Below are 144179 nucleotides of genomic sequence, written 5' to 3'. Positions count from 1 at the left end.
AAGTATAGTATTGCAACATAATTAACCAACTCAAATCAAGTTGGTTATAATTTATAAAATCTCATAGCCATGATTCTTAACCCAAAATATTTATTTAAGAAACCAAATTGTAAATCATCTCGTTAACAAAACTCATATGGTTTATATTATTTAGAAAACATCTTTGTGTGACATCGTTTCAAAATCATTTACCCAAGTGAACTAAATAATGTCACGGTATGTAATATGATGAAAACACTTATATATAAGAAGTACCAGCAGTGTATCTACCATGTTTTCATCACATTACACCCGTACCATTATCTAAACACTATCCAAAAACCAATCATTTGTTTAATTCGCTTGACTCGTTTCCAAAATCGTTTAACTCGTTTAAATCGTTTAAATAATTCTCGTTTTAATTGTGAAAACTACTTTTGGTCGCCTCACTAATAACATCCAAACCTTCGCAACTCGACTATCTCGAAACTCGCATTAACAAACCACCAAAGGGTAAGTTAGCAATCACAGATTCAGTTGTTACCCACATAACCCCCACACATAACCATGGGTGCAGTCTGATAACGGGATTTGTCAGATCCTATGGTACCATAACCTAATACTGGTCGGTTCGACCAAAACTAATGAATGTTATTCATTATGTAATTACAACCAACAAGTCTGTTCACATTATTGAAATCGTTATTAAGTTAATATAAACCATTTTAATCATTTTCGAAACCATCGTTAAAAAACATCAAAATCATTTAACACATATGAATCACCCCAAAACAATCGAAAAAGGTAAAATAGGGGAACTATGTACTCACTTGAGAATGCTTAGAAGTCTTGAATAACAACCAAGCAAAGCTAGAGGGATCACGGAAATCAATCGGTACCTAATATAAGTAACTATGTAAATAAACCGGACCTAAATCGGAAGATCGGATAGGATGAGGTTTCGTAAACCAAATGAGTATTGGAACTCATATGACAATGTTTAACAAAGCCTACATACTAAATCGAAACCTAACCTAAGTGCTTACGACCCATTACGACTCGTTTAGGTAGCTTACGCTACTTTAACGCGTCGTTCGCGTAAAACGTGCTCGGACCGCCTAACTAGTCCTATGATAAGTATTATATGCCCTAACATGTCTAATAATGTTACCTAATCAGTTTAGATATAAAAATTTAGGTTACATATGCTTAAAATGAATTTATGCGTAAAAAGGGCATTTTGGTCATTTTCCTTAGGCATATAAATTACCTATCATACAACTAACTAAGCGAAGTGACCATAAGGTATAACCTCAAAAGGTTATTCCCTATACATCTACGGTCACAAAATATGTTTGGTCGGATCCTAATGAACCACCAAACGGGTTGGGTTCGAAAGTCTAAGCGGTTGTTTAGACCGCTTATCTTACGTCCCTACATAAGCACTAAACTAAAAGTAACGAGTTAAACATGTTAAATCATGTTTATCAAAGTTAGAAAACAGGTTTGATATTAAAACAAAGGGTTTTGATACCCAAGAATAGTTTGGTTGCAAAATACGCATGAATACGCATTTTGACCGAAACTATGACTCGTCACTATACCTAATCAACGTGGTAATCAGTAGGTATAGTCACAAGGGACTATAACCATCGTGATTACGCTCACGTTGCGAAGTTCAAACGAACTTCGTGTTGACCAAAGACTGGTCAAAGCAGAAAGTCAAACACTGTTTGACTTTCGTGCTTAAAAATGCATAAAAGAATGAAAGAATACTTACAAAAGGTCCAAGCTTGAAGATTTGAACTCAATTTGCTCAGGTATGAAGCTTGAGAGCTTCAACTTAGAGCAAGAATGAGAACAAATGTGAGGAATGAGTGAAACTTATGTGGGTATTTATAGAATTCCCACAACCATTAGGATCGTTCCTCGTTATTCGTGCTTGAATCTTAACCTTACACTTGGGCACATGGTATACTAAACAATGGGACATCAAATACCATCAAATGGTATTGCAAATCTATGATCAAAACCATCAAATTCAGCCAAAATGACCAAATTCAATGTTTCTGTCTGACAGTCTGACGTGGGCCGCGTAGACCCAGACACAATCTTACACGCCCCTCTTGGGGAAGTTTGGCAGATTGTCAGTTTTAGTCTCTGCAAGCCCAAAACTTGGTTTTCGATGCATTTTTTGGCACGTTTAAGCCCCGTTAACCCCATTTCAATGCTCTAAAATGAAGTTAAAGTATAGGGAACTTAAAATATGCTCAAAAATATCCCGGATGTTGGTTCGTTTGGTCGTACGGTTGCGTTGTTCGGTTAACTACGACGAAACACGAACGGACGCGAAAAACGATCCAAATTGCGCGACGAGTGGAATTTTATCATGCCAGTCACTAAAATAAAATATTTTAATGATTACATAAATTTTTGGATGTCCGGATATATTCAAAACGTAAGATATGCGTGAAAATGCAAACTTATGCACTTTTTGACGCTTTTAATCCCTATTGATCTATAAGTTTATTTTTGCGCTTCAAAACACCTCAAAGCCTATTTATAAGCTATGTAAAGGATATTTAGGGCATGTTTAACTTATGATCAAGTTCCAGAATGTTCGTCACTATAAAAATCGGTATAGTTTCGCAGTTTGACGCAAATGGTCCCTGCGATCGAACAAACTTGATTTTGACACACCAAACCATCCAAACTTATTTCTAAGTTATTTAAAGGTTATTTAAGGTATGTTAAGCCTATGTCACTATCCCGGAGTGTTTGTCGCATTAAACTGATTATGTTTACGCATCAGTTCGCGTATAACTTTCCAGAAAGCGATTTAGAGCTCGAAATCGAACGAGAATTGATATGTGTAAAGGATACACATATTTATACAAATCCCAAGTATGAAACACAACATTTCATTAAATCAACTAACTAAACGAAGTGACCATAAGGTATAACCTCGGAAGGTTATTCCCTATACAACTATGGTCACAAAATATGTTTGGTCGGATCCTAATGAACCACCAAACGGATCGGGTTCGAAAGTCTAAGCGGTTGTTTAGATCGCTTATCTTACGTCCCTACATAAGCACTAAACTAAAAGTGACGAGTTAAACATGTTAAATCATGTTTATCGAAGTTAGAAAACAGGTTTGATATCAAAACAGAGGGTTTTGATACCCAAGAATATTTTGGTTGCAAAATACGCATGAATACGCATTTTGACCGAAACTATGACTCGTCACTATACCAAATCAACGTGGTAATTAGTAGGTATAGTCACAAGGGACTATAACCATCGTGATTACGCTCACGTTGCGAAGTTCAAACCAACTTCGTGTTGACCAAAGACTGGTCAAAGTAGAAAGTCAACAATGTTTGACTTTCATGCTTAAAAATGCATAAAAGAATGAAAGAATACTTACAAAAGGTCCAAGCTTGAAGATTTGAACTCAATTTGCTCAGGTATGAAGCTTGAGAGCTTCAACTTAGAGCAAGAATGAGAACAAATGTGAGGAATGAGTGACACTTATGTGGGTATTTATAGAATTCCCACAACCGTTAGGATCGTTCCTCGTTATTCGTGCTTAAATCTTAACCTTACACTTAGGCACATGGTATACTAAACAATGGGACATCAAATACCATCAAATGGTATTGCAAATCTATGATCAAAACCATCAAATTCAGCCAAAATGACCAAATTCAATGTTTCTGTCTGACAGTCTGACGCGGGCCGCGTAGACCCAAACACAGTCTTACGCGCCCCTCCAGGGGAAGTTTGGCAGATTGTCAGTTTTAGTCCCTGCAAGCCCAAAACTTAGTTTTCGATGCATTTTTGGCACGTTTAAGCCCCATTAACCCCATTTCAAGGCTCTAAAATGAAGTTAAAGTAGAGGGAACTTAAAATATGCTCAAAAATATCTCGGATGTCGGTTCGTTTGGTCGTACGGTTGCGTTGTTCGGTTAATTACGACGAAACACGAACGGACGCGAAAAACGATCCAAATTGCGCGACGAATGGAATTTTATCATGCCAATCACTAAAACAAAATATTTTAATGATTACATAAATTCATTGGATGTCCGGATATATTCAGAACGTAAGATATGCGCGAAAATGCAAACTTATGCACTTTTTGACGCTTTTAGTCCCTATTGATCAATAAGTTTATTTTTGCGCATCAAAACACCTCAAAGCCTGTTTCTAAGCAATGTAAAGGATATTTAGGGCATGTTTAACTTATGATCAAGTTCTGGAATGTTCGTCACTATACAAATCGGTATAGTTTCGCAGTTTAACGCAAATGGTCCCGGCGATCGAACAAACTTGATTTTGACACACCAAACCATCCAAACTTATTTCTAAGTTATGTAAAGGTTATTTAAGGTATGTCAAGCCTATGTCACTATCCCGAAGTGTTTGTCGCGTTAAACTGATTACGTTTACGCATCAGTTCCCGTATAACTTTCCAGAAAGCGATTTAGAGCTCGAAATCGAACGAGAATTGATATGTGTAAAGGATACACAGATTTATACAAATCCCTAGTATGAAAAATAGCATTTCATTGATTTGATATTTGTTTGATGACCATGGAGGCACAGATGTCACAAATCGGCTGGTCATCCGATCGGATGGCTATCCGATCAGATGGTCATCCGATCGGATTGCCATTCGGTCAATCCCATCCTTTCCGTTTAACCGTCTTTGATTCGTTTTGCGAGTTAGATTAAGCGTTGCGTTGCGTATTATTTGGTAATAGTATCACATAATTAGATCACATTATAAACCCAAAAGTTTCCAAGTTTCATAGTTTCATAGTTTCCGCCAGTGACAAGACTCCAGTCCCTCGTTCAACCAAGTCTCAAGTTTCACGACCCTCAAGAGTCAAGCACCAAAGTATCAAGAGTCAAGAATCTAGCTTCCAAGTATCAAGAATCATAGAATCAAGTCCCGTAGAATCATAGTATCATAGAATCATAGTATCATAGAATCATAGTATCATGGAATCATAGTATCATAGAATCATAGTTTCCATAGTATTTAGAATCAAGAATCATAGCATAAAATTCACCAAGTATCAAAAGTAACAAATATCACATAGTCTAGGGGCTAAAAGGGACAAAATAGGTAAATGTCTAGGGACACAGATGTTACAGTCTCCCCTCCTTTAGGAGATTTCGTCCCCGAAATCTAAGAAGAAGACTGCTCGAAGAGCTGCGGGTATTTGGCCTTCATATCACTTTTAAGTTCCCAAGTGAATTCGGCGCCACGCTTTCCTTCCCATCGAACCTTAACTATGGGAATCTTGTTGCGCCTCAGTCGCTTGATACCTTGATCCATGATTTCGACCGGTTTCTCCACAAAGTTTTAGCTTCATTTATTTGCAAGTCTTCAAGGGGAACATGCAGTTCTTCGTCGGCTAGACATTTACGTAGGCTAGATACGTGGAACACTGGATGCACGTTGTTTAGTTCCTGTGGTAGGTCGAGTCTGTATGCTACCTTTCCAATCCTTTCGAGTATCCTGAAAGGACCCACATAGCGAGGAGCGAGCTTTCCCTTCTTACCAAAACGAACTACTCCCTTCTAGGGAGATACCTTGAGAAGGACTCGGTCGCCAACATCAAATTCCAAAGGTTTACGCCTTCTATCAGCATAGCTCTTTTGTCTGATCCTAGCCTTGATCAAGTTATCACGGATCTGAAGAATCTTATCCGTTGTCTCTTGAACAATTTCAAGGCCAGTAAACTGCTTGTCACCAATCTCATGCCAGCTGAGAGGAGATCGGCACTTACGGCCATACAAAGCTTCGAAAGGAGCCATCTAAATACTGGAATGATAGCTGTTGTTGTATAAGAACTCAATCAATGGTAAATGTGCATCCAGTTACTACCAAAGTCTATGACACAAGAACGGAGCATATCCTCTAGGGCCTGAATAGTGCGCTCTGTCTGTCCATCCGTTTGAGGATGAAAGGCCGTGCTAAGATTCAAATGAGAACCCATAGCGGATTGAAAAGTTTGCCAAAAATGTGAAGTAAAAAGACCATAACGATCCGAGATTATGTCGAGAGGGATGTCGTGCCAGCATATAATCTCATCGGTATAGATTCGAGCAAGTTTCTCCACTTTATAATCTTCACGAATAGCAAGAAAGTGGGCTGATTTGGTCAAACGATCAACAATCACCTAGATACTATCGTGACCATTAGGTGTACGGGGTAGTTTAGTAATAAAGTCCATAGCGATGCTATCCCATTTCCAAACTGGGATTTTGGGTTGTTCTAAGAGTCCAGAAGGACGTTGAAGTTCAGCCTTAACCTTCGTACAAGTAAGGCGTTTAGAAACATATACGGCAATGTCCTTCTTCATACCAGGCCACCAATAAGTCATACGCAGGTCCTGGTACATCTTATCGGCACCTGGATGAATAGAGTAACGAGATTTGTGATCCTCATTAATAATGAGTTCACGGAGATTATCGCGATCTGGCACCCAGATACGATTGAGATAGTATTGAAGACCGTCAGATTTAGTTTCAAGTTGATTCACGTTAGCACCAAGAACTTCAACAGATAGACTACCTTCATTAGCTGACGAATACTGAGCTTCACGAATACACGTATGAAGATCATTAGAGATACGAATAGCTTTAAAATGAGTTTTACGACTAAGAGCATCGGCCACTACATTCTCTTTGCCAGGATGATAGCGAATTTCGCAGTCGTAGTCGTTAAGCAATTCCACCCAACATCTTTGTCGCATGTTTAGTTCCTTTTGGTCAAAGATATGCTGAAGGCTCTTATGGTCAGTGAAAACCACACACTTAGTACCATACAGGTAGTGTCACCAGATCTTTAACGCAAATACAACTGCACCAAGTTCCAGATCGTGGGTAGTGTAGTTTTTCTCATGTACCTTGAGTTGACGAGAGGCATAAGCAATAACCTTGTCCCGCTGCATGAGCACACAGCCCAAACCACTGTTCGAGGTATCACAATATACCACAAAATTGGCATTCCCTTCGGGAAGAGTAAGAACAGGAGCGTTACACAAAAGAGTCTTAAGAGTTTGGAAAGATTTCTCTTGCTCGGGACCCCTAGCAAAAGGTCTCTCTTTCTGGGTCAACGAAGTGAGAGGTACCGCAATCTTAGAAAAGTCTGAGATGAATCGGCGGTAATAACCAGCCAATCCTAAAAATGAACGAATCTCAGATGCGGATTTAGGCGTACTCCAATTCTTCACAGCCTCGATTTTAGATGGGTCAACATGAATACCTTGCTTACTAACGACATGACCAAGAAATTGCACTTCATCAATCCAAACCTCACACTTAGAAAATTTAGCATACAAACGTTCACCATGTAGGAGTTCAAGCATTAAACGTAAATGACAAGCATGATGATCTTTAGACTTAGAATAAATGAGAATATCATCGATAAAGACTATCACAAAACGATCCAAATAAGGTTTACAAACACGATTCATAAGATCCATGAACACAATGGGTGCGTTGGTCAATCCAAAAGGCATGACCACGAACTCGTAGTGTCCATAACGGGTATGAAAAGCGGTTTTGGGTACATCATCTTCGAGAACACGAAGCTGATGATAACCATAACGAAGATCGATTTTCAAGAAACAGGACATGCCTTGTAGTTGGTCGAATAGATCATCAATGCGAGGTAGAGGATAGCGATTCTTAACGGTAAGCTTATTAAGTTCACGGCCGTCGATGCACATACGGAACGAACCATCTTTCTTCTTGACGAATAGCACGAGAGCACCCCACGGAGAGGTACTTAGGTGAATGAATCCCTTGTCGAGCAGTTCTTGAAGCTGACTAGATAACTCTTGCATCTCGAAGGGTGCAAGACAATAAGGAGCCCTGGCGACAAGAGTCGCACCAGGTACGAGATCAATACAAAAATCAACGGATCTAGGAGGGATCTTCAGGAAAGACATCAGTGAAATCACACACTACTGGAACTTCGCTTATGTTCTTCCCTTTGCCCTTTTGTTCCACCATGTGGGCCAAGAAGGCAAAGTTCTGTTTACGTAAGCATCTGTTCGCTTGAGTGCATGACATCAACTTTAGTCCTTTAGAAGGTCAGTCTCCATAGACATGCAAAATATCACCGGACGGAAGAGGTAAGCGAACAAACTTCTTATGACAAGCAATCTCGGCATGATTCTTACGCATCCAATCCATGCCGATAATGACATCGAAACTACCCAATTGCATGGGTATTAGATCAATAGCAAACACGTGGTCGTTAAGAGTCAAGGAACAACCACATCGAATAGAATCAACTAGAATCGACTTACCATCGGCAACCTCCACCAAAAACGACTTAGGTAACATAGAGCGTGCACAGTTTAACAAAGATTCAAATTCCACGGACACAAAACTTCTGTCGGCACCAGTATCAAATAGAATCAAAGCGTAAAGGTTATTCATAAGGAACGTACCATTAATGACGTCATTGTCATTGCGAGCCTGATTAGCACTGAGATTGAAGGCTCCTCCACGAGCGGTTGGTTGTTGGTCATGGTTCAGCTGAGGACACTGGTTACGAAGGTGAGTAGTATCTCCACACTAGTAGCATGCACGAACAGCATTGACTAGCTTCGGCTTCTGCTGAGGAGCTGGAAGAGCTGGTAAAGCTGGCTGAACGGGGACTTGCTGAGCTGGTTCAGCAGGGTTAGCTTGACGGCAATAGGGAGTCGTGTGACCATAGCGGTTATAGTTGGTGCACAGACGACATGAAGAGGCAGCAGGATGATGGAAATTGCAAGTCGTACACTTGGTGCACAGACGACATGCGAAGGTCGTGGATTTGCGGTGTTGAATCTATGTGTAACTTGAATCTTTAATGTTACAGTTGGTGCATCTATGTGAAATCCCGCATGATAGATTCACATAGATTCACGTTAAAGATTCAAGTTACACATAGATTCACGTTAACAGTCCACAAACAACGAAATCCCGCATGGCACGTGCTACGAAAGTTCGGCAACATGAGGGAAGCACTTATATATAGGAAGTACCAGCGGCGTATCCACCATGCTTCAATTATGCCACGTCCTTCTCGTCATCGGTGTCATGCTTCGTTAATTACAACATTAGACTCCATCATTTTTCACAACATAGATTAGCCAAATAGGTCCAACAGCATAGATTAACCAAGTAGATTTCACGACTTCAACCCGAGCCTACAAAACTACGAACTTCACTTAGCGCGTGGTACGAAGATTCGGTCACATGCCAAAAACACTTATATATAGGAAGTACCAGCGGCGTATCCACCATGTTTCGGACATGCCATGCTTGCCCCGTCTTCGGCGCTAGGCTACATTTCATATTTTGTTTCTCAAAACCACACATACGTAGATTACACATAGATTACGCTAGAATACTCATAGATTACACATAGATCTCACATAGATTCCACGTAGATTACACAAGTAGTTTCCCATAGCTTAGATCTCAACAATCCCATTACCGGTCTGCAAAACACTAAGTTTCGCATGGCACTTGGTACGAAAGTTTGTAACATGTCGGAAACACTTATATATAGGAAGTACCAGCGGCGTATCCACCATGTTTTGGACACATTACTTTCCCTCATTTCTATGCCATGTTACATTTAGTGCTTTACAACCACAATAACATATAGATTCATCAAATAGATTCACATAGCATCATAGTCGATCAAGATTCCCACATAGATTAACATGACAGAGGGAAGCTTCATAAATTTCGTTTGATTCTGAGATTAGAATTAATGTTTTAGATTGCGGACATACGTGCGAATTGCATAAAAAGCCTTAAAATAAACGAAGAATCGAGTTTAAAACGACATATCAAAATCGAGATAACATAAAAGATAGGCTCATAAAACATAGGATTGTTCCGGGTAGAGGAACGGTGACTAACCAAAGTGATTCGAACCCCTTTCGAATTAAGGAAATGCGTCTTGACTTACTTAGACAAACACGTCATCGATATTAGGCCTACGATATTCGTCCTTTTGGTCGTTTCACGTTCCTAATTGAATGGAAGTTTCGAGACTTTCGCGAGACATAAAATATCAAAGAGTGGGACTAGTTATCAAGGTCAGAGTTTCACCTCTAACTTGACAACATCGTACCCTAATAGCGTCGGTACTTATCAGCAAATAAGACCTACTAGAGTATAATAAGGAAATTTGCCATCAAGGTCGGATGTCAGTCCTGGCTTGAGGGCAAATCTCGTGCAAAATACAAACACTAGGTAACAGTGTTTTCAAAGTATCAAGTGTACATTGTGTCAGCCTTAGGAAAGGCATGTAAGTTTATTAGGAAGATGTGCTGCTAGGAATCAGATACGGTAGAATGCATAAGTCGTAAACAAGAAATAAGAATCAAGATTCCTAGAACTATAGACTAGGGCAAGTATTCCTACTTATCCTAATTCCCTATAGTTATTGCTCTGATACCAATCTATCACACCCCAACCGATGGCGAAAACATCGGGGTGCGAGCACTAAGCATTCAGATTGCTCACGAGTTTCCATAACACTAGTAGTTTCAATAGTAATTAAATTGATTCATGCAAAAAGTGTCTAAACAACATCAATCCACGGTCACAAATTATCAAAACATCAAAATAGTTTCAAGAGTTTCAAGATTAACTAAATGTAGTTTCTAGGCTTCATCCTAGCTTGTTTCAAGTATCCTAGCATCCTGTCAGCCTGCAACATGTATTAAAATAAAATTAGTACAAAAACGTACTGGCGAGTATACGAGTTTGAGTATACAGAATAATAGATTAAAACCAACTCATATCCACATGTAAATGATAACAAAATAGTTTCAGCCATGGTAGTGTTCGCAGTCCAACAAGTGATAGCCCAAGTATCCCGATGATTTAGTGCTTTCCCAAGTCTCAAGGAAAACTAGAATCCTCCTAACAATACTCCCAAGAATAACGAGGAGGTGCATCTCCTATAGCGCTACCATTGTTAAGGCGGTACTACACACTCTGGATTAAACGTTCACATAGCACAAAGAGTCTAGAATACAAGAATCACAAGTTTCACATATACATAGGATAGAGTTTAGATTCCAAAAGTTTCAAGTATCATAGTTTAATAGAATACATGTCGCATCCCAAAGTTTAAAACAAAAAGGGATCCAGTATACTCACAGTGATTGCCTAACAGATTAACTGTTATTGGATCAAAGGGAGCTCTTTTAGATTTAGCCTGATTAGTTTACAACAGATAAGTGTTGGGCAGAATAACGAGATTCAAACCAAGTGTCGGATCAGTCATCTTGATCGGATGGCTGTTCGATCGGATGGCTATCCGATCGGATTGCCATTCGATTGGGATGACTATTATGTGGGGGGCGGATTGCCATCCGATCGGATGGTCATTCGTACGGATGGCCATTCGATCGAATGGGCGTTCGATTCAAGTGTTGAGATTCTCAAAATGTCAAGTCAAGTGTTCAACTCAGATTACCTTGATCGGATGGTTGTTCGATCGGATGGCTATCCAATCGGATTGCCATTCGATCATGGGGGTTTTCAAAGTTTCAAGTTTCTGAAAAGTTTCAAAGTGTTGAGAGATTTCAAGTCACATTGTTACTTTGATCGGATGGCAGTTCGATCGGATGGCTATCCGATCGAAGTGCCATTCGACGATCAAAGGTTCAAAGTTCAAAGTGTTTAGGGTTAAGAGACAAGTGTCACCTGGTCGGATGGTTGTTCGATCGGATGGCTATCCAATCGGATTGCCATTCGATTGGGTTGTCCTTGTCCCGTTCCTAAACTTGTAAAGTTTCTAAGTTTCTGATTTAACGGCGATGACTTAGTACGTTATTGAGACAATAGTAAACACCCCAATTTACAACCGTTCTGATCGGATGGGAATCACCCCTAGTCCGTCCAGTCGTCTGTTCTTGGCAGTGCTTATGTCGGAATCCGTACTCCGGTCATCTTCTCCGGCAATAATCCATTTCCAAGCCGACTCAAGACTAATCACCAAGTCTTCAGTCCGTTCAAATCCGGATTCCACCGTTTTAAGTGAAAAGTTAAGAAAAGATGAAGATAAACATAAGTTTTAGCCGAAAAGTCTAGATTTAGTTAAGATTCAGTGTAAAACACATGAAATTCCTTAGATTTGAGCTAGATCTTGGCAGAAATGACATCACACCATAGTTTGTACAAACCACCATGATTATGTCACCCTCAAGAGCTCAAATCTTAGAGATTTCACGGTGAAAAGTGAGATTTCAAAGGAGAATCGTGTAAAGTATAACGTGTAGATCAAAGTTGTACAAGAATCTAGTGTGAAACGTACCGAAATCGCCGAGAAATGAAGAAAAAGTAGGAGTGCGTGCATCTTGGTCGAGAGAGGCAGTCACATCAGTGAAAATGATGGGACATGCCTATTTATAGTGTGAGGGAGAGGGGGTGAGGCGGTGTGCACGGATCGGATGGCACATCGGTCGAATGGCCATCCGATCGGATGGCGATCCGATCGGATGGTCATCCGATCAGATTGCCATTCGGTCAATCCTATCCTTTCCGTTTAACCGTCTTTGATTCTTTTAGCGAGTTAGATTAAGCGTTGCGTTGCGTATTATTTGGTAATGGTATCACATAATTAGATCACATTATAAACACAAAAGTTTCCAAGTTTCATATTTCATAGTTTCAGCCAGTGACAAGACTCCAGTCCCTCATTCAACCGAGTCTCGAGTTTCACGAGCCTCAAGAGTCAAGCACCAAAGTATCAAGAGTCAAGAATCTAGCTTCCAAGTATCAAGAATCACAGAATCAAGTCTCGTAGAATCATAGTTTCATAGAATCATTGTATCATAGAATCATAGTTTCCATAGTATTTAGAATCAAGAATCATAGCATAAAATTCACCAAGTATCAAAAGTAACAAATATCACATAGTCTAGGGGCTAAAAGGGATAAAATAGGTAAAAGTCTAGGGACGCAGATGTTACAAATGCAACGCAAAAAGGTAATTGCGTATGCATCAAGACAATTGAAAAAGCACGAGGAAAATTATACGACTCATGACCTAGAATTAGGAGCAATAATTTTTGCCCTTAAAATTTGGAGACATTATCTATACGGAAGTAAGTATACTGTCTATACAGATCATAAGAGTTTAAGGTATATATTTGGGCAAAAAGAATTAAACATGAGGCAAAGAAGATGGATGGAAATTTTAAGTGACTACGACTGTGATATCTTATATCACGAAGGAAAAGCAAATGTAGTAGCAGATGCCTTAAGTCGAAAGTACCATTAGAAACAAAGATGAGTTCATGCTCTTAGATTGAATCTGCAATTAGATTTAATGGAACAATTGAAAAATGTTCAAGAGACAGCAATTAAGGATAATGCTGAAGAAATGAAAGGACGGATAAAGGAATTAGAACAGGGGACTGATGGAATTTGGAGATTCCATAAGAAAAGGATTTGGGTACCTAGACAAGGAAACTTAAGAGATAAGATATTAGAGGAAGCCCATAAATCTAGATATACGATGCATCCTGGTAATAACAAGATGTATCAAGATCTAAGAAATAACTTCTGGTGGATAGGAATGAAAAAGGAGATAGCTAGATATGTCTCTAAGTGTCTAACTTGTTCGCAAGTTAAGGCAGAACACCAAAAACCCTCAGGTTTACTTCAACAGTTAGAAATGCCTGTATGGAAATGAGAATTAATAACAATGGATTTTGTTACTAAACTACCCAAGACCAGGAAAGGTAACGATGCAATCTGGGTGATTGTAGATCGATTAACCAAATCAGCTCATTTCCTACCAATGAAGGAAACCTTTAGCATGGAAAGATTAGCTAAATTAGATGTAGACAAGGTAGTATCCCTACATGGAGTTCCACTCTACATTGTGTCAGATAGGGATAGTCGTTTCACTTCGCATTTCTGGACAAGTTTCCAAGAAGCAATGGGGACCCGACTAAATTTAAGTACTGCATATCATCCCCAGACAGATGGACAAAGTGAAAGAGCGATCCAAACCCTTGAAGACATGCTTAGAGCATGTGTAATCGACTTCGGTGGAAACTGGGATGACCATTTACCACTAATAGAATTCTCCTATAACATCATACAAGCATCAATGCTGCCCCGTTCGAAGCACTTTATGGATGAAAGTGTCGAACTCCAGTATGCTGGGCAGAAATAGGAGAAAATCAATTATCAGGTCCTGAGATTGTACAGGAAACCACCGACAAGATAATTCAAATAAAGGAAAGACTAAAAATGGCTGGAGATTGCCAGAAAAGTTATGCAGACAATCGACGTACGCCGCTAGAGTTTCAAGTTGGAGACAAGGTACTATTGAAAGTTTCTCCTTGGAAAGGGGTAGTTCTATTCAGTAAGAAAGGAAAGCTGAGCCCAAGGTATATAGGACCATTTATCGTTACCCAACGAACAGGACCAGTTGCCTATCAACTGCAACTACCAGAAGAGCTAGCCGGGGTACATGATGTGTTTCATGTATCTAATCTTAAAAAGTGTTTATCTGATGAATCACTGGTAGTACCTCTTCAAGATATAGAGGTAAATAAAAAGTTAAAATTTGTCGAAAAACCTCTCCAAATAGAAGACAGAAAGGTCAAGCACCTCAAACACAAGAGACTGGTACTGGTCAAAGTAAAGTGTGATTCGAAAAGAGGACCTGAGTACATATGGGAGCTGGAATCAGAAATGAAGCGAACATATCCTTACTTGTTCCAATAAATCTTGAGGACGAGATTTTAAATAGGGTGGGGAGGATGTAAGGACCGGCACAAAAACACCCTAAAACACTCCGTAAGTGAAAACCCGAACCCCTAAAACCCTAATTTTTATGAAAAATCAAGAAAAACAAATTTTATTAATCAATCGCGGGCCACGAAAGAATTAAGGTGGGTCTACGCGGGGCACGACAGCTCTGCAATCTCTGGATAACGATTAAGGCCATGTGTCGCACACATGGCAGGCCTAGGGTGTGACACGGTAGCCCTAGCCGTAGCTAGGGTGGCCCTCGCGGGCCGCGAAGGATTTCCCTTCAAGTTTACGTGGGCCGCAAGGAACTCAAAATTCAGCTATAAATAGAACGTTGCATGGGCAGGCTTCTGTGTTCGAAAATTCCTTTCTAAAATGCCATATTCTGCTCAGATGACAACTAATTAGTGTCGAGACGCTGCTACGATAACAGGGTAATAACTCGATCACTGCTACGATACAATATCCGATCAATTAAAACCGATCCGATGGATGTTTAAGTGCTGCCCGAATCTTGGGCTATACTTTATCATTCGTCGTGAGGGTTTCGATCTCGTGAGTTATCGTAAATGTTGTATTAAGTTACTAACCTAGTTTCGTTTGCATTTTACTTAACTAGGTTACCGGCTTAATCAGTAGGCAGACTCTGTCCGTCTAAACTTGCAATGTGAGTCATTTTGTTTTTATTAAAGTTGCTTTGTAAAACCCTAAATGTCTTCTAGTTATAATTACAGGGATTAAGTCTTTGCAAATCTTTAATTACTGGCAGTAAGTGGGGTATTGTGCACATTACTGCTGATTTATCACTTTTAGGTGGGCGAGCCTAATTAGTGATACTCGTCACTATTGGGTGACAGGATCCAATAGTGGTATGACCACAGTCATAGATCCGGTCGAGTGACAACTAGACCAGATAATTATAAGATAGGGGAAAATGTAAAAACTCTTAATACTGTAAACTATAACAAATGTGTCATTTTGCACAAATTGAATGACTCGCCAGTATTTCCCGCTGATCAAATCTTTTTAAAAACATGTTTCAAGTGATTTACTGTGAACAAGGAAAAGTGCCGCCTAGCACTCCAGCTTGAATGAAGTGGCTCAGTAAATAAATAAACATGTTTTGTAAACCAGGGGATTTTCCAGTGAAATTCCTTTATTGTAAATTACGAGATTGTCCCGAACTTGAAATAAAATAATTGGGTGTTTTCAGTTTAAACGATCCTGTTAAAATTTCCGCTGCCAAATTAAACACCAATACCACGGGTTTCTGTCCCACGACTTCTGAACCGGGTAAACCGGGTCGTGGGGCGTGACACCCGCCTTTTGGAAAAGTAGGAAGGATCAGATAAGTGTGGTGGGCAAGAAAGAAAAAGTGCCGCACACATCCGTGCATCATCATGCACGCACGTGTCTACCACTAAAGACAAAGCAAATAAAATAAAATCTAGAGACCAGAAGTATACCTTGTGTTGGACATGTCGGGACACCTCATCATGCATGGTCGTGCATGAGCAGGCACGCTTGTGCGTAGTATAACCCTGGGAGACAAAAAGGACAACTTCTTGAAGATTCTACGAACATAAGGACGGCGCATGATAGTGTGACCCCTGGCACGCCCGTGCTCACCTGCTGGCCTATAATAAAGGTTGTATTCCCTCATTTCTTGCTCTTTTTTGCTCTCTAGTTCCCTGGTATACTATAACCCCAAGGATGATAGACTTGTGCCTTCTTGGCCTTGGTCTCTCTTCCTTAAAGGCTCTAGTTCCTTGGACAAAGTGTGAATGATTCATGGAGCTTGGTTAATCAATATCCAAGTATGCCATCATCATGATGCTTCCTAAGCAGGATTTGCTTGGAAGATGAGAGGTTGATCCCTAGAAAAGGCCTTCATGCCGACCGAGACCTCTCCAAAGTTAGAATTACAACATTTTATCTTTTATTGTCCATGTTAAGAATAAGGCATCATTAGATTAGTTCACTAAATATATGTAATATATAAAAGTTGAGAGACACTTGTTACACACACTTACTCTTAATATTGAGCTTAAAGATCATGGAAGAGTGATAATCGCCACCGGAAAAGTGTTAAGATCTTCATATGGTTGGTAGTTTACTTTATTTAATGTGTTTATCTTTCACTATTGGTTTATTATCTTTTATGACAGGATTACCTGACCTCTTTAAAACTAAATTAACTTAATTTAATCAAATTAATCTAACATAAACTTAATGTTGTTGGGTGTGTGTATGTCCCATACCTTTAATCAGATCTAGTGTAAGCTTCTGGAGTTTGACCAAGATCTTACTTGAGTTTTCTGACATTGAACTAGATTCGGGTGACAAGCTTATGGTATTGAACCAGATCTTGAGGTAATAAAAGGCTTATGATATTACATTGGAATCCTTAGGGAAGGCTTCTGATAATGCACTAGATCCGAATGGGGGGTAAAGTTAAAAGGTAAATTAATGGGGGAATAGGTTAATTCGTCAAAGTGGAAGAGACCAATAAAATGGAACCTACCTTGTTTATTCAGTAACTTAATGAATTTGATGACTAAATTGCTCTGGTAATTAATAAGATCCTAACCCTAATCCCATTTGTGAGCTTGAAATAACAAGCACAAACAAATTAAGTTATTAAAAGATAATAAAACCAAGATGGTCTTAAACCGATCTTGTTGTGGCATATTGTTTACCTATCGAGAGGCTAGGGGTAGTTTGTTATGGAAGTATTTTCAGACCAGTCTATCGATATGTTGTGGCAAGGTTGAGAGAATGTCGGTAACCTTAACTGTGACACTTCGGGTTTTCCCGAAAAACATATTGTATAATACAGTTATGTGAAGCTATTAAATGACAATTTGTGTTATAATTATCATGAATTGTCGCGTATTGTGTGCAATATGTGAATCATATGGCAATGTGCAAAAATAAATATGTGAGCTAAATATATATATATATATATATATATATATATATATATATATATATATATATATATATATATATATGTGTGTGTGTGTGTGTGTGTGTGTGTGTATATACGTGTGCTGAATGTATGTTTAAACATGAATCAAAACCATTAGGTTCTGACTCGGGACGCCATGGTTTCGAGTCTAGGTTCCTCTGGTCTCGACATCCCTGATCCCGTGAACAAATGGGCTAACACACACCTAGCCCGATACTACACGGCCCACTCGAGACCACCCCCAAACCCTAGGGAGTGCACGGTCTCGACAAGGTATAAAACCCATAAATCCAGCCGACATTCCCCTTTTTGACAAGCAATCATCACCTCTAATCCCCAAAAACATTCCTCTATCCACACTCTCTCTCCGCTCATCCTTTCTCTCTCTAAAAACCCTAACACACCAACATCGTCTCCTTTCATCTCGACGGCAGCAACAACATGGTGAAGACAGTCGAGAATCATCGACCAGAAGCTCCACTTTATACTCTTTTCTACACACATTTTTACCTTCGAATCAACCGGTTAGTACACTATGTGTTTTTATGATTATCATAAAGGTGCTTACTTGTTAAAAATACATGATAAATATGCATGCTTGGTTCGAATGTTTAGTTGTTTCTGTTTTTTATGATGATGTGCAAACTGTATGAAGAAATGTTAGTGATATTGTGCATTATGGTTGGATAATAGGGCCTAAAATCATATTAGTCGTTTAGGGTCTTTGATGCTCGCATTGGGTGTTTGAAATAATAAGAGTTTAAGGGTTTTCATAGGTAAATATGGATGTGAATAAATCTGCTATGATGATAGTCTTTAGTGGTAAAATGAAGGTGTTATTATGTTTGAGAATACATTATTAGATATCATTATGATTAATCCGGCTTGATGAATGATGAACCTTATGGAAATAAATTGATCAAACAGTGATGAACTGGTTGAATGTGTTAAGAATATTTGGATTTTGTTGTGTTTGATCTGAATTGGAAAATGTACGGATAAGGAAACATGTTAATGAAATATGATTGGCTCGTACTGTATGGATAAGGATTCTAGAAACATCAACAGTGGTTGCGAGTCGAAACCTCATGGTTGCGACTCGAGACCACTTAGTTACAACTCCAAACCAGACAACACACAACAGGGGACTCGAGACCGGGTAGGTTGCGACTCGAGATCTCCTGATTTCGACTCAAATCCTAATTCGAGACCTCAAGGTTTCGGCTAATAAATGCACAACTCAGGACCCTCTGGTTGTGACCCGAAACCTTTTTTTTCGAGTCGAAACCACATGGTTTCGACTGGCCTAATTTACTTAGTCTTTGGGCTGTTAATTATTGGGCCATACGGTATGGACTAATTGAGTGTTATGTTTTTGGGCTACATGTTACTGTTGCAGTTTACTATTCATATGATAGGCCCAAATACCTTATATGCTAGTTTGACGTGCATGCTATGTGTTAGATACGTGTAGGATATACATGAATTATTTGTACCTAAACCTGACCTATACTGGTAACCATAATAGGACGTGGTTGACCAGCGAACCAAACCAAGTAAACTGTCTGCCGAGCAAACCGAGATGAGTTCACAACTTTTACTAAAAGCATGTGTTCCCGGTGGTTGGGAAACGGAACAAACAACGCTATCTCCTTGTGTGGGATACAAACATACTTTTCTCCCCTTGTGTGGGACGCTTAGTTAATTACTATTTATATTAGATGCAACAAGTGTACTAAACGAAACTCTGTCATGAAAGTCCCCACTTACTATACCGATTAGTCGCCGGGGCCTGGCGAATGTGTTACTAGTTAATAGCGCTATTTAGGTCTCACCAGCCTCACTTCGTGCCTGGATAGGATCGGTCATGAACTAATAGACTCTAGCAAACCGTCAATGATGATAAACATTGACAAACGGGGCAGACTACGGAAACGTACGGTCGCAAGGATTCGATATTACGCAGTTTAGTAGCTTACATATGGGGTAGCTCCCCATGGCATGATGTAAATGAGTAACTAAACTACTTAAACAAGTTTTTGGAATTAAAACTGGACAAACTCGTGAACTCGCCAACTTTATGTTGACACCCTACTGCATGCTTTGCAGGTACACAGTGACTTAGGAGCTTGCAGCTTGGAGATGTGTAGTGGATGTCTTAACCCGTGTGTTGGGTTCTTTAATAATTATAAACTATGTACTTATGTTTAAACTATTTTACCTATGCTTCCGCTACTTACTTAAACTGTTGCTTTGAACTTAAGAACTTTTGGACTTAAACTTTAGTGGTCACTAATCGTATTAGTTTGGTGAACTATATTACTATTATTTTAACTGTTCAATATGATTGGTGGCTGGATCCTTGTCAGTCACACGCCCTAGTACTCCGCATGTGGGATTTGAGGATGTGACATTAACAGGAGCCGCTTTCAATTTTCATAAAAGACAAAATAAAATATTTAAACGTCAATTTTCATAAAAGATAAAATAAAAGATTTAAACGTTTTCCTCATTTTATAAATATGCTATATTAACTAAGAAAGACTTATCTAGGAGTCCATCCATTATTAGTTTAGTCTACTAAACTAACTATAAATAAGGATAGCTAGTATAATAGTATACGGTTGAGTAGGAAAAAGTATCCTTGGACAATACTTGGTTTCTTATCTAAGCTATACTATATACGATGAGTTTTGTGCCTGTTGTGTGTATTTAGTCTAAATAAAAATCATTTTTATAAATACTAAACTAGATAGTCGTGTTTCAGAGTTATTATATTAACGCACTTAAACATGCTTAATATTGCTAAAACTAATACACCTAATAACCGCACATCAATATGTCATTGATTAACACTTGTACTGACTTCTACATGACACAATACAAAATACACAATACATTTGCTCTGTAATACTTAGCATCGATCTCCATTGCTCTCGAGTTGTAATCCATTCTACAAGCAATAAGAGAAACAAGAGGCAGCATGACATTTGGTTACATCATGTGGTTTTATGTCGGAGATCACAAGGATCAAAGGCTTTTCTCGTAACAAATTGTATTAATTATTTCATTATTTTCATTGTTGCTTACATGAATCAATCAAGCACTCTACCTCATTTACAAATTTGAGCACAAAGTTATAATTGATAACTTTTGACGAAAACAAGCATGGTATTGTTATATTAAAAAATAATTAAAATAATCTGTTACGTGATTACCGGTGTTGTGTTTCTCGTCGCATAACGCAGATGGACACCTTGGTCATGTGTATATATAAAATTAAATGATCTATAACTATCTTGGTCATGTTTTTTATATTATCTATAGGAAGATGGATGTATCCTTGTTGAAATAGTCTTTCTTCGCCGGTTGCCAAACGGCTCTTATCATAAAGACATTGTACCCAAGTTTAAATTATCTCATGGGATATCATCTTTCAATACCAAATGAAAAGGACAGATAAAGTCAGGGATATAAGGTTATGGTTTTGTTGACTGTTATTAATTCCGTTGGGATCACAATAGGTGAACCTAAACACAACCTATATATTTATCCAGTTGTGTTACGTCATGATGAACACACTTAAAATCGTGTCGTGTTTCAAACCGATTTATATAATGTTAATTTGTAAACATTAGTAATAATTAGTTACTTGGTAATAATTTATACAACCACTTTTTTCCGTAATTGATGTCTTTTTTAATGTTTCTTGTTATTTATATCACATTCTGAATTAATAAACTTGGTTTTTTATACATTTATAAACTTGGTTTTGTACGTTTATCTTGATATTAGAGTAGAATGGAAGTAGGGCTGTAAACGAACCAAAAGTTCGGCGAACAGTTCATGAACCGTTCGGCGGGAAATTCGTTTGTGTTCGTTCTTTTGTTAATCAAACGAACACGAACAAGAAATTCCGTTCGTTTAGTTTAGTAAATGAACATGAATAGAGACTGTGTTCGTTCATTTATGTTCGTGGATGTTCGGTGACGTGTTCGTTTGTGTTCGATAGTTCATTACTGTTTTTAATTTTTATATTTTATTTAAATACTTCAAAATTCCCATAAATAAAATATTTAATAAGTGTCAGTATAATATATATTATGTTCATGAACGTTTGCTTGTGTTCGTTTGTTTCCATTTGTGTTCATAAACATTAGTTTGTGCTCATTTGTGTTCATCAACGTTCATTTTCGTTTGTTGCTTAAAATTAACAAATAGACGCAAACGAACATGAACATTTTATCTCGTTCATTAAGTGTTCAAGAAAAAATTGTGAATACATATATTTCTTAATAAACGAACACAAACAAGTCCTTGTTTGTATTTGCTCGGTTCGTTTGCAGCCCTAAAAAATACAACTAGAACTTATTTTTGTTTGAACCGCAATTCCAAGATTTTTTTTGGATTAATATATCATACCTGCACCCTGCATTATTTTGAACACCTAACTTTTTAATTGTCCTATACAATTTATATGTGTTGCTAGAAGTCTAGAACGATTGATAATATTAAGATGCACTTGTTTATTTGGTTTAGGAATAGGTTTGTTGGGCAAGGCTCTATAAAAAACTCTATCTTTTTTAGAAAACTATGCAAACCTATTTTCATCCATTGATTACCTTTCATCTAACTTGATCAATGGCTCTCATAATTTTGGTAAAAATTATATTTAAAAGAAATCTTATAATACACATTAGTAAAGGAGAAGGGCATTTAAGACATTCAAAAATCTGACTTTTCTCTTACACACATCAACTTTATTTCTCTTACACACATGTTATCTCTCTCTCCTCTCTCCTCTTTTCTCTCTCTTCAATCAAGATCATGATGAACACCAAACACAAGTTTCGATCTTCAAGTCCAGATCTACATTGTGTGAAAGAAAAAATGTTTGAAGATTGTTGTTTTAGAGAGAGAACGACGGCACGATGAAGGTTTTTAGAGAGATGATTTTTTTTAGAGAGAGAAACAATAATCTTCATCATGTTCATCTATAATCTTTATTTTTTAGAGAGAGAGAGAGATTTGAATGTTCAAGTGTGTGTGAGAGAAGAAGGTTTGAAGACCCTTCTTCGTGTTCATCGGACGGGTATAGATCCGGTAAGTGTTCTTGAAATATCATTTCACACTTGATTTTTTGTTGAAATGGTTGTTAATATGTTTTTATGTGCTGAAAGTGTTTTAGTAATGGTTAATGGGGTATCCATGGTTAATGTTCATGTATTTTAAATAAATCAAAAACTTTAGGATGGGATTTTGAACGAGTTTTTTTGTTGGTTTGGTTGCTTGTTAGGGGCTTTTGATCTTAACAGTAGCTGTTCTTTTGTTGGTTTGGGTTGCTTGTTTGGGTTTATGATCTGAACAGTAAGTGTTTTTTTTTTGTTTGGTTGCTTGATTCACAGACTCAGGCCCATAACATGTGTTAAGCCCCCTGTTAGAATCTTATATAACGTGTGTTAATTTACAGAAACAAACCCATAAAGATATTCAATTGACAAGCTTGATGGATGTAGGCGAAGTTAATGCGTGTTCTAGTAATGGTTAATGTTCATGTATTTTAAATAAATCCAAAACTTTAGGATGAGATTTTGAATGGGTTTTTTTGTTGGTTTGGGGCTTTTGATCTTAACAATAATTGTTTTTTTTGTTAGGTTGCTTGATTTACAGAGACAGACCCATAACATGTGTTAAGCACCTGTTAGAATGATATATAATGTGTGTTGATTTACAGAAACAGATCCATAAAAGATATTGAATTGACAAGCTGGATGGATGTAGGCGACGTTAATGCAGGGACATTGAATAAGTCACATCCTTTGGGAAAGATGTCTTCGTTCATTTATAGCATGTGTTGGTGGTTCATGCTGTAACAGAACACCATGATGTAACGTGTAATATGAAACGAGCCATTTATGGTAACACATGTACCGGTAATTTTGGAATATATAATATTGTATTCATGTATAAGCTAGTGGTTTACAAAACACCATGATGTGTATATACTAATCTAACATGTGTTACAATTTGTCTGTTCGGAACATGTAATTGCTTAACATGTGACAAGGGTGAAAACAGTCGACGGGGGCGATGAGTTTAATGGGGAGCGTAGTTAATATCGTAATTTTGTTGTAACCCCACTTGTATACATATGATAACATGTAAGCATCCATTATAACCCGACTTGTATTCATGTATATGAACGTGGTTTGCAAAACACCATGATATGCATATACTGATCGTAACACGTGAACAAGTTAACATGGAACATACAAGTTAATATCGTAACACCGTATACCTGAATAAAATGTGTTAAGCCTCTGTTATACCTGAATACATGAGTATAAGCTAGTGGTTTCCAAAACACCATGATGTGTATATACATACTGTAACATGTGTTAAAGTGACTGAAAATGTATAACGTGTGTTAAGCATCTATTATAACGTGTGTTAAGACTTCCATAATGGATGAATAAACTACAATAGTAACTTAACAACAACAGAGTAAACATGATATAACGTGTGTTAAGCCTCTATTATAACATGTGTTAAGACTTCCAGAATGGATACATAAACTTCAATAGTAACTGTAACAGTAGAGGTACAAATACGGGCGCCTCCACCATTATAATCTTGTTGTAACCCGACTTGTATTCATGTATATGAAAGTGGTTTGCAAAACACTATGATGTGCATATACTGATAGTAAACACGTGTACAAGTTAATATGGAACATACAAGTTAATATCGTAACACCGTATACCTGGGATAAAATGTGTTAACCCTCTGTTATAATCTTGGTTTAACCTAACATGGTGTTATGTATAAGCTATTGGTTTCCAAAACACCATGATGTATATATACATACTGTAACATGTGTTAAGCGACTGAAATGTATAACGTGTGTTAAGCATCTATTATAACGTGTGTAAAGACTTCCATAGTGGATGAATAAACTCCAATAGTAACTTAATAACAACAGAGTAAACCTGATATAACGTGTGTTAAGCCTCTATTATAACATGTGTTAAGACTTCTAGAATGGATGCATAAACTTCAATAGTAACTATAACAGTAAAGGTACAAGTACGGGCGCCTCCAACAGAAAATGTGTTAAGTCTAGACCGTTTTAACATCGTGTACTAGAGAAAACAAGAAGAGTCTCACATTACATATTACTAGTAAACAAAAATACATAGCACTAACACGTGTTACGTTGTACATGGGTTTCATGTCACATGTAACACATGCATGTTCTGAAGTTCAAACTATAACACGTGTTAGTTGTGTTGTGCTGTAACATAAACATGGTCATGATCCTTAAGCATCTGATCCACGTTTGACGAAACCAACGGTCCCGAGAATTGGATCTTGTTTCCCTTGTATCCATCACCATCCTAATAACAAAAAGATAAGATAACCGTTAAGTCGTTAACCCCACATAACTATTAACACATTCATAGCCAGAAAATCTTTTTCTCAAACAACATCACAACTTTTTAGCTAAATTGCAATCTTTTTCTCAAATAAAATCACAACACAGCCAAAAATCAGTTCATATGCAAACCAAGCATAACTTTTTAACACAAAAATAAAAACCTGTAAATTACATAAACATTTACCCCTTTTAAGAACCATTTTAACAAAAAAAAATCATGTTTCATCTCTAAAACAACCATTACACAAAAACCTATTAACAATCATGTTTCTCTCTCCTCTCTCCTCTTTTTCTCAAACAACATCACAACTTTTTAGCTAAATTGCAATCTTTTTCTCAAATAAAATCACAACACAGCCAAAAATCAGTTCATATGCAAACCAAGCATAACTTTTTAACACAAAAATAAAAACCTGTAAATTACATAAACATTTACCCCTTTTAAGAACCATTTTAACAAAAAAAATCATGTTTCATCTCTAAAACAACCATTACACAAAAACCTATTAACAACCACGTTTTATGAATAATTTTTTATATTTTTTCGTCTTTTTTTTTTGAAAATTGTGAAAAGCAAGGAAACAAGATTAAATATTTTAGAGATTTAAACCTGGGTTGCCTAGAACACTTCTTTTTTTTCTTGATTAGTGGTTGACTTTGACTTGGAGGAGGATGAGCAAAGTAATTTTGATGATTTGGATTATAACTGCTTCCATTTTCTTGACATATATTCTCAGAGCAAGAATTAACTGTAGTTGCATGAAGATCAGATGCAGAACTCAAATCATCTTTCAGAATCACATCGAAGGTTGGTGGATTTGTCTCCATGAACATTAATAATGGAGAAAGGATGATATGCAGGAGAATAGGGGTAAATGAAGATATGAGGGAAATTAATGGAGATGGGATCTTGTAATTCTTGCTTTTAAAAATGAAATAATCGAAAAGAAATATGAGTTTGACAATGAGGTGATGGGCATTAATGATAATGTCAAATCAATTGGGGAAGATATCTTGGGGGTTGGGTGGATAGATGTACAATTACAAATATACCCTTAGAGGCAAAAAGTATAATCAGATTACTATGCATACGTGGAAGGATGTAGGCCACATGTTGAGTTTGCAAAGTTTTCTAAAAATTAAGGGTTTCTTATAGAGCATTATCCTAGGTTTGTTTTAAAAAAATTTAGTTGGGAAAGATGTAATTATGTAATTTCTTTGTCGGGATCTCTAGCTCCTTACTGACCAGGGCTATTCTTTTTTTCAATAAAGACTAAAGAGCAACTGTTAAAAAAAACTTACCACCTGGAAATGGATAATTAAAACTTATGAATAAAGTAACTGGAAATAATCAGTAGGATTACTAAAAATTAGTATAAAACTTTTAATCATTACACTTTTTGGTTAACCTACCTTAAAATATAAATTTGTAAGAACTTTTCAAAAATATTTGAACTTAAACGGGTAAACAAGTTAACCAGTTTATTAAATAAGTCGTGTTCGAGTTAACACATTTATTAAACAGGTTGTATAGGGGTTAACGCATTTGCTATTTATTTTTTAACGGCAAGGAATGACGTGCCAACCACCGTGACACTGAACGTTGTGGCTAAGGTCAACTACTTGACCGCCGCCAGCCCCTTGGCTCTCCCCATATGCGCGGAAACCCGATCTCCACTCGCCCGAAGGCACGACAGTGGAATAATCGGTAAAACCTCGCCTCCCATCCAAGTCGAACTGGCGCCACCCGTATTCGCTCTTCACCTAGATGCCGCAGAAAATAATGAGGAGAGTGAGAATCGAACCTGAGTCACAAGGAACACCAATTCTTTCACCAACCACTCCACCGCTACCTCATTGGCGTTAACACATTTACTAAACCATCGTGTATGGGTTGATTTGTTTAATAAACGAGCTATATTAGCATGCCTCAAAAGTTGATTGTTTTTGTGTCGTGTTAGAAATTGTTGTTCCTAAGCGAACCCACATAGTAAAAGACCGTTATGTATATTATGGTATTAGGTATTTGTTTTTCTAGATGATACCTATTCGGAACATTATTTAAGATTAACGCTAGTAAACATTTCTTGACCCGTCGCTAGTTAAATCAGATTGCGGAAAAATTGAAACCAATTGTGTAAACATGAGAACCGTAAGAGAAAGCTTACATGAACCCACCAATACTATAAACATTTTACACTTGGCTAAGACATAAGCTAGTTGAACGTGAGACCTCTCCTAGAAAAGAACCTCACACTTATCACTTTTATAAGTTTAAAGCTCTCTTTTATGAGTTTGCTAGAGGTTCATCCTAAACCAAACAGTAAAAATAAGATTTTTTTTTTCTAATTTCAATTTAGGCTTTGGGTCTGAAAAAAAAATAGATTTAAATTCTATAATAAATTTTGATAAAATAAATTAAAAAAAAAACATTAGTAATTGTTATTTTAAATATTTATAAGAAGAAGAAAAAAAGGACAACAAAGGTAGGATAGTAAATGGGGTAGTAATTGAATGGTGACTGAAATGAGAAGCAAAGCTAAAAGCCGTCGTTAGCTGTCGTCTTAAACGTCACTAATGCTGGGGGCGACTGGTGGTCTAGGGCCTGGGACACCTTCTATTTAATCAACTCTGCAACTTTTTTTATTATCAAATATTTAATACATTTATTACTTATTCTACATTCCAATTCAAATGTCTTCTTTAATAAAACAATTAATATTAATATTTTTTTTATTGGTAAACGTTATTAACGTACTTATGTTATTAATATTTATTATCATAGATAATTACGAAATAGATATAACTCATATCATAACTAAAATTAATATCATAAAATCAATCTGAGGCTGATTTTCACCAAAAATAGAGTACTTTATTTTTTATGCTGATAAGATAAATAACATTTTAATACTGAAGAATAAACATGATGATAACGAAAGGTTTCGATACTCATAAGCATGTTTGGTACCAAAGAACAAGTTTCTAATGCTGAGCACAAGTCCAAGTTTTTGTGGTGATAAAGAAACGCCACCGAAGAACACTTAGGTAGTGTTCGTTTCATGGATTGTAATGGAATTGGAATAGAAATTCGCGCAGAAATTGAAATTTGATTTGTAATTTAGATTTGTTTATTTTGCAAAATAGAATGAAATTTGGATAGAATTGGAATGCAGATTCCCTTCTTTATGTTACTGTTCAATTACAATTCATTTTCTTGTTGAAACCAACAAAATAAGAAGTAAAATTAACATTCCAATTTCATCAAAATTCCATTTTATTTATATGAAACGAACACTACCTTAGATGTCAGCGAGAATCTCTGTTAATTTTGTGTAGTGCGATGTCCATGTTCCACAAGAGGACAAGATCCTTTAAATTATGTCATGTACTATTTGTAATTATGTTCTCTATTTATCTTGCAAGCAATTACATTTGTTTTTTTTTTATGTTCTTGGGATCAATGGTCTGTATTGATCCTAAAACCCTAGAATAAATATAGTGCGTTGATTCTAGGTTTGTACACAACAATGTGTTGGTGTACGGTCCCATAAGTGTAGCCTTGTTCTCTTATTGTAATTGTGCTTCTGTAAGTCGGTTGTATGAACAATGTGTTGGTGTAAAGTCCCAAAAGCATAGTGTTGTTCTCTTATTGTAATTGTGCTTGTGTAGGTTGTATGCAAGTTTATTGTGAGTGGTTGAGTAAAGACTTGGTGTTCCTTGTAATCTAGGTCGACTCCTACTTTCCCTATTATTTTCTACGGCATCCAGGTGAAGGGCGAATACGGGTGGCGCTGATTCGTCTTGGATGGGAGACGAGATTTTACCGATTATTCCACTGTCATGTCTTCGGGCGGGTGGCGGTCGGGTTTCCGCACATCTGGGAGAGCCAATGGGCTGGCGGCGGTCAAGTAGTCGACCTTGGCCACAGCATCCGGTCTCACGGTAGTTGTCATATAGTTCCTTATTGTTCAAAACATGCTTTGGGGTTTGAAGTGAATTGTTGTGTTCCTATTTCAGTTCTTTATTATTGTTCACACATTTCACAGCGAGCAAAAGTGCCAATTGGTAAGTTTGATTCTGCCTAGTGTCAGAACTCGATCCTGTTAAGTATGCTTGGTATAAAAGTGCAACACTTTAATCTCGAAATTAATAAGTAAATATTGGCCGGGATTCTTTGCGCTACGGTGTGCTTTTATTCCTTATCGATTCAGTTCTTTACGGTACTGGTTTAACTTCTTACGGTACTGGTATGATACTGCCACTCATTAATGCAGTCGAAAGAGATATGTCCACGGGGGTATCGAAACGTGTTTTAAATCGATAGGAAAACCATGATAATGAATATTGGTACCGGTATATGGCTGATATCGGCTTGATTTGTTACGATACCATTATAGCATGTTCGTACCAATGTTGTTTGACACGTTGAGAAAACCATTAAAAACGGAATACGATACTATTATTGATGTTGTTTGGATGGTATCAATATAGTTTTCAGGGCAAAGAAAAAGAAATCAACTATATTTGATTTGTTTGAATAAAACTTGTATCGAATTGTAGATAAAACGTACGTACATTCGAAATTTAGTAAACAATATATTATATTGCTAAAAATGAAAATGGTAAACGCGTCACTTATAAAAATATAAACTAAACCTGGCGTTTTTATGACCTGAACCTTTATGCTTCGATCACTTATACACTACTATTTACAAATCGGTTTTAAGTAAAGTTTATATATAGACGTAGATAAAAATAAGTAAGTCAAAACATCATACTCGCAATTATATAAAACATCATATTTTAAAAGTTATAAGCGAAAAAATAAAATATGCTTAAAAGTAATTAAAATAAGAAAATTAAAATATTAAGAAATCAAACCAACATACATATTAATGTATAAAACATCGTATTCTAAAAGTTATAAGCAAAAAACAGAATACGTTTTATAGCAAACAAATATTAAAGAAAACCAATCTACATACTATATTAATGGTATATATAATAAGAAGCTTCTCGCAATTATATAAAACCTCATATTTTAAAAGTTATAAGCGAAAAACAAATATGCTTAAAAGTAATTAAAATAAGAAAATTAAAATATTAAGAAATCAAACCAACATACATATTAATGTATAAAACATCGTATTCTAAAAGTTATAAGCAAAAAAAGAATACGTTTTATAGCAAAAAAAAAAATATTAAAGAAAACCAATCTACATACTATATTAATGGTATATATATATAATAAGAAGCTTATTCTTAAATGTGAATAAAAATAACACATGCATACCTAGTTTAGGTCACCGGATTCTCACTGAGTTTACCGGACCTCGTCGAAACCCTAAAAATTCCAAATCTCTAATCGGCAGAGAACCCGACACCCTTGGTCTAGTCTTTTCATGTTGCACCGCTGCTGCTGGAGTTGGACCCCACTAATACACCGTCTTCATCAGGACTTAAAACCACCGTCGGCACTTGTTGACGTCTAGTGGTTGGTCGGTAGGAACCTGCTCTATGAGAGGAAGAAAGCTCGAAAGGTTTTGAATACGTTTTGCACAAATGAGAAGACAAAGCCAAATAAAAGAGGCAATGGGTTTTCAGGTGGTGTGAAGACCACCATATTCAGTTCCAAAAAGAAAGAAAAAATGAGACAAAGAAGACTCGAATTTGTGCCCATCATGTAACAAACCACCGCTCCAACCGCTACACCAAAAGACCAAATACATCAGAATACCAAAAGCATAGTTATATGTAATAACAAAATGAAAACAAATAGCAGTTAACAACACACTGCCACGTGGCATGTGTACTGTTTCCAACCATCTAATATTAATGAATACCAAAAGCATAGTTATATATAATAACAAAATGAAAACAAATAGCAGCTAACAACACACTGCCACGTTGCATGTGTACTGTTCCCAACCATCTAATATTAATGAATACCAAAAGCATAGTTATATATAATAACAAAATGAAAACAAATAGCAGCTAACAACACACTGCCACATGGCATGTGTACTGTTCCCAACCATCTAATATTAATAGATTTATAATTTATAATTATAATTATAAGTAGGCTGTGGGTGTGGTTTAAAGCCCTAGGGGCTTTATTATGCCAATAGGCACCACCTCATATTGTGTGTGTGGTGGGGGGGGGGGGGTTTAAAGCCCATTCCTTTAACGCATGCAATGGTTTAAAGCCCATTCCTTTAACGCATGCAATGGTTTAAAGTCTCTATCATGATTACCTAATTATTTGGTTTTTTATTATATTTTGTATTTTTTAATTTTTTTACCATTTTTATTTAAAAAATTAAAAAATAATAATTTCAATAAAATAAATAATAGATTACAAACTACTTAAAAGTAAAAAACTACAAAGTTACTTAAAAAACAACCAGCTTAAAAATAAAAACCTACTAAAAAACTACATATAATTTGCTCGGATTTTTGCCTTACGAGCCTCTAAAATGACTCAGTCCTCCTCCGGTAGGTTGGAAAAGTCTTTCTCGAGAAACTTCATATCTTTCTCGGCCTGTTTCTCCATTTTAAGTTCATGCTCCTTTTCCTTGATCGAGAGAAGCCGAATGAGTCTATCGTCGAACTCGTCCAACCTTGATGGGCTATCCGATGGCGTTAAAGAGGAGGTGTCTCGTGCTCGTGTTGCTGCCTTGCTTCTATCCCTACCCTTTGGTCATGGCAACTGTTGAGAGTTCTTCAAAATTCAATTCTCCAAGTCGTCGTTTAGTTAATAGTAGTATGAGCATCAGACTCGAATGGTTCGCTAGTCGTTGTTGATTTACACCATTTTGACCTATGGGTCGTTGGGTTAAACGGTGGTACAAGATGCCACTTTGGAGATTTGCATAGAAGCACTCATGAAGGTATCATTGTAAACGGATGGCCATCATACATTCTATATTCGTTGTGGGCGCGGTCATGATGTCCACGTCACTTGAACCGCTTCTTCTTGTGTGATTGTTAACGAGGCTATTGTGTATGTTGTCAAAGTTGTTAATCTTGGTGCGCATTGCGGCCCACTTGCCCGAAAATGAATTGGGCGTACGATATTCACCATGACCCATTGCGGCAAAAAACTTCTCACGTATATGCCTCCAAAAGACGACTACATCTTCGTCAGTTGCTATAATTTGAAAAAAAAAATAGTAGGAACAAAATAAAAATATATTTACAAAAAGTTAATGGAGAAAAAGATTACAGATCCTCCGACACGTCGAGCCATGCTTGTGACAATGTAAGTTCTTCGGTAGGCATCCACCTCTCGATCGTTTTAGGAGCATGTTCGACATTCTCGCCCTTCTTTTGGTGCCTTCTCGATTGTCCACATTTTGAGGAAGTGAGTTGGGTTTTGGGTTTAGGGTATGTTTTGTGTTTGGGGAAAAAATGGTGGTGCAGAATAGTATCCAAAAAACCGGGAAGCGGTAGTGGTGTTATCGGATAAGGGGAGGTTGGGTGGTAGGTAGCATTGGATAATACCCAATCTCACCCGTTCGTGGGTCTCTTCGATATCGTTCTTCTTGCTCGTTGTTTGCTAAATTACCCTAAAACGGATTGTTAGGGTCCCACACGTTTTCATTGTTGGGAAACATTTTGTGTGTATGATAGAATTTATAAAATTTATGGAGAATAGATGGAGAATAGATGATAGAAATGGTATGGTTTGAGTAAAAATGGTAGGATACATATAGTGTGAAATTTTAAACATAAAAGTTACTTTTTATAATATTAACGTTGTCAACGGTAAAAAGAATGGGGACCACGAAAATCAAGCCGTTGGTGCTCGTTACTTCGCTAGCGGGGGATCAATGGCACCCCCTTTAGCGCCTGGAAAATGGGGGAGGGGCGCTAACGAGGGTGATGTGGCCAGAGGCGATATATCACACCTCCTGTAACACCCAGTGTTTCGAAAGTCAAAGTCAAGATTGAAGTCAAAGGAAGAAAAGATTGCAAATTGCAATCTGTCACTCCTTGCTCAATTCCTGTTTTGACTTCTTTGACTTGTAGATAATTTATTTATTTTATCGCATTAGTTGTATTATGTGGAGTACTTGTAATAATCAAGGTTTATTCGCTATTTATCGCGTGTTTTATCGCTTATCGCATCGCAATCGCATTCGCAGCCCGAATATGCCTTCTGGATATTGTTTTACATGTGCGTGGTGATAATTATGTGTTACTTGTGCATGTTTATTTATGTTTATAATGTGGTGATTAATCGAAACGCAATCGAAACTCTATCGCAATCGAATCGCGGACGCTAAACGCAAGTTAATTATAGTGATTGTATGTTAGATACAGTAGTTGGGATTAATGGTTAATTCTATCGCATCGCAAAACTCAACGCACAACATGAAAAGCTGAAACTCAAACCATCGGAGCCACCCGATCGAGTGACAGCTCGATCGGATGGCCACCCGATCGGATTGCCACCCGATCGGACAGCCACCCGATCAGTGACCCACCCGATCGACCAGCCACTCTCACCACTTTCCTTTTTGGGAAACCCTATAAATACCCACCTGTCACATCATTGTGATGTAACAGCTCCCTTGTTCGACCAGCCGCACTCTCAAGCTTCTTTCCCTCGATTTCTCTCGATTCTTGTAAGTTTTCAACCTAAATCTTGTACTTTCATAATCTACACGCACTCCTACACCTTTCTATCTTTTGAATCTTAACTTTAACTGTGAAATCAATGGATTTGAGGTGTTCTAGGGTGATGTCATCATGGGGTTCTCATGAACTTCATGTTTTGGCTTCAATCCACCAAGAACAACTTAGGTCTTGCCGATTTCCACATGAATAAACAAAGATCTTGCATAGATCTGAACATAATCATGGTGGAAAGGATTGAAAGATGGTTTCTAACTTTCTTTCAACTCTTTTACACTCAATGCACTCAAAACCGATAGAATCGGAGCTTGTACTGATCTTCTACTCTTTCTTAGTGATGAGTCGGTTCAAGATCTGAGTTCTATCAACGAGACAACCGACCTCGGGTTAAACACGAAGTACCATCTCGAACAGCTGACCGACCGGACTAGGGTGATTCCTGCCCGATCGAGTCACCTGAGTGTAGATAGGGTTCTGTTGTTTGGCACGTTGTCACACCGTCTCGAGAAAACCACAAAACTTTCAAACAAACAAGTGTTAAGACGATCAGACCATCCGGGACGGATTGCCGTCCGATCGGATTGCCACCCGATCGGATTGCCACCCGATCGGACAGCCGTCCGATCAGCTTGCACTTGCTCCCATACTTAAACTTTATTTCAAACTTTCGAGAGTTTTGAACATCAAACGGAGTGCCGTCCGATCGGATTGCCACCCGATCGAACGACTACCGGACACTGTGATGTTTTGAACTCAACACTTAAACAATTTTCAATAATAGATTGCCATCCGGTCGGATTGCCATCCGATCGAGTGACAAACTGCTGTGAACTTGTTCTCACTAAGTGTCCAACCTATCGGATCGTCGCCCGATCGAACGGTCGTTCGATCGATCGATCGCCCTGAAGGGTAGGGATACTTCTCTGTTTTTAAAATGCTACAACAAAAACTTCAAAAGTCAAACCATCATACACAAACACATCCATCCAAACGAGGTAACAATCCAATCGAATGGTCACCCGATCGGATTGCCATCCGATTGGATTACCGTCTGATCCATTGACACTTGCACTGTTTTACGCGCCGCTTATCGTTTATGCTATCGTTAACTGTTCAGGCTAATCTCTCTCAGCGCTCCCTTCAATCCAAGGCTGTGTTTATTTGTTAAACACAATCTGTGAGTATACTCGAACCCTTTTTGCTTTAATCACTTCTGGGTGTTACATACGTTATCTATATTCAAATCACATCAATCACACAACGCAAACACTATTTATACGCCGACCGTTATTGCATGCTACGTGTTTTCGATGAATGCTTGTATGTTATGTTAACACAGTGATTGTTGTCTGACACCTTAGCAACGATAGTACTATAGTTTGGACTCAGCACCTATCGTGGACAGGGGTTGTTAAGGGCTTTACTTCATATGTCCCAGTGGGGATATGTGTTGCACATTCTACATCTCGTAGTCACGTCTGTGCATATTCTCCGTCGATAACCTACTTGCCTTCACTTTATACATGTTACATGCTGGTTACGCGTACACTATTTCGAACTCTATATGTTATATCAAACTTGTATGCTCACCTTTACATTTTATGTAGTGACCTTTATTTTAACGTATGTGACATGTGTTTGAGATGCTTTGGACGCTGTGCTTTTGCTTGCTTCTCATGGAATTCAGTAGGGTTGAGAGTCTACAAACAAAGACAATTTATTTATGTTTGAAATCTGAGTTTTCGGAATAGAACTACTTGTCTTGATTTTGTCTGTAATAACTATGCTACTTATTATGTCCTGGTATGGGACGTGATGCTTTAAATAATTGGTAATCGTAGTTGTTATGGAAACTTCTGGACAATCCGTTTCGCTCAGTGCCATGCCCCGAGGTTTCCGCCTTCGGTTGGGGTGTGACAGATTGGTATCAGAGCCATAACTATAGGGAATTAGGCAAAGACTCGACCTAGTCCGGGTCGACGTCTTAGAAACGACCTAGTCTTTAGTCTAAGTACCAACAGATCGACTTGTGCAAACCCTGTAGGGGTCTTGCGCAAGCTTACTTGCTATTTCTCGACTCGCACTCACGCTATACTATCACAACTGCCTTTCCTAAGGCAGTCGCACTACACTGAACTGGTGATTGGATCGAGAATAGGGGTGAAACCCGCAAACTCTTAATTAGATCGCTTGTTCGACCCGTATTTTATCTATAAACAAGAGGATTTGCGTTGAATCAGGAGTGAAATCCGTACTTTAACGCAGATTTCCTTTTCTATTTGTATCAAAACAGGAACTAAGCTGTTAAGTTAGGGGTGAAACCTGAACCTTGACGACTTATTCCGACCACTATTATGGTTTTACAAAACTCTCACCAAAGTCTCGGCGGACTCCAACGACTTGAAGTTACACTGCAACTCGAGGGATGCGTGCCATTCGCCCAAATCGAGGCGAGAGCACAGTCCCGAAAGCCAAAGTGTGTACTAAGAGTCCTTGTGAATAGTCGAATCGCTTTGGGTAGTCAACATCTATCAAGCCTTAGACAATCTACATTCGCTTTCAACCTCGCATTTCGCTGATTTTTTTTTTTTGTGTTTTGATTCTGAGCCCGTAACTGCTGACTCTGATATTCGCCGAATTTATATGTTTATGTGTGATTTTACCTGTTATGTGTTTCGATTTTTGGTAATTTACTTGCTTCTCGCTTTCGATTTGATTGACACACACAAATCGCACTACACATCTACCTCAAAACGCTAACAAATCATTGTTATTTATGGACGCTCGCATGCTATGTTGCTCGTTACGCTATACTATATGTTGTATGCTCGCTATTCGCAATCGCTATTCTCGAACGCGCACGACTTTAAATGATAGGTTTCTGTATTCTGACTGCTTCTATGTGCCCTATGTGCTTTACGTGTTTATGTGTTTATGTGCATCTGTGTTTATGTGCCTCTGTGTTTATGTGCCTATGTGCTTATGTGTTATATGATGATGTTCCGGAGCTTTAGTGGTACTAGGCGTGTGAGGTGAGATTCGATTAAATAGTGATTGAATCCTACGACGATGTTTGTTGCAGACAATGTCGTCCATTGGATGACTTCACTCTCGCGCTATGAAACGTAAGCAAGCTGACAAGCGACTCGCCTCTCTCGTCGCTACTCAGATAGCTAAAGTACTTCCTCAGATTGTTAGTGAGCTGAACAAAAACGCTATCAAATCATCTGAAGAGTCTCGAATAGATGCGCCAAAGACTGCTTTTAGTTTTAAGCAGTTCAAAGCTTGAGGCCCAAAAGAATTTACTGGCGAAGATGGCCCTACGGCTATGTTCCAATGGTTTGACTCTATCGAAGTCACTCTTCGCCAGACTGGATGTCCTGAAAATCTCCGTACTCTGAACGCCACTGGCGTCTTCCAGTCCAGCGCATTAGACTGGTGGACTGCTGAGAGAAACAAACGCGGAAATGACGCAGCTTATGAGCTGACGTCGGATGAGTTGAAGAACATTATGATGGAAGAGTTCTGCCCTCCCCACGAACGCCAGAAGCTGGAGAACGAATTCTGGCATATTAAGAAGAAAGATGGAGATAACACAGCTCTGACTGCTCGCTTCAAGCAGCTCAGTATCATCTGTCCTGACCAAGTGAAGACGCCTGATATCACAATCAAGAAATACATCCGTGCGCTGCTGAACTGTGTGGCTGATTTCGTTCGGGCCGCCAAGACAAATACCATCGAGGAGACTTATCTGCTTGCCACTGAAATTAATGACAAACGCGTCAAGGCTGGTGTCTGGGACAAAGCCTCGAAGAGTCTGCATCAAGCTACAACCACCACTGCTGAAACCGCCACCGCTGCTCCTCAATCATCCAAGTCCTCTCGTCGTAAGAGGAAGAATTCCAACAAAAACTGTGCTGTCACCACCGCTGCCCCGCTCTAAGTTGTTCCAGCTCAGCAAACGCCGCAACACCAGCACCGACAAGCTGCACCAGTTACCTATGCGCCGCCTGCAAAGCGTGCGTATACTGGTCCTCACCCTGCCTGCCCGACATGCACTTATCATCACCCGGTGGGTATAGCCTGCAGATATTGCATGCATTGCAATATGTATGGCCACTTCACCGCCAATTGTCGAACCGGCCCCTGCAATGCCGTAGCTCCAGCTCCCGCTCAACAAGCTCTTCTTACTGCCCCTTAGGGTCAACAACAAGCAGCTCCAGCACCTGCGATCCATGCCAGAGCTTGCTTCGCATGTGCTGATCCCAAACACTTTGCGAATATATGCCCGAACAGGGTGGTCAAACAGGAGCCTCAGCAGCAGCAACAACATCAGCCCCAGCAACAGCAACAACAGCAGCAGCAGCAGCAACAGTAACAAGCACCACGTGGACGCACCTTCAACATCAACGTCCGTCAAGCTCAAGCAGACAACAATGTGGTTAATGGTACCTTCCTTGTGAAGGGTATATATGCTTCGTTGGAATTCGAAAAGCTCCTTAATCATAAGCGTGCCCATCTACCCTCGTCATTCGATGTCGAAGTTGCCACCGGAAGAACCATCGCCGTTAATTCAGTTCTTCGTGATTGTACTCTCGAACTCAACAATCACATCTTTCCAATCGACCTTATTCCAATGCAGCTCGGAAGTTTTGACATCATAGTAGGCATGGATTTTCTTCGTGAGAATCGTGCTGAAGTTATGTGTTTCGATAAGATGATTCGCTTCTCGCTCGCTAATGGCGATTTATTGTGTGTTTATGGTGAAACTGCTTCGAAGGGTCTCAAGCTTATAACATGTATCCAAGCTAGCAAGTATCTCCGCAAGGAATACAGAGCTTTCTTGGCCAACATTGTAGTAGCGGAGAAGGAAAAGAAAGTTAAGGCGGTAGACCAGGTATCCGTTGTGCGTGAATTTCCAAAAGTTTTCCCTGATAACCTTCCGGGATTGCCGCCAAGTCGTGATATCGACTTTCGTATCGACCTCATTCCTGGAGCTAATCATGTTGCTAAAGCGCCTTGTCGTCTTGCTCTGTCTGAAATGCGTTAACTCTCAAGTCAGCTCCAGGAATTGCTTGATAAAGGCTTCATTCACCCTAGCACCTTTCCTTGGGGCGCACCAGTCCTTTTCGTCAAAAAGAAGGATGGGTCGTTCAGGATGTGCATCGACTACCGGGAACTGAATAAGCTAACCATCAAGAATCGCTATCCCCTGTCTCGAATCGATGATTTATTTGATCAGTTGCAAGGTGCTTCATGTTTCTCGAAGATCGATCTACGCTCAGGCTGTCACCAATTACGCATCCAAGAGGAGGATATACCCAAAACCACTTTTTGTACTCGATACGGCCACTATGAGTTCGTTGTTATGCCTTTTGGTTTAACCAACGCACCTGCGGTTTTCATGGATCTGATGAATCGCATATGTAAACCAATTCTCGACCGCTTCGTCATCGTGTTCATCGATGATATCTTGATCTATTCCAAGTCGAAAGCCGAACACGCGCAACATCTACATTTGATTCTCGAGCTACTCCAAAGGAATCGACTCTATGCCAAGTTCTCCAAGTGTGAATTCTGGCTGGAGGAGGTTCAATTCCTCGGTCACATTGTCAATAGTCAAGATATTTATGTCGATCCCTCGAAGATTGAAGCTGTTAAGAGTTGGGTTATGGCTAAGAGCCCGTCTAAAGTCCGTTCTTTTCTCGGATTAGCGGGCTATTATCACCGATTTATCGAAGGATTCTCTAAAATCGCCGTGCCGCTTACCTCTCTCACGCATAAAGACAAGTCTTTTGTTTGGGGAACCGAACAAGTGACTGCCTTTCGAACCTCAAGCACATGCTTTGCAATGCTCCCGTTCTTGCTTTACCCGACGGAAACGATGACTTTATTGTCTATTGTGATGCCTCGAATCTTGGTCTTGGTTGTGTTCTCATGCAACGGGACAAGGTTATCGCTTACGCATCTCGTCTGCTCAAGATCCACGAGAAGAACTATACAACCCATGACCTCGAGCTAGGCACAATTGTTTTTGCGTTAAAGATTTGGCGACACTACCGTTACGGTCTTCACCGACCATAGGAGCCTACAACACATCTTCAGCCAGAAAGAACTTAACATGCGTCAACGCCGATGGGTGGAACTTCTCAACGATTACGAATGTGAGATTCGTTATCATCCTGGCAAAGCAAATGTCATTGCCGATGCACTCAGCAGAAGAAGCTACTTGCATAGTGCTCGTAATATTCCCGCGCAGCATCATCTCGAGTCTCTCATTCCCGAAGCCCAACATGCATGCTTTACCGAGCGTACTCTAAAGAAGGAAAGGATTCTCAACGATGGAGCCCAGTTAGTGAGTAAATCGAATGGGATATTCCATCATCTAGACCGAATCTGGATCCCTAAACGGACCAATTTACGACAGATCCAGATAGACGAAGCCTATAAGTCTCGGTATTCTATTCATCCCGGTGCCGATAAGATGCACCAGGACCTTCGCTACAAGTACTAGTGGCCGGGCATGAAGAAAGATATCGCTCTCTATGTTTCGAGATGCCTGGCTTACTTGAAAGTCAAGGCCGAGCATCAAAGACCCTCTGGCTTGCTTGTGCAACCCGAAATCCCAACGTGGAAGTGGGAAAGCATAGCCATGGATTTTATAACGAAACTTCCGCGTACAACCTCAGGTCACGATAGCATCTGGGTTATCGTCGACCGCTTGACCAAATATGCTCATTTCCTGCCAATACGAGAAGACTACAAGGTGGAAAGATTAGCCCGAATCTACACAAACGAAGTTATCTGTCAACACGGTACACCTCGCGACATCATCTCTGACCGCGATGGTCGGTTTACATCGCGTCTGTGGGAAACGTTTCAGTCTGCCCTCGGTACTTCGATTAATCTAAGTACCGCATTCTGATGTGCGTGTAGTGTAATATATTTTAGGTGTATATTTTAAGCCTTTTTACACTTTTTAGCCAAGTTTTAAATTTATAAAACATGATATTTACTAACACTAAACACACATATGGGCAAGTGCACCCATCGTGGACGTAGCATAGTGTTGGTAAGATACCGAGGTCGTCCAAGGACACAAGAGCTTTTAGTACCGGTTTATCCTCAACGTCTAATCAAATAAAAAATTAGAAAAAGGTTTTTAAACTAGAAAAATAAAACTAACTAAAATGCTGAAAAATAAAAATAAAATAAAAACAGATAGACAAGATGAATCATTTGGATCCGACTCGTGTGTAGTGTAACCTTTGATTATTTCCGCACATTTGCACTTTTTAAGAGATTATCTTAGTTATTGTAGTAGGCCCCTCTTTTGAAGGTGACGTTACCCTCAACTCAGTAGTTTGAGTCAGCAAGGATACAATCCAAAAGGGTCGGATTATTGAAAGATAATTAATTAAGTTATTAATGCATAATGTGGTAGGCCCTTCTTTTGAAGGTGACGTTACCCTCGGCTAAGTAGTCTGAGTCAGCAGGGATACAGTCCTAAGTAGCTGGGTTAAAGTTTTAATAGTAGTTTAACTTATGAGGGGATCAAAGAGTTTGGACCCCCGCCATCCAATATCGGTGGGTATTGACGGAGGTCCTACTAAATTTGACCCAGGTCCTTTGCAGGATCTATACACTGAACAATGACAAGACTCTTACCAAACCGTTCCCTTAACCCCCGACCAGGTAGCCAACATATCTCCATATAGATCGTGGAGATATGAATGGTGAAAATCTTTTATTTTATATAGACAGTAAAATAACGCAAAGACACCACGGACAAACGATAAGGAAGAATCACCTTCAACATAAGAAACTAGTTATTAAAGTCACTAATACATAACCAAATAAAAAGTGCGAAAAGATTAAAAATAAAAAGTATTACACTAAACACTTGTCTTCACCAAGTGATGTAAGAGACTTAGGCAAACATGGCCTTTGATTGTCAAGAACTCTTACGATCAATCTTGGATCCCGAGACGACTCACGCACTCTATGATAGACAATGGATGATGGTGGTGGATGATGGTGTTGTAATGGTGGTGGGTGGTGGGTGAAGTGTGAGAGAGGTGGTGTGCCAAGGGATGAGTTGCAAGTGATCCAAGCACTCCTATTTATAGGCTGAACAGAAGCTCGGGCACGGCCCCGTGTCCATCCTCCTTCTCTTTCTTCATTAATTGCAGTTTGTCTGCATTAGTTGACCACGCCCCCGTGTCCGCTGGACACGACCCCCTGTGCAGAAGCGTATCTGTACTATCAAGATTTCCCCAGATCCTGCAAATCTTAGAGTTGACCAGGCCCCGTGTCCGCTGGGCACGCCCCCGTGGTGGGTGATAGAAGCTTCTACAGCTTTGTCTTTTCTACTGACACTTGGGCACGCCCCCGTGCTCACTGAGCTCGTGGCGTGTTCAGGCTTCTGTTCTCTTGTTTTTCTTGGGAAGATGCTGTCGGGAGGTCGGGCATGCCACGTTTGTTCCTTTTCTTGTATTTATGTTAGATTTTGCTGCCTTTTTGCTTCTTTTGTTCATTTGAGCTCATTTAATCCTGAAAATACAAAAGGAAGACAAAAACACACTTTTTCCAACATTAGTACTAAAAATGGTTAGTTTTATGCCATAATTGATGTAATTTATATGTTGCATTTAGTGCACATCAAATACCCCCACACTTGAATCTTTGCTTGTCCTCAAGTAAAACTCTTTATAATGTGGCTTTTCACTCCCAAATGGAATGGGTAGAAGAGAAGGTTTTTGGGCTTGTCATAGAGTGTCGGGATTTCCAAGATTTCTTTATTAAGTTTTATTTTTATTTATTTACAATCCTATTCGTCATGATTTATTAAAAACGTTACATAAGATAAATTACTTATTAGGGCATAACATGCCTTTTTAAAATTCCATTTATATACAAGTTCACATACCTCACGGGGGATCACTCAACACTCGGCCGAAGATGTATTTTAGTGAATCACTCGAGAGCGGCATGGAACTTACTCATACCATAAGCTTGCCAAGCAATCAATCCTCCTCATTTTTAACTATACACCTTTGTAAATATCAAGAGGACTTTTGGGTGAAGGGTTAGGCTTGGGCTAAAGGTGGGTGGTTCGGTTAGTGGTTAGTAAAAAGGGCGAAAGGCGTAAAAAGCGTCGGTTTTCGGAAGACCTTTCATTTTTCATAACTTTTTATTTTGATGAAGCATTTCTTTCAAACAAAGTTGTTTTTGATAAACTTGTTTTTTATTTCTGCAGGCTTCATCATCATTTTTTTTTCATAACCAAGTCATAAGAAAAACCGAGCTTTGTTACTAAAATAAAGGGTTTAAAATGAAAAAGGGTTTAGGTGGGTAAAAAGGGTTTTTTGGTTTGGGTTAAGAAATGAAAAGGTTTAGACTCAAAGGGGTTAACTAGGGGGATTTTGGGTTGGTGAAAAAAAGAGAAAAATAATTGTGTAGAAATAAAAAGGGTTAGTCATAATGCCTCCATCATTTACTTACTTGGGTTTAAGTTGGTAAGGACCGGGAATGTATTGTCGTGGCAAGTTCTAGAGTCGTAAGAACCAAGCGGCTATTCACACAAGAAACGAAAAATTAGCATTTAATTTAAAGATATGTATTTGTATGCTCAATAAAGGCTCAAAACTCACTTTTGTGGGAATGAGTTTTTATGTGATCAAGTATATATAATCAAATTTTAACTAAACTTGTCATGCCGTTTCATAATTTTCTTATGTTGGTTCTTTTTATCATGACGCTATCGGTTGTAAATTTGTAAAAATATAACCTTTTTAGAACTTGAATTTCCCAACTTAAACCTAGACAAGTAAAAAAATGAAAATTTTTGAAAAAATTGGGGGTGATTAGCGGTTCCAATAGAGTTTTGTGTAAGGCTTGTTAATTAGGACTTGCAAGATTCAAGGTTTTAGCATCCCCCCCACACTTAAATTACACATTGTCCTCAATGTGTCCCAAAAATAAGTTTTTAGGTTGATTGAATGTGTAAAAAGGTGTGAAAAAGCAAAATTTTATGTTACTGGGCATCTGGACACGACCCCGTGGTGTCCGGGCACGGCCCCGTGTTCAGATCGCCAGTAACAAAAGTTTGTAAAAAGAAACAGAAGCCTGGGCACGGGGGCGTGTTCAGTGAGCACGCCCCATGTCCAGTTACCTGAACTTGGCATTTTCTGCAGATTGTGCAGCACGGGGCCGTGTTGGGCGGGCACGGCCCGTGCTGAACTTGCTGTAATGAAGAAAATTTTGTCGGATGGCTCTGTTTTTGTGCATGGGGTGCTGGTGCAAGTTTTCCTTGTTATCCTTCACCATCCCCAGTGTGTTTTATTCCTGAATATTAAAACTAGACTAGAAAACATAAAAATTAATCTAAACTAAACTAAGGATAGTTCCGCGGAATGCCTCCGTGGTGCGCCACGTTTATAAGGGTCTTTGGCTAGACCCAAAGCCTGGTCATATGTTACCCAAGTGGGATGTTTTGCATCCCATGCTACACCGTCGGAGAGCATCATCCAAGCTTGAGTCGATGACCTTCATGTAGTTGACTGGGTCTCCGTCTTCTACTCTTTTTCTAACCCCAAATTTCACTTCCTTGTCCCCAAACTTCAATGATAGTGTTCCGTCATTCATGTCTACCACTGCTTGCGTTGTGGCTAGGAATGGCCTCCCTAGGATGAGAGGGACTTTGGCGTCTTCTTCCATGTCTAGTATGACAAAGTCGGCCGGGAAGACGAAATTGTCGACTTTGACCAATAGATTTTCAGCGACACCTTGTGGATATTTGACGGATCTGTCGGCAAGTTGTATGCTCATCTTTGTAGGGCTCGTTTTTCCTAGGCCGAGTCGTTTGAACATTGATGCGGGCATGAGGTTTATGCTAGCCCCCAAATCGGCTAGTGCATTGCGAATGGGGGATTCCCCAATTGAGCAAGGAATCGTGAAACTTCCAGGATCAATCTTCTTTTTGTAGGATCGATTTTGGACCTGTTTGAGTCGATCATAAGAGTTTTTACCCAAAACAAGAGGTGGAAACTAATGTTTTGGTGCAATCTCAGCCGTATTCACTTTTAACTGTTGTTTTATTGATCACTGAATCGATTACAAGCTCTGACAACACTTCGGCAGTACTTCGTGGCAACCGGAATGACTATGACACAACTATATCTGATTTCGCCCCTACACCTATATATAGTCCTTGCATTACGAGCGGAATCAGAACATACACTTTGGAGCGAAATCAGGATCTAGACACATTACGGGCGGAATCAGCATGATATAGGGTTTCGCTCCAAATGACAAGATGTCATTTGGAGCGGAATCACAACTAAACATAGTTTCTTGGATTCTGTGCCCTGTTCTAGCCTATTTGACGTAAGACTCGATACAAGACGTAGGCGACAGACGGATGCACCAAAAAACTCCCCCTCGGATGTTGACGGAGTCTTCAGTGTCGAGTCTTCGGTTGTCAACCTTCAGTCTTTATCAGTCTTTATCACCAACTAACTCCTCTCCCTCGAATGTTGAAACTTTAAATAATTCATTAGAATCAGAAAATTCTATCTTCTATCTTCACTTTCTCTTTTGCAAATGCAGTTCCAGAATCAGTACTGGCTCTAACTGCTTCCTTTTTTTCCTTCAGACTCCCCCTCTCAATTTGCTGGGATCGTAGTCTGGAAATCACAAATTCATGATTCATTCCAAGATCGCGACCTGGCTCTCTTCCAGCTCAGGTTATCTGCACAATCTCTACCCAACACATAAGTTTCAAAATGATTAAATCTTTTAAAATTTAGAAACTATTTCAGAAAATATTCAAAATGATTTGTTCTATGAAAACCGCTTGTAAACATAATAACTTCATACACTCTCTCCCAAACCTGTTCTTCATGTTTAGCACTTGGAATTTTGAAAAACAGCTTTTCAACACTAGTTGTCGAAAATCTTTTTGGATTTTACAAGATTTATGCTAAAACACACTAAAAGCTTTTTAGATTTTTGAATAAAAGAAAATGCAGACATGAAATATTTACAGACAATATTTTTGTGAGTTCGTGCAAGAGGATCATATCAGTTTTGAGACATAACACTAACACCGTTAAGCTTTGATTTCATTTTAAGCTCTAAACAATTCACCTAGATTGTCAGTATGTTTGTCCTCTTAAATTTTCACACAAATTTCAACTGTTTTGAGATATCCAATTAATTTCTTAATTACTTAAACTTATTCATGTGTCCCATCACTTGAATATACTCCCGTATCCAGATCCCAATATTCAGTCTTACAGGTGAGTATACCACAGATGATATCTGAAAGGGGTTAAATTGCGAGGGCCGTGAGAGCTCAGGTCGATACTTCCGTATACGCAGAGAGATGACGGCTTCGACTTCTGGTGTGTCCCCTTTAGAGGATCTTTTCTACAACAGCAATGATTATCAATTTTATTGCTTAACCATATTTGCTGAGGGCTTTTGCTGTGTTTCAAGCATTTTGCAGAAAGCATTATACGAGGACTAGGTCAGAATTTCCATTCAGCAGAAGTCCCGGTATAATACCCCAGATATCACTGAGCATAAAGACCTAGTATCTCAGAATAAGGGACCTTTCAAACAAGATTTCGGGGGTTACCCATATATCCAAGAAGTTGTTCCCCACGAAATAAGCAAGTTTGAATTTTTAGGTTTATATCTCGTCACAATTTACTAAATGTGTAAAAACCTACTGACACATCCGCAGTGAGAATGTTTATTACATTTTGACTTTACATATCTTTAGCGTGTTGTGATAGTCCACTGATGTACTATCATTTCCTCTTTTATGCAACAAAAACTCATTTTTCATTTTATCATGTTTTTGGCTTTTTCAGATTTTCTAATGTTTTTGGATTTTCTGAAAATTTCTTACTCCCCCTAAACATTTAATGAAAGTTGAAAACAAACTATACAGAACATGACAACTGATATCGAATTGCCTCAAATCTCCATCCACTTGGCTTAAACAATCAGAACTCCCCCTCACAACAAACTATTTTCCCATTATGATTGCAAAACACTTAAGTTTGTTTTAATCAGAATGGTTTTTCCGGAAAATAAATTTGTTTATCAACCACCTGTAGGTTATGGGGTCATTTCATCACATTGTTTACCAATCTTTTGAATGATAGTTAAATCAAGTTCAACTAAATGGCCTTGATTAACCACTTGTAGAATCGATGATTGATCCACTTGTAGGATCAAAAATCAAACATTTCAAACCTGTTTTTCAACCAATTGCCCTCTTGTCGGTTGAATTCTCAAAGTGCCGATACCTACTCCACACTTACCAACCTGAGAGTTCCGGCAATTCACACTTCTCAAAATAAATTATAAAGAAAGATGCCGATTCATGCTCCACGATTACCAACTTTGGAGCTCCGGCAAGTCAGGTTTCTATTCAACAAAGAATATGTCCACCCAAGCCTGACCAGCCTTGGGTGTAACCTTTTCAGTCTCCTTTGGGGTTATATCTTTCCTTTTAGCTTGATAAAACTCTTTTACCCTTTAGCTTTCCCCTGAATCATTTTACCAAAAATGTTTTTCACAGCAGGGTTAAAGGCTTTTTCAATATTCAATTCTTTCTTTTTAGGAAAGAATTGATTTGAAATTTCAACTTTTCCGATTTTAGATTTCAAATTTTTAGCACTTAGTGGCGGAAAATTCACATCATCCACTATCGGAACTTTCTTTTCTTCTTTCACAACAACCTGTGGCTCTTCTGATTTTATGAAATCAGATTCATCACCAGAACTTTTCTTTGAGTTCTTAACAACCCATTTTTGGTTGTTAAGAGTTTCCTTCTTTTTGGAAACATTTTTCGAACATTCACCAACTTCATAAATTGAGTTTTCAAAAACTTTGAGTCTGTTAGTTGGTGGTTCAATTTTCTCAACAATCTTTTCTTTAAGTTTCTTGGAAACTTCCTATATTGGTTTGAAGATTTTCGGACAGTTTCTAGCAATGTGACCAGCAGATTTGCACTGAAAACATGTTCTTGTTTCTGTCTTTTTCTGAACAACATTCTTCTTCAGCTCTTCTTGCTTCTTGGCAAGGAATTCTTGATTTGTCTGCTTCCTGAAAGCTTGTTCTTTCTCAGCCTCTGTCGTTTTTCCTGAAACAAACACAGTTTTTGGTTTATAAACCTTTTCATTTTTATAATTTTTCTTTTGATTAAATCCAAGACCTTTCTTTTTGAAATTACGATTATGGTTTGGTTTCTTTTGGAAACTATAACCACAATTGTAACCCATTTTCTTGTTAATTCTTTATTGGTCTCTTGAAGTGTATTGTTTAGGTTTTCCGGAAAGATTTAAATCTTTTATTTTAGAAATATTAATTTCTGTGATTTTGAAAACCTTGTTAATCATTTCAAGTTTAACACTTCTTATTGGAAAAGTTTCATCAGAATATAATTTGTCAGAATCTTTCAAAGTATATGCAACTTTGACCGGTTCGTCATTCAAATAGATTTTGATAGCAAAAATTTCGTATCATAAACCCATTTGTCCTTTTTGATTATTGACTTTGACGTATCGGACTCAGACTTTGACTTGGGTTTGGACTCCATTTTTGACTCCTCACTGTCATCTTTATCTAACACCTGATCGACCACACTTTTTATCAACTTCGACTCATGATCAGTGTCGGACGACGTGTACGTGACATCAATATTTTCTAGCAAGTTATCCATTGGCCCAGACTCCCATTGTAAGTTAATTGCCTTTTTGACTCTTTCAGAATTTGGATTTCGAGGCGAATATCCATTTTCGACTGGGGGCGGACATCTATTGTAGACCACACTTGGTTTCTTACCAGAAATTTTCACTTCATCCTCATCTTTCGTCACAGATTTCTTTTCTTCTGAAGTCTTTACTTCTTCAAAAGTCTTCAAACTCTCCACAATCGGATAAATCCTGTCAACAACAAAAGTAGAACGTGAGTAACTTTCCAATAAATTGTTAACTCTTTCAGTTTCTATTCTTTGTGTTGCCAGCTTCAACTCCAGATCAGCACATTTCTTTATGTAAAACTTGACATCATCAAGCTGTCTCATGTAAGCTCCTTTGAGTGTATTCATTGCTACAGCTTGTTCGCAGTTTGACTTAGTGTACTTGTTGATCTCTCTGTTCATTGTATCATATGATTCTTTTAATCTGTTAATATTGTGCAACAGTTCATTGTTTTGCTTGATCAACGAATCATAATTCAAGCACTTTTCAGAAACTTTGACTGCTTCGGTATCAACTTTGATTTCAAACTCTAGAACGTCTTTAACTGTTCTATTTGATTGGAAAAATTCATTTCTTTTCTTTCTCTCGGCTTCCGCTTCAGCTTTTAGCCTTTCTTCTTCTTCAATTTTTCTCCATTTTTCTTCTTCAGCTTCTCGGACTTTTCTGCATTTTTCTGCCCATTTCAGATCGTAAGCATTAGTAATAAAGGCTTTAACATTTGACGTCCCTTTTGACATCTCTTTGGCCATGAACTCTTGATCTGGGCAGAAATTGTTCCAACTAAAGCCTTCAGCCAACTTTTCATCATCTTGATCTTCCAAACACACTTTGCTGTTTGTTGGAAGATATCTATCCCAGCTGAAACCTCCATCCTTTCCCTGGTTAACTAGACACGCTCTTTTTGAATCTTCAATCACACTTCTTCCATGTGCAGTTTGTGCCTGATGCGGTGCTTGTTGTTGTTGTTGATAAGGCTGTGGTGTGACTTGATGATAAATCGTCTTTTTGTGGTAGTCGTTGTTTCCGAAAGGGGTTTGAGCTCCACTCGCTTCTCGATTTGTGCACTCCCTCTTGAAATGCCCCTTTTCCCTGCAACGAAAAAAAGTAACTTTAGATTTATCAAAACCTAAAGTTGAAACATGTGCCTCGCGAAAATCATCTCTGTCTGTAATCTGTTTGAATTTTTCAGCCCGTCTCAACACACTAGCCATACACCATTTAATAACCATTAATTCCATTTCCTCGGCATATATTTGATCGTAATCCTCTTTCGTGAGCATTGGATTACCGATCCTTCCTGCAACTAATCCTCCATAGGATTCAAGCACTGTAACCAACAAAGACATGTGGCTTTTAGCAACTTTCTCAGTATAGTTCTGATCATTTTCCAGCTTTAAAGCAATATTGCATTGAAGAACTTTGGCACTCTTTGTTGTAGTAAACTGTGGATCATATGTTGGAAATGAAGAGAATCCTGTTGTGCTGCTTGATCCCTGAGATTGTTTCTCAGAAGAACCTTTAGCATTATAAGCTGTTTCAATCTTTGGAGAAAGATTTGTCTTTTCACTAACACCACTCTTGAAATATAGACGGATGTCTTGTTCTCCATCGTAGTTCTTCATCCTAGCGATCTTTCGCTGCTCCATCTCTTGAGCTTCCAGGTGTTTGATGAACTCTCCCAGTTTGATGAACTCTCCCAGTTTTAGCTTTTTATATTCTTTTCTGTTGTTTCTCAGCATCATCAAAAAAGTTCCCCAGATTTCATGTGGTAGTGTATCTGCAAGTTTTTCAATCAATTCATCAGTATTCTTTTTAATACCAAGTTTTGACATATTTCTCACCAAGTTACAATATCTTTCAATAATTTGCTTGGTGTCTTCAGATTTCAAGCCCCGAAAAAGATCAAATTCTTTCTTCATGAGTGACATTTTGTTTTTAAGCATATCATCGCTTCCTACAAATTTTGCTTCCAATTCAGTCCAGATCGAATAAGCAGTTCCATCATGTTGAAGCAAAATCAAAATGTCCTCTTTGATTGCTTGCTGGAGCAGGGTCACCATCAATTTTGTCATCTCTATATTTCTTTTTCTCTTCAGCACTCATTTCTCTAATTGTTTGCTGAATACCATTTCTTGTAGGTCTTACATATGGTTCTTCAGTGTGTTCCCATGCATCTAAGTGATAAGCTTCAACCCAATTTCCAAACCGTTCGGACCATGCATTGTAATCATCAATATCCATGAACTTAGGCAGTTTCTGAGATGTCATGGTTTCATTTTCAAGCAAATTACTCTGAGTAATATTCATTGGTCCAGCAAAGGCATTATAAAATTCGTTGTCCATTGTTTAATATTTCAAAGTTCACAAATTTCCAAGTTTCAAGCGAAATCAGATTTTGGAGTGGAATCAACAAATTCAAGTTCAAGCGAAATCAGAACTTGGAGCGGAATCACCAATTCTGTTTCGAGCGAAATCACTTTTGTAACCTTGGAGCGGAATCAACACTGTAGTTTGGAGCGGAATCACCAAGAAGATCAACTGGAGCGGAATCACGCTTAACTTTGGAGCGGAACCCTTCAAATTGGAGCAAAATCAGAAGATGATTTCGAGCGAAATCAACATGATGTCATCATCTCGAACATGATTTCGAGCGGAATCAAGTAAAAACAAATTTTTAGTTCGATTTTAGCTCTGAAACTTTCAAGGGTTTATCAAAACATGATTGCGAGTATTGTGTGTCAAATTGAGCCGATTTTACCGAGAAAATTTTTGATTTTTTAAGAAGAAGGTGTAGAAAATCAGAAAACACAGCTGAAATGCAAGAACTCTTCCTCCTGAGCTCTGATACCAATTGTGGATCGATTTTGGACCTGTTTGAGTCGATTAGAAGAGTTTTTACCCAAAACAAGAGGCGGGAACTAATGTTTTGGTGCAATCTTAGCCGTATTCACTTTTAACTGTTGTTTTATTGATCACTGAATCGATTACAAGCTCTGACAACACTTCGGCAGCACTTCGTGGCAACCGGAATGACTATGACACAACTATATTTGATTTCGCTCCTAACTACACCTATATATAGTCCTTGCATTACGAGCGGAATCAGAACATACACTTTGGAGCGAAATCAGGATCTAGACACATTACGGGCGGAATCAGCATGATATAGGGTTTCGCTCCAAATGACAAGATGTCATTTGGAGCGGAATCATAACTAAATATAGTTTCTTGGTTTCCGTGCCCTGTTCTAGCCTATTCGACGTAAGACTCGATACAAGACGTAGGCGACAGACGGATGCACCAACACTTTTGCGGGAGTTTGTTGAGTAGTAAGGCGGAGCATTCTTCGCCTAAGTTAACTAATTGCAATGATTCAATTTTCCTTTTATGAGTGAGGAAGTCCCTCATGAATTTTGAATATTTAGGCATTTGAGTTAGGACTTCGATAAATGGAATATTAACATGCAATTGTTTTAGTAAATTTTCGAATTTTGCGAATTGCTCATCGGTCTTTTGACGAATTAACCGACCGGGGTATGGAACCGGAGGAGTCTTAGTAGGCTCTTGAATTGGTGGAGAAACCTTTTCTTGTTGCGGCGTGGGTGGAGCTGTGGATTGGCTTCTTTCAGTTGGCGATGACGGAGCCTCTTCGGAACCCACGGTACGGTTTCTCAACGTTATGAGATGTACTTGCGCCTTTGGGTTGGTTTCGGTATTACTTGGTAACGCGCCTTGTGGTCTCTCGGAGAAATTCTGAGCTATTTGATTTAATTATTTTTCAATGTTTTGAATACTAGCTTGTTGATTTCTAAAATTCGATTCCAATTGTTGAAATCGATCTGAGTTTTTCTTTTCGGTGTCGGAGATGAGGCGAGATACAGTATCTTCAAGCCTTCCTCGTCCACCTTGTTGTTGAGAGAAATTTTGTGACTCGCTTCTTGGTTGTTGAAAGTTTGTTCGTTGGTTTAGATTTTGTTGGTTACTACCATTGTCGGGTTCTCTCCAACCAAGGTTAGGGTGGTTACGCCATCCTTGGTTGTAGGTACCCGTTGGAGGACCCGACGGCCTAGGTCTATTATCAATGTAGTTTACCGACTCTGTTTGATCCTCTAATTCTTTCATACAACTCCAATTTTCGTGTGGCCCACCACACCCTTCACAAGCCATGACCGAAGCGGTTTTTGCCATTTCTAGTTTTTTTGATTTTTGAAGAAAGAGCTTCGATTTGGGCTAGTAAAGAAGTGCTTTCATCAACCTTATGGGCGCCTGGGGCAACAGATTTATTGCCTCGAGGAGTGTGCCACTGAAAATTGGTTTGAGCAATTTCCTCAATTTGATTGTATATTTCATTTGGGCGACGATTACCTAAAAGTCCCCTGGAGCTAGAGTAAAGTGTTTGTCTTATGTGTGGCAACAACCCATTGTAGAAAGTGGATACTTGTTGCCATACCGCAAGACCGTGATGAGGACTGATGTGCGTGAAGTGTGTATATGTTTTAGGTGTATATTTTAAGCCCTTTTTACACTTTTTAGCCAAGTTTTAAATTTATAAACACGATATTCACTAACACTAAACACACATATGGGCAAGTGCACCCATCATGGACGTAGTATAGTGTTGGTAAGATACCGAGGTCGTCCAAGGACATAAGAGCTTTTAGTACCGGTTTATCCTCAACGTCTAATCAAATCAAAATGTTAGAAAAAAGGTTTTTAAACTAGAAAAATAAAACTAACTAAAATGCTGAAAATAAAATAAAAAAATAAAACTGATAGACAAGATGAATCACTTGGATCCGACTCGTGTGTAGTGTAACCTTTGATTATTTTCGCACTTTTGCACTTGTTTAAGAGATTATCTTAGTTATTGTAGTAGGCCCCTCTTTTGAAGGCGACGTTACCCTCAACCCAGTAGTTTGAGTCAGCAAGGATACAATCCTAAAGGGTCGGATTATTGAAAGATAATTAATTAAGTTATTAATGCATAATGTGGTAGGCCCCTCTTTTGAAGGCGACGTTACCCTCGGCTAAGTAGTCTGAGTCAGCAAGGATACAGTCCTAAGTAGCCAGGTTAAAGTTTTAATAGTAGTTTAACTTACGAGGGGATCAAAGGGTTTGGACCCCCGCCATCCAATACCGTTAGGTATTGAAGGAGGTCCTACTAAATTTGACCCAGGTCCTTTGCAGGATCTATACACTGAACAATGGCAAGACTCTTACCAAACCGTTCCCTTAATCCCCGACCAGGTAGCCAATAGGGGTGTTCAAAACCGGATATCCGAAAATTCGGATATCTGAATTTCGGATATCCAAAATTTTTGGATACCAGATTTCACTATCCAAATCCGTATCCGAAATTTCGGATATCCGAAATTTCGGATATCCGAAATTTCGGATACGGATTCGGATATCCGAAAATCCAACTTTTTATTTAATTTTTATTTTTTATTATTTTTTTCATATTCGGAAACGGATATTTTAGATAGTTTCGGATATCCGAATATAAGTTTTCGGATATTTCGGATATTTTTTGGATATTTCGGATATTTTTTTGGATATTTTCGGATATTTCGGATATTTTTCGGATACTTCGGATATTTTCGGATATTCGGATATCCGAAAAAATGAAAATTAAATTTTTGGATATTCCGGATATTCGAAATATCCGAAAATTTTGAAAACCACTATCCGAATCCGTAAAATTCGAATATCCGAATCCGAAAAATTCGGATATCCGAATTTCGGATATCCAATTTTTTGGATATTTCGGATTCGGATATCGGATATTTCGTATCGGGTTTTCGGATTCGGATAGTTTTGAACACCCCTAGTAGCCAACATACCTCCATATAGACCGTGGAGATATGAATGGTGAAAATCTTTTATTTTATATAGACAGTAAAATAATGCCAAGACACCGCGGACAAACGATAAGGAAGAATCACCTTCAACATAAGAAACTAGTAATTAAAGTCATTAATACAAAACCAATTAAAAAGTCCAAAAGATTAAAAATAAAAAGTATTACACTAAACACTTGTCTTCACCAAGTGATGTAAGAGACTTAGGCAAACATGGCCTTTGATTGTCAAGAACTCTTACGATCAATCTTGGATCCCGAGATGACTCACACACTCTATGATGGACAATGGATGATGGTGGTGGATGATGGTGTTGTGATGGTGGTGGGTCGTGGGTGAAGTGTGATAGAGGTGGTGTGCCAAGGGATCAGTTGCAAGACCTCCAAGCACTCCTATTTATAGGCTGAACAGAAGCTCGGGCACGGCCCCGTGTCCGCTGGACACGGCCCCGTGTCCATCCTCCTCTTTTTCTTCATTAAATGCAGTTTGTCTGCATTAGTTGACCACGCCCCCGTGTACGCTGAGCATGACCTCGTGTGCAGAAGCATATCTGTACTATCAAGATTTGCCTTAATTCCGCGAATCTTATAGTTGACCACGCCCCGTGCCCGCTGAGCATGGCCCCGTGGTGGGCGATGGAAGCTTCTACCACTTTGTCCTTTCTGCTGACACTTGGGCACACCCCCGTGCTCGCTGAGCACGAGGCGTATTCAGGCTTCTGTCTTCTTGTTTTGCTTGGGAAGATGCTGTCGGGAGGTCGGGCATGCCACGTTTTGTTCCTTTTCTTGTATTTATGTTAGATTTAGCTGTCTTTTTGCTTCTTTTGTTCATTTAAGCTCATTTAATCCTGAAAATACAAAAGGAAGACAAAAGCACACTTTTTCCAACATTAGTACTAAAAAGGGTTAGTTTTATGCCACAATTGATGTAATTTATATGTGCATTTTGTGCACATCAAATACCCCCACACTTGAATCTTTGCTTGTCATCAAGCAAAACCCTTTATAATGTGGCTTTTTCACTCCCAAATGGAATGGGTAGAAGAGAAGGTTTTTTGGGCTTGTCAGAGAGTGTCGGGATTTCCAAGATTCTTTATCAAGTTTTATTTTTATTTATTTACAATCCTATTCGTCATGATTTATTAAAGACGTTTCATAAGATAAATTACTTATTAGGGCATAACATGTCTTTTTAAAATTCCATTTATATACAAGTTCACATACCTCACGGGGGATCACTCAACACTCGGCCAAAGGTGTATTTTTAGTGAATCACTCGAGAGCGGCATGGAACTTACTCCTTCCATAAGCTTGCCAAGCAATCAATCCCCTCCTTTTTAACTATATACCTTTGTAAATATCAAGAGGACTTTTTGGGTGAAAGGTTAGGCTTGAGCTAAAGGTGGGTGGTTGGGTTAATGGTTAGTAAAAGGGCGAAAAGCGTAAAAAGCGTCGGTTTTTTAAAGACTTTTTATTTTTCACAATTTTATTTTTATTTTGATGAACCATTTCTTTCAAACAAAGTTATTTTTGATGAACTTGTTTGTTTATTTGGTTTCATCAAATATATATTTTTTTAGAAGTCATAAGAAAAATTGAGCTTTGTTACTAAAAGAAAGGGTTAAAATAAAAAGGTTTAGGTGGGTAAAAAGGGTGATTGTTTTGGGTTAAGAAATGAAAAGGTTTTGGCTCAAAGGGGTTAACTAGGGGGATTTTGGGTAGGTGGTAAAAAAAATGAAAAATAATGGTGTAGAAAGAAAAAGGGTTAGTCCTAATGCCTCTATGTAACACCCCAAAACCCGAATGTTTATAATTGTAGTATGTTCCTATATGACTTAGCATGAAATAAATAACTAGGCTATTTAACCTAGTTAAGTGTGTGGTTAAAAGTATTAAAAGACAAGAGTTGTGCCAATTATATTTTTGAGGCAAACTTGAGGGACTAAAATGGGGCAAGATGAAACTTGAATTAATATATGAAAAATACACCCACAAACACACATAATCGTGTGTTCTAGAAAGAGCAGGAGCCCTTATAGAGCCAAAACCCTAACAATGGAAAATCACCAAATTGAAAGGCTAAATGAAGCTTAAATTCACAAACGAGCATGGATTAATGATCACCTTCATGAGGGGATCATGAGGTATGTCTTAAAATTTAGATTGGTGATCTTGCACGAAGTGGGTTATGTTGGGATCCACGAATTTGTAAGAAATTGAGCATGAGTATGTGTTAGAATCATCATATAGAACATGGATTATGCATGGTTTGGGTTAATTTGATGTTTAGAAGTGAAACCCATTAGTTATGGTAAGAATAGTGACTTGAATCATCATCCATGTCTAATTCTTGTTGAATGTTGATGTATCATGATGTGTATGATGAATTCTTGTTAGATAAATTGAAAGAAATATGATGATAATGTGTTGGATGTTATTTGGGAATGATACATGTTGATTAGTAGGATGATTTGATGGATTATGTATGAGTTTAGAAGACAATGCATGAATTAGTTGTACATTATGGTTAGAAGGAAGTACACACACCAAGTGTATGATGAAATTATGAAGTACTTGGGAATAGATCACTTGTAAGTAATTAACAAAGTAGATTATGAAGTGGGTTTTGATAATATGATGAAAATGATAATAGGCTCATGTTAATGATGTTTGACAACATAAATGTGTGTTAATGATTAAAGAATACGGCTAATATTTGGTAGATTAGCATGTTATGAGGTCGAATGATGATTTTAATATAAGATCCGTGTGATGAAATGGCTGTGATGAATGATGGATAAGCTAACTATCTTGAGAATGAAATATGATAGTTTGATGCTTGATAAGCGATGTGGAAGCTTTGGAATGAAGAGGGTCAAACGGAACTAATGCGCACGGGAAGCATATTCGGATGCTAGGTAAGTAAGCTTACACCCCTTTTTGTAGAATATCTATTCGTTGTGTCGATTACGAACATGGTAAGTGAATATGTGAAGTATGACGTTCCGACAAGTATTTGATACGGGTCGGAATATGTGGGTATGATAAGAAATTAAAGTTGATGTTTAAAAAGGGTAAAAATTGGACATTTGGAACTAACGGGTCAAATGGTGGAGATGTCACCATTTGGCATTATCGACTAATGAATGGTTTTGTCAAGTATAATGAATTCACAGATTGAATAGCGAAAGGATCTCGTTGTTATCATCTAACAATTTGGGTGGATGAAGTATTAAACGGATCTCAACTTTAATCCGAGCAAGGTATGTGCGTTTAGAGTTGTAGTCAAGTGATAGGGTTGGTTGAATGTGCAATGAAGTCCTTTGTTGTAAAGGATGGAGCGAAATTGACAAAAATGCCCTTGATAGGTATATCGGGCAAACGACTTTAAAAGGGTGTTTAGAAACAAGCCATTAGATTAAATGATTACTTTGGACATGTATGAAAGCGAAAAGTATGATCTTTGCGAGTCAAAGTCCTTAAAAATGCGTAAATACCCTTAACGGGTCAAAATAACATTTAAGTGGTAATGGGTTGGGATGTTGTAAGAAACCCGTTATTGGAACCTTATATGATAGACGACATTGAAATTATAAGGTTCATGAGGAATTTAGGTCAAGCAAACAAGTTATGTTGATACATGCATGAACGGGTCAAAATTTGGTAAAAGGGTAATAAGCCGAAGGCTTAAAAGTCATAAATTTCGGTAGTCCAAATATTGGATTTTCACTCCATGTGATGGAGAATTAAATTACAGTCGCGTAGGAAAAAGAATCGGGTAAAACGGATCAAAAACGAGAAAGTTATGCCCATTTCCGTGAAATCGAGTCGTGCTGGGAATTATACAGCACCAGCTGCAACAGTCTGATGAAATCAGGTCGTGGCGTAGCGCGACGGGGAAGGCCCCAGTCCGTGGCGCTACGCGACGGGGGTCACTTTCGCGAAAATCGTTTATCTTAACTGTTGATGCATTGCGAACCCGTCTGGACCGTTTTTAAACGCGTATAAGCTAAGAATGATTAGTTTATTCCTTGTTTTAGGGAAAGTAGATACGTATGAAGGTATGTATGTATGAATATAAGTGGTATGTATGAATGAATGTATGTGTGTATGTATGCAAGTAGGTATATATGAGCATATGCACGTATGTAGGCATGCGTGAAGATATGAATGTATGTATGTATGTAGGTGTATATGTAGGTAGTATGTGTATGTATATACATATATATCCAAGTGAGTATGTACGAATGTATGCACGTATGTAGGGTTGTGTGAAGGCATGTAATAGGTATGTATGTAGGCACGTATGCATGTATGTATGTAGGTATGCACGTATGTAGGCACGTACGTATGAATGTAGGTACGTATGTATGTAAGTAGTTATGTGTGAACAGATGCATATATGTAAGTATGTATGAAAGTATATACGCATGTATTCAATGAAATTGAGTATTGACGATAATAATAGCGTGCCTTGTGAACGAAGTGTAACGCAGGTACAACGAGAAAGTCTCACCACGGATTGTATGATCAGATGGAAAGCTGGGATGTAAAGAGTTAACGGAACGAAAAGCAAACGTGAATAAATTTTGTATGTTTATAATGCGTACTAATGTTATGAATTTTATGCGGTAAGCGCAGGTAGTACGAGTCATGAGGATCATCAAGGAATAGAGATCAAGGATCGAGTCACTAGTGAGATTGTACGGGAACGTTGATGTATGTAATATAGTAAACATAAGATATGTTTTTATTTAGTAAATGAGTCGATTGATGAACTTATGTGAAAGAGTTATTTTGGAAATGAACTTTCTAGTAAGTCAAAACGTTTTTAATGAAAGAAATTTTATGGTATGATTTTTCCGCTGCGACTTTTGGTCAAATACGTGTTAGGGTCTTACAAGTTGGTATCAGAGCCCTGGTTTGAGAGAATCAAGTACGAGAGTATAGGTACTTGAACTCAAACCTGTGTGCTCTTGTGATAAGGGACCCGTACAATCCAGGACTCGATCAAGATCTAAAGGTAGAAATGGAATGAAAGCGTGTATGTATGCATTTATATGAGGAAACTAACGGTTTTGTATGTGCAAGGTAAGCTTAAAAGTTTGAGGAGGATGATCCGTGAATGCAGTCTAAGATGGATGCTAAGGCATGCAAGGATGCAAATAGACAGATGGACCCCAGGTACACAATATTAATATGTATGGGTACCGGTGTTAAAAGAAAAAGGAAGAAATCTCCTTGGGAGGGTAAGTATTAAATGGAAGACAACGATACTGTCTTCGTAAGATTTTAAAAATGTTGCAAGAACTGGAACCCACTACTTCGGACATAAGGCAATGATTTCATGAAGGCACGAACTAATATGTGAATTGTGTAACACCTCGAAATTTTGTGTCCAATAATGTATTGACACGTGTCTTGAGTTACACGTAGCATTAAATACTAAATAAAGGACTAAAGTTGACAAACCTTGAAAGTATGTAAATTCGAGGGTTAAAAATGTCAACGAATGGTAAATATACTGTATAGTAACCCTAAATGATGCTCGTACCTTCAAACGAATAAATCATGGATCGTACGGAGCGAAACGCGGAAGAAAGTGAGAGATTACAAACTACAGGGGTTAATTGTGTCAACATGTTTAATTTATACCTCTGAGTGACCCTTTGACGAACCCGAGGCTTTGTAACAGTAAAATACGCTCACTAGAATATACGATATAAATTTCGCGAAGTTCTGTTTTAAAACGAGAAAGTTATGATCAAATTCGTATGCGAGGGGTTAAAAGCGTCAACAATAAAAGTTAAGGCTTTTCGGATAGTAATTAAACTAACCGGGGACTTAACAATGCGGGTAAAAGTCACGAGGCCCTTAATTGTAAATAATCGAGGGCCAAATCGCAAAGTTACCCCTTCGAAACCGAAAGGTCAGGCTCATCATGCAAAAGATTTGAAAATCTTGAAATTCAGGCCTCAGGCGGCCCACATTAGAGAAACAAGGAAGTTGAGGCGGGCCGTGAGCCATTTGAAGATACGTTTACTGACTTAAGGATTCAGGAGGCCCGCGTCTGAGTTGCTTGATCCTTAAAGCGGGCCGCGTACGACCTCCAGATGCAGAAAGTTTGGACAGATTCAATGTTTGAGCTTGTAAACGATCATTGATGCATTAATTGAAGCATGGGCGCCCTCTACATGTCCCCTAGCACTCAGGGACACCTGCTGATCATCCATGAACAATTGTAGGATGAGTTGTAATGATCTTGTGCACCATTCTTCACTATAAAAGGCAAGGTAGTGTTCCATTGTTCAACACACCTCAAACCTGCCTTCATCTTTGGAGCTCTAAAGCATTCTTCTAACATCTCTAGTCGTGCACCAAGCTTCTGTAAGTATGCCTACCCTTTTGTGGCTTAGTTTATGCATAGTTTAGCTTAAAAGTCAATCCGTCGTAATTAACGATTGACTTTGCGATAAATCACAAATGGTCCAGTGGTTTGTCGAATCAAAGGTAGTTATATGTTGGTAATCATGTGGGCTTTAAACCCCTAAAAAGGCACCCTCTGATTCCCACTCTAACTAGTCCGAATGTCGAGTCAAACGTGCTTATAAAAAGTCAACAGAAATGCTATTTTGCGATTTCACGCATAATCAGTAATGTAGATGGTGTGTAACCTATTTTAACACTCATAAAACATGATAATAAGTATATTAACTAGTCTAAGCTTGTTTGATCCGACCATTTACTGTTTTGACCCGGTTCGGAGCCGAAAGTCGCAAAACTTTGACTTTTGCTTTAACTTCAGTTCTGACCCGTTAAAGTATAATTTATATATGCCTTAATACTCTCTTAGGACCAGGTTACATGATGGTATAACCCTCTGTGACCGGTTCGTTGTTTGTCCAAGTCTTTTACACATTTCCGTTAAATGCTTAAAAGTTGACCCTAACGCCCTTTTTAATTTAAAACGAGAATTTCGGACATGTGAAAGGACCATAACCTTAGTTACTGATTTCTAAGCATGTCCCTAAAATTTCACGTCAATCCGAGGTCCAGAATAGGAGTTATGCTAAATAGCGCAAATTACGGAAACTTTAGTAATTAAATAGCGCAATTAGCATAACGCCTATCTAAACCCAGATTTCGACACCAAACCTTTTACACACTGATGTAAAATAATATTTTGGGATTTTTAAAGATTTTTAATTATTTTTAACCTGCTCATAACCTGCGGTTATGGCAACGGTTCGGTAAATGCCGAATATACCCTTTTCAGCCATAACTTGAGTTCTACAAGGTCTTTTGACCTGATTCCAGTTGCTACTGATTTTAAATAATAAATAAAGTATTTTAGACTTTATAAACTGTTCGGGAACTCAGATTTCCTGTAGAACTCAGAAACCTCTTTTATAATCTTTAAAAAGACCGAAATACCCCTACGGGGCATAAAATGGATTTAAACTCGTTACGGGCACTATGGAAGGTATCCTACTGATACCACAACCTCTTTAAAGTATATTGACTTTGGAAACCAGTGTAGGACTCTTACGGTTACCCGTTGCGCCTTTTGCGCGCACGGTTCGGCTTATGTAACTAGTTTACATAAACAAGCCGAAACGGGTCAAACCATATTGTTTTGACCCCAAAATCCAGAGTGTGGTTATTATACCCATATAAAACAAGCCTTCAAACTTGTTGGGTCCAAATCACATTCCATTCCCGGTTTTCGCCTTTCACGCGATTAAACCGTAACTATCCTTTGAAACTGACCGGTCTAAGCTACGGCTATATTAAAGACCCGTTAGGATTCTAATAGGTTATTTTAAACCTTCGTTCCAGAATAGAAGACCTGTAAAAGCTATTTGCAATTTACTCGATTAAGGATTTATACTTGCAAAGGTAAATACTTTTAACTTATTTTCCCTTATACGGGCTTGGGTTACGGTATATAGCATACCGCTTGATCGGGCATCAAATTCTCCACCGTTGAGTAGGTAATTGAATAAATTTGATCGGCTCGTTTAAACAGTCTTGTTACTTAAAGCCTTTAGGGGGTTAATGACCATGTCCCGGATATCCTTGGCAGCATTTTACGAAATGGCCACGACCTTGACATCCGGGTGTAGGCGTACACCCGGCATTATGTCCATAATTATAAAGGTATAGCCGTTGGTTTAACCGCCACGGTTTTATACTATGTGGTGTGTCTATTAGTCTTTAACCCGGACAAGACCCGGGCTACTGAACGCATAAGGAACACGTAATCCGTTAACAAGATTATAAATTTAAATAATTCTCCCAAGTTAATAAAAGAGTTTGTGCCTTGTGCATTCAAATCAATTTTTAATAAACATTTTACAAAAGTGTCGGTTAAATGTATTTACCAGTGTAAACTGACGTATTTTCCCAAAAAGACTAAATGCAGGTACTAAGCGTAATTGGCTGGATATTTCTCCTTAGCATCAATAAAGAGTCTCGCAAGCTTAAGATGCCTACGTCTGTTGAACAATTATTTTTATCTTATTATTTGATCCCCTGTGGATACTTTTCGACTATTCGTAATACATTGATATTACAAACAATGGTTGAAATATAATTATCTTTATGCTTCCGCTGTGCATTCATATATTGTGTGATTTGACTATATTGTTGCCAACTACGTCACGATAATCCCCCACCGGGCCCAATGGTGAGACACGTGGAAATCGGGGTGTGATAGGTTGGTATCAGAGCCAACATTGAGTGAATTAAACACTATCCTTAAGTGTTTAATCTCAATGACACAATTGCACATACTTGAGTCTAGACAAGAACATATGACAAATTCGAATTGTTATTCCAGTTTGTCTTTTTATTGTTTATTGTGATTTAAAGTTTTGAAAGCAGGAAATATGCCGCCAGCAATTAGAAGAGGAAGAGGAGGAAGAGGCAAAGGGACGATCATTACTCACAATGATCACGAAGCTGGACCTTCAAACATGCGAGCTCCTTCCAGTACAAGGAGTGAAGAACCATAGAGACGAAGAAGGAACCTATTTGAACCTGCAAGAGATTCTACCTCGCACAGTTCAACACCTTCATACCGTCATTCTTTTGGACCAAACTCAGAAAATGAACCCAATAACCCTCAACCATCATTTATACCTCTCCAGCGATCTACTTCGCACCGTTCTTATGGCGATCCTTCTCCTTTCTTCGTAGGACAGTTTAACCTGGCGGAATATGTCCAAGAGCCAATAGGGTATAACCCTTTAGGACAAGAGGATCACCTTTCTGAAGATAATGCAGTGGATATGGACGAGGATACAGATCCCATCGAGCCTGCAAGGGGTACTCCCAACCATCCAATCGAGATCTCTGATGGGTCATCCTTTCATGGAACACCCTATCAAGGTCCCGACAGTTATCAGGCAAGGTTTGACCAATGTAATTGGTACTTCACACCTTCTCATCACTTCTCGCCTCATGACCAACAGCAACAACAGGATCCTTCTGAGGATTCGCGGTTCGTGGCAGTTACGCCACCGCCACCGCACCAGTTCAACCAATACTTCTAGATCCACCAAGGCGTAGAAGATCAGGCGCACGGATGTCCACCCGAGGAGGGGAATTCCATTTCAGCACCCCTCGCCACTCGAGTGCGAGTCACTTTCCGTCAGTGCCTGAAGAACCACAATTAGGGGAACCTTCGGGTCACCCTGCAGAGGTGAATTCTGCACCAGTTGCACCACCTCCGCCACCTTTCGGATATGACAATCCGATACCAGCGTACGGCGGTTCCACCGCTTACAACCCGTTTGAGCAGCCGACTCACATGCACTACAACTATAACTATGATGCCGATCCATACGTTGTAGCGGCTAATTACAATGCCCTCCATGGAACCTCTTGGAGACCAGATTACTCAGCTCATGGGTATCCAATACCTCCTAGACCTCCGGTTCAGCAACCGTCGCAGCAGCAACGTTTTTCTCCACCAGAGCAAGAAGAAATACTCCACCGTCTAAACCGTGTGGAACGAGACTTCGAACAAGAACGTAAGAGTAATCGTGGATTTCTCAAAGGCCTAGCAAACCTACTAATAGGGAGGAAGAAGCGAGATCATTAGTCTCTTTATGTATTATTATATGTACTGTTGCATTTCAGTCCCTGCGTGGACTTATCTTTTTAGTCCCTGTGCGGACATCTATCTATGTATTTGGTCCCTGTGTGGACTTGTTTTCTGTAAGCCTCTACGTAGGTATTTAATTATTTAAAAGTCCTGTTTAGGGCAATGTGTAACCATTATCATGATTAATGGAATGCTATGTTATAAATTTCATTTTTGTTATTATATATGAAATAAATCAAACATCATTCCTTTTAAATTTAAATCTGCCTAAATAAAGAATCTTAAGAGTGAAACCTAGCCAGGTGTCATTATAAGACCAGGCCAAGATGGTAAGACCTGATTAAAAGATTCAGATTCCCAGTTAACCTCTGTAAACATGTTAACATTCTTGGTGATTCGTTAAAATCGCATGTGTCATTCTTATATAAGAATCCTTTTAAGGATTCCAAAGCCCAAATTAATGATTTATAAATCATGGGTTAAATCGTGAATAAAGATGATCATTTATTAAACATCCATTAGTGATGTAGTGCCTACGGGCCAAACTTTTAAACATCCATTAGTGGTGTAGTGCCTACGGGCCATATTTATTGTCATATAAGACAAAAGACAGTTGTAGTCTATGACTCCCTGTCAGAAAAGGTAAAAGGACTATAGTTCAAACCTGCATGCCTTGATTCTCTGTAATCCCGGCTAATATTATAAAAACGTCCTTGTGACTAGGCTTTCATGCCACTAACAATATTTGTTTGTAATTAGGATAAGTTATGTTCAAATCCTAAATAAAAGTGAGTAACAAATTAACCAGATATGGTCTCTGTTTACCATGGTTAATGAATTGCCATAAAAGACAATTCCATAATAAACTCCTAAATAAAACTTTTTCGTTATCTTCTGTAGCAGATTCAAGTTACAATGGCTGATCCAAATGAGGAGAATAGTCATTCGAAAGAAGATGAATATGATAACGCCCAGGTTCAATTGACGGGCGCTGAATTAAAAGCTCTAGTCGATGGCGCTGTTAAGGCAACCTTAGATCGACAATACGAAGAGTACACCGAGTCCCGGAGCAGAACCATATCTAAACCACACTCAAAGCCGAAAACCCACTCAAAATCTCACAGCAAACCACCGTCTAAGCCTAAAAAGGATGATGATAAACACTCGTCCAATGAAAACAGTGTCCGTCCAGAAAAAGTGTTTACTGATGCATCTCGCGCCAGGGGTTGCACCTACAAGTATTTCGTATCTTGCAAACCCCGAAATTTCACTAGGGAGAAGGGTGCGGTAGATTGCATGACTTGGTTAGACGAGATGGACACCGTGGTGGACATCAGTGGTTGTGCAGAGAAAGATGTGGTGAAGTTTGTTTCACAATCATTCAAGGGCGAGGCCCTAGCTTGGTGGAGATCTCTGGTTCAGGCCTCGGGGAAGGCTGTTTTGTACAGCATGACGTGGGAGGAATTTATTTCTCTCATCAAGGAAAATTACTTCCCTCAACATGAGGTTGAAAAGATCGAGTCCGACTTCCTATCGTTGGTTATGACGAACCTTGACTGTCAAGCTTACCTCACGAGCTTCAACACAATGTCCCGGTTGGTTTCGTATCTGGTAACCCCGGAGCCAAAGAGAATAGCTCGTTTTATTGGTGGTTTAGCCCCCGAAATAAAGCAAGCGTAAAGGCCTCTCGGCCAGCGACCTTTAGATCTGTAGCCGACATATCTTTGTCCCTCACTCTGGATGCGGTCAGACAAAGATCGCTGAGGAACAAAGAGGCTGAGAAGAGAAAACGTGAAGATGATACATCACGAAGGTCGAGCAAGAAGCACCGTGGAAACGGTGACAACAAGAGAGGGTCTGAGTCAAGGAAGGAAGGGCATCAGTCTGGTGAGAAGCCCAAGTGCAAGAATTGCAAGAGACATCACTTTGGAAAGTGTAGACTCGAATCAAACTCGCAGACTCAGTCGAATTCATTTGCTTGCGGGATATGCAAGTCCAAGGACCACAAGACCTTGGATTGCAAAAAGCTGAAGGATGCAACTTGCTACAGTTGCAATGAGAAGGGGCACATTAGAACCAACTGCCCTAAAAACGCCAAGAAGCCTGAAGAGGCCAAGAAGACCAATGCAAGAGTCTTCAGGATGGATGCGAAAGAAGCAGTGCTAGACGATAACGTGATCACAGGTACTTTCCTTGTAAATGATGTCTTTGCAAGAATGCTTTTTGATTCAGGCGCTGATAAGTCTTTCGTAGATCATAAATTTTGCAAATTGCTGAATATGCCTATCAAAACCTTGAGTATAAACTATGAGGTAGAGTTAGCAGATGGCACCATAGAAACCGTCTCCACTGTGTTAGATGGATGTGTGATATCCATTAAGAACCACTCTTTTCCTCTGTCTCTACTTCCCTTTAAATTGGCCGGTTTTGACATAGTATTGGGTATGGACTGGTTATCTCACAACCAGGCCCAAATCGTCTGCAACAGAAAGCAAGTGGTGATAAAGACTCCGTCTGGTGAATCACTTACCATTCAGGGAGATACCCAGTATAGATTTCCTGAGCAAGTGATTATGCTCAAAGCTTCAAAATGTTTAAAGAAGGGTTGTGTCATCTACATGGCACAAGTGATTATTGAAGAGCCAAAACCAAAGATAGAAGACATTCCCGTCATTTTGGAATATCCAGAAGTTTTCCCTGAAGATCTACCTGGTTTGCCACTAGATAGGCAAGTGGAATTCAAGATTGATATCATCCCTGGAGCAGCACCTGTTGCTAGGGCACCTTACAGGTTAGCACCAACTGAAATGAAGGAGTTGAGGACCCAACTGGATAAACTGCTAGCTAAAGGTTTCATCAAGCCTAGTTCGTCTCCTTGGGGAGCACCAGTCCTGTTTGTCAAGAAGAAGGACGGATCGATGCGTCTGTGCATCGATTATCGCGAGCTTAATAAAGTCACGATAAATAATAGGTATCCTTTGCCGAGAATCGACGATTTGTTCGATCAGTTGCAAGGGGCAAGTTATTTCTCGAAGATTGACTTGAGGTCAGGCTACCATCAACTGAAAGTCAGAGATGAAGACGTACATAAAACCGCATTTAGGACTCGTTATGGTCATTATGAGTTCCTAGTGATGCCTTTTGGGCTCACTAATGCACCGGCTGCATTCTTGGATCTCATAAACCGCGTTTGCAAGCCGTACTTAGACAAATTCGTCATCGTTTTCATCGACGATATTCTTATCTACTCGAAGAACCGAGCTGACCATGAGAAACACCTTCGCTGTATTCTCAAACTCCTGCATCATGAGAAACTCTATGCCAAATTCTCTAAGTGCGAATTCTAGCTTCGAGAAGTCCAATTCCTTGGACATGTTGTCAGCGAGCGTGGTATCCAAGTGGATCCCGCTAAAGTAGAAGCTGTCATGAATTGGCAAGAGCCAAAGACGCCTACAGAGATCCGTAGTTTCCTGGGGTTAGCAGGATATTACAGGCGTTTCATTGAAAATTTTTCAAGGATTGCTGAGCCCTTAACTTCCTTGACCAAGAAGAAAGTAAAGTTCATTTAGGGCCCTAAGCAGCAAGAGTCCTTTGATATTCTAAAGCAAAAGTTGAGCAACTCTCCTGTGCTGACATTGCCTGAAGGTACCGAAGAGTTCGTAGTTTACTACGACGGATCACACACTGGCATGGGGTGTGTGCTTATGCAGAAAGGCAAGGTTATTGCCTATGCTTTAAGACAGTTAAAGGTGCATGAAAAGAATTACACCACCCATGACTTGGAGTTGGGTGCCGTTGTGTTCGCACTAAAACTGTGGAGGCATTATCTGTATGGTATCAAGTTTGTGATCTATTTGGATCATAAGAGCCTTCAACATCTGTTTAATCAGAAGGAATTAAACATGAGGCAGCGCCGTTGGATGGAGACTTTAAATGATTACGATTGTGAAATCAGATATCATCCCGGCAAGGCGAATGTAGTCGCTGATGCCTTAAGTAGAAAGGAAAGGGTGAAACCCATTCGAATCAATGCCAAGAGCATTGAAGTGAAGAATAATTTGATTGAAAGGTTGTTAGCTGCACAGAGAGAAGCTGTGTTGGAAGCTAACTATCCTAAAGAAAAGTTAGGAGTAACTGAGGAGCAGTTAACTCTTAGCAAGGACAGAATTTTACGATTAAATGGACGAATATGGGTTCCAATTTATGGAGGACTACGAGATGTTATCCTCCAGGAAGCCCATAGTTCCAAATATTCTGTTCATCCTGGAGCTGATAAGATGTATCAGGATCTAAAGGCAAATTATTGGTGGATAGGCTTAAAAAAGTCTGTAGCCGCATATGTAGCCAAATGCTTGACTTGTGCGCAAGTCAAAGCTGAGCATCAAAAGCCGTCAGGCTTGCTACAACAGCCTGAACTTCCCGAATGGAAGTGGGAATGTGTAACTATGGATTTTATTACCAAGTTACCCAAGACGAGGAAAGGAAATGATACAATATGGGTTATAGTTGATAGACTGACCAAGTTAGCACATTTCTTACCCATCAAGGAGACTTATAGCTCCGACATGTTAGCCCAGTTATACGTTGATAAGATTGTAGCCTTACATGGCATACCTGTGTCTATTATCTCTAACAGAGATACTAGATACACGTCTCATTTCTGGAAAAGTTTCCAGCAATCTTTGGGCACACGTTTGAATTTTAGTACGGCTTACCATCCTCAGACAGACGGTCAGAGTGAGCGTACTATTCAGACGTTAGAAAACATGCTACGTACATGTGCGATCGATTTGGGTGGTAGCTGGGATAAGAACCTACCATTAATCGAATTCTCCTACAACAATAGCTACCATACCAGCATTAAGGTTGCGCCCATCGAGGCATTATACGTAGAAAGTGTTGATCGCCTGTTTGTTGGGCGGAAGTTGGAGATGTCCAATTATCAGGACCGGAGATAGTCTTGAAAACGACGGACAAGATTGTCCAGATTCAAGACCGTCTCAAGGCTGCCCGAGATAGGTAGAAAAGTTACGCGGATCCAAAGCGTAAGGATTTTCACTTCGAAGTAGGTGAAAAAGTGTTGCTTAAAGTATCACCCTGGAAGGGGGTGATGCGTTTCGGTAAGAAAGGCAAACTAAGCCCGAGATACATAGGACCTTTCGAGGTTATCGAACGTGTCGGGTCAGTTGCCTACAAGTTAAACTTACAAGAGGAGCTCAATGGAATTCACAATGTGTTCCACATCTGCAATCTAAAGAAGTGCTTCGCTGATGAATCACTGGTAATACCACATACAAATGTGCATATAGATGAGAGCTTAAAATTTGTGGAAAAACCTTTGTTGATTGAAGATCGACAGGTAAAGAACCTTCGAAGGAAGCACGTAACTATTGTTAAGGTCAAATGGGATGCCCGAAGAGGTCCCGAATTCACGTGGGAGGTTGAGTCCACGATGAAAGAAAAATACCCTTATTTATTTCAGTAAATCTCGGGTCGAGATTTATTTTAATGGGGTGAGGATGTAACACCTCGAAATTTTGTGTCCAATAATGTATTGACACGTGTCTTGAGTTACACGTAGCATTAAATACTAAATAAAGGACTAAAGTTGACAAACCTTGAAAGTATGTAAATTCGAGGGTTAAAAATGTCAACGAAGGGTAAATATACTGTATAGTAATCCTAAATGATGCTCGTACCTTCAAACGAATAAATCATGGATCGTGCCGAGCGAAACGCGGAAGAAAGTGAGAGATTACAAACTACAGGGGTTAATTGTGTCAACATGTTTAATTTATACCTCTGAGTGACCCTTTGACGAACCCGAGGCTTTGTAACAGTAAAATACGCTCACTAGAATATACGATATAAATTTCGCGAAGTTCCGTTTTAAAACGAGAAAGTTATGATCAAATTCGTATGCGAGGGGTTAAAAGCGTCAACAATAAAAGTTAAGGCTTTTCGGATAGTAATTAAACTAACCGGGGACTTAACAATGCGGGTAAAAGTCACGAGGCCCTTAATTGTAAATAATCGAGGGCCAAATCGCAAAGTTACCCCTTCGAAACCGAAAGGTCAGGCTGATCATGACAAAAGATTTGAAAATCTTGAAATTCAGGCCTCAGGCGGCCAGCATTAGAGAAACAAGGAAGTTGAGGCGGGCCGCGAGCCATTTGAAGATACGTTTACTGACTTAAGGATTCAGGCGGCCCGCGTCTGAGTTGCTTGATCCTTAAAGCGGGCCGCGTACGACCTCCAGATGCAGAAAGTTTGGACAGATTCAATGTTTTAGCTTGTAAACGATCATTGATGCATTAATTGAAGCATGGGCGCCCTCTACATGTCCCCTAGCACTCAGGGACTCCTGCTGATCATCCATGAACAATTGTAGGATGAGTTGTAATGATCTTGTGCACCATTCTTCACTATAAAAGGCAAGGTAGTGTTCCATTGTTCAACACACCTCAAACCTGCCTTCTAGTTCATCTCTGGAGCTCTAAAGCATTCTTCTAATATCTCTAGTCGTGCACCAAGCTTCTGTAAGTATGCCTACCCTTTTGTGGCTTAGTTTATGCATAGTTTAGCTTAAAAGTCAATCCGTCGTAATTAACGATTGACTTTGCGATAAATCACAAATGGTCCAGTGGTTTGTCGAATCAAAGGTAGTTATATGTTGGTAATCATGTGGGCTTTAAACCCCTAAAAAGGCACCCTCTGATTCCCACTCTAACTAGTCCGAATGTCGAGTCAAACGTGCTTAGAAAAAGTCAACAGAAATGCTATTTTGCGATTTCATGCATAATCAGTAATGTAGATAGTGTGTAACCTGTTTTAACACTCATAAAACATGATAATAAGTATATTAACTAGTCTAAGCTTGTTTGATCCGACCATTTACTGTTTTGACCCGGTTCAGAGCCGAAAGTCGCAGAACTTTGACTTTTGCTTTGACTTCAATTCTGACCCGTTAAAGTATGATTTAGATATGCCTTAGGACTCTCTTTGGACCAGGTTACATGATGGTATAACCCTCTGTGACCGGTTCGTTGTTTGTCCGAGTCTTTTACACATTTCCGTTAAATGCTTAAAAGTTGACCGTAACGCCCTTTTTAATTTAAAACGAGAATTTCGGACATGTGAAAGGACCATAACCTTAGTTACTGATTTCTAAGCATGTCCCTAAAATTTCACGTCAATCCGAGGTCCAGAATAGGAGTTATGCTAAATAGCGCAAATTACGGAAACTTTAGTAATTAAATAGCGCAATTAGTATAACGCCTATCTAAACCCAGATTTCGACACCAAACCTTTTACACACTGATGTAAAATAATATTTTGGGATTTTTAAAGATTTTTAATTATTTTTAACCTACTCATAACCTGCGGTTATGGCAACGGTTCGGTAAATGCCGAATATACCCTTTTCAGCCATAACATGAGTTCTACAAGGTCTTTTGACCCGATTCCAGTTGCTACTGATTTTAAACAATAAATAAAGTATTTTATACTTTATAAACTGTTTGGGAAACTCAGATTTCCTGTAGAACTCAGAAACCTCTTTTATAATCTTTAAAAAGACCGAAATACCCCTACGGGGCATAAAATGGATTTAAACTCGTTACGGGCATTATGGAAGGTATCCTACTGATACCACAACCTCTTTAAAGTATATTGACTTAGGAAACCAGTGTAGGACTCTTACGGTTACCCGTTGCGCCTTTTGCGCGCACGGTTCGGCTTATGTAACTAGTTTACATAAACTAGCCGAAACGGGTCAAACCATATTGTTTTGACCCCAAAATCCAGAGCGTGGTTATTATACCCATATAAAACAAGCCTTCAAACTTGTTGGGTCCAAATCACATTCCATTCCCGGTTTTCGCCTTTCACGCGATTAAACCGTAACTATCAGTTGAAACTGACCGGTCTAAGCTACGGCTAAATTAAAGACCCGTTAGGATTCTAATAGGTTATTTTAAACCTTCGTTCCAGAATAGAAGACCAGTAAAAGCTATTTGCAATTTACTCGATTAAGGATTTATACTTGCAAAGGTAAATACTTTTAACTTATTTTCCGTTATACGGGCTTGGGTTACGGTATATAGCATACCGCTTGATCGGGCATCAAATTCTCCACCGTTGAGTGGGTAATTGAATAAATTTGATCGACTCGTTTAAACAGTCTTGTTACTTAAAGCCTTTAGGGGGTTAATGACCATGTCCCGGATATCCTTGGCAGCATTTTACGAAATGGCCACGACCTTGACATCCGGGTGTAGGCGTACACCCGGCATTATGTCCATAATTATAAAGGTATAGCCGTTGGTTTAACCGCCACGGTTTTATACTATGTGGTGTGTCTATTAATCTTTAACCCGGACAAGATCCGGGCTATTGAACGCATAAGGAACATGTAATCCGTTAACAAGATTATAAATTTAAATAATTCTCCCAAGTTATAAAAGAGTTTGTGCCTTGTGCATTCAAATCAATTTTTAATAGACATTTTACAAAAGTGTCGGTTGAATGTATTTACAGTGTAAACTGACGTACTTTCCCAAAAAGACTAAATGCAGGTATTAAGCGTAATTGGCTGGATATTTCTCCTTAGCATCAATAAAGAGTCTCGCAAGCTTAAGATGCCTACGTCTGTTGAACAATTATTTTTATCTTATTATTTGATCCCCTGTGGATACTTTTCGACTATTCGTAATACATTGATATTACAAACAATGGTTGAAATATAATTATCTTTATGCTTCCGCTGTGCATTCATACATTGTGTGGTTTGACTATATTGTTGCCAACTACGTCACGATAATCCCCCACCGGGCCCACCGGTGAGACACGTGGAAATCGGGGTGTGACAAATTGCGCACCTGGCCAGTATGCAAGAAGCATATGACATTCGTGAGACCATGGTAATTATCGCAGGTATGTTTGTTAGAATTGGGTAACAGGTGGGCGGGCGGGTGAAATAGGTAGTAAGATTCTCGGGAAATTGAGAGTACTACGTAGGAATGAAATGTATGAGTGATAAAAATGAAGAATGTTGAATCCGTAAGAAAGTACAGATCAACAAGATATGAATGAAATGTTTGAATCCACGAGACGGATTCAAGGAATGAAATGTATGAATGAAATGATTGAATCTGCGAGACGGATTCAAGGAAGGAAAGGTATGAAGGAAATGTTTGAATCTGAGAGACGGGTTCAAAGAATGAAAAGTGTGAATGCAATGTTTGAATCCGCGAGACGGATTCAAGGGATGAAAGGCATGAATGGAATGTTTGAACCCGTAAAACGGATTCAAGGAAATGAAATGTAGAAATGATAAGTCTGACTCCGTGAGACGGATTCAACACATGTAAGGAATGAAAAATGTGAATGATTTGTTTGAAATCCGTTAGATGGATTCAAATCATAGAAGGAAGAAAAGGTATGAATGGTACGTTTGGAATCGCTGGACGGATTTAAAAATGTAAAAAGGATGAAAATAGCCCATATCAGAATATGTCGATAGTTTGACCTTGGTCACGTCAAACGAGTCACATGAGTAAATATAAAGTAACTAAATGAAAGAATGATCGTAATTGGCATGCAAACCTAAATTTTAAAGTGAAAGGAAGAAGTTTCGAACAATTTATGTGTTAAATGTGTTAGAAATCGACTCTTAGGAGTCATAATGAACGACGGGCTATGACCCGGACAATAATTTGAGTATGAATGAGAAGGGTAAGTTTTGTTAAGAGTGCCAAATGATGTAATGAATGTCTTTGTAAGTAAGAATGAATGAGAAGAAGTACGAATGTGTACCTCAATGCATCTATGATAAGTAAGAAAAGTCAGTTTAACCTTAAAAGGTCAAACTGCAAATGATGACGAAATAAGTAACCAGATGAAAGATTGCATGTGAGAAATGAAATGTGTGACACGTTATAGCTTGTACGTAAGAAATTGTAGGAGAATTATAGGTGAGTAAACACCTAGTAGAATGAATGTTTGAATGAAGTGTGCTAACCGCTAAATGGTTGATGATACTGGTAGAACTCTTGACGCAATGAAACCAATCGAATTGGTGGAAGGATGTGTACAAGTGGGGACACCTTATGTGGATAAATGAAATCTAGCCTGGTAAATGGTTGATGATACTGCTAGAACTCTTGACGCAATGAAACGAATCGAATTGGTGGAAGGATGTGTACAAGTGGGGACACCTTATGTGGATAAATGAAATCTAGCCTGGTACAGCTAGTGTTCGGGAAGAATGCGGATCAGTCTGGATCACGGATCGTGGATTGATGATATGAGATGAGGTTAGTAAAAGTTTAACTTATGTCGAATAAGTATGAATTGGTAAATTGAAAACAACCTACGAAATGAATTACGGAATGGGTATGGTATAGTATGGAATGTTGATTTCTAATATAGTCAACATAAGAAGAAAATCATGCCATTAAAAAGTAAATCTCAAAAGTTTTGAGTGGAAGTTTTGCATATTGATTAAACTCTCATGCGATGAACTAGTACGACACATTTACTTATGTAAATTAAGTAATGCATGAAGTGAAAGCGATAGTAATGTGAAATGAATGAAATGATTCAAAGGTAACGTAAAGGTACGCATAATACAAATAACTATAGAGAACGTATAACGATGTTAACTTTGGAGTTAAGCACGAAAGCACGACTATGAAATAGTAACTTCGTTGCGATAACGAAACAAAATTTTAATATTATGTAATATATGTATAGAATGTGATCTTAAAGGATGAAGATGAAGGTATTAGACCGGTTATAAATGGATCATATGAAAGTAAGCATTATTATAGGGTTGAATATATATGTACATTGAACTGTTACTAACCGGTCAAGGAAATGAGAAGGTTACGTGGAAGTATGGTATGGAAAGTATAGATTTGTTAGGAAGAAGTCAATTGTATAAATAATTATGAATTGAGATAGGATGAATGCTTATAATTATGATGTGATCGTGAAGTCAAACATAAATATGTGTATGTGTAAACGGAAGTGAGAAAGGTTTCGGGACGAAACCTTGTTTAAGGGGGGTAGACTTGTAACACCCCAAAACACGAATGTTTATAATTGTCGTATGTTCCTATATGACTTATCATGAAATAAATAACTAGGCTATTTAACCTAGTTAAGTGTGTGGTTAAAAGTACTAAAAGACAAGAGTTGTGCCAATTATATTTTTGAGGCAAACTTGAGGGACTAAAATGGGGCAAGATGAAACTTGAATTAATATATGAAAAATACACCCACAAACATACATAATCGTGTATTCTAGAAAGAGCAGGAGCTCTTATAGAGCCAAAACCTTAATCATGGAAAATCACCAAATTGAAAGGCTAAATGAAGCTTAAATTCACAACCGAGCATGGATTAATGATCACCTTCATGAGGGGATCATGAGGTATGTCTTAAAATTTAGATTGGTGATCTTGCACGAAGTGGGTTATGTTGGGATCCACAAATTTGTAAGAAATTGAGCATGAGTATGTGTTAGAATCATCATATAGAACATGGATTATGCATGGTTTGGGTTAGTTTGATGTTTAGAAGTGAAACCCATTAGTTATGGTAAGAATAGTGACTTGAATCATCATCCATGTCTAATTCTTGTTGAATGTTGATGTATCATGATGTGTATGATGAATTCTTGTTAGATAAATTGGAAGAAATATGATAATAATGTGTGGGATGTTATTTGGGAATGATACATGTTGATTAGTAGGATGATTTGATGGATTATGTATGAGTTTAGAAGACTATGCATGAATTAGTTGTACATTATGGTTAGAAGGTAGTACACACACCAAGTGTATGATGAAATTATGAAGTAATTGGGAATAGATCACTTGTAAGTAATTAACAAAGTAGATTATGAAGTGGGTTTTGATAATATGATGAAAATGATGATAGGCTCATGTTAATGATGTTTGACAACATAAATGTGTGTGAATGATTAAAGAATACAGCTAATATTTGGTAGATTAGCATGTTATGAGGTCGAATGATGATTTTAATATAAGATCCATGTGATGAAATGGTTGTGATGAATGATGAATAAGCTAACTATCTTGAGAATGATATATGATAGTTTGATGCTTGATAAGCGATGTGGAATCTTTGGAATGAAGAGGGTCAAACGGAACTAATGCGCACGAGAAGCATATTCGGATGCTAGGTAAGTAAGCTTACACCCCTTTTTGTATAATATCTATTCGTTGTGTCGATTACGAACATGGTACGTGAATATGTGAAGTATGACGTTTCGACAAGTATTTGATACGGGTTGGAATATGTGGGTATGATAAGAAATTAAAGTTGATGTTTAAAAAGGGTAAAAATTGGACATTTGGAACTAACGGGTCAAATGGTGGAGATGTCACCATTTGGCATTATCGACTAATGAATGGTTTTGTCAAGTATAATGAATTCACAGATTGAATAGCGAAAGGATCTCGTTGTTATCATCTAACAATTTGGGTGGATGAAGTATTAAACGGATCTTAACTTTGATCCGAACAAGGTATGTGCGTTTAGAGTTGTAGTCAAGTGATAGGGTTGGTTGAATGTGCAATGAAGTCCTTTGTTGTAAAGGATGGAGCGAAATTGACAAAAATGCCCTTGATAGGTATATCGGGCAAACGACTTTAAAAGGGTGTTTAGAAACAAGCCATTAGATTAAATGATTACTTTCGACATGTATGAAAGCGAAAAGTATGATCTTTGCGAGTCAAAGTCCTTAAAAATGCGTAAATACCCTTAACGGGTCAAAATAACATTTAAGTGGAAATGGGTTGGGATGTTGTAAGAAACCCATGATTGGAACCTTATATGATAGACGACGTTGAAATTATAAGGTTCATGAGGAATTTAGGTCAAGCAAACAAGTTATGTTGATACATGCATGAACGGGTCAAAATTTGGTAAAAGGGTAATAAGCCGAAGGCTTAAAAGTCATAAATTTCGGTTGTCCAAATATTGGATTTTTACTCCATGTGATGGAGAATTAAATTACTGTCGCGTAGGAAAAAGAATCGGGTAAAACGGATCAAAAACGAGAAAGTTATGCTCGTTTCCGTGAAATCGAGTCGTGTTGGGAATTATACCAGCGTGTATGTATGCAAGTAGGTATATATCAGCGTATGCACGTATGTAGGCATGCGTGAAGATATGAATGTATGTATGTATGTATGTATGTATGTATGTATGTATGTATGTATGTATGTATGTATGTATGTATGTATGTATGTATGTATGTATGTATGTATGTATGTATGTATGTATGTATGTATGTATGTATGTATGTATGTATGTATGTATGTATGTATGTATGTATGTATGTATGTATGTATGTATGTATGTATGTATGTATGTATGTATGTATGTATGTATGTATGTATGTATGTATGTATGTATGTATGTATGTATGTATGTATGTATGTATGTATGTATGTATGTATGTATGTATGTATGTATGTATGTATGTATGTATGTATGTATGTATGTATGTATGTATGTATGTATGTATGTAGGTGTATATGTAGGTAGTGTGTGTATGTATATATATATATATCCAAGTGAGTATGTATGAATGTATGCACGTATGTAGGGTTGTGTGAAGGCATGTAATAGGTATGTATGTAGGCATGTATGCATGTATGTATGTAGGTATGCACGTATGTAGGCACGTACGTATGAATGTAGGTACGTATGTATGTAAGTAGTTATGTGTGAACGGATGCATATATGTAAGTATGTATGAAAGTATATACGCATGTATTCAATGAAATTGAGTATTGACGATAATAATAGCGTGCCTTGTGAACGAAGTGTAACGTAGGTACAACGAAAAAGTCTCACCACGGATTGTATGATCAGATGGAAAGCTGGGATGTAAAGAGTTAACGGAATAAAAAGTAAATGTGAATAAATCTTGTATGTTTATAATGCGTCCTAATGTTAAGAATTTTATGTGGTGAGCGCAGGTAGTACGAATCATGAGGATCATCAAGGAATAGAGATCGAGGATCGAGTCACTAGTGAGATTGTACGGGAACATTGATGTATGTAATATAGTAAACATAAGATATGTTTTTATTTAGTAAATGAGTCGATTGATGAACTTATGTGAAAGAGTTATTTTGGAAATGAACTTTCTAGTAAGTCAAAACGTTTTTAAGGAAAGAAATTTTATGGTACGAATTTTCCGTTGCGACTTTTGGTCAAATACGTGTTGGGGTCTTACACTCTATCATTTACTTACTCGGGTTTAAGTTGGTAAGGACCGGGAATGTATTGTCGTGGCAAGTTCTAGAGTCGTAAGAACCAAGCGGCTATTCACACAAGAAACGAAAAATGAGCATTTAGTGTAAAGATATGTATTTGTATGCTCAATAAAGGCTCAAAACTCACTTTTGTGGGAATGGGTTTTTATGTGATCAAGTATATATAATCAAATTTTAACTAAGCTTGTCATGTCGTTTCATAATTTTCTTATGTTGATTCTTTTTATCACGACGCTATCGGTTGTAAATTGGTAAAAATATAACCTTTTTTAGAACTCGAAATTCCCAACTTAAACTTAGACAAGTAAAAAAAATGAAAATTTTTGAAAAAAAAAATTTGGGGTGATTAGCGGTTCCAATAGAGTTTTGTGTAAGGCTTGATTAGGACTTGCAAGATTCAAAGTTTTAGCATCCCCCCAACACTTAAATTACACATTGTCCTCAATGTGTCCCAAAAATAAGTTTTTAGGTTGATTGAATGTGTAAAAGGGTGTTAAAAGCAAAATTTTATGTTACTGGCACTCTGGACTTGGCCCCATGGTGTCCGGGCACGGCCCCGTGTTCAGGTGCCAGTGACAAAATTTAGTAAAGAGAAACAGAAGCCTGGACACGGGGGCGTGTTCAGTGAACACGACCCGTGTCCAATTACCTGAACTGGGTGTTTTCTGCAGATTGTGCAGCACGGGGCCGTGTCGGGCGGACACGGCCCGTGCTAAACTTGCTGTAATGAAGAAATTTTTGTTGGATGGCCCTGTTTTCGTGCATGGGGTTATGTTTCTCGTTTCCCTTGTTATCCTTCACCATCCCGAGTGTGTTTTATTCATCACAACATCATTCAAACACTAAAACCATCATTTTATTAAAAATCATAGAGAGATACATTGCGTTCCTAGAAAATTAAAAACAAAGAAGAGAAATAAAAGTTAAAAATCCTAAACTAGATAGGTCAAGTGATACATAAAATTATCATAAGGAGTCCTAATTTTTCATTAAGAACCAAAATCCCGGAAATAGTTTTCCGGTATTGAGAAGTGTAGTAGGACTCTTGGCCGAGGGTTATCTTCCTAGATGTTGTTATAGCCATTCTTCTATCTCTCTTGGGAGGAAGAAGGCGGCTTCGTTTTCCTCAACATCTTGCGGAGGAGGGGAAATACCAACCAGGACCCCTTGTAATATGTCTCGAGGAGGTCCCGGGTGCATGGTGTACCACTCGGCTGGTATGATGACTTCAGGCACCACGTTCCATGCCCTTTGGGTTATTATAGGCACCAAAGGAGGAGATGCGAGAATGTTCAACCTCTGGTGCAAGAGGTTGACCTCCCGGAGACACCCTTCCAGTCCCACCGTTAGGTGATTGATACGGACGACCAACGCTTCTTCCACCCCCGTCATTTCATCAATAGCCTCTCTTAAGGCGTAAACATAGTTTACAAGAGAGTCTTCCGCCATTGATGACCTCCTCCCCTGTCGGTTGCTCCTTGAGTGCGATGAAGACGTTCCGCTTGTTCTGCTCGCCATTCTGGGAAAACAGACTGAAAAAGAACTCAATTTTTATGAAACAGTACCTCGGACACGGCCCTGTGTTCGATGAACACGGCCCCGTGTCCAGCTGTCTGCAGGTTTTTAATACAAGGAATCTTGGAGTTTTAAATTATTTTCTTTGTTTGTAAGTAAATTCACAAATAATTCAAAACAAAGTGGTATAACTCATTTTAAGCAAGATTCCTTGAATAATGACCTTACAAACATCACAATAAAGGTTGGAATCATGAGGCTTCCAAGCTTTAATGGAGGTAGTGATTGGAAATTGAAGGAGAAGGTAATGAACAAAAGTGGAAAAGACAAGATGGTTTTTGAGAACCTTCTTTTAGAACATACCTAGGATAGTATGAATGAAGATCCTAGGAATTTCTGTCTTTTGAAGTGGTCGAAATGAGCAGGAATCTTGCTGCATTTATAGAAAACGACAGCACGCTAGACATGGCCCCGTGTCGGCTAGACACGGCCCCGTGTGCAGACAGAATCCTGACACATTTTTGTACGTATTCTGACGAAATCAGAAGAGAATTTTTTGGTGGACACGGGGTCGTGTTGACCTGGGCACGGCCCCGTGTCTGGAAGTTGTCTTATGGAGTTTGCCTATTTTCAAGGAACTTATTCGGATTGGGCGGTTCCTTACTGGATGGAACAACCCCAAAGTGCCTAAGGTACCTTAATTGCTCTAGATTAAGACGAGAACGCAAGAGGTTGTCGATGAGGGTGATTCCTATGCTAAATGTAGGTGGACAAGTCCAACCCTTTTCTGGGCTCTCGTTAAAGAAGGTGTATGCCGAATCGGTCAGGTCTATGATGCATCGAACGAAGTCGATGGGGAGTCCTTCACGGCACAATCGGCACAGGGACGACTATCGTCTAAGTCCTCGCTAGAGTGGAAGGTATTATCGGGAGCAACGAGGTTGTTTTTATTTGAATGCGACCCCAACAATTCTTCTTGGTCATCGTCTTGAGATGAATTAAGGAAATCCATATTAAGTTCCTTTAACTAATTAAGAACTAGATCTTCTAGTTGAAATAGTTCGTCGAGGAGCATTTCTCCTAGAATATCTGGTTGAGCGCATTCGAGGGAGAGATAAGGATTATTTTTACTTTCACCCCTCTTAAGGCTACAGGAAAACGATGGGTCTATATAGTGGGGCTTATAGTTTAGAAAATAACATTCTAATTCTTTATGACCGCCACCACATAATTGACACCACGTACCATAAGAGTGCCGAAAGTAAAAAATATCAATATCACTCATGTTTGTGTCAGAAATTACCAACTGTCGGGATCTTACGGTTCTGTTTTCAGTAACTGAATCTTGGGCATGGGGTCGTGTTGAGTGGGCACGGCCCCGTGTTCAGCTTACTGTCTGACTTAAAACAGGATTACCAGTTCCAATGATTGGGCACGAGGCATGTTCAGCGGGCACGGCCCGTGCTGAGTTCTGTAGAAGCTGAAAAATTAAGAAAATCCTAAAAAAATAAAAATAAAATAGAAAAAAATGATTAGGCCGCTGATTCCTAACTTTCTTAAAATCCTTGTGTCCCTGGCAGCGGCGCCAAAAACTTGATGCGTGTCAGTGTATGTATGTTTTAGGTGTATATTTTAAGCCATTTTTACACTTTTTAGCCAAGTTTTAAATTTATAAACACGATATTCACTAACACTAAACACACATATGGGCATGTGCACCCATCGTGGACGTAGTATAGTGTTGGTAAGATACCGAGGTCGCCCAAGGACACAAGAGCTTTTAGTACCGGTTTATCCTCAACGTCTAATCAAATCAAAATGTTAGAAAAAAGGTTTTTAAACTAGAAAAATAAAACTAACTAAAATGCTGAAAAATAAAATAAAAAATATAAAAACAGATAGACAAGATGAATCACTTGGATCCGACTCGTGTGTAGTGTAACCTTTGATTATTTTCGCACTTTTGCACTTGTTTAAGAGATTATCTTAGTTATTGTAGTAGGCCCCTCTTTTGAAGGCGACGTTACCCTCAACCCAGTAGTTTGATTCAACAAGGATACAATCCTAAAGGGTCAGATTATTGAAAGATAATTAATTAAGTTATCAATGCATAATGTGGTAGGCCCCTCTTTTGAAGGCGACGTTACCCTCGGCTAAGTAGTCTGAGTCAGCAAGGATACAGTCCTAAGTAGCCGGGTTAAAGTTTTAATAGTAGTTTAACTTATGAGGGGATCAAAGAGTTTGGACCCCCGCCATCCAATACCATTGGGTATTGAAGGAGGTCCTACTAAATCTGACCCAGGTCCTTTGCAGGATCTATACACTGAACAATGGCAAGACTCTTACCAAACCGTTCCCTTAACCCCCGACCAGGTAGCCAACATACCTCCATATGTGGAGATATGAATGGTGAAAATCTTTTATTTTATATAGACAGTAAAATAATGCCAAGACACCACGGACAAACGATAAGGAATAATCACCTTCAACATAAGAAACTAGTAATTAAAGTCATTAATACAAAACCAATTAAAAAATGCAAAAGATTAAAAATAAAAAGTATTACACTAAACACTTGTCTTCGCCAAGTGATGTAAGAGACTTAGGCAAACATGGCCTTTGATTGTCAAGAACTCTTACGATCAATCTTGGATCCCGAGACGACTCACACACTCTGTGATGGACAATGGATGATGGTGGTGGATGATGGTGTTGTGATGGTGGGGGGTGGTGGGTGAAGTGTGAGAGAGGTGGTGTGCCAAGGGATCAGTTGCAAGAGCTCCAAGTACTCCTATTTATAGGCTGAACAGAAGCTCGGGCACGGCCCCGTGTCCGCTAGACACGGCCCCGTGTCCATCCTCCTCTCTTTCTTCATTAAATGCAGTTTGTCGGCGTTAGTTGACCACGCCCCCGTGTCCGCTGAGCACGACCCCGTGTGCAGAAGCATATCTGTACTATCAAGATTTGCCTTGATTCCGCGAATCTTATAGTTGACCACAGCCCCGTGCCCGTTGAGCACGGCCCCATGGTGGGCGATGGAAGCTTTTACCACTTTGTCCTTTCTGCTGACACTTGGGCACGCCCCCGTGCTCGCTGAGCACGGGGGCGTGGTTAGGCTTCTGTCTTCTTGTTTTGCTTGGGAAGATGCTGTCGGGAGGTCGGGCATGCCACGTTTTGTTCCTTTTCTTGTATTTATGTTAGATTTAGCTATCTTTTTGCTTCTTTTGTTCATCTGAGCTCATTTAATCCTGAAAATACAAAAGGAAGACAAAAGCACACTTTTTCCAACATTAGTACTAAAAAGGGTTAGTTTTATGCCACAATTGATGTAATTTATATGTTGCATTTTGTGCACATCAAGGACACTTTCTTAGTAGCTCCTTGAACCTTTCCCAAGTTTCATATAAGGATTCCCCATCCTCTTGTGAATATGTATTAATTTCAGTCATTAACTTAGCCGTTTTAGTAGGAGGGAAATACTTATATAGAAACTTTTGGGCTAGTTCATCCCAGGTGTTTACCGAGCCAACTGGGAGGGCGTTGAGCCAAGTCTTAGCTCGGTCTTTTAGTGAAAATGGAAACATGCGAAGGCGGATGGCGTCATTTGATGTTCCATTGATCCGAATGGTATCACATATTTCTAAGAAATTAGTAATATGTAGATGAGGATCCTCGTCCGCAAGCCCATGGAAGGTTGCGGAGTTTTGAAGCATTTGTATCAAATATGGCCGAAGTTCAAAGTTGTTGGCTTCGACATTTGGTGCATTGATAGCGGCGCCGAGATTACCCACGGTGGGTCGTAGGTAATCCATGAGGGTACGTTGGTCTGCCATTTGAAGTGGTTCCCCCGAAACTTTCTCTTGGTTTTTAGCTTTAAGTCTTTTTCTGAGAAAGCGTTCGGGTTCTTCTAGAGGTTCTTTTATGTCTCTACTAGAACTGGAGATCATACACCACGTAGAAAGTTCAGATGTGGCGCCTAGGTTCCAAGTCCTGCAATAAAAACAGAAAAGAACGTTGGTCAGAAGATTCACCACGGCCCCGTGCTCAAATGAACACGGCCCGTGGTCGGAGATACAGTAATTGTTTTCCAGATCCCTATTACTGGGGAGTTGGACACGGCCCCGTGTTGCACCGACAGGGCCCCGTGCTCAGCTCTCTGTAACTCGAAAAATAAAAACTGCCAGTGACAATGCTGGGCACGGCCCGTGTCCGACCAGGCACGGCCCGTGCTGAGCTCTGCAGAAACTAAAAAATTAAGAAAATCCTAAAAAATAGAAAAATTTAGAAAAAAACGATTAGGCCGTTGATTCCTAACATTCTTAAAATCCTTGTGTCCCCGGCAACGGCGCCAAAAACTTGATGTGCGTGTAGTGTAATATATTTAGGTGTATATTTTAAGCCCTTTTACACTTTTTAGCCAAGTTTTAAATTAAAAAAACACTATATTTACTAACACTAAACACACATATGGGCAAGTGCACCCATCTTGGACGTAGCATAGTGTTGGTAAGATACCGAGGTCGTCCAAGGACACAAGAGCTTTTAGTACCGGTTTATCCTCAACGTCTAATTAAATAAAAAATTAGAAAAAGGTTTTTAAACTAGAAAAATAAAACTAACTAAAATGCTGAAAAATAAAAATAAAAGTAAAAACAGATAGACAAGATGAATCACTTGGATCCGACTCGTGTGTAGTGTAACCTTTGATTATTTCCGCACTTTTGCACTTCTTAAAAGATTATCTTAGTTATTGTAGTAGGCCCCTCTTTTGAAGATGGCGTTACCCTCAACCCAGTAGTTTGAGTCAGCAAGGATACAATCCTAAAGGGTTGGATTATTGAAAAATAATTAATTAAGTTATTAATGCATAATGTGGTAGGCCCCTCTTTTGAAGGTGACGTTACCCTCGGCTAAGTAGTCTGAGTCAGCAGGGATACAGTCCTAAGTAGCCGGATTAAAGTTTTAATAGTAGTTTAACTTATGAGGGGATCAAAGAGTCTGGACCCCCGCCATCCAATACCGGTGGGTATTGAAGGAGGTCCTGCTAAATTTGACCCAGGTCCTTTGCAGGATCTATACACTGAACAATGGCAAGACTCTTACCAAACCGTTCCCTTAACCCCCGACCAGGTAGCCAACATATCTCCATATAGACCGTGGAGATATGAATGGTGAAAATTTTTATTTTATATAGACAGTAAAATAACGCCAAGACACCACGGACAAACGATAAGGAAGAATCACCTTCAACATAACAAACTAGTTATTAAAGTCATTAATACATAACCAAATAAAAAGTGCGAAAAGATTAAAAATAAAAAGTATTACACTAAACACTTGTCTTCACCAAGTGATGTAAGAGACTTAGGCAAACATGGCCTTTGATTGTCAAGAACTCTTACGATCAATCTTGGATCCCGAGACGACTCACACACTCTATGGTGGACAATGGATGATGGTGGTGGATGATGGTGTTGTGATGGTGGTGGGTGGTGGGTGAAGTGTGAGAGAGGTGGTGTGCCAAGGGATGAGTTGCAAGTGATCCAAGCACTCCTATTTATAGGCTGAACGGAAGCTCGGGCACGGCCCCGTGTCCATCCTCCTTCTCTTTCTTCATTAATTGCAGTTTGTCTACATTAGTTGACCACGCCCCCGTGTCCGCTAGGCACGACCCCGTGTGCAGAAGCGTATTTGTACTATCAAGATTTCCCTAGATCCTTCGAATCTTAGAGTTGACCACGGCCCCGTGTCCGCTGGGCACGCCCCCGTGGTGGGTGATAGAAGCTTCTACAACTTTGTCTTTTCTGCTGACACTTGGGCACGCCCCCGTGCTCACTGAGCACGGGGCGTGTTCAGCCTTCTGTTCTCTTGTTTTGCTTGGGAAGATGCTGCTGGGAGGTCGGGCATGCCACGTTTGTTCCTTTTCTTGTATTTATGTTAGATTTAGCTGCCTTTTTGCTTCTTTTGTTCATTTGAGCTCATTTAATCCTGAAAATACAAAAGGAAGACAAAAACACACTTCTTCCAACATTAGTACTAAAAAAGGGTTAGTTTTTATGCCACAATTGATGTAATTTATATGTTGAATTTAGTGCACATCATATTCCATCCCCAAACCGACGGTCAGACAGAAAGAATGATTCGTACTTTGGAAGACATGCTTCGCTCATGTGTCATAGATTTCGGTGGTAATTGGGACGCTTACCTACCTCAAGTCGAATTCTCGTATAATAACAGTTATCATTCCAGCATTCAAATGGCACCGTTTGAGGCTTTATACGGAAGAAAATGTCGATCGCCAATTGTGTGGCACGAGATCGGTTACTCGCAATTAACCGGTCCTGAGCTACTGCAAGAACCGACAGACAAAATCCTCCAAATAAGAGACAACCTGCTGAAAGCTCGGAGTCGTCAGAAAAGTTACGCTGATAGACGACGCAAGCCCCTTCAATTTTACGTTGGCGACCATGTACACCTAAAGGTATCGCCTTGGAAGGGTGTGGTCAGATTCGGCAAGAAAGGAAAGCTCGCGCCTCGATTTGTTGGACCCTTTAAGATTCTTGAAAGGATCACAAAAGTGGCCTACATACTCAAACTACCGGAGGAACTTAGCAACGTTCACCCGACTTTGCATATGTCAAACCTCAGAAAGTGTCTTGCTGAGCATGATTTACAAGTTCCGTTGGTGGAACTTCAAATAAACGAAATGCTACACTTTGTGGAGAAGCCTGTCGAGATCATGGACCGACAAACCAAGCAGCTCCGGCTCTCACGCATTCCCATTGTGAAGGTTCGTTGGGAAGGCAAGCGAGGCACAGAGTTCACTTGGGAACTCGAAAGCGACATGAAGGCAAAGTACCCGCAGTTTTTTGTTACGGCTGAAGCCTAATTTCGGGACGAAATTCCCTTAACAGGGGGAGGCTGTAACACCCCGTGTTTCGAAAGTCAAAGTCAAAGTTAAGATTGAAGTCAAAGGAAGAAAAGATTGCAAATTGCGATCTGTCATTGTTAGGATCTGAGTTTGGATTGATTGTGATTTGTGTTTGAATTTAGATGAACAAATGAAAGAGTAGTGCAGCGGAATTTAAATGGAAGCAAACTTTTCACAATCAAACAGAAGAAATGCTTTCAATCATACATTTTTAACACAGAATCAAATGATTAAATTTATTTTTAAACTCTGATTACAATGCATGTATGATATGCAATCTCCCCCTCAGCCCGAGCTCAGTGTTTGTTCGTGCAGAAAGAAGATGGTGAAAGAGCTAAACAGAACAGTACAGAGTACTTTTCTATTTATAGGCACTTGCAAACCACTGAGCATCTAAGCTGACGTCACCATGAAAGTGACATCTAACCTCCTAACAAACTCTAACCTCTGATCTATACAGACACTGCTATGCTAACTACTGATATTACATTTCAATACATAAAACAAACATAAACTGCTGCTGCATCCTTCCACTGCTGTGAACCCAGCAGTACTTGTCATGATCAGTAGTGCTTGAACCAAGGCAGTAGATTGAGCAGCAGAGCTTTAGTTCTTCAATCAGTCTTTGTCTTGAGCAGCAGTTGTAGGTCAGCAGTTTGCATGATCAGTAGATAGGAGTTCAACAGATGTTGAAATCACTTTCAAGGGGAGAGACTTGCAACCAAACATCTGCTTATTCTAGATCCATTGCTCTGATCCAGTTTTGGCTTTCATTATCTGTTCCTTTGGCAGGGTTCAATCCCAACAATCTCCCCTGGAACAGATAATGCCAAAACTCTTTATCATTCTAGATCTTTATTGCCTCATCAGCAGTTCCCTTATTAGCCCTTTGAATTGTAATCCAAAAGTTAAGGCATCTGTATCATCATCATCATCCCTGCTAAGTGGAAGATCAAGGAGATCCTGCAAATCTTCAAGAGTCAGGCCAAGAGCTTGTTCCCTTGTTAGTTTCTTCACTTCGCCATCAGACCTGAACACAGTCAATACGTGGGTCTGTTTATCAGTTTTCCACTTTAGTACTTTCGAGCCTGATGGGTTTCTTGGGAGATTTTTATTTGATGAGGAGTTTGGTGATGCTGGCCTATTCATAACTGACTGAGCAGTACTTGCAGATTGTTCCAGTTCAGATTCTTCTTTCATCATTAACATAATTCCCTCTTTTACAAGGTCATTACTAGCAATTAAATCTTGAAATGTTTCAGCACCCAACTGGTTTTGACTCCTTCTTTTGTAGATGGCGGCACCAGCAGGAGCAGTGGTTCGTTTGGCTTGCAGCTTTGGTGGTCTTTTTGAAGCCTCTACTTTGGAGTAGTCAGGTTTTTGTGGAGCTGTTGGATCTTTCTTCCTGAGCTCCTCCAACCTTTTATAGGTGGCCCTGACCCTCGCTTCTCCCCACTTAGACACAGAATTCCTTGACCCATAATCAGCTGTGATTAGCTCCTCTTTCATTCTCTTCAACTCTAGTGCTTTTTCAGCTTCAAACTGTTTGAATTTTTCAGGGGGAGTCTGCTGGACATTATCTTTGATCATTTCATGAATCCTGGCTGCTTCACTTTCAAGCTCAGGAATGGTCCAGTTTCTGTACATGTGTTTCTCCCCCTTGTATTTCTTGGTTGCCATGATGCTTTCAATGTAGTCTTTTCGAAGAGTTTCATCTGCTCTTTCTGAAATTTGTTGACATACATTCTTTGCAAATTGTTCTAAGGATCTGACTTGTGTGAGCAAGAATTGGTAATTCTGCTGAATTTCTCTTTCAGATTTTCCTTGAGCATTTCTTTTTGAGATATCCTCTGCTTGTTTAGCTTTGACTTTCAAATATTCTTCAATATTGTTTGGTCTTGGATATCCTTCAACTGATGGCAAACTCCTTTTAGCAGGGTCATCCTCATAGTAAAAAGATTTAATCTCTTCTCTGACTGTTATGAGTTCAAGAGGAAATTGGACACCTGCAGGAGGTAAGGACTTGTAAATTTGAGCTGAAGAGAGAGGAATGGGTTTTGGAATTGTGAAAAGTGCTTGGGATTTTGAAGCTGTTGGTGGTGGTGATGGAGAATCATCATTTGGTATGATAACCCTTCTCCTTTTTATTTTAAGAGAGGCAGATGATGTTTTGGATGGAACAGTGGAGGTGGTTTGAGTGGCAGTGGTTTGTGACTGACTAACAGTTGTTGAAACAACTGGTGTTTCAACCACTGTTGTCATTACAACAGGTGTTTTAACATCTGCTGTCTTCTGCTTTAAGGCAGGAACTGATGGTGGAGATATTGTTTTTGGTGGTGGTAAGGCAGTGGTAGTGGTGTGTGTTGAAGTGGTGTGTGTTGAAGTGAGAGCAGTTGTTGTAACAACTGAGGTACCAGCAGATGTTGATACAACAGGAGTTTCAGCAACTGTTTTGATGTTGGTGGCTTTTGGATGGTGGTTTTGGAATATGCTTTGGAATACTGGATGGTGTGGATTTGGGTTTCCTTACTTTTCTAGTAAGATTTCTTTTTGGAACAGGATTTTGATCATCCTTTTCACCAGAGCAACCCTGCTCATTCAGCTCCATGAAAGCTCTCTTCTCCTCATTCCACCTTGATACATCCTTGGCGCTCTATCCTTTTTTACACTTATGACACCATCATCAAGTGCATTCTGGGTAACATCAACCTTTTTGCTACCATCTGGCAATGGAATATTTCTGGGCATTGCATCCTTTTCTGGATCAATATACAACCCATTATCAATCCCTTTCCTTGTGCACTCCTTAATTTTCTCCCCCTTTTTGGCATTATCTGTGGGGATTTCATCAATAAATAGAACTGTTGGAGGAGTAGTGCCAGTGGTTGCCAACAGATGGGCCTTGATAGCCTTGATGTCATCTTTTGTATCTTTGAACCTAGTCTCCATTGTATTTTTCAGATCTTGAACATGTTTTTCATGTTGCTGCTCAGCCAGTTGATGTTGTTGTTGGAGAAAAGGTTGAAAAAGATTCCAGAGCTCATTTGTAACATCTGCTGGTGGAAGAGCAGGTGCTTGAGGTGGAACAACAGTGGAATGTACCATTTGGACTGTCAACAACTGATGCAGCATTTCTTTGATCTCTGCAACAGTGGTATCCAGTTTTTCAACTTTGTCCGTCAATTCCTGGTATTTTAAACCATCACCCAATGGGATCATCTGATTTCCCACTAGTAGTGGTTTTATCAGATGTTGAGGTAGGGAGTGTACTCCAAACATCAACAACTGATGCCCCTTTTTCTTGGTACTGGGGTCTTCTTCCTTCAACACTTGATAATCTTTTGATGGAACCAGTGGTTAATACAAACTCACTAGCAGATAACAGAGGTGTTATGGAAGGAATTGCCTCCAAGGAAGTCTTATTGATGTAACCACTGTCCAAGTGTAAACCTGTAGGTTCAACACTTGTAGTGGCTACTTTACTTGGAATACCACCAAGAGTTACTTGTAACTCAAGGGGTGTAACCTCCTCAGGGTGTGTTGGTGGGTTAGCAAAGATTGATACATCAAGCCCAGTCTCGTGTTGAGGTATTTTCTCATGAACAGGTGAGTGAGAAGGACTGGTTTGTACTAGGTTCAAATCAATTGCATCCAACAGTAATTTGGTGTTTGGGGGAATTGGGGATGTGAAGGTAGGTTTAGAAAGCGGAATTGCCCCGAGTATTGGGTTGTGGTTGATGGAAACGAGTGCTTCCAGAGTATCATGATGTGGTGACCCTGTTTGTACAACCTGTTCTTTTTGTGAAGAGACAGGAGGAGTTTCGGCTAAGGTTTGAGATATTTTTACCAACTGCTGTGAGGAAGTAGCAGCAGTGGTTTGTTGTGACTTTTGTGCTGTCACAGTCAGTTGCTCTGGTATCTCATCCTCCAGAGTTGCCTTTTTGATGGGTTTGGGGGGTTTTTGATTTTTCTTTTTCTGTGGTTGTTTGGTGATTTTAGGTGTGGGCTTCAAGGCAGTTGTTTGGCTACCTTGATCACCTTGAGCAGTGGGCTCAGCAGCAGATACCTGAGGAGCAGTGTTTGCTGCTAAAATCTGCTCAGGCACCTCTGCTTGTGTTTTGCAAGGTGTTGACATTCTTGTAAATGTTTCAGCAGTTAAGCTGTTTATTTGAAAAGAGTCACCTTGGTTTATTACCGCAATATCATCTTTACTGAATTTTTTCTCAAAATAATAACTTAAAAATCTTGGAAACAGTAAAAATGATTTTGTTTCAACATTTTTAACCAAATCATTGAAGATTACCTGGGAATAATTAAAGTTTTCTTCCTGAAGAATAGCATATCCCAGATTTTGAATCTTCAATGGTATTTCATTAAAAGAAGTAGTTTTATTTGAAACACACATGAGGAGGGTATGGAATAAAAATCTTGTTGCAGGAGGGAAGAAACATTTTTGTAAGGTATCCCTCTTAATCATTGTGTCGGCATACCCTCTCTCAATGAAGTCAATTTTTAACTCGTTTTTAGGGAAAGAATCTTTACCTTCCTGATCAGCGAGCTGAAAGACCTCAGATATGGATTGCGGTGTGATTCGGACTGCTTTCTTCTGCAGAGTAGAGTTAATGGCTATGACATCTTCTCCTTGTGTTTCAAGGGTACAATTTTTCCAAAACTCTCTCTGAGTTTGCAGGTAAATGGGTGCATCAACGGTTAACAAAGTTTTGTACTTTGATGCATTGAGCATATCGAGGATGGAATCAAATGTGTCGATGTGGCTGGGTTTTGTGAGAGACTTCCAACCAAACATCTGCTTATTCTGGATCCATTGCTCTGATCCAGTTTTGGCTTTCATTATCTGTTCCTTTGGCAGGGTTCAATCCCAACAGTCACTCCTTGCTCAATTCCTGTTTTGACTTCTTTGACTTGTAGATAATTTATTTATTTTATCGCATTAGTTGTATTATGTGGAGTACTTGTAATAATCAAGGTTTATTCGCTATTTATCGTGTGTTTTATCACTTATCGCATCGCAATCGCATTCGCAGCACGAATTATGCGTTCTGGATATTGTTTTATGTGTGCGTGATAATTATGTGTTACTTGTGCATGTTTATTTATGCTTATAATGTGGTGATTAATCGAAACTCTATCGCAATCGAATCGCGGACGCTAAACGCAAGTTAATTATAGTGATTGTATGTTAGATATAGTAGTTGGGGATTAATGGTTAATTCTATCGCATAGCAAAACTCAATGCACAACACGAAACGCTGAAACTCAAACCAACGGAGCCACTCGATCGGACAGCCACCCGATCGGTGACCCACCCGATCGACTAGCCACTCTCACCACTTTCCTTTTTGGGAAACCCTATTAATATCCACCTGTCACATCATTGTGATGTGACAGCTCCCTTGTTCGACCAGCCGCACTCTCAAGCTTCTTTCCCTCGTTTTCTCTCGATTCTTGTAAGTTTTCAACCTAAATCTTGTACTTTCATGATCTACACGCACTCCTAGACCTTTCTATCTTTTGAATCTTAACTTTTAACCATGAAATCAATGGATTTGAGGTGTTCTAGCGTGATGTCATCATGGGGTTCTCATGAAACTTCATGTTTTGGCTTCAATCCACCAAGAACAACTTAGATCTGGCCGATTTCCACATGAATAAACAAAGATCTTGCATAGATCTGAACATAATCATGGTGGAAAGGATTGAAAGATGGTTTCTAACTTTCTTTCAACTCTTTTACACTCAATGCACTCAAAACCGATAAAATCGGAGCTTGTACTGATCTTCTACTCTTTCTTAGTGATGAGTCGGTTCAAGATCTGAGTTCTATCAACAAGACAACCGACCTCGGGTTAAACACGAACTACCGTCTCGAACAGCTGACCGACCGAACTAGGGTGATTCCTGCCCGATTGGGTCACCTGAGTGTAGATAGGGTTCTGTTGTTTGGCACGTTGTCACACTGTCTCGAGAAAACCGCAAAACTTTCAAACAAACAAGTGTTAAGACGATCAGACCATCCGGGACTGATTGTCGTCCGATCGGATTGCCACCCGATCGGACAGCCGTCCGATCGGCTTGCACTTGGCCCCATACTTAAACTTTATTTCAAACTTTCGAGAGTTTTGAACATCGAACGGAGTGCCGTCCGATCGGATTGCCACCCGATCGAACGACCACCTGACCCTGTGATGTTTTGAACTCAACACTCAAACAATTTTCAATAACGGATTGCCACCCGATCGGATTGCAATCCGATCGAGTGACAAACTGCTGTGAGCTTGTTCTCACTAAGTGTCTAACCTATCGGATCGTCGCCCGATCGAACGGTTGTTCGATCGATCGACCTGAAGGGTAGGGATACTTCTCTGTTTTTAAAATGCTACAACAAAAACTTTAAAAGTCAAACCATCATACACAAACACATCCATCCCAAACGAGGTAACAATCCAATCGAATGGTAACCCGATCGGATGACCATTCGAACGGATTGTCACCCGATCGACTGGCCACCCGATCGGATTACCGTCCGATCCATTGACACTTGCACCGTTTTACGCGCCGCTTCTCGTTTATGCAATCGTTAACTGTTCAGGCTAATCTCTCTCAGCGCTCCCTTCAATCCAAGGCTGTGTTTATTTGTTAAACACAATCTGTGAGTATACTCGAACCCTTTTAGCTTTACGCACTTATGGGTGTTACATACGTTATCTATATTCAAATCACATCAATCACACAACGCAAACACTATTTATACGCCGACCGTTATTGCATGCTACGTGTTTTCGATGAATGCTTGTATGTTATGTTAACACAGTGATTGTTTCCTGACACCTTAGCAACGATAGTACTATAGTTTGCACTCAGCACCTGTCGTGGACAGGGGTTGTTAAGGGCTTTACTTCATATGTCCCAGTGGGGATATCTGTTGCGCATTCTACATCTCGCAGTCACGTCTGTGTATATTCTCTGTCGATAACCTACTTGCCTTCACTTTATACATGTTACATGCTGGTTACGCGTAAACTATTTCGAACTCTATATGTTATATCAAACTTGTATGCTCACCTTTACATTTTATGTATTGACCTTTATTTTAACGTATGTGACAGGTGTTTGAGATGCTTAGGACGTTGTGCTTTTGCTTGCTTCTCATGGAATTCAGTAGGGTTGAGAGTCTAGAAACAAAGACAATTTATTTATGTTTGAAATCTGAGTTGTCGGAATAGAAATACTTGTCTTGATTTTGTCTGTAATAACTATGCTACTTATTATGTCATGGTATAGGACGTGATGCTTTAAATAATTGGTAATCGTAGTTGTTATGGAAACTTCTGTACAATCTGTTTCGCTCAGTACCATGCCCGGAGGTTTCCACCTTCGGTTAGGGTGTGACACCTCCTGGCCTTATAATTATAATATCTTTTTGGATGAATAACCAGGGAGTAAAGGATTAAAATAGTCCAAATGTGAAAGTAGAAGATGTAGATTTGCAAATGAAGGAAGTAGCATTATATTGGAAGTTGTAGACCTAGAGTGTTTTTAGGCACATAAAAAATCGAGCGTAGAATGAATTGTTAGATCGGAGGTTCTTTTATGTTTGTCTCTTTAATAAAGGAACCAACATGGACATATTTTCTTTTGTCTATTTAACAACATGAACATCAGTTTTGTTAGTTAATTTACATATATTACGTTCGTTTATGTTCATTATATTATGTTCGTTTATTTATTTTATGCTATTTTATGCTAGGTATTTCTTAACACCTTTATGATTATTAGGGATTTTGTCTAGTAGATACGAGTACGGAACAGGGGCGGATGTATGTGTATACAAGGGGGAGCGCCCGCTACCGCTTGGCGTTCCGGCGGTAGTGTAAAATTAGTGTAAATTTTGGAAAAATTTGACGCTTTTCCGATTTCGTTACCGCTTATTTATAAAACGTTACCGCTTGGCGTGAATCCTAGATCCGCCACTGGTACGAAAAATGTTAAGTGTAAAAGCGAACGAGATAAATCTAGGGAAAGAGACCTCAAAGTATTGATGACCTCTCATTCAAGCTAATTTCCGGTTAAATACCCCATTAACCACTTAACTAACTTTTGAATGCACTATTAAGTGGTTGTATATACATTTACGTGTTTAGTCCTTATTGAGTAGACAATTGACAACGTTTTTTTTTTTTCTATTTCATATCTAAACCTATATAACAATAAATCTAATACGTTCAATGTTTTTTTTCTAACTATACATGGTTTTACATCAGTAAATGTTCTCGATTTCGTCCAGTACATAGGGGTTCGGTTTATGTTTCTTTTCTATTTGGTGGTGATTTGAAGATGTTTTGAATCTTGATTTAAACTTTTTTTAATTTAGATGTTTTTTTTTCTTAAATGTTGGATGAAATGATGATTTTTATTTTTGGATATATACTTCTATTAGATGTATTTATCTACTTTTAAAATGTTGGGTGGAATAATGATGTTTATGTTTTGGACATATTCTTTAGTGTAAGTTGTGTTTATTTATGCTCGTTCATTTATGTATGCTTTTGTTTGTTTATGCTTACTTATGGTTAGTTATGTTCGTCTGTATTCAATTATATTCATTTGTGTTTGTTTATGTTCACTTGCATTCGTGAACAATTCGTTTATACTATCAATGAGTGAAAATAAATAAACACGTACACGTGCATTGTCTTATCTAACGAACATGAAAAGTTATTTGTTAGAACACTTCTAAACATTTTCATGCAACGCTAAATTTTTTTTTTTTTTTGAACGGCCAACGTTAAAAACTAGTATTTGAACCGGGGCGTTGTTGCCTGAGGGTTTTTATACACTTTCTTTAGAATATCGTATTCATATTAAACGTTTGACTTACCATCCTTGCCACATGCGGTAATTCCTATGATAAACGCTCGAATATCATATTAGCTCAAAATGTTAATTCTTTTTCTACTTTACAACTTAAAAAAGTACAAATTCGGTGATTCCATTGATAACCGGAGCAACCAACGATTCTTTATAATTTGAGAGATAAACACTATACCGTTTACTTTATAACTCACTCTTAGATTCTTTAAGAGTGTGAAATTACACAAATGACTCTTTAGAGGATTGGATCGGAGGTTATTGGTTAATATGTTCGTGCAATATATATGCATTTATTGGTGTACACGGTGCGTGTTCTATGCTTAAAAGATAAATGCTATGATTTTTATTTTGGTTGTTTTAATAGTTTTGAACTAATTTACATTTGATAATCGTTTAGAATATTAATCAAGTGAATGTTTATTCTTAAACAGTATTAATTTTGTCAAAAGCTCCATCACAAATTTGTTATTTAGATTAGAGTTAATTGCCCGGATGGTCCATGTGGTTTCACGTTTTTTCATGTTTAGTCCCCACATTTTGAAAATAGTAGGTATGCTCTCTATGGTTTGTTATTTTGTTACTCGGATAGTTCCCTGAGTAGATGCAGTTAGTTTGGAAATAACAAGTATGCTCCCTATGGTTTGACATTTTGTTACTCGTATAGTCCCTGAGTAGATGCAGTTAGTTTGGAAATAGCAAGTATGCTCCCTATGGTTTGACATTTTCTTACTCGGATAGTCCCCTGAGTAAATGTCAGGGGACTATCCGAGTAACAAAATGACAAACCATAGGGAGCATACCTGCTATTTCCAAAAGGTGGGGACTAAACGTGAAAAAACATGAAACCACAGGACCATCCGAAAAATTAACTCTTTAGATTATGATATACAAACTTATTATATTTTAACTTGTGCTCATTTATTGAAGAACCTTTAAATTTAGGTTAGGTGACGGTGGTGGTGGTGGGTTTACGGTGTAGGCGGAGGCGGTGGGTTGAAGGTGGAGGTGATGGTTATGGGTGTTTTTTGTTTTTTTTAGTTCAATGGCAATACAGTCATATAACAGATACTTAACTGAGATGTTTAACATAAGTTAGTGATAAGGATTACCCGAGTGCAAAAATTACAACCACCGGAGTCAAGTGTAATTATTGAAGCCTCAGGACCAAGTCTGCAATATTTGTAAACCACATGAACCAACCAGACATTTTAACTTATTTTATTTAGACCGGAGGGTATGGGCTCCGTCCCCGGTCCGTCACCCCCTGCCGGATCGTCCCACACCGCCCCCTCCTGTCCCGTCGCGTTGCCTCCGTCCCCTCCCGGACGCTGGAGACGAGCCACCTCTCTTCCTTGTTCTCTCTCTCTCTCTCCTGCATGCTTTAATGTGATAGGCTGGTTAAATTTTTGTGGGCCCCTCTTGGGTAGTCATGACTTCCCCTCCACATCCTTGGGTAGTCCCCAAGAGAATGCTCCTCCTCCCGTGATAATGTGGCGCCTACGTGGCGGGTAGTCTCCAAAGAGACTATCTATTCTATTAGAGATATATTTGAGTCTATATGTATTGGTTATGAGTTAGTTGTGTTTGTTAGAGTTAGTTGTGTTGATTAGAGATAGTTGAGTTGGTTAGAGTTAGTTGTGATGGTTAGCCTCTATATATAGAGGAGCTTGTTGTTACTGTATGTAATTTTTTACCTTTCATTTCTGTATCAATGAAAGCCTGATCCATCTCTTTCATGGTATCAGAGCTCTGATTCCTTTCTCCATTTCTCTCCTTTTCCGATCAAGTTTCCGGTCTGTTTCCGGCCAAATCCCCAATCTCTTTCTTCTTCGTTTTTCTTCTCTGCTTTTCTATCCTCTTATCTGTGTTCGTTATGTCGACTTCTCAATCTTCAACAATTGCTGCATCAAACTCTAATCCTTTTCAGAATGTTATGAATCTCATGCCAATCAAACTTGATGAAACAAATTACCTGAACTGGAAGCATCAAATAACTCTGGTTTTGAAGACATTAGGTCTTCTTCAACACCTTAATATCAATTGTGAACCACCGGAGTCTGAGGAAGCTAGAACTGCTTGGGACAAATCAGATGCGTATGTATCAGCATTCATCTCTGCAAACTTGTCTTCATCACTGATTCATTTAGCTCGTGATTCTTCTAGATCTGCAGAGTTATGGCAAAAACTTGAAGAGCTGTTTACACAGCAGGTATTCGCTAATCAAAACTACATTCGAACTCAGTTTCATTGTTTAAAACAAGGAGATAAATCAGTGATTCGTTTTTGTGATGAGGCAAAAAGTTTATTTGATCAGTTGATTGCTCTAGGTGATCCAATCACAGAGCAAAGTTTGATATTACAAATCCTAAATGGTTTACACTCAGATTTTCGAATGTTTGTCACAAATATTGAAAATTCATATTCAAAACCAACATTCTCTCAACTCAGAGCAAAATTACTGACCTTTGAATCTCGTCTAAAACAAAATCAAGACTCACACTCTGTTCCAATAGCTGCCATGGCAGCCATGACTGTACGACCACCTCCACCACATACTGATTCCTCTTCTCAAGTGACTGTTATATGTCAAATTTGTGACAAACCTGGACACCGTGCTAGTAATTGTTATCACCGGTTCAACTCTGGTGGTCGTGGTGGACGTTGGAGACCACGTGGTGGTCGTAGTGGTGGTAGATACGGAAATCAACGAGGAGGTTTTAATCAATCACCAAATCGGTGGTCTGCTGATGGAATTAGAGGTTATAGCGCGCATGTTGCAGATTGTTATGGATCGAATTTTGGAGTTAGGGTTCCTTATTTTGGGGGAAGTATACCAGGTCAAGTTGAGGGAAGACCTGATTCACGATTACTTGGAGATACTGGTTCTAATATCCCTAGTGGATTACCAGGTGTTCTTGGGCCTGTTCCTACTGTTACTGATCTACATGGCCCAAATAATAATAATAATAGTAGTACTGGATCAGGCTTTGGTCCAAATCACTTTGCGAACTGGACTCAGTCTGCTACTGGATCAGTTAGTGGGCCTAATGGTGTTTCGAGTTCTAGCCCAGTTAATTCTGGTGTTACTGGTCAGTTTGGGTTTGTAGCCAACTTGTCATCCGCATGCGATTTGGTTGACTCGTGGATTCCAGATTCAGGAGCTTCCGCACATATGACTGGTGAGCTATCACTTGTTTTTGATTCGGTTCCTTATACCGGTACTGAGCGGGTTGTTATTGGTGACGGTACATCTCTTGCTATATCTCACATTGGTTTTGCCCATTTGCGCTTATCTAGTAGTACCATCACACTTAGACATGTCTTAGTAGTTCCTGGCCTAGCCAAGAACTTACTATCTATTACTCAGCTTGTGATTGATCATCCACTTACTATTACTTTTTCTCATGTTGGTTTGATTATTCAGAGTCTCACAGGACAGCTCATCCACCACACGCGTGGTAGTCCTTGTCAGCTGTATTCGTTGACTGCTGTTGCAGCTGTGTCTCGAGAGACGTGGCACTCTCGCTTAGGACATCCATCTGATGGAGTTATGGCTCGTTTTTCATTCTTACGTACTTTAGATAAATCCATGTGTTCTCATTGTGTTGCTTGTAGTACATCGAAATCTACACGTTTACCGTTTGATTCGATTGTATCTCACTCTATAGTACCATTACATGTGATTCATTGTGATATTTGGGGACCCTCTCCTGTTTTGTCTCGTGATGGTTATCGATATTTCATTACGTTTATTGATGATTTTAGTAGATTCACATGGATTTATCCACTTACACATCGTTCTCAGGCGGTTGATTCGTTTCGTCACTTCAAACCGCTTGTTGAGAACCTTTTCTCATGCACCATCAAACACCTTCAGTGTGATGGTGCTCCTGAGCTCATTCATGGACCCATGGCTCGATTTCTTTCCGAGTCTGGTATTGCTTATCGTATCTCGTGTCCCTACACACCCCCACAAAATGGGGTAGCCGAGCGTAAAAATCGTCACCTTTCTGAGGTTGCTCGTGCTTTGTTGTTTCATTCTCATCTACCAAAGAAATTTTGGTATGATGCTTATGCTACCGCAGCTTATCTCATTAACCGGTTGCCTTCACCGGTTATTCACTATTCTTCACCTTTTGAGACATTGTTCGGTTCTTCACCCGATTATTCTTTTCTTCGCACATTTGGGTGTTTGTGTTATCCATTTCTTGGTGATACTAGAATGGATAAGCTTTCACCTAAATCCATTCCTTGCATCTTTGTTGGGTATGCTCCATCTCATCTTGGATATCTTTGTTATGATCCTCACACGTCTCGCACATATACGTCTCGACATGTTCGATTTTTTGAGACGATCTTTGAGATTCCTCGTACTTCTTCTGTTTCTTCCTCTTCTCCTTCTCATGTTTCTTCTGACTCACTTCCGTTTTTCATTCCTCCTCCTTCATCTTTTGCTTCTCCTTCTCCTATACCTTCTTCTTCTTCTCATTCGACTTCTTTTTCTGATTCATCATCATCTCCTCCTCCTCCACCTCCCCCCCCTCCTCCTCCTCCCTCTTCTTCTCCTTCTTCTTCTTCTTCTTCTTCTTCTTCCCCTCCTATTATGCATCCTATGGTTACTCGTTCTCGTGACCATACTCGCCAGCCTAGACAGTTTCCTGATCATGTGGTGTTTCATGCCACTACTGCTCCCACCACAGAGCCTAGTTCTTTTCGTCAGGCTCGGCAGTGGTCTGTTTGGTGGGATGCGATGCGTGTTGAGATGGATGCTTTGTATGCCAACCAAACGTGGAGTTTGGTTCCGGCTCCCACTGGTGCCAACATTGTTGGTTGCAAGTGGGTCTACAGGATTAAAAGAAATCCTGATGGTTCTGTGAGTCGCTACAAGGCACGGCTTGTAGCAAAGGGTTTTCACCAGACTGAGGGTATTGACTATACTGAGACATTTAGTCCAGTGGTCAAACCTACCACTATTCGGATTGTTCTCTCTATTGCTTTCTCTCGTGGGTGGTCTATTCGGCAGGTTGACGTCAACAATGCCTTTCTTCATGGTGACTTATCTGAGACGGTGTACATGTCACAGCCTCAGGGTTTTGTTGACGCTTCTAGACCACATCATGTCTGTCTTCTGCAGAAGGCACTTTATGGTCTGAAGCAGGCTCCCAGAGCTTGGTTCTCCAAGCTCTCTTCTGCTCTTATTGCTGATGGTTTCTCTCAGTGTGTTTCTGACACTTCTCTATTTGTCTATAGTAGAGATTCAGTGATGTGTTATGTATTGGTTTATGTCGATGATATCATCATTACTGGGAGTTCTTCAGATTTTGTTACTCATTTGATTGAGCGCTTACATTCTCGATTTGCGCTCAAAGATCTTGGTCAGCTTTCTTATTTCTTGGGAGTTCAGGCTACCTTCTCTGATGATGTTCTTCATCTTTCTCAGCAGCGTTATTTGCTTGATCTTCTTCAGCGCACTGGTCTTGCTCAGTGTCGTCCTTTATCTACTCCTGTTGCTTCTGGTAGACAGTTTTCTCGGCACACGGGTATATCTTTACCTGATGCCACTATGTATCGTAGTACTGTTGGTGCTCTTCAGTATTTGGTCTTGACTCGTCCTGAGATTGCATATGCTGTTAGTAAGGTGTCTCAGTTTCTTCAGACTCCTACTGACAGACATTGGGAGGCAGTCAAGAGGATTTTACGGTACCTTAAAGGTACCTTGACTTGTGGCTTGAGTATTAGACGATCTTCTAGTATGGATATTCATGCTTATTCTGATGCAGACTGGGCTGGATGCCCTGATGATCGACGGTCTACTACTGGTTATTGTGTGTTTCTTGGTTCCAACTTGATTAGTTGGAGTTCCAAGAAACAACATGTTGTTGCTCGGTCGAGTACTGAGGCTGAGTATCGTGCTCTTGCACATACAGCTGCTGAGTTGAGATGGGTTATGTCTATATTACGGGAGTTACATGTTGTTTTGAGTTGTTCACCAACAGTTTGGTGTGACAACATTGGGGCCACTTATCTTGCAGCAAATCCGGTATTTCATCAGCGGACCAAACATCTTGAGATTGATTTGCATTTTATTAGAGATATGGTTTTGTCTCAGATATTACGGATTTGTTATGTGCCTACTGTTTCACAGATTGCTGATATTTTGACCAAGGGTCTTTCAGCAGATCGGTTTAGTTTTCTTCGGTCCAAGCTTCACGTGGATTCTCCCCGTTTAGCTTGAGGGGGCATATTAGAGATATATTTGAGTCTATATGTATTGGTTATGAGTTAGTTGTGTTTGTTAGAGTTAGTTGTGTTGGTTAGAGATAGTTGAGTTGGTTAGAGTTAGTTGTGATGGTTAGCCTCTATATATAGAGGAGCTTGTTGTTACTGTATGTAATTTTTTACCTTTCATTTCTGTATCAATGAAAGCCTGATCCATCTCTTTCATATTCGATACCCGATAGTGTTATAATCAACTCTAAAATTAAATGATTTTTCCAATTTTGTTTTGAAAATAGGGTTTGAGAAGGGCAAATTTGTCTTTATGTGACAGAGACAGTCCTGCTAACCATCACTTTAACTCGTAGTAAAGTTTTTACCTCTAGGACAAGTTACAAAAGCAACCCTGACTTTTAAATACTATAATTAGCAAAATATGCCCTGACCTCTAAAATGTTTCAATCCAATCCGTTATGCCATTTTTGCCTTTGCAATGCGGTCCCTACAAGCTACAACCCCAACGGAATATGTCAGATGATTGCCCCAAGTTTCCCAATAAATTTCATTTATGCCCCTTCAATATCACTTGTCCCTTTTTAAGTTTTAAGACCAACTCTATGATGATTGATGTGAATCCATGCTAGTATATTCAAATGAAGTCTTGGTCATGTGAATAGTTCAAGGCAAGTTGTTCAAGTTCGAGTCACTTGGTTCAAGGTGAGATGTCGAATGGTTTAGGTCTTGTTACTTGAGTTAATGGAAGAATCAAAACACAAAAACCATCCGGATCCATAGGGGGCGAGATCAATGATCTTTCGTTTAAGAGGATAACATCGTATCCGTTCGTTGGTTAAGTGATATGTTGTCTTTAAGACATAGAAAATGTCCTTAAAAAGCTTCGTTATAGTGCAAGCTCCGCTTGTGAGAGTATGTTACGGTACTAAAGAATGAGAAAGCACATAGTGTTCTACCTTTCTACGTTATGGGAATATTTATAGGTTGAGGAATTGCCCTTTGCGCTGACGTTCTAGATCGTTCAATATAAATAATGTAGCACACAAAGGGGTGTGTTTATACAAGTGGGTGTGGTGTTAACAAATCTTGTGTGTTTGTAATTTGTACAACATTTGGGTGTGTTTTTTATAATAAGAAAAGGAGTATGAACAAAAGCAGTATATCATGATGTTCGTGTGTGTTTTATTATATAAGTCGAAGACCGAAGGTTAATTTGTTTCCTTCTAAGGCCATGTGTAGTCATATAGCCCTTTGGTGGGGGTTATGCGATAAGTGACGGAAAAGTGTAAGAGGGGGCTTTATGGGGGTTATATCACCAGAGGGTGTAGTGGTAATGGGGTTATACAATCCTTCAATTATACATACATATATATATATATATATATGTATGTATATATATGTGTGTGAGTGTGGGAGTTAAGTTCACGGCATGATAATTTTCACCAGGAATAAAAAATCTAACTCCATAGCGCCGGCTGTAATGGTGTTGCTAGGCGCTATGGGGCGCTATACCCCTCTCTGACGTGATATAAGGCCCCATTACGGAGGGTCTAATAACATATCTTTTTAGGGTTTTATTTATTCCAAGAATTTTATATGTTTTTTTTTTATTTTGATATGGTTGTTTTTTTTTTTCTGATATAAGATCTTAATACAGGTTATCATGTTATTAACATGTCAATTTAGTTTGATTTCTAACTAGTGATACTTCCTCGCGCTTCGTGGCGGGAAATCGGTCGGTATCAATTCGGTTCGTTACAATACCGTCACTTGCTATTCGAATCAAAAAAGAAAACCTTACATCAATTGAAAACAATAAAAACAATATCAATACTGATATTGATGTTGTTCAAATGATATTGGTTTAGTTTGTTTGCATTCTATCTTTTATTGAAAAAGAGTACTCTGTCGTATCGTACCAAACCAAATCGTGAACAACATTTGTATCAATGGTATCTAGTTTTATTGTTTTTGCTTTCGAAAACCTGACACCAATCACTACCATATCGTACCAAATTGAGCCGAACAACATTGGTACTAGTTTACTATTTGATAACGGATACCGTGTCGTTGCTATAGTGAACCGAACTAACAACCACGCTTTCGGTGCCGATATTTATTTTATTGTTTTCTCTTTCGATAAACTGACATTGTATCGTTATCGTACCGAACATCGGTACCGGTACCTATATTCATTTTTAGAGTTTTCGGTCAATATAAAACAAATGATAATTTCTATACCGAATGTAATAAAATTGTATAATCTATAAGATACTATTAAAAATTAATTATTTCTATATCGAATGCAATCAAATTGTATAATCGTTAAATTAAAATTAAAATACTATTAAAAATCAATTGTTTAAATTTTTTATAACTCTTTTACTATTCATCACCACATTCAATTCATATATATAAAATAATATAATGTTAGAGTTTAATGATAACAATAATAATTATGATTTTTTTATATAAAAATCATGTTTGTTTTCCCTGTTTTTTAAGTTTACAAAGAGGACGAATAGGATTCAACTTTTTTTTGAACGGCTAACTGTTTCCACGTGTAAATCCACCATTTCGGAGCTATGTCCAAAGGTCGACTACTCGACCACCGCTAGAAAGCGTAGCACACCTCTGATGCGCGAGAATCCCGTGGAATGGGTAAACCCTCGCCTCCTGTTGGACTCGAACCCGGGTTGAATCCCGAGCCGAGCCTTCACCCGGATGTCACAACCAATGCGCTGCAGATGGAAGGACCGAATAGGATTCAACTTAATTGCATTTTAGTAATGTTACTTGTTTTAAGTTTTTAAAGAGTCCGAATAAGATTCGACTTAATTGCGTTTTTAGTAATGTCACTTGGAAAATGAACAAAATCTTTATAAAAAAATTATTTCATTGCTCATTTTGTTAGAATAAAAAGAAGCCAACAGTGAATGTATTTACAAATGTCTTTTTATAAGTTGGTACACAAATTAAAACTGAAATCACTTAATTCTAATTTTAAACAATAATAAACAAAGGGAGGAACAAAATCCTAGAGTAGCGACTACAGAATGATTTTGGCTAATCAATGCAAAATCCCCAAGCGAAGATATTATGACGTCATAATTTATGAAGTGTTGTTAATTGTAAAGCATGATCTTTACAAAAGATTTACTCCACACATGTCATATCATCTTAACATCCAACTGCAAAACAAGCACCCTTCATTGCTTGTTAGATTTATTTTCTGTCAAATATAATATTGATCTAAATACTTCTACATTATTTAATTCAAAGATTATAAAATCTAGCTTAATACGGAATTAACTTGAGTAAAGAATTATAACAATCGTATATAAAACAATGCTACATAAATGCGTGAAAAAATATAGTAAGAAAGAGGACAGGATACTGGTTATGGAGTTACATAATTGTCTTATGTATCATAGTTAAAACAACACATATAAATATTTATGTCACTCCTATGTCTCTATTGCATTATATACTTATAATAGTTATGTATTGAACTTCCGTCCAAGCTCTCCAAATGTATTTTAATAGATTCACTTATTAATATCATGTGTTTATTCTATAATTATAGCATGCTATATTTGTTTTGTTATAAATAAAATAAGTATCATAAATAATGTAAAACAAATAACATCAAAAAAAGTCAATGATCTCGTCTTCAATATAAGACGGTTTTGTTAGTTTGGATAGGTTGTTTTGAAGTATTCTAACTCGTGAATCTCACTTTGGTTAAAGACCACAATTTTAGAGTAGAGACGCACATATAAAACACGTTCCAGAGCCAAACATGGATTCAGTTCTATATACAATTTGAAATAATCTCCTATAGATTGATGAAACAAAGATGAATCATGAGGAAGTAATCACAGATTTATTAATGAAATAGTTAGAAGAAGATGGGAAATACACAGGAAATTGAGATGGGAAAACTAGAACAATCATATATACAAGTTCATTCATGCCCTAAAATCTGTTATACCCATCTTTTTAACTTGCAATAGTACCTGGCAATCGTTCATAATTTGTAGGGCCTTACAAAATCTTGAAATGGGCTGCCTAATTGAGTCCATTATAGCGTCATATATGTTAATTGGGCTCGGACCCATAATGTTCACAACATTACCCCTCCCTTTCAAATTCACCTTGTCCTCAAGGTGTGATGTTGCAAAAGATTGGGGGTAAACAATTATAGGCTTCCCAAGTAGCTAAATTCTTTGCATGCATTCGAATTCGAATTAGTGTGAAATTGTTGGTGATAAGAGTGGGAAAAATAGCTCGGGCCAGCGGTTGGGCTTCCAAAATGGTAATGGCAGAGTAGTCATGGATGTAACCGGTTATTTCTGGTGGCTGGTGTCCATAAAGGGCTGCAATTAGTGTTATTGCACGAACCAATGGTGCGCTGTGGAAAACCTTTGGCCATGCCACTGTATAATGTAAAGCCACGTAGAAGCAAGAAAAGACCATCCGATTCTATACCGATTGAAATAGCATGGACAACACATATTTTCCTAGAAAATAAATCCATTGTAGAGAGCTTGATGAGGACTGCAAGGTGCGTATACCTGGGGTGATACGATTACGGTAAGATTTGAAAAAGAACCGAGTAACAAGATAAGCAAAACTAAAGTGAGAAAATTGAGCTACTGACGTACGTAGTGTTGCTGCCGGCATGGTTGTAAAAGTCCCGCCTAGGCTCCGAGTACTCCCCGAGTACTCGCTACAAGGTAGGCTGCCGAGGCACGAGTACTGGTCTCCCAGGCCAATTACTCCCCGACTAATCTCCGCCTAAGCCGAGTACTTCCCGAGTACTCCCGAATCCGACTAGGGAGCGCCTAGCGACTTTTGCAACCATGGCTGCCGGTACCCTTGGATTGTTACCATCTCCAATGTCAAAACTTCTTAATGTGGCAACGAAGGTAGCAAGTTTGGTGGACAGATGATTAGCAACATTGTTAAGTGCTTCCATAACATTATCAAGTTCATGGAGAATCAACTTCTGGCCCCAAAGTTCTGAGTGGTCCGATGTGAATGAGATACTCACTACACTAATAACTACCACATCCACACATTGAAACTCGAAAGAATAGGCGTAGACAACTGATATGCGCCAAATGAAACATATAAATTGTATTAAATACGGTATAAAAACAACCCTTTTCAGTACTAATGTTGGAAAAAGTGTGTTTCTTTGTCTACTTTTGATTTTCAGGATTAAAAGAGCTTAAACGAACAACAACCTCAAGAATAAATGCAACAAACCAGAAGCCCAACACGGGGTCGTGTCTACCAAGCATGGAGCCGTGCCCCACTCAAGATTCCTTGCAGATAAAGACAAACAAAAGACGACAACGGATACGGGGCCGTGTCTCCTAAGCACGGGCCGTGGTCAACTCTTTGATTTGCAAATCTGGGTTCGTACAACAAGTACAGGGGCCAAGGGGTCGTGCCGTTGACACACAGGGCCGTGTGTGCAGAAGAGTTGACAAGAGCATTAAATGAAGACAGAGAAGGTGAAGGAAACGGGGTCGTGCCTACCAGGCACGGGGCCGTGTGAACCTCCAGTTTCCAACTATAAATAGAGGTGCTTGGCTCACTTGCAAATCATCCCTTGGCAAATCATTTCTCTCACTTCCACCACCACAACAACATCATCTTCCACCACAATAGTTAGAGTTTGAGTAGTCTCAGGATCCAAGATCGATAGTAAGAGCTTTCGTCAAACTATGGCCATGCTTGGCATTTCTCTTACATCACTTGGTGAAGACAAAATCTTTTGTGTATTACTTTTGATTTCCAACCTTTGGTCACTTTTTAATGGGTATGTATTAATGCTTCTAATAAATAGTTTTTTCATATTGAAGGTGAACTTTATTCTATCATTCTTCATGTTTTGTTGATCCACTCATTCGTGTCTTTATGGTCTATATAAAGCGCGTTAACTGCTTGGAAGGGGGTTAGAAGGGTGGTTTGGGTAAAGTTCTTGCCTCGTTCAGTGTATAGATCCTGCGAGGACCTAATTCAAGCTTATTAGGACTTCGTTTGAGACAAATAGCATCAAATCAGGGGAAGTAAGAACGGCTTGAACCCCTTATAAATAAACTACTATTAAAACTTTAAACCGGACATGCTACTATAACTAAGATAATCTCTTAAAAAATCCAAAGTGCGGAAACATCAAAGGATACATAAAAGAAGAGTCGGAACCAAGTGATTCTTTCGTGTTTATTTGTTTCTTTCATTTATTTTAGTTTCTTTCTTTTTACATGTTTAAAACCCTTTTCTCAAAATGGGTTGATTAAACGTTGACGATTAACTGGTATTAAAAGCTCTTGTGTCCTTGGACGACCTCGGTATCTTACCATCACTACACTACGCCAATGATGAGTGCACTTGCCCTAACGTGTTGTAGAGAGTGATAGTTTATACCGTGTTTTATAAATATAAAGCTTGATAAAAGAGTAAAAAGTACTTAAAAATATATCAAAAATCCGTACACACTCTAACACGTCAACAACCAAAATTGACTCGAACCTATGTCGAAATCTTGAAGCGAAAGCATATAGAAATGAATGATACAAGGTGGTATCAAACAATAGATGTTGATCCAAGCTAAGAGAAGTTAAACCAATTTAATTGTAGACTTTAGAAAATCTACACCTATTGCAGCAGGTGCAACACTCGTTAGAGGTCGTATCACACGCCTATAATCCTGCTGACCACAAACGGAACAGAAACAATACCATAGGGGCATCCATGGGCACTTAAATATCAAGGAAAACTATGAGCCAAGGATTGCCAATTGAATCATCGGAGATGAGATTAAAATAAACCACAAATAACAAAATGTGTGGACCCTTGAGTGAAGTATTTCAAGAACAATCCTATTGGCAATCTCAAAAAGTCCAAATGTATCATCAAAGTGAGTAAAATAAACTGCATAAGGACCTAAGATTGGACCAAGGTGAAAGAAATCCCTGAAGCACCCAAGGTAGGTTGTTAACATGGAAGCAATTTGGACCCGTGCACTTAACAAGTTGGTCACAATATACTGGTAATGAACATGACATTGCATTATTAGGCGTGAGGTAACATATTTGTCTGATGTCATATCTTGAGTATAGGTTATGGGCTGGAATGGCGTAATATACATTGCTATGAGCAATAATGGTGGGGGTATTAGTTTGACATGAATGATGAAGTCATGATAGATGAAGTGTTATTATTGGTAATAGTCTTCTCACACATTATTGAACCAACTTTGCAGTAATTAACCCGGTATTGATATCTTTAGAGCTGCCATGAACATATGATAGCATCATGTTTGGAGAATCAGAAATCCATGATAACAAGGCAACATGTGGCATCCTTGTACAAACTATTTCTTGAATATTCATCGCTATAACCCATTATGAGACAACATCTTGGAGGGTATTCCCTGTCACACCCCAATTGATGGCAGAAACATCAGAGTGAGACGAAAACGGGATTGCAAGAGACTTCATAACACTAATGTGACAAGTATTTAATGATAAATTTAATTTCATTACTAAAAGAATCAATTACATTGTTTGAAATAAAAACAACAAGTTGAAACAAATGAATTACAATACAACAAGTATTAAAGTTTAAATGCGTTTCTAGGCATCCTACTAAGTTTCGTGCATCATCAACATCATCATAAACCTGCAACATGTTTTAAAGTATAGTTCAATACAAACGTATTGGCAAGTATACAAGTTTGAGTACTAGCATATAAGTATAAAAATGGACAATCCACATGGCAAACCTAGTTATTAAGATTAACGTATGAACCGACATGCGATTTACAAGTCAACCCTCTGATCACCACAAGTATAATGAATGAATAAACTTAACATAACCTCATGTTCACGGGCGGTGCGTTACTCCTATAGCGTTATACATGTTAAGTGGAGGCTCGTACGAAGGTAATGACAAGTTCATCACATAAGAATCACCCAGAAAACACGAATCAAGCATAATATAATAGTAAGCATGTATTGGATTGTTTGTATGTATGATTGCATAAAAGTATGCATGTTGAATGTGTTTTTGTATGTATAAACATGTTGCACCCAAAAAGTGTAAAACGGTAAAAAAGGGTGTCGAGTATACTCACAATATTGCCAAGCCTTCTGATTATCCGTGAGTGATGAGTTGTTTATGAATAAGGAATAAATGGTATGGTTATGTGATATTTATGGAGTGGCTAGATTCAGAATTTAGAACTTAAAGTACAAAAAGTATGTATTCGCGAAAGTATTATCTAGTTCTAAGTACTCGTTTGTGACACTATTTTGTATGTGGCTTCATGGGTCCCAAATTGCCCATTAGGATCATCATCGAGAATCTTAGATCACAGATATAATAGCCTACGTTTATGATGGTTAATCATGGGTTGATTATCATCACAAATTCAGCCTTGTTTTATATAGATTTATACATTTATATAGTTATAATAATAATAATAATAATAATAATAATAATAATAATAATAATAATAATAATAACCTAAACTAAGTCCAATCATAGATAACATGTAGTATCATGTAAGTCAAGCATGGAGATTAAAACCTCTTTATATGATTCACCACTACACGAAATAATCACGAGGATGATTCGAAGGGTCATGAACTTACAAGAAATAAATCTAACTAGTGCAAGCTCAAGTGACCAAGTAAGTCTCTAACCTGGGTGTGCCAACATATCATGAAAAGAATTAACTAAGTGATGGAGGCTAGACGGGGCTAAGTTACTTTGATACTAGTAAATCAATTGAGTGTTTATACACAAAGCTCACAAATGAAGGAGTGGAACTAGTGTTGGAAAGCCCAAGCTCCCATTGTTCACACTTCACATGTCACAAGTTCATCATATGAAAGATGATGACTTATGCTTGTTTTCATCACTTGATTATGTTATGTATAAACTGAGATATAAAGAGTTTTTGAACTCATAACTTGGTGGTAATCATCTCAAAACAAACCCACAACTATAGGATAAGTTGTGAGCTTGGTGGATTCAAGATTCCACCAAGTTTTTATCAAGAACATGAAGATACAAGAACAATATGCAAAACAGAAAGTTTAACACACTTTGGACCTCAAATGTGATGATGTTTCACCTTAGTTTGCCTAAGCAAACTTGTGAAAACCTTCCTAGAGGTTATCCAAGTGTTTTAGAATAAGAAACAAGCAAGAAATAGATGAAGAAGTGAGTTAGAACTCACTTTGTATCACTGACAACTTTCTGCCAACTTTAGTGAATTTAGGTGGGATTAAGAGGTGTTTTTAGAGTGATTTGAAGGTATGTAAAGTGGAAATGAGTGTGGGAGAGGTTGTTTATATAGTGGGGTTATTAGGGTTTGAGTTAGGTGTATTAAATGAAGTTAGTTAGGAAGAAAATGGATCAAGAAACACAAAACTGACTAATCTGTGCGCTGAAAATCAAATTCTGCAGATCGACCGCTCAGGAGGGTCGCAGAAGGGGAGAGACTCCCTGGCGAGTGTCGCCTGGCTGATCACCCACCTAAATTTTAGTTTTTGGCAACAATGTCCCATACAGTTTGGTTTTTGGGGTATATTGAGGTATTTTCGCATATTAAACATGTAATTGAGTAGGAACTAACTGTAAAAGTATAATTCAAGTATTGTGAATATAAAACAATGTATTTGCATGTATCAAATGTATGAAACACGTATTCACGATTTTTTGTGTGTAAAATAAGCATGTGTTTACGAGAATATCGAATATGCATGAAATGTGCTCATGAATTAAATGTATAAGCAAACATAAATAAACAAAGTATATTTCATGCAAAATGATCAAGTTTTATCACGATGTAAGTGTCGGTTTGTACTGATTCACAAAGGAATATGGTTATGAAGGAATACGAGTTTCCAAAAGTGGAATATGAGGAGAGTTTTCTAAATAAAGGTAGTTATAAAAGCGAGGTGTTACATTCCCTATCTCACTTATACACCTAATCATGATTGTACCTTAGGTTGGAACATCAATTCCATCAACAAAATTCATATTTAATCTCTGATGTTTGGATGTTACAGAATTGAGGTCTAAAGTGAGGTTGTATACAGGTTGGGTGGTTCTAGATCCTTTTCTAAAACAAACAATTTAGGATTAGGGGGTTCAAAATTTGGCATGATTTGAGCAATAAAAGTAGGCACAAGGTCCAACAGTGAAATACGAGAGTTAAGCAAAACCGTATCAATAAGGTCAAACGCTTTACTAAATCGATTAAGGTAAGGCATGAAATAAGGACTAAATCAGTAACGCTACTCAATTTAGCATCCAAATTTGATCTGAAACCATCGATGAAATTATCCGAATGACCAATACTAGTTATACCTTAATAGGAACGACAACATAATCAAGTGAAATCGTGAAAGTTACGGTCACACTTGATGCAGGAGGTAACCCTAAACCCAAATTATCATTGACGGTTGGATTTGGAACACAAGGTGACTCATCTAGTGAAAATATTGAAGATTTAGGTTGTCTCGACTCAAAAACATCAGTGAAACTATTAAATCGCATCGGTGTAGCTTTGGTGGCATCGCACAACCACTTCATGACGTCAAAGAGAGTGCGATGTGGAAGACCAATCCCGACATTAAAAGCAAAATTAGGGAAATCACACACTGGTTTTGAATCGGGCGATGGTGGTGTGCAAATTAGTTGGAGCAGTGTATGAGGCAACGATGGGTTGTGAGCATGTCGGAGTCTGCAACACCATCAGAATCGGAGGCGAGTGAACATGTAGAAAGAGGATCAACAAGTGTGAACCCTAAAGTAGCAATTGAACCAGACTGAATCGGACCAAGATCAAAACCAAAGGTCCTCCCTAACCAATCAACATCAATAGGATTGGTAAATCTGGGGAAATAGGCGATGTAATTAATGGTCCTATGCTTTAAATTTGAATCGATTGGATTTGATGAGGGAAGTAGATCTAGGAAGTGCAGAGACCAAGATTCATTATTGTTTGGATCTAACTTGATAACACCCAATAGATTAGTAACATCCTCATTGTCAATTTTGGTTGAACCAGAACTCGGAGGATTAGTCGTCCCGAGCTCTACTTCACAATCATCACAGCAAATTTGCAATGAGAGATCTAGGGATAGTTGTTTATCCAAGGTTGTCGACATCTGTTTCACAGCAAGTTGCATTTGGCTATTAATATCGAGAAGGGTTCTGATGTTATCCATGATTTCATAGATTAGCTTTTGGTCCACCATTGACTGCAGACAATTTAATGAAAACACCAATGAAGTAATTTCTTATATATTGATGAAACAAAGATGAATCATGAGGAAGTAATCACATATTTATTAATGAAACAGTAAGATGAAGATGGGAAATACACAGAAGATTGAGATGGGAAAACTAGAACAATCAAACACAAGTTCATTCATGCCATAAAATCTGTTCTACACATCTTTTTAACCTGCAATGGTACCTGCAATCATTCATAATTGTTGTGCATTACAAACTCTTGAAATGGGCTACCTAATTGGGTCCATTATAGTGTCATATATCTTAATTGGGCTCAGACCCATAATGTTCATAACATATTCTAACTCGTGAATATCAGTTTGGTTAAAGACCACAATTTTACAGTAGAGATGCACATATAAAACCTGTTCCAGAACCAAACACAAAATCAAATCTATACCCAACCCTACCTGACGGTTATATATCGGGTTGTGTTAGGATCTGAGTTTGGATTGATTGTGATTTGTGTTTGAATTTAGATGGAGAAATGAAAGAGTAGTGCAGCGGAATTTAATGGAACCAAACTTTTCACAATCAAACAGAAGAAATGCTATCAATCATACATTTTCTAACACTGAATCAAATGATTAAATTTATTTTTAAACTCTGATTACAATGTGTGTATGATATGCAAACTCCCCCTCAGCCTGAGCTCAGTGTTTGTTCGTGCAGAAAGAAAATGGTGAATGAGCTAAACAGAACAGTATAGAGTACTGTTCTATTTATAGGCACTTGCAAACCTCTGAGCATCTAAGCTGACGTCACCATGAAAGTGACATCTAACCTCCTAACAAACTCTAACAACTGATCTATACAAATACTGCTTATGCTAACTACTGATATTACATCCCAATGCATAAACCAAATATAAACTGCTGCTGCATCCTTCCACTGCTGTGAGCCCAGCAGATGTTGTTATGATCAGCAGTGCTTGATCCAAGGCAGTAGATTGAGCAGCAGAGCTTTAGTTCTTCTATCAGACTTTGTCTTGGTCAGTAGTTGTAGGTCAGCAGATTGCATGATCCGCGGATAGGAGGCCAGCAGATGTTGAAACCACTTTCAAGGGGAGAGACTTGCAACCAAACATCTGCTTATTTTGAATCTACTGTTGTGATCCAGTTTTGGCTTTTATTATCTATTTCTTTGGTAGGGTTCAATCCCAACAATCTCCCCCTGGAACAGATAATGCCAAAACTCTCCATTATTGTAGATTTTCATTGCCTCAATAACAGTTCCCTTATTTGCCCTTTGAATTGTAGTTCAAAGGTTAAGGCATCTGTATCATCTTCATCCCTGCTAAGTGGAAGATCAAGGAGATCCTGCAAATCTTCAAGTCTTAGGCAAAGAGCTTGTTCCCTTGTAAATTTCTTCACTTCGCCATCTGCCCTGACCATAGTCAATACGTGGTTCTGTTTGTCAGTTTTCCACTCTTGTATTTTTAGGCGAGATGGGTTTCTTGGGAGATTTTTATTTGTTGAGGAGTTTGGTGAGGCTGGCCTATTCATAACTGGCTGAGCAGTATTTGCAGATTTTTCCAGTTCAAATTCTTCTTTCAACATTACCAACGCGCCCGTTTGCACAATGGCTTTTCCAGTAAGAATTTCTCGAACTGTTTCAGAACCTAACTGGCTTTGTCTCCTTCTTTTGTAGATGGCAGTACCAGCAGGAGCAGTGCTTCTTTTGAGATGTGGCTTTGATGATCCTTTCGAAACCTCTGCTTTGGAGTAGTCAGGCTTTTATGGAGCTTTTGGATCTTTCTTCCTTAGCTCTTCCAAACTCTTGTAGGTGGCCCTGACCCTCGCTTCTCCCCACTTAGACACAGAGTTCTTTGACCCATATTCAACAATTATCAGCTCCTCTTTCATTCTCTTCAGCTCTAAAGCTTTATCAGCTTCAACCCTTTTGAATTTTTCTGGGGGAGTCTGCTTGACTTTATTTTTGATCATTTCATGAATCCTGGCTACTTCCTTTTCAAGCTCAGGAATAGTCCAGTTTCTGAACATGTGCTTCTCCCCCTTGTATGTCTTGTAGGTCATGATGTTTTCAATGTAGTCTTTTCTCAAGGACTCATCTGCCTTTTCTGAGATTTGCTGGCATACATTCTTTGCAAACTGTTCCAAAGCTTTGACCTGTGTAAGTAGAAACTGATAGTTTTGTTGATACTCTCTATCAAATTTCCCTTGTTTGTTTTTGATTGAGATATCCTCTGCTTGCTTGGCCTTGATTTTCAAGTAATCTTCAATATTGGTTGGCCTGGGATATCTTTCAATCGATGGCAAACTCTTTTTGGTAGGGTCATCCTCATAGTAGAAGGACTTAATCTCTTCTCTGACTGTTACAAGTTCAAGAGGAAATTGAACACCTGCAGGAGGTAAGGGTTTGTATAGTTGAGCTGAAGAGAGAGGAATGGGTTTTGAAACTGTGACAAGTGCTTGGGATTTTGAAGCTTTTGGTGGTGGAGATGGAGAATCATCATCTGATATGACAACCCTTTTCCTTTTTATTTTAGGAAGGGCAGATGATGTTTTAGGTGGATCAGTGGTTTGTGTTTGACTAACAGCTGTTGAAACAACTGGTGTTTCAACCACTGTTGTCATTACAGCAGATGTTTTGTCATCTGCTGTCTTCTGCTTTAGGGCAGGGATAGATGGTGATGATAAGGCAGTGGTGGTGGTGTGTGTTGAAGTGGTGTGTGTTTGAATGGGAGCAGTTGTTGTAACAATTGTTTGGGTGGAGGTTTGATGTAGGTGGCTTTTGGACAGTGTTTTTGGAGAGTGCTTTGAAAGGCTGGATGGTGTGGATTTGGGTTTCCTTACTTTTCTAGTAAGCTTTCCTTTTGGAATCGGATTTTGATCATCCTTTTCACCAGAACAACCCTGCGCATTCAGCTTCATGAAAACTTTCTTCTCCTCATTCCACGACAAGGCCTTTGCCATTCTATCCCTTTTTACACTTATAACAGCATCATCAAGTGCATTCTGGGTAACATCAACCTTTTTACTACCATCTGGCAAAGGAATATCTCTGAGCATTGCACCTGTTGTTGTCTCAAGATACAACCCATTATCAATCCCCTTCTTTACCCACTCCTTAATTTTCTCCCTCTTTTTGGCATTATCTGCAGGGAGGTCATCAATATAAAGTACAGTCGGAGGAGCAGTGCCAGTGGTTGTTAGCAATTGGGCCTTAAGAGCCTTGATGTCATCATTTGTATCCCGGAACCTAGACTCCATTGCCTTTTTGAGCTCTTGAACATGTTTTTCATGTTGTTGCTCGGCCAATTGAAATTGTTGATGGAGAAAAGGTTGAAAGAGGTTCCAGAGCTCATTTGTAACATCTGCTGGTGGTGGAGCAGGTGTTTGAGATGGAACAGCAGTGGATGGTACCTTTTGAATTGTTAACAACTGTTGCAGCATTTCTTTAATTTCTGCAACAGATGTGTCCAATTTTTCAACACGTGCCGTCAATTCTTGGTACTTTAAACCATCACCCAATTTAACGGGATCATCTGATTTCCCACTAGCAGTGGTTTTATCAGAAGTTGAGGTAGGGAGTGTACTCCAAACATCAACAACTGATGCCCCTTTTTCTTGGTACTGGGGTCTTCTTCCTTCAACACTTGATAATATTTTGATGTTACCAGTGGTTAGTACAAACTCACTAGCAGATAACAGAGGTGTTATAGAAAGAATTGCCTCCAAGGAAGTCTTATTGATGTAACCACTGTCCAAGTGTAAACCTGTAGGTTCAACACTTGTAGTGGCTGCTTCACTTGGAATACCACCAAGAGTTACTTGTAACTCAAGGGGTGTAACCTCCTCGGGTTGTGTTGGTGGGTTAGCAAAGATTGATACATCAAGCCCAGTCTCTTGTTGAGGTATTTTCTCATAAACAGGTGATTGAGAAGGACTGGTTTGTGCTAGGTTCAAATCAATTGCATCCAACAGTAGTTTGGTGTTTGGTGGAAATGGGGATGTGAGGGTAGGCTTAGAAAGCGGAATTGCCCCGGGTATTGGGCTGTGGAGGATGGAAACGAGTGCTTCCAGAGCCTCATGATGTGGTGACCCTGTTTGTACAACCTGTTCTTTTTATGAAGAGACAGGAGGAGTTTCAGGTATGGGTGGAGATATTTCTACCAACTGCTGTGAGGAAGTAGCAGCAGTGGTTTGTTGTGATTTTTGTGCAATCACAGGCAGTTGCTCTGGTATCTCATCCTCCAGAGTTGTCTTTTTGATGGGTTTGGTGGGTTTTTGATTTTTCTTTTTCTGTGGCTGTTTGGTGATTTTAGGTGTGGGTTTCAAGACAGTTGTTTGACTGCCTTGATCACCTTGAGCAGTGGGCTCAGCAGCAGATACCTGAGGAGCAGTGTTTGCTGCTAAAATCTGCTCAGGCACCTCTGCTCGTGTTTTACAAGGTGTTGACATTCTTGAAAAAGTTTCAGCAGTTAAGCTGTTCATTTGAAAAGAGTCACCTTGGTTTATTACCGCAATATCATCCTGACTGAACTTTTTCTCAAAATAATAACTTAAAAATCTTGGGAACAGCAAGAATGATTTTGTTTCAACATTTTTAACCAAATCATTGAAAATTGCCTTGGAGTAGTTAAGATTTTCGCCTTGTAAAATAGCATACCCCAAGTTTTGAATTTTCATTGGTATTTCATTAAAAGAAGTGGTTTTGTTTGAAACACACATGAGAAGGGTATGAAATAAAAATCTGGTTGCAGAAGGGAAGAAACCTTTTTCTAAGGTATCCCTCTTCATCATTGTGTCTGCATACCCTCTCTCAATGAAGTCAATTTTTAACTCGTTTTTAGGGAAAGAGTCTTTACCTTGCAAATCATCGAGTTGAAAGACTTCAGATATGGATTGCGGTGTTATTCGGACTGCTTTCTTCTACAGAGAAGAGTTAATGGCTATGACATCTTTTCCTTGTTTTTCAAGGATGCAATTTTTCCAAAACTCTCTCTGAGTTTGCAGGTAAATTGGTGCATCAGCGGTCAACAAAGTTTTGTACTTTGAAGCGTTGATAATATCGAGGATGGAATCAAATGTATCGATATTGCCGGGTTTTGTGAGAAGACCCACTAGATTGTGAGATGGTTTGTGTGGGATGTCGGTGGAGGTAGCCTTTTGAGAGGCACCTTTTGAAGCGGAAGATTTCGATTTTGTCATTTTGAAGATGAAGATCGAAGATGAGATTGTGGAGTGATTTGAAGAAATGTGATGAAAACTGCTTTGAGAAGAGAATTTTTGAGAATTCAATTCGATAGTGAAACCTTGTTTGGGTGTAGAAAGGGGTTTTATAGAGGAAGAGTGAATGCTGACGTGGCAGCAGTTACAAAAGGTCTGACCACTAAGTACTGTCCGCATGCCATCCCCTGGTGAAGTGAAGGACGGTACTTTTGAACAGTACTTTTTTTGTGAAAACAACTGGTGAAAGCAGTAGTTACAATGGGAATGGAGGACAGTGGATGCTTTTCACTATCAGTAGATAGCTCAGCAGTGGATGCAACACTGATGATGATCATCAGTGGTTATCAAGAGAAATGAGAACAGGGGATGACTTGCAGCAGTGGACAGACTTTTGTAGTAGCACAGACTTTTGAACCCAATCAGTGGATATGGCAGACTTTTAGGATTTTAATGAAAAATTCATTTTTAGCTATTTTTAAGGATGGATTTTTGATTTTCTGAAAACATTTTGATGCTTTTATTCATAGAAAAACAGTATTTTGCCTGTTATTCCATGTTGAGCATACCAATCCTAGAGATCAAGCTTTCAAAGGTAGATATGTCTAATGCTTTGGTTAGCACATCTGCCAGCTGATCTTTAGTTGGAACATGAGGCAGAGAAATCAAACCTTTTTCATAGCAATTCCTCACAAAGTGATGTCTGATGTCGATATGTTTGGTGGTTGAATGGGAAACTGGATTTTTGATGATATTTTCTGCTGCCTGGCTGTCCAACATGAGTGGTGTCTTCAAGGCAGTGATACCAAAATCCAGTAACAGATTCTGAAGCCAGAGCAGTTGGGCTGTACAGCTTGCAGCAGCTATGTATTCTGCCTCAGCAGTGGATGTGGAAACAGCTGCTTGCTTTTTGCTTTGCCAAGATACTAAGCAATTGCTTAGGAATTGGCACCCTCCTGAAGTGGACTTCCTTGTTTTATCACATCCAGCAAAGTCACTATCTGAAAAACATTCTCTGGCAGTGGTACAAGCTCCCATACTTGTTGTCTTCTGAACTGTTGGAGTTCTTCTTGCATGGCCTCTACCCAGCTGTTGTCTTTCAGTGCCTCTTGGTACTTGACTCGCTGATGGAGTGATAGAAAGCCAGCAAAAAGACAAATGTTTTGGGACTGCTTTCTTGTGAGCACCCCTTCATTGATGTTGCCAATGATTTGATCTGGTGGATGAGATTTCAAGAAGATTAGCTCTCCTTGGTAGGGAATGATGGCATTTTGTGGTGAAGGCTGCAGATGTGTATCATCTGAGCTAACCACTGCTGGTGACTTTGATGACCCAGCAGTGGCTTCAAAAGGTGGAGGCATTGGAGGTAAAGGTGTGAACATCTGCTGACTTTGATCCACTGTTTGAGGACTTTTGTCAGCAGTGTTTGATGAGGTGGAAGCAGTGGTTAAGGGGCTACTTTGGTCAACAACTGTTGAGGTAGCAGTGGTTGAGCTTTGACAACTGTTTTGAACAACTGATGCTCCCCCTCTTGAGGCAGACTTTTGAGGAATGATGATTTCATATCCATAGTCTGGTGATGAATCCTCTGATGGACCTGCAGTGTTAGTCTTGACAGCAGTATTTTCAAAGGTGAATTTTTCAAGATCAAACAATTCTGCAGGATTTGCAGGGATTTTCAGTGATGAAAGTTCATTGAACTTTACATTCAAAGTCTCTTCCACTGCTTTGGTCCGTGTATTAAACACTTTGTAGGCCTTAGCAGTGGATGAGTATCCCAAGTGATATCCCATATCGATTTTGGCTGCAAATTTTGAGATAGAATCTTTTAAGTTTAAAATGAAACATGGGCAACCAAAAACTTTGAAATATGAGATTAATGGCTTTATTTTATACAGAATTTCATAAGCAGTCTTTTTGTGCCTGGAGTTGATTAACACTCTGTTTTGGACATAGCAAGCAGTGTTTACTGCCTCTGCCCAAAAAGTTAATGGCAAACCTGAATCTGCAAGCATGGTTCTGGCAGCCTCAATCAATGTTTTGTTTTTTCTTTCAACAACTCCATTCTGCTCTGGTGTTCTAGGGATGCTGTACTGCCTTACAATCCCTTTCTTCACACAGAAGGCATCCAACTCCTTATTTTTGAATTTTGTGCCATTTTCACTCCTGAAGACTTTTACTGGAAGGTCAAATTGCTTTTCAACCTGTATCACAAAGTCTTGCAAAATGCCTGCAGTCTCATCTTTAGAGTGTAAAAAGAAGGTCCATGTAAACCTAGAGAAGTCATCAACAATAACCAAACAATATCTTTTCTTTTTGAGACTCATGACTTGCACTGGGCCAAACAAATCCATGTGCAGCATCTGCAAGCACTGGGTTGTTTTGGACTCTTCAATGGACTTAAAAGAGCTCTTGTGTTGTTTTCCTTTTAAACAGGAAACACAGTGTTCAGGACATGAAAACATTTTTTGTGGCAAGCCTCTTACTAAGCCATTTTTTGAAATTTCATTGATTGTTTTGAGATTTGTGTGTCCCAGTCTTTTGTGCCATAGCTCTGTCTCTTTGTTAGAGGCAGCTGAGAATAGACAGGCATTAGCTCTGGGACACTCTCTTGACATGTCAACAACATAAACATTGCCACTTCTTTGAGCGACAAGTTTTGTTGAGCCTTTCTTGATTATTGCTTCAATCTTACTAACCATTTCTGGTCCGACAATCCTACAACAATCCTTTGTGAAGAATGATCCAAACCCTTTATCACTCATTTGAGACACACTCAGGAGGTTGAATTTTAGATTATCAATAAGTTTGACATTTTCAAATTTTACATTTCCAGACTTTATAGTACCAGACCCCAGAACCTTTCCCTTACTATTATTACCAAAGGATATATCACCCCCTCCATGGATTTTGAAATCTTGAAGAAGGGCTTTACATCCTGTCATGTGCCTGGAGCCTCCACTATCTACATACCAAAGACTATCTAACCATGCAGAAGCTCCCTGCACATGAAGTAAAGGATTAGTTCAAAAAGGTTTCCAAAGCCAACAGGGCTTTGGATGGGGTCTCAACAGTGTCTGGGATGGAGGCAGATGCATGGACAGTGGTTAGCTCAGGGGTTTGTACATTTTTGGTAATGTATTTCTCTAACCACTGTTGGGGGTCTTGACCTATCATCTGTTGATAACCAAAAGGATGCCTGTTCACTTTTGGTTTAGAGGGCTTTTTGTAAGTCTCATAAGCGTGTGGAATCCTTTGGTATGATACTTTTTCCTTGCCTTTTCTGAATTGATTGGCTGGAGGTGCATCTGTCACCTGTACATCCCTTTGAACAGATGTTTGGTTCAGCTGTTTTGTGACAACAGTTTGGACAGGGATGAACAGTGGTTGTTTCTTGGTGAACTTAACAGATGATGCTGATGAACTTAAGGATGTTTTTGCAGTGTACTCTTTCTTCTTTTCATCAAAGTTTTTGAGATACACACATTCCTTAGTTTTGTGGTTATTTTTACCACAGATGGTGCAGCTGGCAGCAAGTGAAATGTTGCTTGTTTTGTTTATATCATATGCTTTTAGATGAAAACAATCTTTTGTTAGATGATTCTTCTTTTCACAGAATTCACAAAACAAGTTTTTGATCTTTTCTCTTTTCTTCCTTTTCTCAGATTCCTTTGCAACAGAGTTTTGAACCTCTGTTGGGATATCTTTGACAGGAATGACTCTTGCTTTTGGAGCTTTGACACCATCAGTGGTTGTGAAATCCATTGGTTTGAAATTTTCAAGGATATCATACTCATCAGACCATGTAGGTTTAAATTGGTATTTCTCAATTTCCTCAAAAGTTGAGGATCCCACAGATCTTTCCAGAGTAATTTTGTTACCAAGTTTGTCGGTTATTTTAACCTCTTAGCCATTTTTGTTGGTTGGTATGATTTCAGAAGAAACAGCTTGCATTGCAGCAGTGCTTGCAATGTCATCATATTTTCTATGACCTATACCAAACTTGACATTGGTTTTAAGCTGTTTCTCAAGCATAACCTCATACCCTTTGCAAGACTCCACCCACCTTTCACAGGTGATCTGGGTAGACTCTAACTCCTTTTTGCAAAGTTGGTATTTTTCTACCATAGTTTGGAGTTGAGTTTTGGTTATGCTTTGTTCTTCTTTCAAACTGCTGGTCTCTTTATCTTTTTCAGTCAATTTGTTTTTCAGTTCTTTCAATGACTTTTCAAATTTGACCTCATCAGACAAGATTTTATCTCTAAGGTTTTCATTCACCTCTTTTAAGTTAGCAAATGCAATAATACAGTTGTCTGAACACAGTTTTTCAAGAACTTGAGGTGATACCTTAGCAGCAGCAATCATGGCACAATCACATCGATGATTATCTTCTTCATCAGCTCTCTCTTCTTCATCACCAGCTTCCTTTGGTTCTTCTTCCTCTTTGTCTTCTTTGGACCAGGGGTAGGTCAGTGGTTCAATCAGGATTTCTGAATTTTCTTCCAGCAGTAGTTCACCAGCAACTGCAGTAACCACTGCTTCAGCAACTTCATCCACTGTTTCAGCACTTAGCTGTTCACCTTCAGCTTCATCCCCTTCTGATACTGACTCTAATGCCATCAAACAAAATTCATCATTACAAGCATCATTAGAAGCATATAGAGCAAAATTTTCATCACTAAGCTCCTCAGGCATGCTGCTCCAATCAACAAAGCCTTGTGTGAAAAAGCTTTGCTGATCTGGCTGTGTCACAGTTGGAGCAGTTGTTTGAGGTGCAGCAGGTTGCACTTGTGCCTGAGGGACAGGGGCTTTAACATACTGAATTTGTGGAACAGTGGTTTGAACATAATGCACCGGCACAGGGGTTGCAGCATAATGAGCAGTGTTAACATGTGCTGCAGGGGCATATTGGGTATAGTGCACAGTGTTTTGTTGTTGTGGTCTAGGATTTGTGCTAGGGTGAGTTATTATGGGACCAGTAGTTTGACTCCTACATTCTCTAGCAAAGTGACCTAGCCTACTACACTTGTAACACTTGATTTTAGATTTATCCAACCCCACCCTTAAATTTCCATGAAGCCCTGGAAATTTTCTCCCTGTTCTTTTATAGAACTTGCTTGTTCTTACACTAAGCAAGGCCAACTGATGCAATATGTCCATCTCCTCTAAGTCAGGATCAAAATGTTGCAAATCATTCAGCTCAAAACACAAATTATCTGACATCTGGTTCTCAGTATTTGCTGTGAAAGCATAATTTGTAGAGTGAGAATCAGAGTTGACGAAGTTTCCCCCAGCTGTTATGTCAATAAAATGATCATAACTCTGATCCTTACTACGACTGCCGGATTCTTCCTGACTGAACAGAGCTGTGATGCCGAATGAATAATCATCAGCAACTTTACCAGACTATTGCAACCTTCTTTTTTTGGTTCAACTCCCTTTCGTAGGTCAGGAGTCTACCATGGAGTTGGGTCAGGGTCAGATCTTTGAATTCAGCTGAATTCCTGGTGACAAAAACGATTGTGTCCCATTTTTCTGGCAGTGATCTAAGGAACCTGCTATTTTGGGTTGCATTTGAAAATGTAACCTTAACAAGCCTTAGTTCACTGATGAGATAGCTGAAACGTTCAAATTGTTGGGTTAGTGATTCCCCTTTGATGTGACAAAACGTTTCATACTGCTGATTCAGAATTTCCCTATTGTTTTCGATAACCTCCTCTGTTCCTCTAAACTGTTCCTTCAATGCATCCCACAATTCTTTTGCACTGTCACAATGTAACAGTCCAGCATAGATTTCGTTGGGGAGTGCAGAGGCTATGATGCTAAACGCTTTGGCATCCAGTTCAAACTTCTGAAAATCCAATTCAGTGTAATTTTCAGATGGTTTAGGAACGGATTTTTTGGCATCCTCTGCGCTTGGCACCATAGGAACATGAGGACCGAAAACGACAGACCTCCAACATCCAGTGTTTTGTTGAGCGAGGATGTGACGCATCCTTCGCTCCCAGATATTGTACTCATTTCTTTTCAGCATAGGTGGTTTAAACAAAGAGCCAATGTTATTTTTATCATCTTGAGATTGCGACATCTTTCCGGTTGTTTTACAGGTACTGATTAATCAACTTTATCGGTGATTAAACCTTACTCTGTTTTTCAACACAACGAACAAACGATCAGTATCAACAATTTCGAGCTGAACTATTTACGTCAAAATGATTGTTAGATCAAGTTTGACTGTCCTAGCTCTGATACCAATTGTTAGGATCTGAGTTTGGACTGATTGTGATTTGTGTTTGAATTTAGATGGAGAAATGAAAGAGTAGTGCAGCTGAATTTAATGGAACCAAACTTTTCACAATCAAACAGAAGAAATGCTATCAATCATACATTTTCTAACACTGAATCAAATGATTAAATTTATTTTTAAACTCTGATTACAATGTGTGTATGATATGCAAACTCCCCCTCAGCCTGAGCTCAGTGTTTGTTCGTGCAGAAAGAAAATGGTGAATGAGCTAAACAGAACAGTACAGAGTACTGTTCTATTTATAGGCACTTGCAAACCTCTGAGCATCTAAGCTGACGTCACCATGAAAGTGACATCTAACCTCCTAACAAACTCTAACAACTGATCTATACAAATTCTGCTTATGCTAACTACTGATATTACATTACAATGCATAAACCAAATATAAACTGTTGCTGCATCCTTCCACTGCTGTGAGCCCAGCAGATGTTGTTATGATCAGCAGTGCTTGATCCAAGGCAGTAGATTGAGCAGCAGAGCTTTAGTTCTTCTATCAGACTTTGTCTTGGTCAGTAGTTGTAGGTCAGCAGATCGCATGATCAGCGGATAGGAGGTCAGCAGATGTTGAAACCACTTTCAAGGGGAAAGACTTGCAACCAAACATCTGCTTATTTTGAATCTACTGTTGTGATCCAGTTTTGGCTTTTATTATCTGTTCCTTTGGTAGGGTTCAATCCCAACAGGTTGTAACCTAATGATTTGAAACTGGTTTCAATATTGTTATATCTGATCAAACTGGTTAAACCTGGAACCGAATCGAACCGAACTTATCACTTCCCTGTCTAAAAACCGGTTCCACCAATACCCCCAGTTAGAGGTGCACAAAATACCCTCGAAACGGGTTCCAGTTCCTACCCAGTAGGAGGAGGAATCGGTCCGTACCCTTTTATACCTGATAGGTCCTACCCGGTTCCACATGTATTCTTAAAAACCGGGTCCTACCTAACGTGTTTTTACTCGGGTAGAAACCGGTTCCAATGATAAAAAAAAGTTTGAAACTCATTCTCGCTGTTAAAAACACTAATTTGACGGGTTACATATATATAGGGGAATTATAGAGAGAAAACCCACTTGAGTTAAGGAAACTCAAGAAAACATTATGTAACAAACTTTTTTTTTTCTAAAAAAGTTAGGGACCGTAAGTTACATGTTATTGAACGTTTTCAGCCAAAAAAAACTAAAAAGCGCCGAGTGTTTTTTATATATATTTTTTTGAAAATTCACTGTATATATATATATATATATATATATATATAGGGGAAGGTTCAAATGAAAACCTCTAGTTAACGCGAAAACTCGAAAACTAAATAAAAAAACCTAAAAAGCATACCAATTTTTTTTTTCACACCAATTTTCGCTATTTTAGGTATACAAAAAAAAATTTTTTTTCAAAAAAAGAAAAAAATTGTAGTGCACATGTATGTGTAGTACTACACATGTGAATTATTACACATGTGCACTACAATTTTTTTTTGAAAATTTTTTTATATACAAAAACTAGCGATGTTTAATAAAATAATTGCAAAAAAAAAAAAAAATTGGTGTGTTTTTTAGGCTTTTTAGGTAGTTTTCGAGTTTTCACATTAAAAGTGGTTTTCATTATCTTACCATATTCAATCGGTTTGTTCCATTCAAAGTTGTGTTGTATTATTTGTAAATTATTATTATTTATAATAATCTAATTAATTTAGCCAAAATCTTGTATAAATATAATTTGCAACATATTGATGTATTGGTTGTTGTAATGTATGCATTATGGTTTGTAAAGTGGTATGCGATAAACCTGTCAAACGGGAAAAAATAGACGCGGGTTCATCATAACGCGCGAGTCCTAAATCAACCTAGTTTATATATGTGTTAAAAACTAAATTTTCATTATATTTTTTTTATAAAAAAACCCACTTGGTTCTTTTTGTTTTTTTTTTTGGCTCAAAACGTTCGATAACATGTTACTTACATTCCCTAATTTTTTTTAGAAAAAAAAAAGGTTTGTCACATAAGGTTTTCTTGAGTTTTCTTAACTCAAGTGGGTTTTCTATATATACATATGACTGTTGGAATTGATTCTTGGTCATCCTAAATGATTATATAAGGTTTTGGGATGTATTGGTTGAGTACTCAACTCGAAAACGCATAAATGAACCCAAAAAACAGCAAAATCAAACACCTTACGAAAATGTCTAAAGCTTGGAGTGACGATGAGGAGTACGCGTTGGGTCTAGATTTTGTACACATTAGGACCGAAGACTTACGAGGGGAGGGTACCCGTAATGATTTTGGGAGTGGTTTTTGGTCTCGTGTTAAGAAGAGGTTTGACGAGGAAATAAATTTTCAAACCGACTGTATAAGTAATGATTTCAAAGCAAAAATCATAAGCATAGACTAACCAATAGGAAGATTTCACGAAATTTACCCCCGATGAATGGACGAGTTGGAATACGCAAATGATGTTGAGCAAGTTATTGAAAAATCAATGGCCGAATATGAACGAGTTAATAGAAGACCGTTTACCAAGCTTGAAATTTGTAAACCTCTTCCGCCAGTTTAAAAAAAACCCCGCTTTTGTGAACCTCTATTGAGGGTGTTTCAAACGGCATGTCAAAGACAGCCCATAGACTTTTCATGCTCAACATAATAATAAATATTACTATTTCATTCAAGTTGGGTCATTGGAATTTGGAGGCCCGTTCCAAAGTTACCATTAGCCCAACACTAGTTTTTAAATCAATATGGCCTACCGTGAATTCAAGATTCAGTTGATGTAGGCCTATAATCCGTCTTGATGCCATATAAGATGGTTCGATCCAGAAATCAAAATATAAAAAGTTTCCCTGTAGTTTCCCTCTGTAGTTTTATAAAACAAATGGAAATTTGTGCTACCCATAGGATTTATTTACGATATATATATTTTTTAAAGGGCAAAGCACATTCAGATATAATAGATTAGATTAATTTTGTAAATTTAGATTAGATTTATATCTTGTATATTTAGAGATAAATATGTATTGGTTTTAAGGATATATCCTACCAAAAATAGTGGAGATCCTCTTGTATTTATAGGGATCGATATTAATGAGAATGACATCGAAATTATTTAACCTTCATGGTATTAGAGCGCAAGTTCTGATCCCTTAACCTTCTTTTCTTCTTTCTCGATCCCCTTGCTTCATCTGATCTCCTCTGTTTTTTCGATCCCCACTGTTATCTTCACACCAATGGCTTCCCAACTTCACCCCGCAGTCACCGTTTCTAATATCCGTACCCTTATTCCCGTCACCCTGGATATTGAAACCGGCCATTACACAACGTGGTTGCAATTGTTCAAAATCCAGTGTAAATCTTTTCAAGTGTATGATCACCTCCAGCCTCGTGAAACGCCTGCTACTTCGTCATCGGACAAAGACAAAGACAAAGACAAAGACAAAGAACAAGCACCGGCTGAAACCTGGGAACGTTTGGATTCGATAGTTCTGCAATGGATTTACGGTACAATTTCTTCTGATCTCCTACATACCATTCTGAAACCCAACACAACTGCTTATGACGCTTGGACCGCACTCGCAAATTTGTTCCAAGACAATAAAGCTTCTCGAATAATCGACTTAAATAACCGATTCGCCAGTACTCGCCTCGATTAGTTCTCATCCATGACCGCCTACTGTCAGGCCATGAAGGTAATTTACGATCAGCTCACAAACATTGGATCTCCGATCACCGATGAACAGCTCGTATTACAGATTTTAACTAGACTCAACGAACAGTATGAAAGTGTTGCTCTCATAATGCAACAAACAAAACCTCTGCCTACCTTCTATGAAACCAGGTCTCAACTATGTATGGCAGAGACCCGAAAATTAAATCAAGCGAAACAAGCTGCTCACCTCGCCGGCACGACTCAAACCGCATCCACTGATCACAGCTCCTCCTACAAACATTCAGATGCATGGCAACCTGACAATCGGTCTGATTCGGAACGCGGCTGTGGTCGCGGCCGTGGTAGAGGTCGCGGAAGGGGCAGAGGGTCTTCTCGTGGTCGCGGTGGATGGAACCCTACCGGTCACCCTGCTGGACGGAATGGCGGCGACGGATGGAACTTATCGAGTAACAGCGGCTGGAATCAATCGGGTAACAATACCCCATCTCCACAGTCCCCATGGAATTATTTGTCTGCTTCACATTGGGCAGGCCCACAACCTCAGCCTTGGGCTCCTTGGATGGTTCCTCCATGCCCATATCCCACTGCTCCAAAACCAAACAATGCAGGCCCAGGTGTGTTGGGCTCTAGGCCAGCTCAGAATTATACAGCCAGTCAAGCCTCGTCTTCAGATGGATACACTCCCACGAATCTGACTCAGGCTCTCTATCACATGGCAATTCATCCGCCCGATCAAAATTGGATAATGGACACAGGTGCGTTAGATCATATGACTTCTACTAATTTTCCGTCTTTATTTAATAATTGCATATCTCGTAATATTGTAGTCGGTAATGGCAAAACCATACCCGTTCTTGGACAGGGAAACCAAACCTTACCACCACCCTTCCCACCTTTCAAATTAACTAATGTCCTTTATGCACCATCTTTAATCAAAAACCTACTTTCCGTCCGTCGTTTCACTAAAGATAATCATGTTTCCATAGAATTTGACCCCTTTGGTTTTATTGTGAAGGATCTCAAGACCAGGACTCCTATCCTATGATGCAATAGTTCTGGTGACCTCTACACATTGGATCCTACACAAGTCTCAAAGTTTACCTCACCATCTACCTTTACTGTTGTGTCTCAAGATCTTTGGCATCAACGCCTTGGCCACCCTGGCACAAATTTATTGCATTCTCTTAAAAGTTCAAGTTTTATTGATTGTAATAACTCAAAAACTAAACTATGTCAATCTTGTGGTTTTGGTAAACATATTCCACTTCCGTTTATTGATTCTATTAATTCTACTTCTTTACCATTTGATATTATACATAGTGATTTATGGACCTCCCCAATACTTAGTAGTGGTGGTCATCGTTATTACATTTTATTTCTAGATGATTTCGCTAATTTTTTTATGGACCTTTTCCCTCAGTCACAAATCACAAGCTTTTTCAACCTTCCCAAGCTTCTCCACCTACATTACAACTCAATTTGAGCGTAAAATCAAACAATTTCAATGCGATAATGGCAAAGAATATGTAAATGCTCAATTTAATCAATTTTGTAATACTCATGGCATGAAATTCCGATTTTCCTGCCCACATACATCATCATAAAATGGTAAAACCGAGCGAAAAATTCGAACCATTAACAACATTATTCGAACACTTCTCGCTTAATCCTCTATGCCTAACATCTATTGGCATCACGCTCTCGATGTAGCCACTTATCTCCTTAATATCCTTTCTAGCAAACTTCTCAACTACAAGTCCCCCACTCAATCTCTCTACCTCACCCAACCCTCGTATACCCATCTTCGTGTTTTTGGTTGCTTATGTTATCCCTTAATTCCTCACACCGCTATCAATAAACTTGAACATCGGTCCATGCCTTGTGTTTTTCTCGGATATCCCCCTAATCATCGTGGATATAATTGTCTTGATCTCTCCACCAACAAAATTCTCATAAATCGTCATGTCATATTTGATGAAACAACATTCCCTTTCTCTACTTCTCCACAAAATTCCTTATCTTCATATGATTTTCTATCCACTCCTCTACATCCCTTCTTCTGGACCCATGTTACCCCTTCCTCTACACCATACAACTCGGCCCAAATTCCTTCCCCAGCTTCCCCCTTATCTCCTCCAAGCCTACTTACTCATACCCCCTCCCCACCGACCAACCCACCCCCACCCGAGCCCAATAACCACCCTCCTAAACCACCCATTAATCACACATACTCTCGCCGGCCCAAATCTCACACAAACCAGGCACCACCCCCTCCCCATCCTCCAGTCATACCAAACCAAACCTCAACCGGCCGTACCATATGCACTCGATCTATGGACGGCATCTCTAAGCCCTTTTAATCTTAACGCTTCTCTTGTCACTCCTATACGAAAAACCCCTACCGAAGCCTTGTCCAAACCGGATTGGTACAACGCCATTGCTAGGGATAGAATTTCATAGCATATGGATCACAGATCCTCAAGTGTGGCCTGGATCACAGATCCTCAGTTCAGTTTGAATTAAGGATCCTCAGAAGACGTTGCAGGACTAAGGATCCAGGATCCTCATTATTATCCTAATACTAACAATTGTTTCCATCATGTTTAAACTTGTTTTATAGGTGTATTCGAATCAGACTTGGTCCAACCGGGATTCCAGGGGAATATGCTTGACATTTTTGGCACGTGCATGAGCTCTTCGACCGTTATGGTGATCGTGGGGGACTTGCACTTAATTCAGATAGTTTGTTAGTTAGATAACTTCTAATTTTAAAAGGAGACAACAGACTTCATTTTTTATTATTATTGGCAACACAACTGCACTACTCGAGAACTCTGAAGAACTCTCACCGATTACACATTTTTGCACACTAGTGATCCTTGTACCAAGCTTGTTATCATCCCGATTTGTAAACATTGTTTGTTTAATATAGTTGGTGATCAGTAGTTTCCATCACCCGAGGTTTTTTGTACCGGAGATCATTCATTGATCAAGGGCTTTTTCTTCGTATAAATCCTTGTGTTCATCACTCATTTCATTCATTCATTATTCATATATTTGATCATTTAACCAAGTATCACACCTCACAAAATCAGATTTGGTTGCATTATCCTTGTGTGATTTTTGACCAAAACAGTTTGGCGCCCACCGTGGGGCAATCGGTGCTTCATTCTTGAAAAATTTTGTTCATTTCATTCATTTCTGTGCATCACCTTCAACTACATGGCTTCTCACGCGAAGAACACTTCAAGTTCCATGCTCGCGGTCACCTCTTCACAGGGCATTCCACCTTTGCCTCCTGTTCCTTCTGGATCTTAGAAGAATGCTGAGAATGCTGCGAAGAAGCCAACCCCTGTTTTCTAAAAAACAACTACTGCTGTTTCTTCTTGTCCTACTAACAATGATCTTTATTCTTTGATTTTGTAGATGAAGGATTACATGCAGCAGCAGGAGAGAACTAATGACAGGATCCTTCGAGAAATTGACGAGATCAAGAAATTGAAGAGGTCAGCAGAGGATCACTCTCCATTGGTGCCGAGATCACTGAATTTCGACACTCCAGCCACAACCGCCCAGCACTCTACAACATCAGGTGTCCAGTACCAGGGTGGACCATCGAGTATGCGTTATGAATCATCGGCCATGACTCAGGCTCAAGGACCCTACTTTCAGCCTTCAGGATCCTCTCTTCAGCCTCAAGGATCCTCCTTCCAGCATCAAGGATCCTTAATTAGTTCAGGAGGATACATGGGGACGCAGACAGTTCAGGGATCCTACTCTCACTATCCAGGATCCTCATCTCAGGTTCAAGGATCCTTGTCTCAGGGTCAAGGATCCTCATCTCAAGCTCACGGATCCATGAATTATCCTCCAAGACCCCCAGCTTCGGTGTATCAAGGATCCAACATCTTTCAGGATCAAGGATCCTTAAGAAGTGTACAACCCAGAAGTTCAGAGATTCACTTGGGAGACTTCATACCTATGCAAACTATTGCTTCATCTGGTCCCTCAATCATGCCAGAATCACACCAATATGGATTCACATCAGGAATCCTAACCTTGAATCCATCAGGAGGTAACACTTTAAATACTTCTTATAATGCTAACTATGGCTTTGTGCAGGATACAGGAATCAACCAAGCTATGGCTAGGGAATTGCAAAAACTCAAGGATATGATATCCAGCGTTCCAGGAGTGGTTAAGCCCATTCCTGAAATTCCAGATGGGAGTCACAAGATATCTCGTTTTGCACCACCTATTTGTGATGCAGCGATACCGAAGAGGTTTCAGACACCAAACATGAAGCTGTATGATGGCTTAACTGATCCAGAAGAGCATGTAGCTCAGTACAGAGAAAGAATGAAGATCAATCCTATTCCTGAAAGGTTAAAAGAAGCATGTCTATGCAAGGGTTTCGAATCCACACTGACAGGATCAGCTCTTAAATGGCTGCTAAGTCTTCCCCCTTACTCTATTACTTCATTTGTTAATCTAGTTAATTTGTTTAATAGCCAATTCTCATGCAGTAGGAGATTTGAGCGTTTAACTAGTGATCTATATAGGGTCACACAAGGTCAAAATGAATCACTTAGAGATTATATCACTAAATTCAGTAGAGAATCCTTAGAGATTCCTAATTTGGATATTGCTACGGTTGTAGAAGCTTTCAAAATGGGTTTACTTAAGGATTCACAATTCTATGATGATCTTGTCATGACCCCTTGCAGGAATCTTGATGAAGTAAGAACCAGGGCCCTTAGATTCATCCGTTTAGAGGATGATAAAAGGATCCAGGAGAGACTGTCGGGATACTCCAAGCAGGAAAAGCAAGGATCCTACTTTAGGAACAACAATTCCAAATCATATAACAAGTCTGATAATCAAAATGTTCATGCTGTGGAGCAAGTAGAGGATGATGAAGATTATCCACCCATTTCTGAATATTGCTTTGCTGTTAATAATAATGAACTAATCCTTGCAATGCAGAACTTAGGTGAGAAAGCAAGATGGCCCAGAAAAAGTGATAAGCCAGCTGCTACAAAAGATAAATCCAAATGGTGTGCCTATCATGAAGATTTCGGTCATCTCACTGATGAATGCATAGCACTCGGAAAAGAAATTGGTTACTTATTAAGCAAAGGACATTTGAAGGAGCTGTTTGGAAGAAAAAAGTCAAGGATCCAGGGTCCTGAAAAGATTCCAGAAAGAGCTCCTGCTCCTCCAGCTGATGCCCAGATTATCAACTTTTTTTCTGGTGGATCAGACATATGTGGCACTTCCTTTTCAGCAGCCAAGAGGCATGCTAAAGAGACAAAGATGGATAATGGGGATAGGCCCATTCGAACCTAAATCCTTACACAGGAGAAAGTTATATCCTTTGAAGAGGATGATCATGTGGATATTCAGGATCCTCATCATGATGGTCTTGTTATCACATTGTTTATTTCTAATCATTTTGTTCGCAAGATTCTGATAGTTGGAGGAAGCTTAGGGAAGATGAACATCCCTGAATCACAAATTATCCCAAGATCATCGGTTCTTGTAGGATTTAGTGGAGAAACCAGGAACACATTGGGGGACATTAAACTTCCCATTTACATAGAGGGAGTTAATTATTTTCAAAAATTTTGTGTTATAGATTGCTTATCCTGTTGCAATGTTATCCTTGGCAGGCCATGGATACATGACATGAAAGCAGTTCCATCTACGTATCATCAATGTGTGAAACTCCCTACTCCATGGGGTGTGGTGAAGATAGAAAGTGACCAACAAGAAGCCAAAAATTGTTATACTTCATCAATAAAGCCAGCCTCAAGACCTAGGGAGCAATAGCAATTAAAGTATCCTCGAAGAGATGTCCTGGAGGCAAGAGAACAAGATGTGAAAGATATCCTGATGGATCCTTAGGATCCTGAATCCAAAGTTCTCATAGGATCCGGGATCCTCGACAATGTTGAACAAGCTCTAGTATCCTTCCTCAAGAGGAGAAAAGCTACCTTTGCCTGGAAACATGAGGATATGACAGGTATTTCTAAAGATATTATTACTCATAAACTTGGCATTGACAGGTCATTCAAACCCATACATCAAAAGAGGAGAAAGTTTGCACCTGAAAGGAATGCCATCATCCAGGAGGAGGTAGATAAGCTGCTCAGAGCAGGTATGATTTGAGAGGTTAAGTATCTAAGGTGGTTAGCCAATGTGGTTGTTGTTCAAAAGAAAAATGGAAAGTGGAGGGTATGTGTCGATTTCACTGATTTAAACAAGGCATGTCCCAAGGATCCTTTCCCATTACCCTATATTGACTCCATGGTGGATGCTACCGCATGTCATGAGTTGTTGACTTTCATGGATGTTTCATCTGGATTCCAACAAATTCAGATGGAACCATCTGATCAAGAGGATATAGCCTTTATGACCCCTACTGGTATCTATTGTTATATTGCTATGCCATTTGGACTAAGAAATGCAGGTGCTACCTATCAAAGGCTAGTCAATATGATGTTTAAAGAACAAATTGGACACACCATGGAAGTCTATATAGATGACATGGTGGTTAAGTCCAAGAGAGCTGAGGATCACCCTAGAGATTTGAAAGAAGCATTTGATATCCTTGATAAATTCAATATGAAATTGAATCCTTCCAAGTGTCACTTTGGTGTAAAAGCTGGCAAGTTCCTAGGTTACATGGTGACAAAAAGAGGCATAGAGGCAAGTCCAGAGCAAATCAAAGCGATTGTGAATATTAAGTCTCCTGCCAATGCCAAGGATGTTCAAAGATTGACAGGAAGGATCGCATCCTTGAACAGGTTCATCTTAAAGTCATCAGAGAAATGCAAGGAATTCTATGACATTCAGAGAAAGAATAAGAAATTTGAGTGGACTGAAAAGCATGAGAATGCTCTCATAGCCCTTAAGGATTACCTATCCTCAGCTCCAGCCTTAATGAAACCAGAAAAGGGGGATATATTATCCTTGTACTTGGTAGTTTCTTCTAAGGCGGTAAGTGCAGTCCTTGTAAAGGATCATGAAGGTACCCAACATCCTGTATATTATGTAAGTAAAAGTTTGCTTGATGTTGAATCCAGGTATTCACATTTAGAAAAACTTATCCTTGCTTTAATTATGGCATCTACTAAATTACGCCATTATTTTGAAACTCATGCTATTATTGTTAAGACTAATTTTCCAATTAAGAATGTTCTCAGGAAACCTGAAATGTCAGGAAGGATGGCAAAGTGGGTAGTCAAACTTAATGCTTATGATATCAGATATAAACCAAGAACTGCCATCAAATCCCAAACCGTGGCTGACTTTGTGGCTGATTTCAGTAGTGATCTACAAAGGGAAGCTGAATTAGAAGTTCAACAACTTGAAGAGACTAAGGATCCTTGGATACTCTTCACAGATGGGGCTTCAAATATCAAAGGAATTGGATGAGGAATACTACTAAAATCACCACAGGGGGACATAATACCCCCACTTACTTGCTTGAGAGTTTCAAACCACTAATAATAAGGCTGAGTATGAAGCCTTAATAACTGGTTTGCAAATTGCCAAGCACATGAGGATCAGGTATCTTGAGGTACATGTAGATTCATTGTTAATTACTAACCACTTTAATGGTTCTTATGCTGTTAAAGGTGAAAGAGTAATCAAATATCTAGAGATAGTCAAGAAATTTGCAGACTCTTTTGCTTCTTTTAGTTTGACACAGGTACCCAGGGAAGAAAATGTAGAAGCTGATGCTTTAGCCAACCTTGGATCATCATTGAAGATTCTAGAGGATATTAAAATTCCCATCATCCACATCTTGGCTCTTGCTATTGAGGATCACACAACTATGGAGATAGTAGAGGATTCTGCAATCATACCTAGTGATGATGCACAGTCAAATTCAGGATCCTGGATCCTTCCAATCATGAGATATATACAACATGGAGAGATTCCTACATGAGAAAACCCCAGAGCTTTCAAAGTCAAGGTATCTCAATTTACAATATTAAATAACATGTTACATAAACGATCTCTTGCAGGTCCATATCTAAGGTGCATCGAGGATCCTGAAATTCAAGAAGTTCTAAAGGATTTTCATGAAGGAGATTGTGGAAACCACACTAGGGGCAGAGCACTGTTCCCAAGAATCCTTAGAACAGGATACTATTGGCCTACTATGAAGAAGGATGCTGTGGATTATGCAAAGAAATGTGATGCTTGTTAGAGACATAGCAATATCCTTCATCAACCAGCGGAGCTCCTACATCCTATATCCTCTTCTTGCCCATTCATGAGATGGGGAATGGATATAGTTGGCAAACTTCCCAAAACACCAGGAAGAAAAGTGTTTATGCTTGCTGTTTTGGTCAAAAATCACACAAGGATAATGCAACCAAACTTTATGTAAATGGGGTATGATGCTTGGTTTGTAGAAAAAGTAAAGGATCACTTCAGTAAGAAATGTGCAAAGACACAATGATTTATACGAGGAAAAAGCCCTTGATCAATGTATGATCTCCGGCATAAAAAACCTCGGGTGATGGCAACTACCGATCACCAACTTCAATATATCAGAATATGGTTACAACTTTGGATGATAATGAGCTGAGTACAAGGATCACTATCGTAATGTGTGTCTAAGCGTGTGAGAATTGTGTTGTGTCGTCGTTTCTTCCGAATGGGGAAGAGTGTTATATATACAAGTGTAGGTGACCTATTTTAGGTAAAAAGACTAATAATCAGCTCATTACCCCTTTAGAAATAAAAGTAAATCTAGCCTAAATTATCGCCCTTAAATCATGCCGAGTTTCCATATCCTCTACAACGTCTATTTCTGGTAATACGTGTGCGAGATTAGCGTGACAGGTTCCTTGTTTACGTTGCAAAGACCAGATCCCACTTGTAATTCCTGCAAGATAACATTAAATCCAAAGAGAACAATCGTTAGTATGAGGATCCTTAGGATGATCCGTGATCCTGATCCTGAAGCTCCTCTGAGGATCACTATCTGTCAAGGAAACAAGGATCACTTGTTAGGATAACATGTAAGGATCATAGGTCATAAAAATCCAGCCCTAACAATTGCCCCCAAAATATAAGGAGTTTTTATGTGATATAAACGAGTTATATTTTGCTGAATCTTATCTATAACTAACTCAACGGATATATAGCCGTTAAGATGGAACTATCCGTTGCGATCTGACGTCATGGAAGTGACAGCCCTGCACAAATCATCATTATAAATAGAAATAGGGATAGGATCGAATGTATTTAAATTCAAAGCAACTCCCTTTATAACCGTATTCAGAAGATCAACCAGGTATTCTCCTTTTCATCTTCTTCTCTCTTGTTCTGTTTTTCATATCTCGTTCAGTATGTTGCTCCGGAATTCTCCTGCCAAGGATCAACAGAAAGAAAGCCCCTTTAAGAGCCAAGGGATCCTCACAAACTCTGCTAAAGAACGCTGTATCTTTGCTGATCCTCAGATTGATAGGATTCGGTGCTGTTTTCCTGCAAATACGGTGTTCAAAGCTTATGATCCCTCTGCCCTGAGTGACCACACCTCCGATTCATGGGTTGCCTTTCCTGTGATCCCGTTTTCCATAGGTTATACGTATCCCTTTCCAGCCTTTACTCAAGCATTCTTCTCCTTGACCGGCATATCTTACGTCCAGGCCATGCCGATGATCTGGAGGGTTTTGTTTACCCTTGAAAGGATCATCGAGCAAGAGGGGATTGACTTAGGTATGGCCGAGTTGGGTGAGCTATACGATCTGACCACCTTTGGTTCCCATCGTTATCTGTTCAAACGTAGACCCGGGGAGGAGCATCCAATCTTCAAGGTTACCAAGAATGATACTAATTGGAAGCGGCGATTCTTTTTTGTTAGGAGAGATACCATCCCTAACGGGAAGGATTTGCCCAAGGAGTGGGCTACCCATGGTAGGATAGAGGATCCTGGAAGGATCACCATAGAACATATTCCTTGATAGAAGGATCACTGATATTCTGTTGTTTTCTTGTCGTGCAGCTATCTCCGTTTCACATCTGAAGTTGACTCCTGCTGCAAAAGAGAGACTCTTGGCCTTCAAGAAGCTTGATCCGGAGATAAGAACTTTCCAGGCTGCCACCCAGGATTCTCAAGAAGTATCCTCTGCCTCTGTCACAATGTCAAGTAAGTATCCTGATTTAAAAAGTAATTCTGTGTAGGATTTCAAATTCAGTTAGAATACTTATCTTATTTTGGTTGTATAGGCGCTGGAAAATCTGCTAAGTCTGCTTCAAAATTTGGCGTTGAAGATTTGTCCAACGTCAAACCTTCAAGGAGGAAGAATCCTGCCAGCCCGAGTACCTCTGTCCCCAAGGCACCTGTGAGAGGAAAGGGAGGAAAGAAGAGGAAAACCTCTGATGCTGAGGGTCTCCAAGGATTTCCCCTGCTCCGCCAACAGTTTCTTGATTACGTCAATGAGGTAAGGATCATTGCCCCTGCTTGTATATCCTGTTTGAATATCCTGCTTGAATATCCTGCTTGTATATCCTGCTTCTTTGAGGATCACCTGATCCTGAACTTACCTTTTTTTCTCTTTTGCAGAAACTTGCTGAGATTGAGAACTACCTTGGCCATGTCGAGGATCAGGAAAGCCAAATCGCCGACCTCCAACAAATGGGCGTGTTAAAGGATCTCAAGATAGCCGATCTTGAGAAGGAACTCCGGGCTACAAAGGATGAGGCTGCTCAAAGGCTGATTGACATGGATGGCGAGAAGCAGGAGATCATCCAGGATGCCAAGGTCTCTGCCGCAACTGCTATGTACAAGATACAACTACAAATGGCTGCGGAGGCTCAGGATCCTGCCTTTGACAAAAGCTCATGGGACATGGAGGGTTGGAAGGCAAGATTGGCAGAGCTGGAGGATGAGGACGAAGCTGAGGAGATCCCAATGCTGGAGGGCGGTGATGCTGACAAGGATCAGGGTGGAGAAGCTGGTGGTGATGGAGCAGCAAAGGTGTGAGCTGCTGGATTGGGCGATGATGGATATTTCGAGACTAGCCCGGAGCCCAATTTTTTGAGTTTGGTAGTGGTTTGTTTGTGGTTGTTGATGTTTGAAACAATTATGGTTTGTAACTTGAACAATAGTTTTTAGGGTTAAGGATCATGGATCCTTTGGACAATAGGTAGGATTACAAAAGGTGGAGGGATCCTCTGTTTGGGGGATGAAGCCTTTGTGATCCTGCCGCCTTTAATTTCCTGCACCTGCTAAGACCGCATAGACAATGGACACCCTTTGCCAACCCATGTGGACGGGCCACGTTTTGCTGGTAGAAATGTGGGTTGGCAATTTTGACAACTTTTTGAAAGGGTTTAAGATCCTTTTGTTAATAATATAACTTTAATCTTTCTGGCTTATCTCGTGTTGTTATCCTTTATTTATCTTCTTATTTTCCAGTTTTTAGAAACATATTTGTTAGAGTAACAAGAGTTGAGCAAACCATGTTTAATAAATTTAGGATATGATCCTAGATCAAATATCCTATCATTGAAAATTTTCAAGGATCATAGGCTTAGTTGTCAAAGTGTAAGGGTTGTTTAGTATAATCGGAATAGTCAAGGATCATACCTGAGGATCCAAGTTAGGATCCTAACCTTTAATCAAGATAACCTTAAGTGAAATTTTAACGGATAATAAGGATTAAGGATCCTTATTTGTTTAACTTCGAGAACCTGAAAAATGGAACATAACTTGGGACTAAGCCAATGTAAAAGATAAATTAGTAGCTGGGGACATGCCCAAAGGATAACTGGGGATGATCCCAAAGGATCACTGGGGACAAGCCCAAAGGATAACTGGGGATGATCCCAAAGGATCACTGGGGACAAGCCCAAAGGATAACTGGGGACAAGCCCAAAGGACGACTGGGGACAAGCCCAAGGATCGTATGTAAACTGGAGTATGGCCCTTACTGGCGACTATCCAATCTTAGTGACATGAAAATGCCAAAACCTTAGCTAACGTGAAAACGTTAGAAACCTTAGGAACGGATGTATGGTACGCCTACCATTATACGTAGGATCCTAGGTATAGCCAGTACGATGAGGTTGTCAGCCCCGAAAGTGGGTACTGGTCCCAAAGACGTGAACTATACCAGGATCATCGTGCGCTACAGGCGAAACTGGGGACAAGCCCAAACTGGGGACAAGCCCAAAACTTTGGAGGGTTGGCCAACCACTTTGATCTTCTGTAAAATGATAACAAGTCTGCAAAAGCTTAAACTTTGTGAAAATAGATGTTAACTGATTAACATCTTTAACTTATGATAAGTAATAAGTATAAAATGAATGAAAATGAAAATGAAAGTAATGTGTTACCAAATGTAGAATCATATATCCTTTGAGGATCCTGGATCAGAATACCGGTATCGCTGAGGATCCCTGATCCTTCTTACTTAAAGTATTTTTTTGAAATGAACAGCATTCCAAGCTCTTGGTAGGAGATCACCATCCATTGTTAACGAATGATATGCCCCCTTTCCTGATTCAGCTTCAATTAGATAGGAGTCTTCCCACTTTGGTTCTAGCTTGTCATCAGAAGAACTTGTAGTGTTCTGGAATGCTTCTCTTAGCACAAAATCACCAACTTGAAATCTTCTAATCCTGTAATTCTTGTTGTATGCTCCAGCCATAACTGGCCATTTCCTTTTTTCTGGCTTTGAGCAAAAGCTTCTTCTTAGGATGCAGATGTTATGTTGGTTGGTGTAGAATATTATTGTGTCTTTGACAAGCATCACATTTCTTTGTGTATTCCACAGCATACATCTTCATGGTAGGCCAATAGTATCCTGTTCTAAGGATCCTTGAGAATAGTGCTCTGCCCCCAGTGTGGTTTCCACAGTCTCCTTGAATTTGAAAGCTTTAGGATTTTGTCTTGTAGGGATCTCTCCATGTTGTATATATCTTAGGATTGGAAGGATCCAGGATCCTGAATTCGACTGTGCAGGATCACCAGGTATGATTGCAGAATCCTCCACTATCTCCATGGTTATGTGATCCTCAATTGCAGGCGTTCAAACATGGATGATGAGTATTTTCACATCCTCTGGAATCTTCAGTGATGATCCAAGATTAGCTAGAACATCAGCTTCTGCATTCTCTTCCCTGGGTACCTGTGATAGACTGAAAAAAGCAAAAGAATCTGCCAGTTTCCTGATCATTTCTAAGTATTTGATTAGCTTTTCACATTTGACAGTGTAAGAACCGTTATAATGATTAGTAATTAATAGAGAATCTACATATACTTGAAGATACCTGGTCCTCATATTGTTAGCTAATTGCAAACCTGCTATAAAGGCCTCATACTCTGCCTCATTATTAGTGGTTTGGAATTTACATGCAATGGATTGGGGTATAATGTCCCCCTGTGGCGATTTTAGTAGTGTGCTTTGTCCAGTTCCTTTAACATTTGAAGCTCCATCCATGAAGAGTGTCCAAGGATCCTTGGTCTTCTCAAGTTGTTGAACTTCTAATTCAGCCTCCCTTTGTAGATCACTACTGAAATCAGCCACAAAGTCAGCTAAAGCTTCGGACTTGATGACAGTCCTAGGTTCATACTTAATGTCATATGCATTAAGCTTGACTATCCACTTTGCCATTCTACCTGCTATTTCAGTTTTCCTGAGAACATACCTGGCCTCAGCATCAAGTAGAATTTTACTTACATAGTATACCGGATGTTGAGAACCTTCATGATCCTTAACTAGGATCACACTTACTACTTTAGCTGAAATAGCTAAGTATAAGGATAACGATTCTCCATTTTCTGGTTTCATCAGGGCTGGTGCTGAGGATAGATGATCCTTAAGAACGTTAAGTGCAGCTTCATGCCTATCAGTCCACTCAAACTTGTCTTAGAGCAATTTGTCTACCTCTTCTTGGATTCCTTTCAATTGCAAACTTTCTCCTTTTTTGGTGGATTGGTTTGAATGACCTGTCAATGTCAAGTTTATGAGTGATAATATCCTTAGATATACCTGTCACATCTTCATGTTTCCAAGCGAAGGTAGATTTTCTTCTTTCCAAGAAGGATACCAAATCCTGCTAAATACTATCTAGGATCCAGATCCTATAAAAATTTTGGATTCAGGATCCTCTGAGTTCAACATAACATCCCTGACGTCTTGCTCTCTTGCCTCCATGATGTCTTGCTCCTTGGAGGCTGGCTTCTTTGAAGAAGTGTAATAGTTTTTTGCCTCCTGCTGATCACTTTCTATTTTCACCATATCTCATAGAGTTGGGACCTTGACACGTTGATGATATGTTGAGAGGGATTGCCTTCATATCGTGTATCCATGGCCTGCCAAAGATAATGTTACAGCAAGATAAGCAATCAATAACATAAATTTTTTTTTTAACATAATTTACTCCCTCTATGTAGATAGGAAGTTTGGTGTCCCCCAATGTAATCTTTGTCTCTCCAAGGATAGATGATCTTTGGACAATATCGGATTCAAGGATGTCCATTCTATCGAGGACATCCAACTGGATTATGTTCACTGAGCTTTTCCCATCAATGAGAATCCTGCGAACAAAACGGTTAGATATAAATAATGTAATAACTACACCGTCGTGATGAGGATCCTGAATGTCCGCACAGTTATCCTCATCATATGATATCACTTTCTTCTGGGTAAGGATGGAGGTCCGAACAGGTTTGCCCCCATTCTCCATCTTTGTTTCCTTTGCACGTCTCTTAGCCGCTGAGAACCTCCGGAGATGAAATGGATGATTCAAGCGTCGGATGGTGGAGGAGGAGCTTTTTCAGGAATTTTCTCAGGATACTTGATCCTTGACCTTTTCCTTCCAAGCAATTCCTTCAAGTATCCTTTGCTCTAAAGATAACATATCTCCTTCCTAAATGCTATGTACTCATCTATGAGATGACCAGAATGCCCATGGTAAGCACACCATTTCGATTCGTCTTCGGTGGCAGACGGTTTGTCATTCTTCCTTGGCCACCTAACCTTGTCACCTAAACTCTGGAAGGAGGAACCTTGAGCCTGCGAGGATCCTTGAGCCTGAGAGGATCCTTGAGCCTGAGAGGATCCTTGAACCTGAGAGGATCCTTGAGCCTGAGAGGATCCTTGAACCTGCGAGGATCCTTGAACCTGAGAGGATCCTTGAACCTGCGAGGATCCTTAAACCTGCGAGGATCCTTGAACCTGC

The 144179-nt window shown here is 39.1% G+C and overlaps 1 protein-coding gene across 1 annotated transcript; it reads left to right on the top strand.

Annotated features, from left to right (window-relative positions):
* The first annotated feature begins 128526 nt into the window (after positions 1 to 128526).
* LOC110894919 lies at positions 128527 to 128949 on the top strand. The gene has a single exon (XM_022142176.1). The coding sequence runs from the start codon at positions 128527 to 128529 to the stop codon at positions 128947 to 128949; it is 423 nt and encodes a 140-aa protein (XP_021997868.1).
* The last annotated feature ends 15230 nt before the right edge of the window (positions 128950 to 144179 follow it).

This window comes from Helianthus annuus, chromosome 2, assembly GCF_002127325.2.
Source record: "Helianthus annuus cultivar XRQ/B chromosome 2, HanXRQr2.0-SUNRISE, whole genome shotgun sequence".
Taxonomy (NCBI): domain Eukaryota; kingdom Viridiplantae; phylum Streptophyta; class Magnoliopsida; order Asterales; family Asteraceae; genus Helianthus; species Helianthus annuus.
Note: the sequence above shows the minus strand (reverse complement) of the source record. Positions and strands in the feature narration are given on the sequence as shown.

Bases quoted from the DNA above. Each gene is read 5' to 3' on its own strand.
- LOC110894919 (XM_022142176.1), top strand. From the start codon at position 128,527: ATGGCTTCCCAACTTCACCCCGCAGTCACCGTTTCTAATATCCGTACC.